This window comes from Salmo salar, chromosome 11, assembly GCF_965601325.2.
Source record: "Salmo salar chromosome 11, fSalSal1, whole genome shotgun sequence".
Classification (NCBI taxonomy): domain Eukaryota; kingdom Metazoa; phylum Chordata; class Actinopteri; order Salmoniformes; family Salmonidae; genus Salmo; species Salmo salar.
In genome coordinates, this window is record NC_138301.1 from 108116121 (window position 1) to 108258965 (window position 142845).

Below are 142845 nucleotides of genomic sequence, written 5' to 3' on the forward strand. Positions count from 1 at the left end.
CAAATATGTCCCACTCCAATGGACTGGACGCCAGATAAGTTGGCTATAAACTAGTTGATTGAGAATTGGGCATATAACAAATAAATACTCTGGGATATGATGGACATGCACTCTGGAAATAATTTGAAACGTTTTAAATGTAAATTAAACTACAGTACATCCATAATATGTACCTCAAAGTGCACACACAATTCATTTACACAACATGGTCTGCATGGTCACATGTCTCAACGAAATGCCATCAGAATACCACATGCAGGACCAGTCAAAGAGAAACCAAACTTAGAGTTTCGTGGCAGTTTAAGGTCACAAGTTCATGGATCATGCCAGCATCTGCTTCCCTGGAGATTGTAGTACATCTGAGTCACTACTGTGAAGCTTTGCAGAGCAATGCCATGGACTGAGCCATAAACATTTTTTAAATACTGTCTTATCTAGTTTAAATTACTTCGTTATAAAAGTCTAACTGACACTTCCAATAAATCCTGGGATTTCACATAACTCAGACTGGCAGTAGAATATTTCTGCCAACAGGTTTGGCTAAGACTGCAGGCCTATTTGACAAGAATAGGTGTTTTTTTCTTAAGAATATTGGAGATTTTGTTGACATAAAGAAGAGATGAAGGGCCCTTAACCTCAGTGATTCACGTTTAAATGGCCTAAACGCCTATGTATTTACAATTAAGTTAATGGCAGGTACTGTGTAATTACAGTGTAGGTATACAGGGTTATGGTACTTACAACTGACATGTAATTACTCTACATGTGCCTACCACGTAACTACATATGTTTTTATGTCCCTTGATTGACCATCCCTTCTCAGCCTTGTGATACATCATAAACACATGGACTATGTGTTTCTGATGGTACTGTGAAACAGATGTGTATGCATGTGGGACAGCTTCAAGGCATTGTGAGACCCTGTTTTTGCGATGTGGGTGTCACGCAAATACTGTACACCATGTGACGAGAAATGGGTTACATAACTTTGATGGTCATTTCATGCATTTATCACTTACCTTTTTATATAAAACATGACCCATTTACAATACTAGTAAAAGTGTGTGTGTGTGTCATTGTGCACTGATTTCAATAACTTTTTTTTAAACGGACCCATTACACAAAGTCAAGTACGTAGTCTAGGCAAACATGACTGAATTAAAGTTAACCCTAAACCTATTTTAGAGAGTCTTTAAAATGCATGGACAGATGTAGGCCTACTGTACATGCATTGTCATCAAGAGATGAGCATTAAGCAGCCTGCAGAAGTCCTGAAAGGGAATGGGCATGTTCGAGCGGATCAATTTTGTCTAGTCCGATGGTCACCGCCTTTGAAAGTGTGTTGCATTATGGGAATAAAAATGAACTTTACAAAAACCATGTGATCAAAGATCATGCAGATTTGATGACGTTGCCTTCAAGTCGCTGCGAATGCTTCTCATCAACTGCACCATACAGACAACGGTCAGCTAGTGCAGGGTTTCCCGAACTTGGTCCTGCCCCCCCTTGCACGTTTAGTTTTTTGCCCTAGCACTACACAGCTGATTCAAATAACCCGAAAGGAAGAGGCGAAGCTAGAGGATTTACCCCCAAATCTAATTACAATAGGCCTATTTGATCCAATAGAGGTTTGCAATGTTTAGGCTGTTTACAAATGTACTGATATGAGTGGATGTACGTGGCATTCCTGCAAATTTTAGAAAAACTACTTAGTTGTCCCTGTTGTTCACAGTATGTCTGCCCTCTCATTTGCTAGAATGGTCCCATCTGATCTCGCCTGCCTTCCATCTTTTGAGGACTTGTATTTTCAATGTTGGAGCGGTCACTCAACTATCTTGTCAATATACTATATACTCTTTGATGTGATTGAAACAGGAACCAACTTTGCTGTGATTCTAAAAGTTACAGGGGATACCTCTCTGAAACAATTGTACGCAGGTCATGTTTTCAGTTTGAGTTGTGTGATATGGGGGTATAGAAAAGTTTATTTCGACATTTTGTAAATAAAACTGATTGTTTATAAATGTTTGTTGGCACTGCCATGTTGATCTGAGCCTTGCTGTTGGGAAACCACTAACGTTGGTGTTCCTCTGTCGCAGATGCACGTTTCTGAGTTTCTTGAACGCGGCATTGCTGAACGCACACACCCAATGAGTCATGGACTGCAGAGACCCTATTGCGTTGTTAGGCTATTTTCCCGTTTAGGCTGATTTCCATTAGATAGCACAGCCACAAATTCTAAATGCGATTTCTCGTAAAAATGTATGAAAACAACATTTGAGCTTTTTTGTCTTCATTTAAGGTTAGGGTTAGGCACAAAGTTCGCAGTGTGGTTAAGGTTAGGTTTAAAATCACATTTTAAGAAGATTCATTTTAGAAATGACTTTGTGGTTGGGGTAACTAGTGACGACCGTTTAGTCATCCGGATGTGATTGTGACATGCGAAGTGCGTATAAAAAGGGGTAAAGCGCTCTAGAACGGTATTGCGCTGCCTGCGACCTAGGCGAATGTAATTCCGCACGAGCTGGAATCCTACACTATTGCGGGGGGTGAACTCCTGAGAAGCGGATGAAGAAACAGATTTTGCTTCTTTTTACATTCCGAGGACTTGTAAGAAAAGGAAAAAAGAGTAAAAGAAGAAAATGTGCAACTTTATATTACGGAAAGCTGAGCCCAAGGACGTGTCAGACATATTGCGACTCATAAAGGTAAAAGGAGGTTCCATTCCCTGTGTTTAAGGATTTGTGTAGAAATGTATCTAGTCTTTCTCAAATCACTGTTATAAAAGTTTGAGGCATATTTCTCTTGTGACATTTTACTAACAACAATGCTTTTATTAACTATAAGGATTTTTTTTTTTTTAAATGTATGCCCTATATTTCCAGGAACTTGCTAAATTTGAAGAAATGGAGGAGCAGGTCATCTTGACAGAGAAAGGTAGTCTACTTTTAGGCCTGTTTGTTTGGCCTATTGTGACCATATGAAATGTTAACCCCAAATGTCCAAACAAATCCGAAGTCTTCATAAATGTAATTTACTTTAGAACTACTTGAGGACGGCTTTGGGGATCATCCGTTCTACCATTGCGTCGTCGCGGAAGTCCCTGAGGATCATCAGAGCTCAGATGGTAAAATATGTTGTAGTTCTGTTTCCACGCTCTCTCACACCACACACATTTCAATGACCGTTTGTAAGAAATATTGCAACGGTTAAATTATTCAAGGGGAAATCCACTCAAACTTTTATTTTTTATTTTATTTATTTTTTTACATTAGTCCAATGTTTATAGTCCCAACAAGTTTTGCATGTCAACAGGCACGTTTTCAAGATATTGGACGTTCAAGAAGCAGTGTCACCGGCCATCATTGGGATGATGCAATATGCGTTTGAGTGGCGTTTCCCTTTAAATTCCAAACTTAAAATGTGCAGTGTTGGTGTGGATAACTCGAAGTCCAGTTTCAACTCGGACAACCTTGCAGAGCATGATGCATCTCAAGGACCAACCTTACCAAGCATGGACTCCGATATTAATCATGATGTGGTTTGGAATGTCAACTTATAAATTCTCAAACACCTCCTAGTTATATCATAACTAGGCCCCATAGATTTTCCTGGCTGACCAAGAAAATCTCCATTATCATACACAATAAGCCCAGTGGGGTTTAGCATCAAGTCCTAGTAGTTTTACTCATGCTTCCGTGCTGGTTTTGATGTGGATGTTTTCGCTGTTTTAGGATACACTGTCATTGGGTTTGCCATGTACTACTTCACCTATGACCCCTGGATTGGAAAGCTGCTCTACCTAGAGGACTTCTATGTGATGAAGGAGTTCAGGGGTAAGTATTGTCTACTCTGAGTCTTGTCCTAACATATGTGTTATTTACATTGAAGGCAAGGAAACTGAATCAGGGTCCATGGATCCAGGGCTTCAACATCAATCTAATCTTTGATCCTGTTTTCTCTCAGGTTATGGTATTGGGTCAGATATCCTGAAGCTTCTGAGTGGGGTAAGTCTACTTTTTTGCAATCACTTCACTGGAAAGACGTTTGCTTTTCCAAAACATGAAAAAGTTGAGCCTATACATCATATAGATAAGTCCAGCCTATGGAACAGTCTCAGGCTATTTGATGACCCTGTCTAACTTTATTGTCCTCGTCAACAGACGGCAGTTAAGACTCGCTGCAGTAGCATGCACTTCATCGTGGCAGAGTGGAACAAGCCGTCCATAGAGTTCTACAAGCGCCGTGGAGCCTCAGACCTGTCTGATGAGGAGGGCTGGCGACTCTATGCGATTGAGAAGGATGACCTGGTTAAGATTTCTACCAAGAAGCGCTGAAGTCAGCAAATGATTACTGACGGCAAAGCCTTCTCCATTGTCAATTTAAAAAAAAAATGTGTGTCATTAAATACAAAAACAGTATTTGTTAAAGTTCTTCATGCAGGACTGGTTATATATCTGGGTTTTTTATAACTAGAAGTCATCAAGTTTAATTTACTTGTGTCTGAATGGTTGTGAGTGACCTTCCTTCATCAAGGAAAGGGGGATACCTAGTCAACTGAAATGTGTCTTACACATTTAACCCCAGAACTATGCTGACATCAGCTAGTCATGTGATTGTGTACTGGAACAGAGGACTCGGCATGTTTTCTATAGGTTAAGTTTCGAAAGCACCGTTTTTTTTCTACCAATGATAACGTCTGGCTCAGAAGTGGGGGGCTTGTTTATGGAAGGATGGAGCTCTTAAATGTCTTTTCAAACTTTTTTTCTTTTTTTTCTCCATTTGTCCTCACACATGCCTAGGGTGCCTTTACAGTATTTTTGTGGCTTTTAGTTTTACTGTAAAAAAGCAATGTTAAAAGCTACGATACATTTTTAGGTCAACAAACACAGTACATTTACATCAAAGTTGAACTTTCAATACATCAATTTTATAACCTAAGTGACCGGTACTGCCTCATCCTGGGTAAATGCCAAAGAAACACTGGGCTATTGCAGAAGCGGGTCATAAGAGTCACAGATGGGCGCAAGCCTAACCATGATGTACAGTAGCATACAGGGAGCTGGACCTGTTATACCTGGGAAGACTAATCTTGTTTTGTTGTCAATGATCTTATCTGAAAAAAGAAGCCATTAAGCCTTTAGCTGTAATTTGTTAGCATAAGCACCTGATATGTAAAGTACTGATTTTGTTTTGTGCTATCACAAACATTTATGAATTGACAACATTAAGTGACAAGTGATTGGGCTGTTCCATACGTGTGCAGGCTAATCAAGAGGCTAATTGACCACCAGGTCAATGAAGGTGTTGGGCGCTGGAAGACTGGTATTGTGCAGAAATGTTCAGGTTTGTTGTAGCTGCTGTGATCAGGGTTTGGACTATGCAGCTGGGCTGTGAAAGGAACCATGGCAGCATGTGAAAATTCAGACTTGACAACCCATTATACATTTTTGTAACCTTTATTTAACTAGGCAAGTCCACTTAGAACAAATTCTTATAATGACGGCCTACCCCGGCCAAACCCTCCTCTAACCCGGATGACGCTGGGCCAATTGTGTGCCGCCCTATGGGACTCCCGATCACGGCCGGTTGTGATACAGCCTGGTATTGAACCAGGGTCTGTAGTGATGCCTCTAGCACTGCGATGCTGTGCCTTGGGAGCCCACAAATAATCTGTACTAGTTTTGGACCTGACAGGATGAGCTCACCTTCCCCTCTACTGGTGTGGTGGCGGAGTTGAAAACTTTCTCTACGTTAACGTAGCCCTGCAGGGCGAAATCGTACAACGAGTCTCCTGTGTTCTGTGGGAAGGAAAAATAGGCTTAAACACAACATTGAGAACTGAACATCACAAGATTACCCTACAACACTATGTCTTGGCATGGAACAATATTCATTTTCTCCCACACGTGCAAGTACAAATAAAAACATACGACATATGATATATTGACGCGCTCACTCACCTTGGTGATTGATGCGGCCACTTGGGGGTAGTACATAGAGTATCCCGCAGCCATCAGCCCTGTAGGGTAGATGAGCTTCTTCACCCTTGAGCCTAGGAGACACAAGAGAGAGGACCACAGACTATTTTTATTCAAGGAGATGGATTAGAAGCAAGAAAGGGAAAACCGGATAGGGCAACAGGAAGCAGTAGTTGGTCTGATATTTGATATGGTCTGGAGGCAACAGCTCTACCGCTAGACCAGACTCTAGCTCAGAGACTCACTGATACAGAGTGTTTGCTTAAACACAGAGACAAAGTGGATAAACCCAAACACACAATGGAGATCAAAAACAGGGTAGTCATCATCCAAACTCAAAACGAATACCTCTTGCAAGAAAGAGTCCAATGATACCAGGAAATCCAATGACCGCAACCCGGGGGTAGAATTCAGCAGGAGGGTTTTGTAGGAATGTGAAGGTCTCTGAAAGTACAGAAAATAACTCTGGTACCAAACTGAAACTGATATTCTAATTGTACAAATGGGTGTACATTGCAGTGTATGAATATAATAATAAATGCCATTTTGCAGATGCTTCTATCCAAAGTGACTATTAAACAGTCAGGTGTGCATACATTTACGTCTGAGTGGCCCCAGTGGGAATTGAACCCACGCGTTGCAAGCACCATGCTTTAACAACTGAGCCACACAGGACCACAGTAATGAGTAATGTGTGCACTTTATGTGTATCACGGGGCGTGTGTTTTCTTACCACTTCCTAATTGGATGGCACTTTCAACCTTGGGCTTCACTTTTGCAATGACACCCTGAATCCCACAGGAGAGGACAGTACAGTGAACATGTAACATACATCCGCTAATATCACCCAATGTCTGCACCTTGAGAGGCATTCAAGAATGGATAAATGCTTATTTTTAATTGTTAAAGAATAAGTTCACATTTAATAATATGATAACATGATAATACGATATTTCATAGTAAATATGCTCTTGCCGAATAGTCTTCAATTTAAGTTTGCTGAGCACCCAGTGCACCTGTGATGCTTTACGTTGTTTGTACTGTGATGGTTATACTGGTAGTATAACTAGTGGTAGGACTGCCATGCCCCCAGAAACCTCATCCAGTTCTGTGGGCCTAAAGCACTGGCCATTCTGTTATCCAGTAGAGTGCTCGAGTTAAACATCAAACAACAGCACTTTGTGTACCCTTGACCCATTGTAAAGACATTCTGCACTGTACAAGAACAACTACCAATAATGTTCCAGCCAAGGCACTGTACTGACAAACATGTGCTGTATGTTAATGAGCTGCTTATGTCTGGACTGAAAGAGCCAATGGGGAAGAGGTCAGGAGGACAACTAAGAAACAGTGATCAGTGACAAACACAGATACGCGTAACCCTGCTCAGACGTTGCATGCATCAACCAATGGTTGAGTGTGTCATCGACTCACAGATTGCTAAAAGATATGATGTGGTTAGCTGATACAAAAAAAGACCTATCCAGGCATTGTAAGGTCTGGCATGCGTCAGCAGTACCTGGGAATTTTTACATTCTTTACAGAGTACTTTACCAGTCTCTTAGAATTAACTAATCAGCTTAATCTTTATCCCCCTCAGTGAGTTTATGATGATTCTCTCTCTCTCTCTGTGTGTGTGTGTGTGTGTGTGTGTGTGTGTGTGTGTGTGTGTGTGTGTGTGTGTGTGTGTGTGTGTGTGTGTGTGTGTGTGTGTGTGTGTGTGTGTGTGTGTGTACACAAGTGTATGTGTTCGTGGCTATGGGGAGTACCTGAACCTTTTCCACTGCCGAATGGCTTGTTTGCTAAACGGGCAGCAGATCGTTGGTGTGATCACAGGGGCAGAAGCAGAGCAGCACAATCACGACTAACACTTCACAGCACAGACAAAATCATTCCAACACGTGCGATGATTATCGATTGCAGCATAAATTCACAGTAAAGGTCTACTGATCCATGTGAAATGCGCAGTACAGATTTACTGCCCCCGTGATAGGCAACTTTTCAGGGAAGTTAGGAATAAATATACACAGGCAGTTAGGAAATCTAAGGCTAGCTTTTTTAAGCAGAAATTTGCATCATGTAGCACCAACTCAAAAAAGTTCTGGGACACTGTAAAGTCCATGGAGAATAAGAGCACCTCCTCCCAGCTGCCCACTGCACTGAGGCTAGGAAACACTGTCACCACCGATAAATCCACTATAATTGAGAATTTCAATAAGCATTTTTCTACAGCTGGCCATACTTTCCACCTGGCCACCCTCCACAGCAACTCGCCCAAGCCTCTCCCACTTCTCCTTCACCCAAATCCAGATAGCTGATGTTCTGAAAGAGCAGCAAAATCTGGACCCTTACAAATCAGCCGGGCTAGACAATCTGGACTCTCTCTTTCTAAAATGACCTGCCAAAATTGTTGCAACCCCTATTCCTAGCCTGTTCAACCTCTCTTTCGTATCGTCTGAGATTCCCATAGATTGGAAAGCTGCCGCGGTCATCCCCCTCTTCAAAGGGGGAGACACTCTAGACCCAAACTGCTACAGACCTATATCTATTCTACCCTGCCTTTCTAAGGTCTTCGAAAGCCAAGTTAACAAACAGATTACCGACCATTTAAAATCACACCATACCTTCTCTGCTATGCAATCTGGTTTCAGAGCTGGTCATGGGTGCACCTCAGCCACGCTCAAGGTACTAAACGACATCATAACCGTCATCGATAAGAGACAATACTGTGCAGCCGTATTCATTGACTTGGCTAAGGCTTTCGACTCTGTCAATCACAACATTCTTATTGGCAGACTCAACAGCTTTGGTTTCTCAAATGACTGCCTCGACTGGTTTACCAACTACTTCTCAGATAGAGTTCAGTGTGTCAAATCGGAGGGCCTGTTGTCCGGACCTCTGGCAGTCTCTATGGGGGTGCCACAGGGTTCAATTCTCGGGGCGACTCTCTTCTCTGTATACATCAATGATGTCGCTCTTGCTGCTGGTGATTCTTTGATCCACCTCTACGCAAACGACACCATTCTGTATACCTCTGGCCCTTCTTTGGACACTGTGTTAACCTCCAGACGAGCTTCAATGCCATACAACTCTCCTTCCGTGGCCTCCAACTGCTCTTAAATGCAAGTAAAACTAAATGCATACTCTTCAACCGATCGCTGCCCGCACCTGCCCGCCCGTCCAGCATCACTACTCTGGACGGTTCTGACTGAGAATATGTGGACAACTACAAATACCTAGGTGTCTGGTTAGACTGTAAACTCTCCTTCCAGACTCACATTAAACATCTCCAATCCAAAATTAAATGTAGAATCAGCTTCCTATTTCGCAACAAAGCATCCTTCACTCAGGCTGCCAAATATACCCTCGTAAAACTGACCATCCTACCGATCCTTGACTTCGGCGATGTCATTTACAAAATAGCCTCCAACACTCTTCTCAACAAATTGGATGCAGTCTATCACAGTGCCATCCGTTTTGTCACTAAAGCCCCATATACTACCCACCACTGCGACCTGTATGCTCTCGTTGGCTGTCCCTCGCTTCATACTCGACGCCAAACCCACTGGCTCCAGGTCATCTACAAGTCTCTGCTAGGTAAAGCCCCGCCTTATCTCAGCTCACTGGTCACCATAGCAGCACCCACCCGTAGCACTCGCTCCAGCAGGTATATCTCACTGGTCACCCCCAAAGCCAATTCTTCCTTTGTCCGCCTTTCCTTCCAGTTCTCTGCTGCCAATGACTGGAACGAACTGCAAAAATCACTAAAGCTGGAGACTCTTACCTCCCTCACTAGCTTTAAGCACCAGCTGTCAGAGCAGCTCACAGATCACTACACCTGTACATAGCCCATCTGTAAATAGCCCATCCAATCTACCTCATCCCCATACTGTTATTTATTTATTTATTTATCTTGCCCCTTTGCACCCCATGTCACATCCTGACCAGAATAAGGGGTTATTATGTTATTGTAGATTGGTCAGGACGCACTAGCCTTGAGGTGCGTGTTTCTAGTCTGGTGTCTCCAACGCCAGCACCACGCACCAGGCCTCCAGTGCGTCAGCCCAGTCCAGTACGTCCTGTTCCCGCTCCTCGCACTAGCCTTGGGGTGCGTGTCCCCAGTCTGGTACCTCCCGTACCAGCCCCACGCACCAGGCCTCCAGTACGTCAGCCCAGTCCAGTACGTCCTGCTCCTGCTCCTTGCACTAGCCCTGTGGTGCGTGTAAATAGTCTGGCGTCTCCAAAGCTAGCCCCACGCATCAGGCTTTCAGTGCGCAGTCCCCGTCCAGAGCTTCCGATGACAGTACCCCGTCCAGAGCTTCCGACGACAGTACCCCGTCCAGGGCTTGCGGCGACAGGACCCCGTCCAGAGCTTCCGGCGACAGTTCCCCGTCCAGAGCTTCCGGCGACGTCTACAGTCCGGAACCGAGAGAGACGGCCTACAGTCCGGAACCGAGAGACGGCCTACAGTCCGGAACCGAGAGAGACAGCCTACAGTCCGGAACCGAGAAAGTCGCCCTACAGTCCGAAACCGGCGCAGCCAGAGTCGCCCTCTAGTCCGGAGCTCCCAGTGTCGCCCGCCAGTCCGAGGTCTCCAGCGACGCGCATCAGCCCGAGGTCTCCAGCGACGTGCCTCAGCCCGAGGTCTTCAGCGATGCGCCTTAGTCCAGAGACTTCGGGAGGGGTAATATATAATAACCAGTTAGCGGGGGTGGACAGGTTAGGTTGTGGAGTAAGGCCGGAGCCTGAGCCACCTCCATAGTAGGAGGTTGGGGAGGGGGGGTGTAGCACAAGAACCGTCGGTGACGGTGGCCACCCTCCCTTCCCTCCCTTTAGTTTGGGATTATTTTTGTTTGGGGGTTTATTTTTGTGTTTTTGTTTAAGGGGGGGGGGGGGGGGGGGGGTACTGTCACGTCCTGACCAGTATAAGGGGTTATTTTGTTATTGTAGTTTGGTCAGGACGTGTCAGGACGTGTTTGTTTAGAGTGTTTCGGGGTTTGTTGGGCTATGTTCTTTGTTAGTCTATTTCTATGTTAGTTCTAGTATGTCTATTTCTATGTGATGTTTATTGGGTGGACCTTCAATTGGAAGCAGCTGCTCCTCGTTGCTTCTAATTGAAGGTCCTATTTAAGAGTGGTGTTTTTCTATGGGATTTGTGGGTAGCTGTTCTTTGTATAGCTGTGTGCCTTACAGGACTGTTTATTCGTCGTTGTTTTTGTATACGTGTGTTTTGTTTTTCTTTCTACCTAATAAAAAGAAGATGAGTATACACACTCCCGCTGCGTTTTGGTCCAATCCATACGACGCCCGTGACACCCCAGTATCTCGACTTGCACATTTATCTTCTGCACATTCTACCATTCCAGTGTTTAATTGTAATTACTTCGCTATTTATTGCCTTACCTCCCTTATCCAACTCATTTGCACATGCTGTATATAGATTTTTCTACTGTATTATTGATTGTATGTTTGTTTATTCCATGTGTAACTCTGTGTTGTTGTATGTGCCGAACTGCTTTGCTTTCTTGGCCAGGTCGCAGTTGCAAATGAGAACTTGTTCTCAACTAGCCTACCTGGTTAAATAAAGGTGAAATAAAAATAAACTGACCGTGGTGAAACACAATGTACAGTATTTCTCTTTCTTAAACTTTTTCAGTTCGAGACCCAAATTAGAAATGTACTGTGCTCCCATGACCCTAAATCTTCCTCCAACAACCCAAATTAAGAACAAATAGTGTGTTATTATAGATGTATAACTCACAACCCACATTTCATATGCCCAGGCCCCAAATTGGGTCCCGACCCATAATTTAAGAAACCCTGCTGTAGACACATAGGAATACCAGTAAATATTAACTGGTCTCTGGGAAAATAACTACTATGGATACTCAATACGCAAAGATAAATTGAGATGAATGACGTTAGTGAGACCTACTGTAGTTAATATTTACCGGTCACAACTAATCACAGTAAATCTTTGGAGGTCACAGAAAAAAGGGTGCATTGTAAAATATGTAAAAGCAGCTGGGATGATAATGTAAAGCATGGCAAAAACATTTCACATTTCAGTGCCCATGTGAAGTTATTTTGGGTCCATGCAGTGAGGCTGGGCTATCAGACATTATGAATCTTCCCTAGAATGACATATCTAAACAAACACCCAACAACTGTCTTTATTTTCTGAGAGGAAAGACTGTTCCTAACAAAGGAAATAATGACAGTCACCCAGTATTTCACTGGTGAGTAGGGTTATCAATGTACCTGACACCAAGTAACATATGGCTCTGCCAGTTTCCTTAGAGTGGTAACACCTGGCTCCAAGTGCCCTATATCTTGCTCCACATAGCGGAACTTCTGCTGCGGTGTAGTGTAGCGGGAGAGCTGTAACAAACAACATTTTACATGGGTCAGTTACCGCATACCCATGTTGGCTTGCCTCAGACAGGAAGTATGCTGACAGACTCCAGAAAGTGTGATTATGTGTACAATGCAGTACCTCATTTGTATTTAAGGTGACATTGGGCTTGTCCTCGGCGGCAGCAAACACAGTACCTGACATCAGGCTGAGAGTTACAGGCACAGCAGCCACCCCTGCTACTTGAGGAGACACAGAACAACTGGGACATCAACAGTTTGGTCTACACTCTCTCAGTCACACAGAGAAATGGTAGGTCTCAAGGCTGTTATTCACGTTTTGTAGTTGAGAGCATATCCACTCTACAGCATAGCCTGACGATAAGCAAACACACATGTCACATTTTGGAACAAAGAAACATTTACACAACACTCAATTTCACAAAGTTTTGATCTCTTTCTGAAACACATAATAACAAGAATATGTATTGGATGCTCTTCAGGTTTTCTTTTCTTTTTTGACTGAGTCAATTATTTACATGAATTTAGTTTGACACACTGTTCTGAGGATTATAGACTTGGCTCGTGCTTGTGTGCAAAGGTCAAACACATGAACACACAGACACACATTTTAGATCATGTGAATATTGCTTTCATTAATATTAAGTATGAAAACTAACGGGGGGAAAACAATTGAATAGTGAATAAATACTTTCCAAATATTTGGCTAAAATATTACATTTTGCAGCTGAGACCTACTATTGGAGGGCTCAATGCAGCCATCCCAATGTTGAACGTTTCACAGGTCCAACAGTCCATTCAGACCTGCAAACACCCTAGGAGTAGAAGCTAGAAGTTGTAATAAAATTGAGAATTGAGGCCCTTAAGATTTACAAAAAAACTGTGTTGCCATCTAGTGTCAAATAAGTGTATTGTTAATCCCATTAAGTGGGGACTTGATAGCTACACATCTACCGGTTTATCGAGTGTCTGTCTAGTTCATGAACTTCTAGCAGTCACATCATAGCCTAAAGCATTTCCACACTGTAGCAACAAGATGGCAAAATGGTAAACTCACTGGTTAAATAACATGTGTGAAAAACTAACTAAGCGAGTTTACTCACTTTTTACATTAGCTGGCTATGGATTACTGTTGACATATTGGCTTCCTTACAGAGCCAGAAGGAGTTAACGTAGTTCAGTTGGTTATTCATGTGCGCGACATACTGCATTTTTAAATGTATTTTTTTATTATAGGTTTTATACTACATTATGCATTTCTTGCAATGCAATGCCCTTGACAGTCTGGTGTCTGGCTCGCTGTCCTTAAAAGCCTCTGGTGCGTCACCGGGAGTTCGAGTCCCCTAAATAATTTTTTATGAAACAGATCGCTATTCAATTCAAAGAATAAAATTAAAAAACACGACAATAAATCTATGTGGACTGAAGACGACATACATTAATGCAAGTTATTTAGTTGTTACGTAGTAAATAAAGTTTATATTCTCACCTTGTACATGATCCTTTTTGCAGTGCCAAGCTTCAAATGCTGCTTCTCTGGCTGCATTCCAATCTGTACTTGTTACCTTCCCTCAGTTCTGGTTCATCTACTATAGGCCGGTGCTCTCATAATAAAACCAATGAAACACCTGATAATTACTTGATATTAACTTGTTATTTAACAAATAGCTGAATGCAAATGTCGACAATCAGTTTACTGTAAAGTTTTTGTGGTCTTTTTCCAGTGCTCATTAGCTCAGGAAAGGTGGATTTGACATTGGCTAGTGAAGTCAGTATTCTAATCGTCCTTTAGCAACTCTTTTCAAACTAGTCAGTAGCCTAACAACATTTCAGGAGTGGATAATGAAATATGGGTAAGGGGCCATATATTCATTATACAAGACGAGGCGCACATGATCAAGTCTGCCTTTGTTATTAAATGTCTCACTTAGATACACTACATGACCAAAAGTATGTGGGAACCTGCTTGTCGAACATCTCGTTCCAAAATCATGGGAATTAATATGGAGTTGGTCCCCCCTTTGCTGCCAAATCAGCCTCCAATCTTCTGGGAACGCTTTCCACTAGATGTTGGAATATTGCTGCGGGGACTTGCATCCATTCAGCCACGAAAGCATTAGTGAGGTCGGGCACTGATGTTGGGTATTTAGGCCATGCTCGCAGTCGGCGTTCCAATTCATCCCAAAGGTGTTCGATGGGGTAGAGGTCAGGGCTCTGTGCAGGCCAGTACAGGAAAGGGCCTTCCCCGAACTGTTGCCACAAAGTTGGAAGCACAGAATCGTCTAGAATGTCATTGTATGCTGTTGCCTTAAGATTTACCTTCACTGAAACTAAGGGGCCTAGCCCGAACCATGAAAAACAGCCCGAGACCATTATTCCTCCTTCACCAAACTTTACATTTGGCACTATGCATTCGAGCAGGTAGTGCCAATAGTGTCCAAAGCTGTCACCAAGGCAAAGGGTGGCTACTTTAAAGAATCTCAAATCTCAAATATATTTAGATTTGTTTAACACTTTTTTGATTACAGCATGATTCCATATATGTTATTTCATTGCTTTGATGTATTAACTATTCTTCTACAATGTAGAAAATAGTAAAAATAAAGAAAAACCCTTGAATGAGTAGGTGTGTGTCCAAACTTGTGACTGGTACTGTAAGTATTCAGACCCTTCACTATGAGACTCGAAATTGAGCTCAGGAACATCCTGTTTCCATTGATCATCCTTGAAATGTTTCTACAACTTGATTGGAGTCCACCTGTGGTAAATTCAATTGATTGGACATGATTTGTAAAGGCACACACCTGTCTATATAAGGTCCCACAGTAGACAGTGCATGTCAGAGAAAAAAAAACCAAGCCATGAGGTCGAAGGAATTATCCATAGAGCTCCGAGACAGGATTGTGTCGAGGCACAGATCTGGGGAAGGGTACCAACAAATGTCTGCAGCATTGAAAGTCCCCAAGAACACAGTGGCCTCCATCATTCTTAAATGGGAGAAGTTTGGAACCACCAAGAGTCTGCCTAGAGCTGGCTGCCCGGCCAAACTGAGCAATCGGGGGAGAAGGGCCTTGGTCAGGGAGGTGACTAAGAAACCAATGGTCACTCTTACAGAGCTCTAGAGTTCCTCTGTGGAGATGGGAGAACCTTCCAGAAGGACAACCATCTCTGCAGCACTCCACCAATAAGGCCTTTATGATAGAGTGGCCAGATGGAAGCCACTCCTCAGTAAAAGGCATATGACAACCCGCTTGGAGTTTGCCAAAAGGCACCTCTCAGACCATGAGAAACAAGATTCTCTGGTCTGATGAAACCAAGATTGAACTCTTTGGCCTGAATGTCAAGCATCACGTCGGGAGGAAGCCTTGCACCATCCCTACAGTAAAGCCTGGTGGTGGCAGCATCATGCTGTGGGGATGTTTTTCAGCGGCAGGGACTTGGAGACTAGTCAGGATCGAGGCTAAGATGAACGGAGCAAAGTACAAAGAGATCCTTGATAAAAACCTGCTCCAGAGCGCTCAGGACCTCAGACCTCAGAAGGTTTACCTTCCAACAGGACAATGACCCTAAGCACACAACCAAGACAACGCAGGAGTGGCTTCAGGACATGTCTCTGAATGTCCATGAGTGGCCCAGCCAGAGCCCGGACTTGAACCTAATCAAATATCTCTGGAGAGACCTGAAAATAGCTGTGCAGCAACGCTCCCCATCCAACCTGACAGAGCTTGAGAGGATCTGCAGAAAGAATGGAAGAAACTCCCCAAATACAGGTGTGCCAAGCTTGTAGTGTCATACCCAAGAACACTCGATGCTGTAAAACGCTGCCAAAGGTGCTTCAACAAAGTACTGAGTAAAGGGTCTGAACTTATGTAAATGTAATGTTTTATTTTTATTTTATTTATAAATTAGCAAACATTTCTATGAACAAGTTTTTGCTTTGTCATCATGGGGTATTGTGTGTAGAGTGACGAGGGTAAAAATAATTTGATCAATTTTAGAATAAGGCTGTAACGTAACAAAATGAGGAAAAAGTCAAGGGGTTTGAATACTTTCCGAAGGCACAGTAGGTTCAAGTTGTGTGTCATGCACGGGTACATTGAAATGTTTAACTTGAAAGCCCTTATGATTGCCAACAATACAGTATTCAAAATCAAAATAGTATATAAGTAAAAAACACGAGAGCTAAGAAATAAGAGGAAGGAAAAGAAAAACTGGAGAATGTCAGCTACAGTCTCTTCAGAAAGTATTCACAGCCCTTGATATTTTCAATTTTCTTTTGTTTTAGAGTGGAATTCAAATAGATTTAATTGTCATTTTTGGTCAACGATCTACACAAAATATTCTGTAATGTCATTCTAACATTTATTATAAAAACAAATCTTGATTAGATAAGTATTCACCCCCTGAGTCAATGTTTGAAACACCTTCGGCAGCGATTACAGCTGTGAGTCTGAGTCTCTAATAGCTTTGCACACATGAATTGTACAATATTTGCCCGATTATTCTTTTTAAAATTCTTCAAGCTCTGTCAAGTTAGTTATTGATCTTTGCTAGACAGCCATTTTCAAGTCTTGCCATACATTTCTAAGCTGATTTAAGTCAAAACTGTAACTAGGCCAGTCAGGAACATTCAATGTCGTCTTGGTAAGCAACTCCATCATAGATTTGGCCTTGTGTTTTAGGTTATTGTCCTGCTGAAAGATGAATTCATCTCCCATTGTCTGTTGGAAAGCAGACTGAACCAGGTTTACCTCTAGGATTTTGCTTGTGCTTAGCTCTATTCCGTTTCCTTTTATCCACCAAAAAACCCTAGTCCTTGCTGATGACAAGCATACCCATAACATGATGTAGCTACCACAATGCTTGAAAATATGAAGAGTGGTACTCAGTGAAGTGTTGAATTTTCCCCAAAAACAACACTTTGTATTCAGGACAAAAAGTACATTTCTTTGCCACATTTTTTGCAGTATTACTGCAATTAAGTGCCTTGTCACAAACAGGATGCATGTTTTGGAATATTTCTATTCTGTACAGGCTAACTTTTTTCACTCTGTCATTTAGGTTAGTATTGTGGAGTAAATACAATGTTGTTGATCCATCATCAGTTCTCTCATATCACAACCATTAAACTCGGTAACTGTTTTAAAATCACCATCGACCTCATGGTGAAATCCCTGAGCAGTTTGCTTCCTCTCCGGCAACTGAGTTAGGAAGCACTGTTTTTTTTGTTTTTTTACACATCTACCGATCGGTGCCCTTCTTTGTGAAGCATATAATTAAAAACCTCCCTGGTTTTTGTGGTTGAATCTGTGCTTGAAATTCACTACTCGATTGAGGGACCTTACAGATAATTGTATGTGTTGGGTATAGAGATGGGGTAGTCATTCAAAAATCACATTAACCACTTTTATTGAACACAGAATGAGTCTTGAACACAGAATGAGCAACTTATTGTGATTTTGTTAAGCACATATTTACTCTTGAACTTATTTAAGCTAACCATAACAAAAGGGTTGAATACTTATTGACTCAAGACGTTTCAGCTTTTCTATTTTTACTAATTTGTACAAAATTCTAAAAACAAAATTCCACTTTGATATGTGGTATTGTGTGTAGATCAGTGACACAAAATCTCAATTTAATACATTTTAAATTCAGGCTGTAAAACAACATTTGGAAAAAGTAAAGGGATGTGAATACCTTCTGAAGGCACTGTATATACTGTATAGTGAACAAAAATATAAACTCAACATGTAAAGTGTTGGTCCCATGTTTCATGAGCTGAAATATAAGATCCCAGAAATGTTCCATAAGCACAATTTCTCTCAAATTTGGACCACAAATTTGTTTACAACCCTGTTAGTGAGAATTTATCCTTTGCCAAGATAATCTGTTCACCTGACAGGTGTGGCATATAAAGAAGCTGATTGAACAGCATGGTCATTACACAGGTTCACCTTGTGCTGGGGACTATAAAAAGCCACTCTAAAATGTGCAGTTTTTCACACAACTCAATACCACAGATGTCTCAAGTTTTGACGGAGCATGCAATGGGCTTCCTGACTGCAGGAATGTCCACCAGAGCTGTTGCCAGATAATTTAATGTTCATTTCTCTACCATATGCCGCCTCCATTTTAGAGAATTTGGCAGTACGTCCAACCGGCCTCACAACCGCAGACCATGTGTAACCACGCCAGCCCAGGACCTCCAAATCCAGCTTCTTCAACTGCGGGATCATCTGAGGGGGTGCTGAGGAGTATTTATGTCTGTAATAAAGCCCTTTTGTGGGGAAAAACATTCAGATTGGCTGGGCCTGGCTCCCCAGTCATGTGAAATCCATAGATTAGCGTTTAATGAATATATTTCAATTGACTGATTTACTTATATGACCTGTAACTCAGTAAAATCTTGGAAATTGTTTCATGTTGTATTTATATTTTTGTTCAGTATAGTATATACAGGGTCAGTGCCAGTACCAAATGTACAATGTCCGGGGATACTGGAGTAGTTGAGGTACATGTGGACAGGGATTAGGTGACTGGTAGCAGGATAAATAATAATAATAATAATAATAAGCAATATGGCAGCATAAGTGGAGTGTGGGTGTTATTGTGAGTGTGTGAGAGACTGGTAGCATGAATATATAAATATTTATGGTAATATACTAATGGCAAAATAATGTATATCATGTAAACAGGAGTAATAGTGACCAGTAGCAGGATAAATAGATAGATACTAATGGTAATGCCAATCAATAATCAATGAACAGCAGCAGAATGGTAGTAATAAATCTAATCAATAATCATTTAGCAGCAGCGTAGGTGTGAGGGGTGTGTGCATGTGGGTGTAAGTGTGTGGCGTCAGTAATGTGTGTGTGTAACATTATTTGAGTAACTGTGGTTTATGACTCGTGACAGACTGCAATATAGTCTTCACTTGATCATAGGTCTCCTGCTGCACCACTCTCTTTCGTGGTTTCTACAACACCCCATCCCTCACAACCTGCCACTAACTCCATACCCCTCCCCTCAACTCGCCCCTCTGCCTGTGCATGCACCACAGCTGCCCGCAAGACACATCTGTATATCCTTGGGGGTACACTGAAGTTGAGTCTACATGCAACATGTTCATGCACACCATAAATTCTACTTGCTTGGTTATTTTTACATGAATCAATACACTGTGCATTAGAAAACAGGACATAGAAGAAGACACTTTCAAGTACAGGTAGCCATTCTTGATTCCTGATCAGTTTCTTTCTACAGGATGAAAATAATGAAGTAACCGCGGGGAAAAAAACAACCATTAGAGAATGGAACCTGCCCAAAATTAGACAAGAGAAAAAGACATGGAAGGAAGTATTGTGAAGCACCCCAGATAGTTGTGCCATTGGGACTGAAGGAAGACTCCAGTGAGGATTCCCTCAGATTTTGAGTGGGAAGAGGAAGCAGTGAAACTCTGCTCGTGGACAATGTGATGCCCACCTGAACTACTGTAGAACTTCAACTGGAAAAGACTAAAGGATACAGAATTAAAATGACTATGGGTAGCATTACTCTGCTCCACTCATATGGGTGGGTTAGTTTTTTGTTCTTTCTTTGCACACAAATCGTATAAAGTATTTTTGTGTAATACAGTGTGTGACTGTGAGTGGTCTACTGCCTTTAGCTGAGGCCTGTGCTTTCGTATTACAGGTGGTAGAGCAGTAGCCTCTGCACTGTAAAATCGATGCTGTTCTCTCTCCCGCTCCACTAGTGGGATTATTATGGTGTCACGGGTGCTGTAGAAGTACGTGTCCCTTGCTAACAGGTGGGGCATTGTGCACGGAGACAATTCTTTGGGAATAGGCTACTGTTTGTGTAAGTGTTTTACTGCTTCTACCCGAGACCTGGGCTTTTACCGTACATGTGGTAGAGCGTGTCCCTCAGCACAGGAAGAAATCGAGCCCCCTGTCAGCTGGTCTCTCTCTTGCTACATTCTAAATATGTTCTTATCTCAAAAGGCATCAAATTGAAGGCAAGAGAGAAGATGAAGGGATATCAACTGTAATAATAAATAGTGTCAAATGACCAAGAAGCAGAAGTGGTCAAACACTGGCAAATATGTAGCCGTGAAGTTAACCTGTAGTGTAAGCTGGTAGTAACAAACCAAGGGTTTTATACAGGGCTAAATATAGATGTAAAATAACAGTATCTTGCTAATTAATGGCGGCAGCAGATAAAGTTCTCGCAGTTTGATCTTGATTTTTAGAGATATTCAATGAACCAATACATGAACAAACTAAACCAGTCTTTCAAATGGTATGCAAAGCAAACAGACGCGGTGTTGAGTCCCTGATCGTGGCCTGCCTGCAATTACCAGTTAGGTTTCCAGACTTCTTCCGCATTTTCCTACGACTTTCGGGCTGTGACGTGAATGCTGACGGCGGCCTTGGTGCTGGCGGAGCTGGGGGCTGTAGCGATTCTGAGTATCAGTGGAGCTTCGAAAGTCTCGGCCCCTCCCTCCCTGCGCCTCAGCGGCCCGCCCAGCTAGCGCAAACTCCCGATTGAATCCTGCCCGAGTCTGGGGAAACCGGACGGCCTGGAAATCGAGCGACGGAGAGAGGCCAACCCGTACTACAAAATCTGGTAAGCAGGTTATCTTGCGCTTTTTTATGTGCACGGAGCATATGAAATGCCTTGCATATGTGATTGCGTTTACATTATTCTATTTTTCTATCTGACAAGCGGAGAAGCGCACGAGGAGTTGGGCCTTTCTTGCTTATTTGGGCCCAGGCCTTAAGCAGGCCACAATTACGGCCTAGAAAATCCGGGAGGGGATTTTTCTAAACATCGGTAACATTAGTCTGCTAATCGGATACCCCCACAAATTACAATAGTAGCCACCATGTTCAAATATGATATTGTGCATGCATTATTTTTGCAATAGTGGGCCAAATGTTTGTCCAGTGATCTCCAACACAAAATGGCGTACTTCTGTTTTTGAAAACACTGAAGGAAATGGGCGTTAGCTAGCCAGGGTAGCCGCCATAGTTACCTAGCAATAAACCTTTCAGGTGGCTCGCGAAATGGCTAGCAAAATGCATTGATATTGACTATCGGATGGATGTGTGGGCTCTTGTCATGAAGCTCATATTTCCATGTATGTTAGCTATCTCAAAGCTGCCTCCTCACATTTGTTTTAAACAACATTAACCACATTTAGCTAGGCGAGCTACTGTTTGATATTAGGTATGACGTAACCATTTTACTGCGACCGCCAGATCATTTGGTGACATATCCTTATTTTGTTTGTTTGCAGACCTTTTGTCTTAAATGTGGTTTTCTTGCGTAAATATAGATTATACCAGTCGTTTTTGTACTGAGTTCGTTCCTATTTTCACGTTAGGCCAGTTAAAGGTTTTGAGTCTGATCAGCTCATTATGCAGCTGCACCGCTTGTCTCGCGCTCCCACCACTGCTGTCAGATTTGACCATGGGGGTGGGTGAATTGGACGAGAAATTAAACGGCCCGTTGCCCGAACCCTTTTTGTCTCGATGCATTTCGGCGAGTAACCACATGGATTCTTTCACATTGCAAGACTTTGAGTTTTAAGATAGTATTGTTTTTGCATGGCTGAAAACGTCGCTCGTTATGTCAAAGCACATTACAACAAAAGTATGATATTTTAATTTCTATCATAGATGTAATAAACCTAATAGCTGCCTATACCCTTCCTCATTTTGATTTAGGCAGTAGGCCAAGTAACATAGCTAGCTAGTTTAGATTGCCCCCAAATGAAGTGCAGACCAATATAATTGATGTCTAGACAGATTTGGACATGGCAACATTTCACAGGATGTGAAATACATATGCTTAATGATATATGTTACATTGTAACATGATTGCTTCTTAGAGAGAAAAATATGTTTGAGATTTAGGATTTGAATATGGTAGACTATGGGACATAAACTGGCAGGGGGGACCTCCCTCAGGATTTTTGGGGCCATCTAAAGCTCATTTCCTGTATTTCTACCAGGGCTGTCCCTGACAAAAAAGAATATTGGTCAACCAAGAGTAGCCTTTTCTTTCGACCAATCAATTTAGTCAAAATGTTTAAACGTGTATTTTGCCGTTATATAGACACACCCTCCCTATATGTAGGCTACTAACCTTGTCTGATGCTTTAAGCACTCTGTTTTATTAAATAATTAAGACACATATGACTCAATGGAGCCAGAGATCAAGATAGCCTAACCGGAAGAAGAAAAACTGTTCCTGACCCCCTTCCTCCCACTGCTGCTGGCCTTCGCAGATTCTGCCGTTACGCTCCTGAAGTTGCCAGTAATAGGCTACACCAGTGGTCGGCAACTTTTTCCATTTGGAGTGCCAATTTATTAAACATTTCTACCAATCTGCGTGCCAATTATGATTTTCATATGCTCATTTTTATGGAACAGTTTCATTTAATTTATAAGTCTTTGTATCTAAAAATCATTGTTTGTGGTTAATCGACATTCTATCTAAATTAAAATTCTATAAATATAAAAGTAACTTTTATTGCCATTGTCAACTATGTAAAAATAGCCTACATAAAGCCAACACATAAAAACATTGCAGCCTGCAGGTAGAAAATATACTGATAAAAATAAATATCCAATAAATCACATTGGCTAGGAATGGCCTGTCTGCAAAGAACTTGAAACATTGTATAAATTGGGTCACCCAGAATCTCCTGCTAGCAAACTTGAAACATTGTATGAAATATTCTGGGCCCTCTAGTTGCTCCAGACAGACACAGCTGTAGGCTATTTGTGCAAGGGATAAGAAGTAATCAAATATTTGATTATGTTTCCACTGGATCAGAACGTTCCATTTTTCCCTTTCATGCCGAGTGGTTATCGAAAGGGAGAGAGCTGGAAATATTGTTCAAATACTTTGAGGAACTATTGTCATTATCAATTGATTCTAAAAACAGACTTTGTTTACTTGCTGTTTGAGGGGAGAAATGGCTTTGAGAAGCTCCACAGCTCATTAGTGGTGGTGAGTTAAGACAATCAGAAATACTCAGACATCCCCAAATGGCAACATTTATAGGCCTACATTTGTGAGGAGGCCAGGTAGACTAGTCCTACTTCTATATGTGTAAACGGGTGCGCATCCTTACTCAACTTTGACTGACAGGAACGTTTCAAACAAAAGATGATAAATAAATTGACAGAACTCGTAAATGGAATTAAATAAACAAAAACGTGTTTCTCAAGTGTAGCATAAGTTGTGAGTTCTGCAAAACAGATGTCTACTCCGATAATGAGAACGGTAAATGACTAATAATAATATATTGAATGCATTAACAGAAATTAGCATAACCAAACAAACATTGCAGATTAGAAATGATGGGAATTAACGGTAAATGTAGGCTACTACTGGTGATTATATGTAATGGGGAATTGATACACAGAAAACAATGCACACAATGAAATTATGAAACATTGAATACCCACAAATTGGCGGGAGAGAGCAGCGCATTCTGAAGAGAGATGTGTCTTTTGCATCTGAGCCACAATCCTCATATTCTTGGACTGGCATCCCTGTGGCCTCCAATTGATTAGTCCACTGAGACTGGCTCAAATCAGACAGGTGTTTTGTGTGCTATGAAAAAAAGTATCTATTTGCAACTGCTCAACTAAAAAAAATCTAATGTTTTCAATACAGACCCCTTTTGTCATACAGTATTCCACATAAGGCGCCCATACCTTATGAAAGTTGCACAGTATACTCTTAATCTTATAATGAATCAAATCTAGTGATGCATATCTTGACATTTCTGCCATCCATTGTGACATTGTGGGAAGATAACCAACCTTCCAATTAATAGCAATGCATTTCTTAGCCGCTATAAATGAACATTACTGGACATTCAAACATATCAGTATCCATTCATCATCATCAATAGTGTCTCCCAGGTCTTCCTCACATTTTTGCTTGAAGTGTTTGTGTCATCGGGAAAAGCCACTCAACCCTTGATGCTGTTTGGAAATCAACTTTAGAGATTTGTCAGACTGCCTTAACCTTTCTGGGAAGGGGGTTCCGCTAGCAGAACACCTGGCCTACAGCCAGTGAAATTGCAGGGCGCCAAATTCAAACAGAAATCTCATAATTAAAATTCCTCAAACATACAAGTATTATACACAATTTTAAAGATAAACCTCTCATTAATCCAACCACAGTGTCCGATTTCAAGAAGGCTTTACGGTGAAAGCACACCATGTGATTATGTTAGGTCAGCGCCTAGCCACAAAAAACCATACAGCCATTTTCCAAAGAAGGAGAGGTCACAAAAGTCAGAAATAGCGTTAAAATTAATCACTAACCTTTGATGATCGTCATCTGGTGGCACTCCCAGGACTCTGTGTTAGACAATAAATGTTTGTTTTGTTCGATAAAGTGAATCTTTATGTCCAAAAACCTCATTTGAAATTGGCGTGTTATGTTCAGAAATGCATTGTCTCAAACAAACATCCGGTGAAAATGCAGAGCCACATCAAATTACAGAAATACTCATCATAAACATTGATATAAGATACAAGTGTTATACATACGATTAAAGATACACTTCTTGTTAATCCAGCCGCCGTGTCCGATTTCAAAAAGGCTTTATGGTGAAAGCACACCACGCGATTATGTTAGGTCAGCGCCTAGCCACAAAAACCATACAGCCATTTTCCAACCAAGGAGAGGTGTCACAAAAGTCAGAAATAGCATTAAAATTAATCACTTACCTTTGATCTTCATCTGATGGCACTCCCAGGTCTCCATGTTAGACAATAAATGTTCGTTTTGTTCGATAAAGTTCATCTTTATGTCGAAATACCTCCTTTTTGTTTGCGCGTTTAGTCCAGTAATCCAAATGCACAAAGCGCAGGCACAAAGTCTAGACGAAAAGTCAAAAAAGTTCCATTTGAGTTCGTAGAAACATGTCAAACGATGTTTCTAATCAATCCTTAGGGTGTTTTTATCATAAATATTCAGCAATGTTTCAACCAGACAATACTGTTTTCATTAGAAAGGAAAGGGAACCGAGCTCACGGCCACACGCGTGACAAAACTAAAGGCTTTCACCTGGACCATCTGCTTAGAGTGCTCTTATTCGCTTCCCTTTCACAATAGAAGCCTGAAACAACTTCTAAAGACTGTTGACATCTAGTGGAAGCCTTAGGAAGTGCAATCTGACCCCACAGACACTGTATACTGGAGAGGCAATCACTTGAAAAACTACAAACCTCAGAATTCCCACTTCCTGGTTGGATTTTTCTCAGGTTTTCGCCTGCCATATGAGTTCTGTTATACTCACAGACATTATTTTAACAGTTTTGGAAATGTTAGAGTGTTTTCTATCCAAATCGACTAATTATATGCATATTCTAGCTTCTGGGCCTGAGTAACAGGCAGTTTATTCTGGGTACGCTTTTCATCCAAACTTCCCAATGCTGCCCCCTATTCCTAAAGAGTTAAAATAGTTTCAATCTATAAAGCTTTTGGCTTGTCCAGTGTTTTCTACACAGAGATAATAAAGTGTTGTATCTGCAAAAGTTCACCTCAGTGCTGTCAGACTGGTCTTCCCTGGTTGCCTGACCCTGCTGAGTCCCCTTGAAAAATAATGACCTTGGTGTACATTTATACATTATATAATCGGAGAACAGCATCCGTGGTTCAATAATTGAAATGACCGTTATTCCCAGATCCCAGACTGTAGCCTACCCATCAACGCAAAATGGAACTTTGTATCCATTCACTGATTTTTATACACTGCAATATCACCTGAGCTCTGTAAACTGGTCTTCCCTGGCTGTCTGATCCTGCTGGGACACCTGTCACCATCTGATCTGCTAAGACATGATGAGCATAGTGTTGTGCACCATGACAGTGTAGCCTGTAGAGCTGTTTATACCGTGTCAGAGTGAAAAGTAGGGAATTAGCTAGAGAAACTGACAGATCGTTTGATTCAGGTCTAGTGTGATTGAGGCAAAAATAATAGCTAAAGTTAGTGAGCTGGCTAGCTAACGTTAGCCAACTTTTGACTAGCTCTAATTCTACATCAACTAGCATAAACTAGGCAAGTTAATTTGCTTCTGTTGAAATGGGACAAAAAGGCTACAAAACATTTCCATACACAGAACAGCTGTTAGATGCTGCTATCTGACAGATTGCTAGAGGCTAGAACTGTGGCAGCTACTAGCTAGCTAGTTAATTCTCTTCAGACAGAACTTCTTGAGAGGGATAAAACATGTCATCTTACATGTCAGTTACACTACTAGCTCAGCACTGGGAATAAATACTTTTTTTCTGTTAAGTCAAACGACAGTTACCTTGCCAGCTGCATCAATCAAATAAAAAGTAGCCAGTTTCTGCTCTGCTTGCTTTTACAACCTGGGGAAAATGCACAGCAGATGCAGACAGCAGCATAGTCCTATAATAATAGCTTTGCCTTCATACAGCCTGTCCGCACACTCTGTGGTTTCCGTGCGGTCCTAAATCCTGCCTGCTGAAACCGGCAAACAACCTACCCAACCGCTCTGAGGCTTCCGCATGGTTCTTAAGCACACCTATGACGCTTTTAGTATCACACAGCAATGATAAAATGGGAACAAAAATGTAATTTCAGAATATGTTGGGGTCATGTCTCCCCCTGTCCCCAGTGAAAGTTGCACCCCTGTGGTAGACTCATTTTGGTTGGCCATTAGGCCTATGTGACTGATTTGACTGGTCAATTCTTGCCTCCAGTGCTTCAGTGACCAATGAGGTGTAAGGACAATGGATGAGGACGAGACCAGGCTGGCACTACATTCCCAAGAGCCTAAAATCATTCTCCATGGATCAGGTAATAGCAACATTTTGTTTGCGCATTCAAGTAATTCCCTGTACTGTTCGTTGTTCTGCACAAAAATCTAACATTTCTTCCAAGTTTTTGTTGTTGTTGTTATTGTCTGTGTAAGAGTGCATGAATGTGTCTTCTGCAGCATGTTTATGTAGGCCTATGCTGAATATATCCAACTGTTCCTGTGTTGATGTGTTCCAGATGAGGGTGGGGCTGCAGGGGAGGAGTTTGTGGTGGAGCTGCAGGAGACTGTGCTGGTGTCGGAGGGGGAGGGGGAGGGAATGGCGGTGCATGGATTTGCTTCAGACGAGCTGGTGATCCAAGATGCTGTTGAGGACGTGGTGTCTGAGTATGTGCACTGCGATGAGGACGAGGATGTTGCTGTCGAGACGTGTGTGATGTCACTGGAGGGGGAGGACGAAGGTGTTGCCATGGGGGACATCCCTGAGGATGTGATGGTCGCAGACGGGCATACCCAGGATGAACTGGACCCAGAGCAAGACACAGACGGCTGTGGGGACTACCTGATGATCTCCTGTGAGTACCAGGCTGCTTCTCTCCTCTCCAGTTCTACATCAATACCACTGTCACCTGGCCTCTTTATAAAGAAAACATTACAGTTAAACTAATGACCAGTTGTGAATGGATCTCTCACTCTGTCTGTCTCTTTTTGTCTTCCTTCAGTGGATGAGGCAGGCAAGATGGTGTCAGACGATGGCACAGAGGTGACTGTGGAGGGAGCCGAGGAGGACCAGGAGGTGGAGAAGGATGAGGACGGCCAGGAGGTGATCAAGGTGTACATCTTCAAGGCAGACTCTGGGGAGGATGACCTGGGTAAGGAGACATTTGAATAATGTTTAGTACCTCAGGAAAGAGGGATTCTATAACCTATAATAGTTGATCACCAAGGAGTATTATATCAGTGTGTGGTTGTCTGTGTAGGAGAAACAGTGGACATCAGTGATGGAGACACAGAGGATGTGGCACTGACGGACTCTACAGGCCGAACGCTCCGAGAGAAGATGGTGTACATGTCTCAGGGGGACCATGGTAAGTGATCGTGTGTGTGTGTGTGTGTGTGTGTGTGTGTGTGTGTGTGTGTGTGTGTGTGTGTTTACGGTTGTGTTGTAACTAGTATGTTACCCTGCAGGTTCATCAAAGATATCAGATGAGGTTTATATGGAGGTGGTGGTGGGGGGTGAGGAACCAGTGACCCACGAGCGGTCGTACGATGGCACGGCTCTCAGCAAGGACTTCATGCCTGTGGCCTGGGCAGCCACGTATGGTCAGTAACACACTTTATATACAAACATACAGTTTAACAAGGCGGATAATGTCTTCTTGCTCACCTGCCCTCTAGTGATAAGTATCTCTGCTCTAGCAGGGGTGAGAGAAGGTGTGCATTTCCATCGAACGTTTGCTGTGTTATTCCAGGTTCTGAGGACAGTGAGAGCTGTGAGAACAGAAACGGTGCTGCCAGTGCTCTGCTGCACATTGACGAATCAGACGGAGTGGACAAGCTCAACAGGCAACGAAACAAGAACAAGAGAACAAGGGCTGAGCCTCGCCAGGTCCAGACAGGTACACAGCTGTCAGATGGGACAAAATAACTATCTGGTACTGATTCTATGGCTTGGGTTTTCACGTTTAATTTCTGAATACAGACCGTCTGTTGTTTTTACACCGTCAAGTGATATCTGTGAGTCATGTATCTGTCCTAATTTTCTTCTCTCTCGCTGTTTCCCATCCTAGCCATCATCATTGGTCCGTATGGCCAGCCTCTGACAGTATATCCCTGCATGCTCTGTGGCAAGAAGTTCAAGTCGCGAGGCTTCCTGAAGCGCCACACCAAAAACCACCACCAGGATGTCCTGACCAGGAAAAAGTATCAGTGCACGGACTGTGACTTCACCACCAACAAGAAGGCCAGCCTTCATAACCACATGGAGGTGCACACGCTGAGCAACAAGGCTCTGTTTGAGTGTGAGGTGTGTGGCAAGGAGTTCCACCAGCAGGCGGCACTGTTCTCCCATCGACTGCAGCACCACCACCGTGAGCCCAAGAGCCCTGTGCCTTCACAGGCCAACAAGATGCACAAGTGCAAATTCTGTGACTATGAGACGGCTGAACAAGGACTGCTCAATCGCCACTTGCTGGCCGTCCATAGTAAGAGCTTTCCCCACATTTGTGTGGAATGTGGCAAGGGTTTCCGGCACCCCTCCGAACTGAAGAAACACATGCGCACACACACCGGCGAGAAGCCTTACTCTTGCCTCTACTGCGACTACAAGTCGGCTGATTCCTCCAACCTGAAGACGCATGTCAAGACCAAGCACAGCAAAGAGATGCCCTTCAAGTGTGAACGCTGCTTCCAGACCTTTGCTGAGGAGGAGGAGTTGCTGCAGCACGGGCTGACGCACGAGGAGGCCAAAACCCATCAGTGTGCCCACTGTGAACACAAGAGCTCCAACTCCAGTGACCTGAAGCGCCACATCATATCGGTGCACACCAAGGACTACCCCCACAAATGTGCAGTCTGCGATAAAGGTTTCCACCGGCCGTCTGAACTGAAGAAGCACTCGGCATCGCACCGTGCCAAGAAACTGCACCAGTGCCGGCACTGCAACTTTAAGATCGCGGACCCCTTTGTGCTCAGTCGCCATATCTTGTCGGTTCACACCAAGGAGCAACAGGCCTCTCCTGAAAAGAATGGAGCCAAAAGGACCTTATTGGGGCCTTCCCCTGCCTCTGCCTCTGCCAGTGCACCGGTGGCAAAGAAGCAGGTTTTGGTGCCTGGTGCTAGTTCTAGTGCTGCGGGCTTGGCAACAGGGCCCAGGGAGAGGAGGGTGTACCAGTGTCAGTACTGTGATTACAGCAGTGGGGATGCCTCAGGCTTCAAGCGCCATGTGATCTCCATCCATACAAAAGACTACCCCCACCGCTGTGAGATCTGCTCTAAAGGCTTCCGCAGGCCCTCAGAGAAGAACCAGCATATCGCACGCCACCACAAGGACTTGGTGCAGGCAGAGTGACCCTGGCACTGCCCATCCTTCATACCACCAGAACAACACTAATGCAACCACCACCACACCGTAATCAATTGAATGTGTGTGTGTGAGTGTGTGCGTGTGTGTCTGCTGCATTAACAGGGAACATCTATTATTTTTACCGCAATGACTCTCAAGCCAACTTTCCTGCAACTGAAAATGAATTTACATGTACATATACCGGTGTAAGGCCTATGGAATAAGGTGACAAAGCCCTGTACAGACTTGCACTTTATCTGCATGTCCCCCTGCTGGTGACAGTATTGCATGGCAGAATGTGCAAGAGTCGCAGGTCTCTCTGAGGTCTTTGTAGATTCATTGTTTTTACTCCACAGCCACAATCAGTTCTTTATTAAAGTGCTGATTTTTAAGCCTACTTTAACTTGGCACACGACTAAGAGAAAATATGATCTACAAGCTGTTTGTATTCACACAATAAAATGGACACTCACCTGCTGGGAGAAAAAGCAGATCCACTGAGCAGAGTGGTCGAGATTAACTCAATTCTAATAGCACTTGCCACCAATTTATTTTCAGAATTATGAATGCAGTAATCATGAACTCATTAATTATACCTGATGCTTTGAACGCTGAGACACGAAGAGTATGTGTGTTGTATGTAGTTGAGTGCTTGCTTGTGTGTATGCCTGTTGTGAGGGATGTCAGTTAATGTATCTATTGTGCTTCCTGGTAGTCTGACCCCACATCTCCCTGTTGTCTTATCTTTGGTATTCTGAGAACTGTCGTTGTTGTTCTGAGGAGAACTGTCTGTCTGGCCATGTACGTTTGTCTGGTGAAGGAGTTGACTGTATCATAGAAAATAGCCAAGGCATTTGTAAAAGCTGCGGCTTCAGAGAAGGTTTATTAGTTGATTCACTTCTTAACACAGTGAGATACTAGATGTGGCCAACCATGCAGTCGGGGTAGAGGGATCTAATATACAGGTAAGCATTATCAACTCCAACCCATAAACGCCTCTTTATACACATTATTTTACCCTTTAATAAGCTTGGATTATCAGACACCTGACTAAAGTGTGATGCAGCGCCAGCAAGGCCTTCGTAGTGAGGATGCACACTATCTGGTACCACTAATTCATGACCACAACATTACATGCTCCACGCCTCCTCAAAACTCATGAGAGAGCCATAGGTCCATCCCCTCTGACCTTCTCCAATGGGTTTTGAGAAGTAGAGGATGCGATTGAGATTCTCCCATCTACTTATGTCAGTGAGTGGTATTAGTTCCCTGAAGAGAGATGTAACTCGTAAAGACTGGTGGTATGTTTGTACTCTGGCTTCGACAGTTCCTTCCCCTGTGATAATTTTTAGTTTTTATATTTATTTCATCATCATGAAATTTGTTGTATAGTTCAGTGTAACTAACTAGAATTCTATGGGACGTAAATTATTGTTTTGTACACAAATCTGTAAAAAGTGTGTAGATGTAAACACTTAAATAAAAGGAGGAATCAGAACTGTGTTGTTATCGATGTACTTGACGTATTTGTTAAAAAAGCTATGAAAAAAATAATAAATGCAAAGTATTTTACCTGCATGTTTGTCTTTTTAATAATTGACCAAAACATACAGTGCCTTCAGAAAGTACTCATACCCCTTGACTTATTCCACATTTTGTTGTTACAGCCTGAATAAAACATTGAAAATTTTTTTATTTAATAAAAGTGAAAACATGTTTTTAGACATTTTTGAAAATGTCTTGGAAATTAAATACAGAAATATCTAATTGATGTAAGTATTCACACCCCTGAGTTAATACATGTTAGAATCACCTTTAGAAGCGATTACATCTGAGTCTTCAGGTAAGTTTCCAAGAGCTTTGCAAACCTGGATTGTACAATGTTTGCACATTATTATTTAAAAAGTTATTTGAGCTCTGTCAAGTTGGTTGTTGATCATTGCTAGACAGCCATTTTCAAGTATTGCCATAGATTTTCAAGCCAATTTTTTAAAGTCAAAACTGTAACTAGGCCCCTCAGGAACATTCAATGTCATCGTGATAAGCATCTCTAGTGTATATCTGGCCTTGTGTTTTAGGTTATTGACCTGCTGAAAGGGGAATTTGTATCCCAGTGTCTGTTGGAAAGCAGACTGAACCAGGTTTTCCACTAGGATTTTGTCTGTGCTTAGCTCTATTCCATGTTTTTTTAAATCCTTAACAACTCCCTAGTCCTTGCCAATGACAAGCATACCCATAACATGATGCAGCCACTACCATGCTTGGAAAATATGAAGAGTGTTGGATTTGCCCCAAACATAACATTTTGTATTCAGGACATAAAGTTAATTTCTTTGCCACATTTGCAGTTTTACTTTAGCGACTTATTGCAAACAGGATGCATGTTTTGGAATATTTTTATTCTTTAGAGGCTTCCTTCTTTTCACTCTGTCATAACTACAATGTTGTTGATCCATTCTTCATTTTCTATCACAGCCATTTTACTGTTTTAAAGTCACCATGGGCCTCATGGTGAAATCCCTGAGCAGTTTCCTTCCTCTCCGGCAACTGAATTAGGAAGGACGCCTGCATGTTTGTAGTGACTGGGTATAATGATACACCACCCAAAGTGCTATTAATCACTTCACTATGCTCAAAAGAATATTCAATGTCTGCTTTTTTAATTGTTTTGCCATTTACTAATGAGGTGCTCTTCTTTGCAAAGCATTGGAAACTTCCGTCTTTTTGGTTGAATCAGTGTTTTAAATTCACTGCTCGACTGAGGGACCTTACAGATAGTTGTATGTGTGGGGTACAGAGATGAGGTAGTCATTCAAAAAGCATGTTAAACACTATTACTGCACACAGAGTGAGTCCATGCAACTTATGTGACTTGTTAAGCACATTTTTACTCAACTTATTTAGGCTTGCCATAACAAAGGGCTTGAATACTTATTGACTCAAGACATTTCTAAAAACATATTTCCACTTTGACATTATGGGGTATTGTGTGTAGGACAGTCAGTGGTGTAAATTACTTAACTAAAAATACTTTAAAGTACTACTTAAGTAGTTTTTCTGGTTATCTATACTTTACTATTTATATTTTTGACTACTTTTACTTCACTACATTCCAAAAGAAAATAATGTACTTTTTACTCCATACGTTTTCCCTGACAGCCAAAAGTACTTGTTACATTTTGAATGCTTAGCAGGACAGGAAAATGGTCCAATTCACACACTTATCAAGAGAACATCCCGGGTCATCCCTATTGCCTCTGATCTGTATGACAATTGGGTACCTTTATCCACCACAGGCCATTGACACAAAATCTCAATTTAATCAATTTTAAATTCAGGCTGTAACACAACAAAATGTGGAAAAAGTAAACGGTTGTGAATACTTTCTGAAGGCACTGTATGTAATTGTCAACTAATAACTGCAAGGAGTAGGATAACATTTTCCATAGAATGATGGTACACCAAGGTTTCTTTTACAGCTGGGTTTACATTAGGGCATACATGTGATCGATTCAGACTTCTAAAGCAGCTTATATTACTTTAGTTTAGTTTAGTTTATTAATTCGACCATTTAAAAAAAACAAGCACACATAAAACTTAAAAGCCATACATGCACATGAGTAAAATCATTGAGGATAACACAATAAAGTCTGGGACTTATTTCCATTGTGGTCCTCTTACTTAGGATCAGAGGTATTAAATACCGTCATATGTAAGAGTAGGATGCCTGACAAACTGATAAAGCACCAGACAGCATTTTATTGGAACAAATCAGGGAAGTGGAAAACTAGGCTTCAGTGGGTAATGTAGCGTAGCTGCAGGTTAAGGCGGAACCAGATGGGTCACTGCAGCTAAAGGTGGTTCCTGGTTGCCACAGTTGCCATGTGTCTGCCTACCCATCAAGTAGCAAAGCCATGCAGAAGGATCAAGGGAGGACGCTTTGGAAGGGATGAGCATTGATGATATTACGCAGCGGGACACTCATCTGTAGAAAGAGAGAAAGAAGGCCTGAGACATTCCACACTTCTATCCATAAATATTGTTCAACTTAGGGCTCTATTCAACCGGTATCGCTGAAGCATTACAGATTGCAGGCTGGAAATGTTAAGGTAAATCTGATTGAGCAGACATATGCAGCGGTTACATATGTACCATGAAATGCAGTCTCCTCTAATGCAGGAACTTTGCCTTTAAATTTCAACCACGCTGTAATGCTGAACTTCCGCGATATGGATTTAATAGAACCCACGTCACAAACAGAAATGGGACGAACCGTTTTTGGGGAGGATAGCAATGTTCTCAGGCAGAATGCCAGTGTCCAGGGAGAACTGCTTAAACTTCTGCAGCAGGTCAGGGCTCAGGTCTGTCCCGCGGGCTGTAGACACCACACATGCAGAACATGGCAGACTAAATATAATATGAAGGATACAATACAATTTATAATGCAAGATTGCTAACAAATTATTGGGGAAAATAGTGACAAAATGAGACTGAGTTATAGGAATTAACAGAGGAGTGGAAAAGAACTTACCATACAGTTTGTTGAGCACAGTTGAAACACCTCCCTTGGTCTTGATGGTGTGAATGAGGGCGTACTCATCATACTTAACATCAACGACACGCATGTCATTTTCATTATTCCAGCCTAGAGAGGGGTGAAAAGAAGATGAATAGACACGTGTGTGTGTGTGTGTGTGTGTGTGTGTGTGTGTGTGTGTGTGTGTGTGTGTGTGTGTGTGTGTGTGTGTGTGTGTGTGTGTGTGTGTGTGTGTGTGTGTGTGTGTGTGTGTGTGTGTGTGTGTGTGTGTGTGTGTGTGTGTGTGTGTGTGTGTGTGTGTGTGTGTGTGTGTGTGTGTGTGTGTGTGTGTGTGTGTGTGTGTGTGTGTGTGTGTATATATATACGTATGTATGAGCAGGGTTCCAGGCATAAGCAACATATGTTGTTTTTTTTAGGAACTCAGTCGGGTCTCAACAAACAATTTATACATACACTGATGACAGACAGGGGGCGAAGTCTTGAAGCCACCGCGACTCCATCTTGGCACTCCCCCACCGTTGTAAAATATATTTTGGAAGCTATAGAAAGGCTTTTATAAAAATATACATTTGCTTTTGAAACACTTATTCTATTAGACACCTTAGTGCATACTTTTAAACTATATGGTGTGAGCTAAACATAAAAAATGAAAAGATATAAAACAAGTTTATATAATATTTTATATAATACTTAGAAAGTACTAATGTTACTGTCCCCACTACAACAACAAAAACACTTTAATACATGTAATGTTGTTACATTTATTCCTATGGAGGACTGCTTTTCTGAGGAGTGCCAATATGGCCATCCAGTGGCTTCAAAGTCTCTCATTGCCTAATACAGTGAGGGAAAAAAGTATTTGATCCCCTGCTGATTTTGTATGTTTGCCCACTGACAAAGAAATGATCAGTCTATCATTTTAATGGTAGGTTTATTTGAACAGTGAGAGACAGAATAACAACAACAAAAAATCCAGAAAAATGCATGTCAAAAATGTTATAAATTGATTTGCATTTTAATGAGGGAAATAAGTATTTGACCCCCTCTCAATCAGAAAGATTTCTGGCTCCCAGGTGTCTTTTACACAGGTAACGAGCTGAGATTAGAGCACACTCTTAAAGGGAGTGCTCCTAATCTCAGTTTGTTACCTGTATAAAAGACACCTGTCCACAGAAGCAATCAATCAATCAAATTCCAAACTCTCCACCATGGCCAAGACCAAAGAGCTCTCCAAGGATGTCAGGGACAAGATTCTAGACCTACACAAGGCTGGAATGGGCTACAAGACCATCGCCAAGCAGCTTGGTGAGAAGGTGACAACAGTTGGTGCGATTATTAGCAAATGGAAGAAACAAAAAAGAACTGTCAATCTCCCTCGGCCTGGGGCTCCATGCAAGATCTCACCTCGTGGAAATGCAATGATCATGAGAATGGCGAGGAATCAGCCCAGAACTACACGGGAGGATCTTGTCAATGATCTCAAGGCAGCTGGGACCATAGTCACCAAGAAAACAATTGGTAACACACTACGCCGTGAAGGACTGAAATCCTGCAGCGCCCGCAAGGTCCCCCTGCTCAAGAAAGCACATACACATGCCCGTCTGAAGTTTGCCAATGAACATCTGAATGATTCAGAGGACAACTGGGTAACAGTGTTGTGGTCAGATGAGACCAAAAGGGAGCTCTTTGGCATCAACTCAACTCGCCGTGTTTGGAGGAGGAGGAATGCTGCCTATGACCCCAAGAACACCATCCCCACCGTCAAACATGCAGGTGGAAACATTATGCTTTGGGGGTGTTTTTCTACTAAAGGGACAGGACAACTTTACCGCATCAAAGGGACAATGGACGGGGCCATGTACCGTCAAATCTTGGGTGAGAACCTCCTTCACTCAGCCAGGGCATTGAAAATGGGTCGTGGATGGGTATTCCAGCATGACAATGACCCAAAACACACAGCCAAGGCAACAAAGGAGTGGCTCAAGAAGAAGCACATTAAGGTCCTGGAGTGGCCTGGCCATCTTCAGACCTTAATCGCATAGAAAATCTGTGGAGGGAGCTGAAGGTTTGAGTTGCCAAACGTCAGCCTCGAAACCTTAATGACTTGGAGAAGATCTGCAAAGAGGAGTGGGACAAAATCCCTCCTGAGATGTGTGCAAACCTGGTGGCCAACTACAAGAAACGTCTGACCTCTGTGATTGCCAACAAGGGTTTGTGCCACCAAGTACTAAGTCATGTTTTGCAGAGGGTCAAATACTTATTTCCCTCAATCTAATGCAAATAATTTTATAACATTTTTGACATGCGTTTTTCTGGATTTTTTTGTTGTTATTCTGTCTCTCACTGTTCAAATAAACCTACCATTAAAATTATAGACTTATCATTTCTTTGTCAGTGGGCAAACGTACAAAATCAGCAGGGGATCAAATACTTTTTTCCCTCACTGTACATAGCATCAGCAATCCAGGGTTTACATACATCATTGGTAAGAATAGTAGAATACACCAGGTGCAATTTGGTTGTGCATCATCAATTGGGGAGCCCCCATTGATTTTGTTAGTCATTCTCACTCAGACCATATTAATGTGGCATAAGTCATAACAAAGTTTGTTATAAAACTGCAAAGTTTTCTTTTGCCAAATGTGTAGAATTGCGGAAAATGTACTTTAAAACTGCAACAATTTCTCTACGCCCCATGGCAAAATGTGTAGAATTGCAAGGAATGTTTCTCTACGCTGTCTAGAGGGGGCCACTAAAATGTTTTGTTGTGAGGTGGGGGCCCTGTAACCAAATCTCGCTTACGGCCCACAAAAGGTTAAAACCGGCCCTGTGTGTGTGTGTATGTGTGTAGGTTCTAAACTTACGCTGGCTCTTGAAGATGAATTTCCCAGGAAGGTTTGTCTTCTCAGCCAGGTGGTTCATTCTCCAGCAGGAGCCATCAGTGCTACAGAGACAATACAGTTCATACAGTATCAGCAGAAAGTCTCTCTCTCTCTCTCTCTCTCTCTCTCTCTTTCTCCCTCCCTCCCTCCCTCCCTCCCTCCCTCCCTCCCTCCCTCCCTCCCTCCCTCCCTCACTCACTCACTCACTCACTCACTCACTCACTTCAGACTAGCATATGCCATGTCCAGGTCGCCTTCAACAGTTGGTGTCAGCATGGCGGTGCCCATCTTCATGCCGGCCCTGTGGCTGACAAACCACTGGGCATTAGTAGCAAATCCAATCAGGTACCACTTTCCTGCAACCTGAAAAAAAACAGCCCTGATTAGATTACAACAACTTCTCATTCCTGTCTGTGGGGTCACAGAATTTTTCGATCCTAAATCTGTGAGAACTGATACTGGAATATCCCTGAATCATTTATAAATGAAATTCTCAATCTGAAAATGTGTCACTAGAATTCCCACATTTCTCTTAATCATTTCCATTTGTATCACAGTTTCTTTTTTGTATTTTTTCAGTACATTTTTTCTCAATAATAATCTCTAGTTTGGTCCTCATCATTTGATTTTCAATGAATCCCTGATTTGTTAATCCCTCTCTTCATTCTCTCTCTTACCCCCTGTAGATTGAAGTCTCCTTGGGGCAGAACCTCAGCGGTGACAACCAAGGAGCAGAGCAGTGCTCCTAGCGCTCTCAGCAGCATGGTCGTCATGGCTACCGCTGAGCAGTGTCAGTATCAAGAATTGTAAAGTAAGTGGTTGTACGAAGAAGAGGACAGAACAGGAGATCTGTTTTTCTTCGCTGCCTCTCAGTCCTATATATACTGTAGAGTATGAGCTTACATAACCACCCCCCTTTCCCATACACAACCTGCTACCTGTCACCATCTCTATACCACACCCCCTTGCACACACACACACACACACACACACACACACACACACACACACACACACACACACACACACACACACACACACACACACACACACACACACACACACACACACACACACACACACACACACACACACACACATAACCAACGGGTGGAGATGGGGCTTGTGGGGGGTGTGGCCGGGACCTCCCAGTCATTCCTCCCTCTATAGAACCCTGGAGGTGGGATGGGTTCAAACAGGAGCAGCATCCCCCATCCCCCACAAAGAGTGATGAACAATGCAGTGTCTGCCTCTCCAGTGCTTTCTGTGGGCAGGAACCAGAGAATCAAAACTAACTGTCAGCACTTTGGATGGTAAACAGAGCTCCCCCTAACACACAAGCCCTGAATCTCTTTTTGTGTGTGTGTGTGTGCGCGCGCGTGTGTGTGGTTTAATATTAAATCTAACTATCAGTGTAAAACCTTGCTGTAGAGCAAGCCTTCATGTAATCTCAGTTTGATTTATCTCAGGTCAACATTTTTAAATGTATAGTCCCCTCAAAACACAACCTAATATGATTCTCCAGTTATCTTTTTAGGGGATATATCCCTTTAAATCGGATACTGCTTCAGGCAAGTAATTGTTATATAAGTTCTAAAACACTAGATGTTTTAAGAAACTATTTTCCAGTGGTAAATTTTTCACTCTTTTGACTGTTGGACTTAAGGTAAGGCGATAGACATACTGGGATGGAACTCCTGAAACAGGTGTGGGCAAGTCTAGAAGTCACAGACACACCTGCAACCCACATACCTTGCCAGTTGAAGCAGTGGTCTGGAAACCATGAATCAGTCCAATATTGTGAAATCAAATCAAGAAATGTTCTCAGTATCTAATGACAATATTTGTGTGCTTAATTCAAGTGTGCAAATAAAATCAAACCACTTGATTGAGTGGACAAATAGTTTACTGGAACATTCTCTTATTACCAAAAAATGTAATTGTAAATGTAAATGTTAAGTTTGACATAAGGTTGCCACTTATGTATGGATTGTAGTCTACTGACTGAACCTGCACATTTGGGTATTACTATGTTATGTTCTAGATGAACTAGTATGTACTATGAGCAAGAAAATGGACAGTCATCAATTGTACTTAATCACTATAAGATAGTGTGCCACTATGTTCATACTGACAGATGGCAGACTCAGTTTGTGGTTTGACTGTGGAAGCTTCAAAATGTTACTGCAAGTCTTTTCACTCCAACTTTGCACCCAGCTGCACCGTAGCATATTCCATGAGGAAGATGACCTCTGCTGTCTATCTACAGTATTGACATGGTGTTCTTCAAGTTGAGGACAGATGAGAGTACAAGTCTGAATCATTAGATGATAGAAAGCAGAACATCTGTTACAGGGGTATTCAACTCTGACCCTACGAGGTCCAGAGCCTGGTGGTTTGTCTGTTCTACTTAATAATTAAATTAAATATGCGTATTAATACACACTTGTACATGTGTGAAATAGGACAAATATAAGCACTGACCTAATTATATATGTTTTATTAAAATCCCTGATAAATAGCTGACTGTCGGGATAAAGGACAGGAGGAAACAAAATGAGGGAAACTAATCAGACAACGGTCCACTCTAAAACGTTCACAGTATGTGTATGTTGTCTTCATTAGGTTTCTCTCAATTTTACTATGCTCACCTGTCTTACAGACACCATTAGCAATAACTTTTTCTAAATTGAAAGATCAGAAATGATTGTTTTAAATCACTGATGAATGCCAGACAGGCAGACAGAAAAACAGACAGAAAGGACAGACAGAAAAACAGACAGGACAGACAGACAGACAGAAAGGTGTCACAGAGACAGATTGCTCGTCAAAGTCAACCACTTTATGAAGCCAGTTCATCACTGAGGGCAAAAAAGTACAACACAGTAACTACTGTACATAGTCAGCCCTGTAAATATGGATATGACATCATCACTTCCATGATTGTAACTCACCTTACTAGAACTAAGACAAAATAAATACCATTAGTTTTGTCCATAATATCAGAATAAATACTTACATCTCAAATGTTCATTTACAGTGATGTCCTCTGTTACTTTAGCTAAATAAAAAATAGTAAACAATGTTTGTTTAATGATATAATTCAAGTGCACTAGAAGCTGTATACTGGAGACTAGATACAGTATGAATGAGTATGTAAGATGAGTGTTTAATTATTGTTTAGGGACATAAGAAGTCCCTAAAATCACTGTTTAAGGTACAGAAATAAATATTGCGTGTAGGATAATCTGTTGCCCTCATCCAGATCTTTGAATCCAGTTTTCTGTTTTAAAAGTATTTACAATGCCACTAGTGTCTGCAAGAGACACAACCAACCACCTCATGAACAAATGAATGGCCACAAACAACCCTTCAAAATATGGATATGAAACGTAACAGTTTTAACATCAAGGCTCTCAATTCTTAATAAAGTTTTAATCGCCACATACTGTCACATGCAAAGAATCACCCAGAAAACACAGTGGTGGTGGTGTGGGGGAGAGAAACAGAGAGGAAGACACAGGCAAACAAGTAAAGTTATAACGTATGACTCCCCCAGGGCTTCTTGAATCTTCTTCACTCCTCTGGGTAATGACATCCTCTTTTTCTTGGTTTTGCGTTTCTCCATATAAAACAAATATAAAACAGGGAAGTCCCGTCAACTGTGAGTCAGTCACTCAAGGTTGTTTCTGTAGCCTAACCTGTAACACTTATCATAATCACATGATTATGTCCTGAGTGTCATGCTGCATACTATGTTATGTCATACTTGCCAGCTACAGTAAGCAAGACAACGCCACCATGAGCATCACGATCAGCATTGACCTTATTCAAGGGTGCATGCTTTTTCCCTTACTGTACTCCCTGTTCACCTATGACTGCCTGGCCAAGCACGACTCCAACACTATCATTAAGTTTGCTGACGACATAACGGTGGTAGGCCTGATCACCGACAACGATGAGCCAGGCTATAGGGAGGAGGTCAGAGACCTGGCAGGGTGGTGCCAGGATAACATCTCCCTCAACGTGAGCAAGACAAAGGAGCTGATCGTGGACTACAGTAAAAGGAGGGCCAAACAAGCCCCCATTCACATTGACAGGCTGTAGTGGAGCAGGTTGAGAGCTTCAAGTTCTTTGGTGGCCCATCATCAACAAACAATCATGGTCCAAACACACCAAGACAGTCGTGAAGAGGGCACGACAACACCTATTCCCCCTCAGGAGACTGAAAAGATTTGGCATGGGCCCCTAGATCTTCAAAAAGTCTAGGTCCAAAAGGCTCCTTAACAGCTTCTACCCCAAAGCCATAAGGCTGCAGAACAATTGGCTACCTGGACTGCTGCTACTCGCTGTTTATTATCTATGCATAGTCACTTTACCCCTACCTACATGTTCAGTATCAGCCAAAAGTTTGGACAAACCTACTCATTCAAGGGTTTTTATTTATTTTGACTATTTTCTACATTGTAGAATAATAGTGAAAACATCAAAACTATGAAATAACACATATGGACTCATGTAACCAAAAAAGTGTTAAATCAAAATATATTTAAATTTTAGATTCTTCAAAGTAACCACCCTTTGCCTTGATGACAGCTTTATAAACTCTTGGCATTCTCTCAACCATCTTCAACTGGAATGCTTTTTCAATAGTCTTGCAGGAGTTATGCTGAGCACTTGTTGGCTGCTTTTCCTTCACTAAGCGCAAACCAGATGGGATGGCGTATTGTTGCAGAATGCTGTGGTAGCCATGCCGGTTAACTGTGCCTTGAATTCTAAATAAATCACTGACAGTGTCAACAGCAAAGCACTCTCACACCTCCTCCTCCATGCTTCACGGTGGGAACCACAGATGGGGAGATCATCCGCTCACCTACTCTGCGTCTCACAAAGACACGGCGGTTGGAACCAGAAATCTCCAATTTGGACTCATCAGACCAAATGACAGATTTCCACTGGTCTAATGTCCATTGCTCGTGTTTCTTGGCCAAAGCAAGTCTCTTCTTCTTATTGGTGTCCTTTAGTAGTGTATTTTCTTTGCAGAAATTTGATCATGAAGGCCTGATTCAGTCTCCTATGAACAGTTGATGTTGAGATGTGTCTGTTACTTGAACTCTGTGGAGCATTTATTTGGGCTGCAATTTCTGAGGCTGGTAACTAATGAAGTGATCCTCTGCAGCAGAAGTAACGCTGGGTCTTCCTTTCCTGTGGCGGTTTTCATGAGAGCCAGTTTAATCATAGCGCTTGATGGTTTTTGCGACTGCACTTTTTCCAGATTGACTGACCTTCATGTCTTAAAGTAATGGACTGCCGTTTCTCTTTGCTTATTTGAGCTGTTCCTGCCATAATATGGACTCGCTCTTTTACCAAATAGGACTATATTCTGTATACCACCCCTACCTTGTCACAACAGAACTGATTGGCACAAACACATTAAAATTGAAAGAAATTCCACAAGTTAACTTAAGGCACACCTGTTAATTGAAATGCATTCCAGGTGACTACCTCATGAAGCTGGTTGAGAGAATGCCAAGAGTGTGCAAAGCTGTCAAGGCAAAGGGTGGCTACTTTGAAGAATCTAAAATATATTTTGTTTAACACATGATTCCATGTGTTATTTCATCACTATTACTCTAAAGAAAAACCCAGGAATGAGTAGGTGTGTCCAAACGTTCGGCTGGTACTGTACATATTCTCTCAATTACCTCGACTAACCTGTACCCCCGCACAATGTCTTGGTACCAGTACCCCCTGTACAGTGTAGTCGAAAAGTACTCAGACCCTTTCACACACACACTTGTCTATAGGAAGGTCAGAGACTTTAGCAAATGTATTAAAAATTAAAACTCAAATATGACATAAGTATTCAGACCGTTTACTCAGTATTTTGTTGAAGCACCTTTGCAGCAATTACAACCTTGAGTCTTCTTGGGTACGACGCTACAAGATTGGCACACCTGTATTTGGGTATTTTCTCCCATTCCTCTCTGCAGATCCTCTCAATCTCTGTCAGGTTGGATGGGGGGTGTTGCTGCACAGCTATTTTCAGTTCTCTCCAGAGATGTTCGATTGGGTTCAAGTCCGGGCTTTGGCTGGGCCACTCAAGGACATTCAGAGAATTGTCCCGAAGCCACTCCTGCGGTGTCTTGGTTGTGTGCTTAGGGTCGTTGTCCTGTTGGAGTATGTGTTATTTCATCCTTCGCCCCCAGTTTGAGGTCCTGAACACTCTGGAGCAGGTTTTCAGCAAGGATCTCTCTGTACTTTGCGCCGTTCATCTTTTCCCCAATCCCGACTAGTCTCCCAGTCCATGCCACTGAAAAACATCCCCACCACCATGCTTCGCCGTAGGGATGGTGCCAGGTTTCCTCCAGACGTGACGCTTGGCATTCAGGTTTCATCAGACCAGATCATCTAGTTTCTCATGGTCCGAGAGTCCTTTAGATGCCTTTTGGCAAACTCCAAGCGGGCTGTCATTTGCCTTTTATTGACGAGTGGCTTCTTCTGTCTGGTACTCTACCATAAAGGCCTGATTGGTGGAGTGCTGCAGAGATGGTTGTCCTTCTGGAAGGTTCTGTATTCTCGCGGGGCAGAAATCTCAGAGACCAATTGGTACACTCTGATTTACCACCCCAAGATATTCCTGAACAACGCCTATTTGCGCCCATACTGGATGGAAATTACAAGTGTAATGGCTGTGCTCAATGCAATGGCACTTATAAATGTAGATCCTTCAAACACCCCCAAACAGGGAAATCTATCCCAATTAAAGGTGTTATTACGTGTTCCACTAAGGCAGTTATTTATCTTATAACTTGTCCCTGTGGTAAAAATTATGTGGGTAAAACAAAGCGTGAATTAAAAGTACGTATCTCAGAGCACCGTAGCACCATTAGGTGCAAAAACTTGACTTACCCAGTTGCGGCCCACTTTTTGGAAGCAAACCATTCGATTTCGTCTCTGCGTTATATTGGCATCGAACATGTCACCCTCCCGAGGAGAGGGGGTGACCTTGATAATTTATTGTTAAAACGAGAGGCTGCCTGGATCTTTAATTTAAAGACCCTTGCTCCCTTCGGTCTCAACATAGACTTTGATCTGAAGCCATTCTTGTGATTATTGTGATTTTGCCATTGTAATTGTTTGTTAGATAGATTTTAGACTACAAATGCTATGATTGTATGCTATCCATTTGTTTGTCTTTTTGTATGTTCTTTGTATGTCATTTTTTTAAATATTTGAGTTAACCAATGATATTAGGCCATACTTGGCCATGATTACAAACACCTATGTGTCTCTTGACACTATATAAATGACTCATCTCGCAGTGTTTGTGATGATACCCTGATGAAGACAGCTTCGCTGTCGAAACGTTGGTTATTAAATTTTTGCATCTGAGCTCTTAGAGTGTGCGGCTTTCCTTTATTTTCTAGTGTTCTACTCCGCTAGCCAGCACCTCGCCTTTATAGGTGTGCGTTTCTTTTTTCTAGATTCTTCTGGAAGGTTCTCCCATCTCCCCCGATTGCTCAGTTTTGCCGGGCGGCCAGTTCTAGGAAGAGTCTTGGTGGTTCCAAACTTCCATTTAAGAACGATGGAGGCCACTGCGTTCTTGGAGACCTTTAATGTTGCAGACATGCTTTTTTTTTTTTAACCTTCCTCGACACAATCCTGCCGCAGACCTCTACGGCTCATTCCTTCGACCTCATGGCTTGATTTTTGCTCTGACATGCACTGCTAACTGAGGGACCTTATATAGACAGGTGTTTGCCTTTACAACTCATGTCCAATCAATTGCATTTACCACAGCTGGACTCCAATCCAAGTTGTAGAAACACCTCAAAGATGATCAATGGAAACAGGATGCGCCTGAGCTCAATTTCAAGACTCATAGCAAAGGGTCTGAATACTTATGTAAATAAGGCATTTCTTTTTAATACGTTTTTGCCTTGTCATTATGGGGTAGTGTGTAGATTGATGAGGAATTAAAAAATATATACTTTTTAGAAATAACGTAACAAAATGTGGAAAAAGTTAAGGGGTCTGAGTACTTTCCAAAGGCACTGTATATAGCCTTATAATTTTATGGTGTTGCAGTTTTACAAAAATAAGTATTGTTGTTTAAGGGCCAGTTGTAGTCGGCGCATAGGACAAATACAATTTTATTTGATCATTCTAATGGTGTTCGCCTACTCTCTTAATCTGGTGGCTTATACAGTAGGAGACTTACTGAATGTACAAACTTTAAGAACACCTGCTCTTTCCATGACAGACTGACCAGGTGAAAGCTATGATCCCTTGATGTCACTCGTTATAGCCACTTCAGTGTAGATGAAGGGGAGGAGACATGTTAAAGTGTTTAAGCCTTTTGTCTTGGATTGTGCATGTGTGCCATTCAGAGGGTGAGTGGGCAAGATAAAATATTGAAGTTCCTTTTAACGGTGTATGGTAGGTGCCAGCCAAGCGCCCCAGTTTGTGTCAAGAACTGCAATGCAGCCATTTTTCCCCACACTCAGTCACCTGTGTGTATCAAGAATGGTCCACCACCCAAAGGACATTCAGCCAACTTGACACAACTGAGAGTAATTGGAGTGGGGGGGGGGTTGCCCAAAGCAATATTTGGAAGGTGTTCCTAATGTTTAGTACACTGTATTCCTCTCCTCCCATAACCCTCTACTTTTTATTCCCCTCAAACCCAAATACTAGCAGTTTTCAGCTTTGTGTGTATTTGATGGAATGTGGCATTTAACAGGTAAAAGCTGCCATCAGCCAATCATGCTGTCATTACAAGTTGTGATCACCTCTTACAACGGTTGCGGTCCTCTTGAGTTGCATTCAGTGGACACCCAAATGTTTTCAGCAAAAAGAAAAGCAAGACTATGCAAACCACAATTGATGCTCCCTTTCCTGTTGCCAACATTTAATTTTGATGTCCAGAACCAAAAGTAATTGCATGTGTCTATCTTCCACGCAAAAATCGGTTTTCAAACAGTATAGAGCTACAAACAGAGGCTCCTTTACAGGAAGGAAAAGTGCACCACATGAGGGTGTCAAATCACTTCCTCCAGCTCTACCGATTTTAAGGAGACCTTTATTTGAGATCCTCAATTGGAAGACTGCACTGTATTTAAACTTTTTTAATTTAAAAAAAATAAAACTGAATCTCTCCTCCCCGAAATGTACCATGCAATCACGAGAAATATGTTAGTCACTACTACCCGCCAAATAGACTGACAAAAACAAGTCTGCTGTCAAATTTGTATTTATGTTCTAACAAGCCATTTAGTCAAAGGTGTAGACCGCTTTTAGTCCAAAATACAGACATTACCAACAAAAGTATTCAATACAGGTGACCATAATAAACAAGGGTACACATGATCCTGGCATGGAGTGTGGCATCCCCTGCAGGGAGTTACAGGTAATCAGAAGAAACCAATGGGATCATGGTGAGCTTTGGGAGTCTGTATGCCATGAAGCTCCAGTTTCCCACCAGCGTGAGGTAGAGTTCTATGGACCCGCAGGTGCACAAATTCATCTCCACCAACATGGACCTATGAGAGGATGGAATAGGGGCCGTGAGTGAAGAATAGGTGATGGGAGACAGGACTCTGAGTAATGATCTGTTTGTTTAGAGTTCACATAGCTCTTCCAGTATGTACATGTTCACGCCACAGGAGGATGCTGAGCGGATGAAGGCTTATAATAATGCTTGGAATGGGGTAAATGGAATGACGTCAACCACATGTGTTAGATACCATTCCACTAATGCCATTTCAGCCATGACTATTAGCCTGTCCTCCCCAATTAAGGTGCCACCACCTGCCTCACTCCCTATAACCTTTTGATGCAGCCTGATGATTTGAACCCCACACAGGGGTTGTGGGGGATATGGCAGGCTGTCACCTGAGCTTGAAAACAAAGTCATGTATTTGTTGTAGTGGGGACAGTAACATTGGTACTCTGAAAAAATGGTTAAGGAATTTAAGGAATTAAAAATACTTTAATGTTCAGTTCACTTAATATAATTTAAATGTAGGCCCATGCATTAAAGGTGTCTAACAAGTCAAAAACAAATGTAGACATCAGTACATTTCTTTTATAGTTTCCTATATCTTTTTTACAATGGTGTATGAAAACTGCTGTGCAGTGGCTTCCAAACACTCCCTGTCAGTCATCTAGGATTAATAAATATCATTGAGTGAAACTGGTGACATTTCGTTTTGCAAAAAAATAATAAAATTAAAAAAAAGGTAGAAATTATATTTATAAAATTAAACATTCTCACTTTAATGAAGAAGTTGGTCCCAGCCACAACTTGTGTTGTGAATGTTTTGGCAGCAAAAACGTCAAACTTCTTTCCAGCTTTCTCCTCTGCATATGGCTTCATCTAGAAACATTTAAAAATACTCAGGCAATGACTCAGTTGTTCCCACAGCATCCCAAATTTCCTCCATATAGCATATGCACACCTACAGATTGAACGTTGACACACACACATAGTGTAGAGCTTATTATTCAATAAAAGGTTAAAAATTACACCTTCATCAAGTCTGATTCTCAACTCTGTTAAAAAGATGAGGATGTTCAGTGGGACAGATGAACAATTGATAACTGGTCACGCGATTTTCTAGCAACAAGGTTGAGTCACCATCAGTCGATACTAGTAATAATGACGATTCTGAAAAAGCTTTCCTGCATCTGTTTGTCCTGTACAACTGCGATCCTTCCGCAGGGTGCTGAAATTCATACTTTTAATGAATACTTCGAAAACCACCGACTTTTCCTAATTTGTATTAATCAACTGGAAACATAGCGGCATTGACGTAGTGAACTGCGATTCAATTGGGACTCTCGCGCTGAGTTGAGCAACAGATAAATCGGTGGTTGTGTTCATTAAAAAGTATGAATTGCAGCACCCCGCTGAAGGACCGCAGTTGTGCAAGACAGACATAGGTACAGCTAAGTGTTTACATACTTGTAAAAATATAAATTATCAACGAATGGGAACTCAATGTTGTTAGCAAGTCGCGCCACCAGTTATCAATACTCTGCCTCGATAACGGAGTTGAGCGTTCCTCAGCTAGACTATGCAGGATAAATGAAGGAAATATGCTCACCTCATCGCAGATTTGCTGCACTTCGGGTGTGGCATCCTTCGCCTCGGCGGTACCGCCACACTTCATTACGATTAATTGCAGATTGAAAGTTACTTACGACTGAAATATTTCACAAATGGATTTAAACTTCCTTATTTATATTGTCACATCACATGACTCGAGTCATGTTTTTTTTTAGAAGGTACCATTATGTTTATGAAGTGGAAAAACAGCCGCTGTATCCTATAATAAAAAACATAGGGCACTTAAACCAAGCTTTAACATTTGTAGTTAATGCATGTTTAAATTCATATATTGTGTCAGTATATATATTGTGTCATTTAGGGTATATGTGACCAGAAAGGTGCTCTTTTAATCATGTAAAAAAATGTGCTAAACCCCCTAAACCTTAGAATAGTTTAGGCGGAAGTGCGGCTACAGTAGTGGGCGGTTCAATCACGAGGCAAATTGCTGACTCTCAATCCACGGTATGTCGCCCTTCCGCATCTGCGGTGGAATGTGGCAGAGCTACAACCGTGTTTTTAAGACCAGGAGACATCCCTAAAATCGGTCTTCTCACGAAAACGTCTGTAGCATCTGAACGTTTGGCCTAGAAAAAAATGACCACTCTATAGAAAGGGAAGACTCAAGTGTCATGGGACTCGTCTAAAGGTAACCCATACAAATGAATGGAAGTATGGAGGTAGTTTTGTCCCAACAAATAAAGGGTTAAATATGTAAAACCTTATTCCTTATGATTTATTTTTGACTGTCTTTTTTGCCATTTATGGATGTTTTATTCAATGTGTTTCTATGGGCTATAGTAGTAAAGGCCAACTTCAATACATCAAATAGCTAAATTAACCATGATTTGACCTTAAAACAATTCCATATGTTTAGACATTTAAGAATTAGCAGAAAATTACAAAACTGAAGAATTCCAGTAGGCCTGATTCTGATCTTTCTGGTTAATCCCCATTGTTTAAATGGAAAACAGACAATTTATGGCAGTCGGGAAAGTTGAGCCAGCTCTGTGGTTACCCCATTAGGCAGGTAAAAAAAAAAACGGAAAACAACTAAACTGCAACGAATTCCAGTAGCCTGGAGATACACTGGGACATTGCTAAAGCAGTATATTTATTTTACCTGCTACACTGGAAAGAAGTAGGAGGTGCAACCTAAAAATGTGTAGACATCATTGGACAGGAAACAGTGCAAAGCTCCCTCACCATTAAAAATACGTAATTTTATTAGACAAGTTTAAAGATTGACTTTCGGCCTTCTTTTGAATAATCACAAAGGGAATGGACAAAACAATTAGGGAGAACTCTCTTCAGCTGGTGATGCTAATGAGAGACAGTGTGGTAGACCATTCAAGAGAGAAAACTTAGATTCGACTTGACTGCAGCAGACAAGGCAGCAAAGGCAAAATTATGGCCTCTTGTACAACAGGCCCGAAATCAAGGAAAGGGTGGATACTACAGGGGAATCAGAGCCTTTTTTGCCAACGGAAAAGAAATACGACCGGTGTGATATGTTCTGTCGGTAGGTTTACAAGGTAGTTCCTTCCTCACTGCAAACTGAACGTTCTACTTTTGAAATATGGTGTTACTGTTTTACAGGTTAAGACTTCTGTTAATACATATATGAAGCAACTTTTTATAGAGAGGGTAAAGTTGAGATTGCATAGGATTTTTCTTTCTATTCTATAGATATGGACTTGAAGTTTATGTCAATCAATGCCAGGGGGATACGAAACCTGTTGAAGAGAAAAGCTTTTTTTTTGTTTTGTAAGGACTGCAACGCAGATCTTGTATTCGTTCAAGAAACACATTCATGCAAAGAGGACTATTATTATTGGAAAAATCAGTGGGGCAGCGACATTTTTTTGGCCCACGGGACTATTCATTCAGCTGGGGTTGCAATTTTAGCACACAATTTCAAAGGGAAATGTTTGTTTACTCAAATGGACTCAAATGGACATTGGCTAGTAGCAGTCATCAACCACATGGACAGATTATTTGTGTTGTGTAATGTATATGGATACTGTTCTAGTCCTCCAAATAACTTAGTTCTAGAGGAAATTGAAGAAATTCTTAAAAGTCTTCTGAGAAAATATCCATCCAGTCAGATTATAGTTGGTGGAGATTTTAATATGGTTTATTCTAATGAGACAGATAGATTGCCTCATAGGCCTAACATTGGTGCGAACAAGTTGGTGAATTTCTGCCAAAGCCTGGACTTAATTGACATATGGAGAGTAAATAACCCTGGAGAGATACAATACACATGGAGTAATAGAGATCGTTCCTTACAATCAATAATTGATTAGTGGGTGATAACCTCTAGTCTTGAGCCCAACACTGTAGAGGTAAAAATACTGCCTGCAGTCCTGACGGATCATAAAGTCATATGGTTGACTGTAAGAATGTGCAGTAATGATGGTAAGAAATACTCTGGTGGTTACTGGAAATTAAATAACTCATTGTTATTGCATGATGATTTAAAAAACGTGATTAAGAATCTAATTTCTGTTTACTGGAGTTTAGCTACATTTAATGCAGAATATGGGAAATATTGGGAACTGCTGAAATGTAAAATCCGCTCAGCCTGTATTACTTATGGAAAACGGCTTGCTTTAAGAAGGAGATGTGAGGTAGCTGAACTCTCTAAAACAATTGCCGATATCACAGAGATTGAGCATCTTGATCTTAATGAGAAAGCGAAATTGAATGATTTACAGAATCAACTAGATACATTGTATGAGAAAAAGGCTAGAGGAGCTTTCATAAGATCTAGAAAACAATGGCTTGAAAAAGGTGAAAAGAACAGTAGATACTTTTTTAGTTTGGAGAAGAGGAGAGGGGAACTCAACACACTTCGGAAACTTAAGATTAATGGGGTTACCACTGAGGATAGAGAGTTATCAGACTTTACCACTAAGTTTTATGAGAATCTTTACTCCTTAGATAACAATTTGAGTGACTCTAAGGATCTCCTTGATTCTATAGAGAATGTTAATTTGGTTAGTGAAGAACTCAATCAGTCTTGTTGCCAAGATTTATCCATTATGGACATCCAGTACAGGGTTGCTCAGTTAAAAAAGAACAAATCTCCAGGTTGTGATGGATTAACCTCTGAATTTTACAAAACCTTATTTGAAGAAATAGCACCTTTTTTACTTGAAACCTTTAAGGAGGCTAATAAAGAAGGGAGAACTACCTGCCTCTCTGAAGCAAGGGGTTATTACTCTTATACCTAAACCACACAAGGATCTCCTAAGTATTGATCATTGGTGTCCAATCACACTCCTAAATAACGACTACAAAATTATAGCCTTAATCTTTGCAAAAAGGTTAAAGTCTTGCTTAAATGATCTGATAGATGAATGTCAATCAGGGTTTATGAAAGGGTGCCATATGTCTAATAATCTGAGGCTGGTGTTAGACTTGGTTGAGTATTGTGATCTATTAGATGACTTCCCTGTTATCCTATTTTGGGATTTTCAGAAAGCATTTGATACAGTAAGTCACAATTTTATCTTTGATTGTCTTAAGCATTTGAAATTTGGTCGTTTCTTTGTTGATGCTATTAGAACTCTGTATAATGGTGGCAATAGCTGTATCAAACTCTGTCATGGAACATCCTCGAGGTTTAACATTTACAAAGGAATACGACAAGGTTGTCCAATTTCACCTTTTTTATTTTTGTTAGTATCTCAAATGTTATGCTCATTAGTTCATAAAAGTCAATTTGAAGGCATTACATTCCAGGCCAGAGAGATCAAGATATTCCAACTGGCAGATGACACCTCACTTTTTTTGAAAAATGTGTCTCAAGCTAGATTAGCATTGGATATCGTGAAGCAGTTCTCCAAAATCTCAGGTTTGGTATTAAATCTTTCCAAATGTGAGATGTTTGTTTTGAAAGGAGCTGTCAATCCAGCAGATTGTAACATCTCTGAAAAAGATACTGTAACCTACCTTGGTGTAAAGATCACCAAAAATCTTAAGGCTATGAATGATCTTAATTTGAACCCTGTAACTGAATCTGTCAACAACAATAAATATCCTCATGGTTAGGGAGGGATTTAAGTCTTCAAGGAAGGGTGTTTTTATCCAAAGCTGAGGGGCTATCTCGTGCATCCTGTCTTTTTTCATCTATTGATATTCCCAAATCCACTTGCTGTACCTTAGATAGGCTTTTGTACAATTTCATATGGAAAAACAAGCCACATAAGATAAAAAGAGATGTTATCACCAACAGGGTTTGTGATGGTGGTCTAAATGTCTTAGATTTCACTTTCTTCAATCAGATATCAAAAGCCAACTGGATTAAAAGATACATAAAAAATCCTCATAGTTTTATATTATACCTCATTTTGTTTTTCAGAAGCTCGGAAGGCTTAATTTTTTACCACAATGTCCATATATTGTGGGTAAACTTCCTGTGAAACTGGCAGATTTTCACAAGCAGGCTTTCATGTGCTGGGCTTTGTTGTATAAACACAACTTTTCACCTCATAAATGTTTTATATGGAACAATGGGTCGATATTATATAGAAACAAGATGTTGTTTAACCATAAATGGTTCTCAAAAAACATTGTCCTTGTCAGCCAATTAGTTAATATTAGTGGGAATCTATTTACACAGAGAATTTATGGAAAGATAAAACTTTGAGGTTTCAAGCAAGGAATATGACACTGTTATTAAAGCTATGCCTAGTGGGATAAAAACTTTACTTCAGAATAATGCATATTTTGGAATATCTCCGATTGTAAGCGATATTCAGGTGAATGGCATTGGTCTACTAGATACGAAATTCAACAATCGTTTATTAAGGGATATTTTCTACAGGAAGTCTATTCCCTCTGCGATATTTTGTTGGGCTTCATCGTTTGATGTAAACTGGCGCCGTGCTTGGCTCACTCCACACAAATGTATGGTGACCAATAAAGTAAAGGAGATCTCCTTTAAGATAATCCATAGATTCTATCCGTGTAATAGCTTGATTTCTAAATATATACTTGATGTTACTGTAACAGTATAGCTTCCGTCCCTCTCCTCGCCTCGAACCAGGGACCCTCTGCGCACATCAACAACTGACACCCCACGAAGCATCGTTATCCATCGCACCACAAAAGCCGCGGCCCTTGCAGCGCAAGGGGAACAACTACTAAATGTCGCAGAGCGAGTGACGTCACCAATTGAAACGCTATTAGCGCGCACCACCGCTAACTAACTAGCCATTTCACATCGGTTACATTACCAGTGAATGCAGTTTTTGTGAACTAGAAACTGAATCTATTGAACACTTATTCTGTAATTGTTTATATAGTGAAGTGTTCTGGACTGATGTAAAAATACATCTTGGCCTCAAATTGCATACAAGCATTGAAATTTCTAAGTTTGACATTTTATTTCACTACACTGATTCCACAATTGAACGTGAGTATGTCATAAATCTCTTTATTTTATTTGGAAAATATTTCATACACAAATCAAAAAATCATAAAAATTTATGAAGAAAAAGCCCCTTTTCTTATTTTTTTTAATCTGATTTGGAAAACTATTTAGTCTTTAAAACGTATACAAAACAAAATGTCAAAAAAATGTATTCACTATGTCTGTATTTGATATAATGTGGAATAGTTTTTTTTCTTTTTCTCTCACTTCTTTGGAATCCCTCTGGATGTTATGTTTATGTTTTGCATGTTACTGTTAAAATAAAAAATAAAAAACATTCAGTTGTATCCCCCTTTTCCCTTCTTATCTCAAACTCTGGTGGCCGCGAAGGGTCAAATTTAATCAACAAGGATGCATTTTCGGCATGTCAGAAAAATTATGAAGATAGTTTGCTAAAAATATATATAAACGACATTGATTTTAGCAGTGGCAAATTGGCTTAGTCTCGTAGTGAGGAGATAATAAAGCGTAGCTAGATTAATAAACATATTTTGGGGAATTCTGAAATGTATTGGAATAAATGACCAAACTATAAAACTAGCTAGCCAGCTATAGCTAACTGTAGCTAGCTACCTGACAGGAGTGCTAGCTAGCTATGTTAGCTTACTAGGTACATTAATAGCTTTAGGTTGGTTGTTTTTAAGCACAACTTCAAGATTTCCACCAAGGACGTTGCCTCTCCGATCATCCCTCTTCCTCGCTTGGGCAAGGGACATTTAAGATACACGATGTAAAACCTCATTCAAGGTCTGAGGGTTTAGAGCCGAGGGCTGTCTACTTTGAGTTTGAAATGCAGCGAAGGTGTTGTGTGCTGTGGTCAATGTCTCCACCTAGTGTTGAAATACAGGAGTGAAACCAATAATGAATTTTTTTTTGGAAAACTGGATACACAACCACAACTACTGTATATAATACATGTTGGGCATTGAAAATTATAAACTGGGTGGTTCGAGCCCTGAATGCTGATTGGCTGAAAGCTGTGGTATATGAGACCGTATACCACGGGTATGACAAAACATTTATTTTTACTGTTCTAATTACATTTGTAACCAGTTTATAATAGCAATAAGGCCCCTCGGGTGTTTGTGGTATATGGCCGATATACCACGGCTAAGGGCTGTATCCAGGCACTCTGCGTTGCGTCGTGCATAAGAACAGCCCTTAGCCGTGGTATATCGGCCATATACCACAAACACCCGAGGGTGTTGGTATACAAGCCAAATGAAACTAGTTCAGACAGGACAAACCGTTCAGTAAGGGAGAGGAATGGTTAAAAAAAAAAAAAAATCTCACTTAAAGGGAATGTTTTCGATTATGGGGGAGGGGAGAGCTTAAGGGAGGGATAGAAGGAAGGAGAGGTTGATGCTTAGAGCTGTGTGGAGGGAGGGACCAAGGGATGAAAAGCTCAAAGCTGGGTGAAAGGAGGCAGGGTGGGAAGGAGGGATGAAAGCGGTATACCACGGCTAAGGGCTGTATCCAGGCACTCTGCGTTGCGTCGTGCATAAGAACAGCCCTTAGCCGTGATATATTGGCCATATACCACACCCCCTCAGGCCTTATTGCTTAAATAAACAACAGGGCTAAGCAGAACTAGGGCTATAAACATTAAAAGCTTAGGCAAATAAATCTAACAAGTGGTTTGGACAACAGTTAGTGAGCTAGTAAGCTCCATGTGTAAACAAGACGTGGAAATGGGAGGTTGTCACTGGACCAACAAAGGGATGGGGTCCTTCACAAAAGCATACTATAGTCCTTCTCTAGACTAAGACCTCAGGGGACTAAAGTATCTAAGGAATGGATCCAGAATGTCTCTCTGGACCTTCGGTGTTTGTCGACATCACCACAGCGTTTGTTTTTACTGACTTGTTCAATTCCAAAATAAAAAAACTCACAAAGTGAGTGTCTTCTCTCTTTGAAATGGAGGGCCACTGGGCTGTTGGGAACTGCACGTAGAATGGCTCTTTGGTGCTCACACATTCTAGTGTGTAACTAGATGTAAAATATAGATCAGGCGTCCGCAGGAGGCTGCTGAAATGTATTACCTAGAGCTGAGTCTGAGCATAGAATATGCCAATGTTTTTTAATGATGCCTAGTAGTTCTGGACTTTGGGGTATAGGTAGTGACCATTTGGATAGGAGGTCTTGCTCTCTAGGGCTTGTGGGCTTGCTCAGTAGTTGTGCTCTAGGAACATCCAGGACCTCAGCGACTTTAGGTCACCCTTGTAGTCAAAAAAATGCAATCAATGTAACGTTTCCAAATGACCACGATCTCGAAAAAAGTGTTGGACATCTCATTTAGAATGTGAGCTTTTTCATCACTAGGTGGAGACATTAACCACAGCACACCACACCCTGACTACCAACCTGTTTGGTCTACGACACAGTCTCTCATTAGCACCACCAGTTGAAGAGAGTTTTCTCCCTAATAGTGTTCCCCATGCCCTATATGAACTTGTCCATTCCATTTGTGATTATTCTGAAGGCCAATCTTTTAAATTTGTCTAATAAAACGACGTATTTTTAATGGTGAGCGAGCGTTGCACATTTTCCTGTCCAATGAGACCTGCTACACTGGAAGCATAACTTTGGGTCAGAGCTAGCAGAGTGCGAATAATTGTATTCTATTGCTGCGGCTCGAAATGTTATTCTGTTAACCCTCCGAAAACTGGACACAGGAATGTTCTTGCAACGTTCTAATAGAACGTGTCTAGAACATTAATATCTTATATTTGGAGAACATGGCAACCGTGTTCTGTGTAGGTTGAGTGTGACGTTGATGGAATATTCTCATAACCCTCAGAAAACTGGACACAGGAATGTGCTTGCAACGTTCCAATGAAACGTGTCTAGAACATTAATATTGAATATTCTGAGAACATGGTAACCACGTAGAAATTATATTCGTTAAATGTGAAACTGTGTGAGTCACCAATGCCCCCCAACCTTTCCCACATGCAGGGCGGGGGAGGCAGCCTACAATGAGGGAAAACATGAACTTCGACACTCAGGCCTAAACAACTCTAGGATACCTTGAAAAATGTTAGAAAAAAAATGTCAGGCGACATTCAACAATGCAGAAGATTATTATCGTAGTGTGCACTCCGTCGCTACTAGTGCTCCCACTGGTTGCCGTGACGACGCACTGTGGTGGCGCGCTCGACAGTTTGTGTGACGTGAAACCTGGGGCACTACGAGGAGCCTTCGACCACAAGTCTATCTGTTTACTCGTGACAGGTGCAGCATCTACAGTAGGCCTACCGGTATGCTAATCTATAGTGTATTTATTGTCTGTTGTCAAATAGGCCATGCACGTTTCTAGCCAGGGTATCTGAGACACTATGGAGACAAAGTAGCCTACAATTCACTAATTAGGTGAACTGAAAAATTTGCATGATTATAGAAAAGTTGGTTTGTATGAGTTCCAACGAGTCCAGTAGCTTGTGTAATGGAAGTCAATGACTGCTCAGTCATTTTGACAAAGTGAAGGCCTACAGTCAGTACAGTGGCATCAACTCAAGGTTTCACCTCTGCCTAATCATCTTTGAAATATGGGCATTCATGTGAATGTCCCTAGGCTAAGCCCCAGAAAATGTGTTGCAAAATTTAGTACGAACCACTGTCCCTTTTGTATGTTGATATGGTTGATAGATTTAATGTCAACCAAACCCACCTGCATCCTGGCCAAGACTGTGTACTTGTATACTAGGCTACAATTACACCAGAGAGAGTGGGAGAGAGAATAGCCTTGCTATTGAGAGAGGCCGCTGTAGGCAGACCTGGCTCTCAAGAGAAGACATGCTTTGTGCACACTGCACACAAAATGAGGTGGAAACTGAGCTGCACTTCCTAACCTCCTGCCAAATGTATGACCAAATTAGAGACACATTTCCCTCAGATTACACAGATCCACAAAGAATTGAAAAATAAATCACATTTTTGATAAACTCCCATATCTATTGGGTGAAATACCAGTGTGCCATCACAGCAGCAGTTTACTGTTCATTTTATATTGTTTATTATATTGTTGTTTATTATCTAGTTCACTTGCTTTGGCATTATGTTTCCCATGTCAATAAAGCCCTTTGAATGGAATTGTTAGAGAGAGAGAGAGAGAGCGAGAGAAAGACACAGAGACAGACACAGAGACAGAGACAGAGAGAGAGCTGTAAGCATGCAGGCTGGTGCCACCTACAGTGGGGCAAAAAAGTATTTAGTCAGCCACCAATTGTGCAAGTTCTCCCACTTAAAAAGATGAGAGTGGCCTGTAATTTTCATCATAGGTACACTTCAACTATGACAGACAAAATGAGAATTTGTTTCTCCAGAAAATCACATTGTAGGATTTTTAATGAATTTATTTGCAAATTATGGTGGAAAATAAGTATTTGGTCAATAACAAAAGTTTCTCAATACTTTGTTATATACCCTTTGTTGGCAATGACACAGGTCAAACGTTTTCTGTAAGTCTTCACAAGGTTTTCACACACTGTTGCTGGTATTTTGGCCCATTCCTCCATGCAGATCTCCTCTAGAGCAGTGATGTTTTGGGGCTGTCGCTGGGCAACACGGACTTTCAACTCCCTCCAAAGATTTTATATGGGGTTGAGATCTGGAGACTGGCTAGGCCACTCCAGGACCTTGAAATGCTTCTTACGAAGCCACTCCTTCGTTGCCCGGGCGGTGTGTTTTGGATCATTGTCATACTGAAAGATCCAGCCACGTTTCATCTTCAATGCCCTTGCTGATGGAAGGAGGTTTTCACTCAAAATCTCACGATACATGGCCCTATTCATTCTTTCCTTTACACGGATCAGTCGTCCTGGTCCCTTTGCAGAAAAACAGCCCCAAAGCATGATGTTTCCACCCCCATGCTTCACAGTAGGTATGGTGTTCTTTGGATGCAACTCAGCATTCTTTGTCCTCCAAACACGACGAGTTGAGTTTACCAAAAAGTTATATTTTGGTTTCATCTGACCATATGACATTCTCCCAATCCTCTTCTGGATCATCCAAATGCTCTCTAGCAAACTTCAGACGGGCCTGGACATGTACTGGCTTAAGCAGGGGGACACGTCTGGCACTGCAGGATTTGAGTCCCTGGCGGCGTAGTGTGTTACTGATGGTAGGCTTTGTTACTTTGGTCCCAGCTCTCTGCAGGTCATTCACTAGGTCCCCCCGTGTGGTTCTGGGATTTTTGCTCACCGTTCTTGTGATCATTTTGACCCCACGGGGTGAGATCTTGCGTGGAGCCCCAGATAGAGGGAGATTATCAGTGGCCTTGTATGTCTTCCATTTCCTAATAATTGCTCCCACAGTTGATTTCTTCAAACCAAGCTGCTTACCTATTGCAGATTCAGTCTTCCCAGCCTGGTGCAGGTCTACAATTTTGTTTCTGGTGTCCTTTGACAGCTCTTTGGTCTTGGCCATAGTGGAGTTTGGAGTGTGACTGTTTGAGGTTGTGGACAGGTGTCTTTTATACTGATAACAAGTTCAAACAGGTGCCATTAATACAGGTAACGAGTGGAGGACAGAGGAGCCTCTTAAAGAAGTTGTCACAGGTCTGTGAGAGCCAGAAATCTTGCTTGTTTGTAGGTGACCAAATACTTATTTTCCACCATAATTTGCAAATAAATTCATTAAAAATCCTACAATGTGATTTTCTGGATTTCTTTCCCTCATTTTGTCTGTCATAGTTGACGTGTACCTATGATGAAAATTACAGGCCTCTCTCATCTTTTTAAGTGGGAGAACTTGCACAATTGGTGGCTGACTAAATACTTTTTTGCCCCACTGTATGTCCCAGCCAATGTTTCCAATACAACTAAAATCTTTGTTTCAACATCCATTGAAAACCAATAACCAACCACCTGAATAGGGTAGATGCATTCAACACCAATAACCAACCACCTGAATAGGGTAGATGCATTCAACACCAATAACCAACCACCTGAATAGGGTTGATGCATTCAACACCAATAACCAACCACCTGAATAGGGTTGATGCATTCAACACCAATAACCGACCACCTGAATAGGGTTGATGCATTCAACACCAATAACTGACCACCTGAATAGGGTTGATGCATTCAACACCAATAACTCACCACCTGAATAGGGTTGATGCATTCAACACCAATAACTGACCACCTGAATAGGGTTGATGCATTCAACACCAATAACTCACCACCTGAATAGGGTTGATGCATTCAACACCAATAACTCACCACCTGAATAGGGTTGATGCATTCAACACCAATAACTGACCACCTGAATAGGGTTGATGCATTCAACACCAATAACTCACCACCTGAATAGGGTTGATGCATTCAACACCAATAACTGACCACCTGAATAGGGTTGATGCATTCAACACCAATAACTCACCACCTGAATAGGGTTGATGCACGTGTCAGCATAATAGACATGGGTCTCTACTGGTGACTCCCTCTGATAATCCAATGAGGCTTATATATGGCTGTTGAATACTGCTCTAAAATGTTAATCTTACTTTATTGTCCTCACTGTCTGATTTAATATGTTTTGTGTAGATTCTGAGGTGGTGTACAAGCAGTTGAAAACCATGTTGTCCAGCAGCAGTATCCAACTGTTTGATGTCCGCAATCCAGATGAGTTTGAGGCTGGACGTAATCCTGGCTCCACCACAATGTTCCACCCCACTGGGCACACACTGGTTGAACTAACATTGTTTCCACGTAATTTCAATGAAATTACGTTGAACCAACGTGGAATACAGCAGACATTGAATTGACGTCTGTGCCCAGTGGAGTGTGAGACACACACACACACACACACCACATATATGTTTTGTGTTTGTTTGTTTACAGCGCTTTAACAGGTGTTACCATAGGGGTATGCTACAAAGCAGATTCAATGAGTTAGCCAGCTAATTTCAATAAACAACCAGAAATAACTATAGAGTTTCTGGTTCATTACGAAAACTAAACTTAGATTTGTGTTTTTGGTTGTTCAGTCATTTAGACCATGCCAATTTCAAGCTGATATTTCTAAAATATAAAAAGTTATTGAAGAATATTTAGGCATGTTAGCTGGCTAACTCATTGATCCTGCTTTGTAGTATACCCCTCAGGGTTGAAATGTACTTGCTGTTGTTATGATTCATGTTGTCATGTCTTTTTTAAACTGCTAGTTAGTTCAACCAGTGTGTGCCCAGTGGGGTGGGACATTGTGGTGGAGCCAGGATTACGTCCAACCAATTTCCCATTTCGGGACAATAAAGTGAACTACTACTAACAGTTCGGGAACTGCAGGAGGCTCTGAGGCTGAGCCCAGACCAGTTCAGAGTACGAGGAGTACGAGGCCCTCTTAATGAGGATCCCAGCATTGTGGTCTTCTGCCACAGGGGTCGCCGGAGTGCCACTGCACTTGACGTAATGTGGGCTCTGGGCTTTAGCAAGTAAAGATCATTTACAATCACCTTTCTGTCTGCTAGCATCCTAACCTGAGTGATGTACCCATACATATCATTGTTGATACTACACTACGTTCATCTCCTGGTCATTCATCAATCCTGTATTAGACATCTGTAGCGCGGGCCAAACATTTTTTTCAGCATCTCCGCTTTAGCAAAAAAGGTATAGTTGTATAATTAACAACAGTATCTTGCAGGATTCATTAGTTGGAATTGTAAGAGTTGTTGCCCTGTCCCTTTCTCTGCGATCGTCGTTCTAATGGAATCCAGAAAGAACAAAACCCTGTCCTCAAACATTTACAGTGCCTTCGGAAAGTAGTCAGACCCCATGACTTTTTCCACATTTTGTTACATAACAGCCTTATTCTAAAATGTATATATATTTTTAATTATTCAGCAATCTACACACAATACCCTATAATGACAAAGCAAAAACTGGTTTTTATCAATTTTACCAAATGTATAAAAAACAAAACCAGAAATACCTTATTTACATAAGTATTCAGACACTTTGTGTGAGACTCGAAACAGGTGCATCCTGTTTCCATTGATCATCCTTGAGATGTTTATACAACTTGATTGGAGTCCACCTGTGGTAAATTCAATTGATTGGACATGATGGGAAAAGACCCATAACATCCACATGTAATTAAATATTTTTCTTGATCAAATAACATAGAAAGCAATCCTTTTTTGTGCAGTATTAATATACCATCCTTACAAACCACTTAATGTACATTACTGTACTGAACATAGGATGGTCATCTAGGTTTGTACCTGTAGACTTTCCATCACCATGAAGGAAAACAATGCTCAAGACAGTATTTGAGTACATTGAGACATCAAAGGGTTTGATGATATGATGTGATGAGATGATGTGGTTCAGTTGGTAGAGCGTGGTGCTTGCAATGCTAGGCTTTTGGGTTCAATTCTCACGGGGGACCAGTACAAAATGTATTACAATGTATGCACTCACTACTGTAAATTGCTCTGGAATAGAATGTCTACTAAAATGTAAAACTTATGAATAGACCATTTTCAGTTTTCACATAGAAACAACATGACGAATGATTTACTCTTACAACTGCCCTAGATACATTGGCACCTATTAGAAATAAAAAATGTACCCTAGAAAAGCTTGCCCCCTGGTACACTGACCATACCCGAGCCCTGAAGCGTGTCGCCAGAAAGCTAGAGCATAAGTGGCATTCCTCCAAGCTTGAGGTATACCGGCTGGCATGGCAAGACAGCATCACCGAATACAAGCAAGCCCTAGCATCTGTGCATGCGTCCTACTTCTCTAAATTAATAGATATCAAAAAGAACCCTAGATTGTTCTTCAGCACGGTATCCAGCTTCACAGAGAAGCAGGCCCCAGCCTGCCCGAGCCTGCCTCACAGGGAAGCAGGCCCAAGTCTGCCCTGAGCCAGCCACACAGAGAAGCAGGCCCCAGCCTGCCCTGAGCATTTTTCTAGCCTCACCTGTAATGATTTTATAATTTTTTTTATTGAGAAAATTTCTACAATTAGAGCTAAAATCTCCAAGAATCCATCTGCTATGCCACAAACCCTACGGGATTATGAGGAGACCACAGCTATTCTGGATTGTTTAGCAACCCTGATTTATGATGACATGGTTGAACTTATGATGCACTTCAATCAATCAATCAATCAAATTTATTTATAAAGCCTTACATCAGCTGTTGTCACAAAGTGCTGTACAGAAACCCAGCCTAAAACCCCAAACAGCAAGCTATGCAGGTGTAGAAGCACAGTGGCTAGGAAAAACTCCCTAGAAAAGCCAGAACCTAGGAAGAAACCTAGAGAGGAACCAGGCTATGAGGGGTGGCCAGTCCTCTTCTGGCTGTGCCAGGTAGAGATTATAACAGAACTTGGTCAAGATGTTCAAATGTTCATAGATGACCAGCAGGGTCAAATAATAATAATCACAGTGGTTGTCGAGGGTGCAACAGGTCAGCACCTCAGGAGTAAATGTCAGATGGCTTTTCATAGCTGATCATTCAGAGTATCTCTACCACTCCTGCTGTCTCTAGAGAGTTGAAAATAGCAGGTCTGGGACAGGTAGCACGTCCGGTGAACAGGTCAGGGTTTCATAGCTGCAGGCAGAACAGTTGAAACTGGAGCAGCAGCACGGCCAGGTGGACTGGGGACAGCAAAGAGTCATCAGGCCAGGTTGTCCTGAGGCATGGTCCTATGGCTCAGGTCCTCCGAGAGAGAGAAAGAAAGAGAGAGAGAATTAGAGAGAGCATACTTAAATTCACACAGGACACCTGATAAGACAGGAGAAATACTCCAGATATAACAGACTGACCCTAGCCTCCCGAAACATAAACTACTGCAGCATAAATACTGGAGGCTGAGACAGGAGGGGTCGGGAGACACTGTGGCCCCGTCCGACGATACCCCCAGACAGGGCCAAACAGGCAGGATATAACCCAACCCACTTTGCCAAAGCACAGCCCCCCCACCACTAGAGGGATACCTTCAACCACCAACTTACCATCCTGAGACAAGGCCGAGTATAGCCCACAAAGATCTCCGCCACTGCACAACCCAAGGGGGGGCGCCAACCCGGACAGGAAGATCACGTCAGTCACTCAACCCACTCAAGTGACGCACCCCTCCTAGGGATGGCATGGAAGAGCACCAGTAAGCCAGTGACAGCCCCTGTAATAGGGTTAGAGGCAGAGAATCCCAGTGGAGAGGGCAACCGGCCAGGCAGAGACAGCAAGGGCGGTTCGTTGCACCAGTGCCTTTTGGAGCTCTATTGGAGAAAGCCCTGCTCCAGCTGTTTGCTTAGAAATTCTAGGGACAGTAAGGAGGCCTGCGTCTTGGTACCGTAGCGTGCGTCCAAGCCTACCACCTGCCAACTTGACCCTATATCCAAAAAGCAGGTCAATGCTTAACATTTTAAACACATCTCCAAACTGGGATACTTCCTGAATCTCTTAAATTGGCAGTAATTAGACATCTAAAAAAAAACTACAAAACTTGATCCAGATGAACAAAAACTATAGGCCGATCTCAAACCTCCCCTTCCTTTCTAAGATACTAGAGAAGGCCGTAGCCCAGCAGCAGACATCGATTTTAAATTCACACAGTATATTTGAAACCTACCAATAAGGTTTTAGTCCATTTCACCGCACTGAGACTGCACTTGTCAAGGCAGTAAATGACCTACTGCTGTCTTCTGACTGTGATGATGTCTCTATTCTTGTTCTTTTAGATTTAAGTGCTGCCTTCGATACGATTGATCATGCTATTCTCACTAAGGGTCTAGAAGACTTGCTTGGTCTACAAGGACAGGTTCTCAATTGTTTTAAATCATACCTCTGAGCGGTATCAATTTGTTCAGATGGGAAATAATTCATCTGAACTTTCCAAGGTTGAATGTGGCGTTCCCAAAGTTCTTTGCTCGGATTCCTTTTATTTTTCTTGTACATGCTTCCCCCTGGTAATGTCATCTGTTATTACAACATGCACGCTCATTGCTATGCTGATGATACCCAATTGTATTTATATTTTAAACCAGACAATGCTTTACAGTCAGCCCACCTTGGGTCTTGCTTCACAGATATTAACCAATGGATGGCAACCAACTTATTGCTTTTAAACTCTGATAAGACAGGAATGATACTACTTGGTCACAATAAATGTACAAACAAAGTGGCAGAAACTTGTTCTCTTTTAAAGCACCTCAGTTGTGGAACAGCTTGTCCTGTCAGGAAAGGGGTTGACACCATTGAAGTTTTTAAATCGCTTTTAAAAACCCACCTTTTTAGCCGGGCTTTTAATAAGTGATAGTTTTGCTTTCTATTTCCTATTGTTGTTTTAATGTAAAGAGATTCTAAATGCACTTGAAATAAAGATTGGTTTAGATTTGATTTATGGGGACATCTGGGGCCTGCTTCTCTGTGAGGCTGGCTCAGGGCAGGGTGGGGCCTGCTTCTCTGAGGCTGGCTCAGGGCAGGCTGGGGCCTGCTTCTCTGTGAGGCTGGCTCGGGGCAGGCTGGGGCCTGCTTCTCTGTGAGGCTGGCTCAGGGCAGGGTGGGGCCTGCTTCTCTGTGAGGCTGGCTCAGGGCAGGGTGGGGCCTGCTTCTCTGTGAGGCTGGCTCAGGGCAGGCTGGGGCCTGCTTCTCTGTGAGGCTGGCTCAGGGCAGGGTGGGGCCTGCCTCTCTGTGAGGCTGGCTACAGTGCTGAAGAAAAATTAAGTCTTTATTGAAGACTCATCTCTTTAGTAGGTCCTATGATTAAGTGTAGTTTGGCCCAGGAGTGTGAAGGTGAACGGAAAAGCACTGGAGCAACGAACCGCCCTTGCTGTCTCTGTCTGGCCGGTTCTTCTTTCCACTGGGATTCTCTGCCTCAAACCCTATTACAGGGGCTGAGTCACTGGCTCATTGGTGCTCTTCCATGCTGTCCCTAGGAGGGGTGCGTCACTTGAGTGGGTAGAGTCACTGACGTGATCTTCCTGTCCGGGTTGGTGCCCCTCCTTGGGTTTGTGCCGTGGCGGAGATCTTTCTGGGCTATACTCAGCCTTGTCTCAGGATGGTAAGTTGGTGGTTGAAGATATCCCTCTAGTGGTGTGGGGGCTGTGCTTTGGCAAAGTGGGTTGGGTTATATCCTGCCTGTTTGGCCCTGTCCGGGGGTATCGTCGGACAGGCCACAGTGTCTCCCGACCCCTCCTGTCTCAGCCTACAGTATTTATGCTGCAGTAGTTTATGTGTCGGGAGGCTAGGGTCAGTCTGTTATATCTGGAGTATTTCTCCTGTCTTATCCGGTGTCCTGTGTGAATTTAAGTATGCTCTCTCTAATTCTCTCTTTTCCTCTTTCTTTCTCTCTCTCAGAGGACCTGAGCCCTAGGACCAGGCCTCAGGACAACCTGGCCTGATGACTTCTTGCTGACCCCAGTCCACCTGGTCGTGCTGCTGCTCCAGTTTCAACTGTTCTGCCTGCGGCTATGGAACGCTGACCTGTTCATCGGACGTGCTACCTGTCCCAGACCTGCTATTTTCAACTCTCTAGAGACAGCAGGAGTGGTAGAGATACTCTGAATGATCGGCTATGAAAAGCCAACTGACATTTACTCCCGAGGTGCTGACCTGTTGCACCCTCAACAACCACTGTGATTATTGTTATTTGACCCTGCTGGTCATCTATGAACATTTGGACATCTTGGCCATGTTCTGTTATAATCTCTACCTGGCACAGCCAGAAGAGGACTGGCCAACCCTCATAGCCTGGTTCCTCTCTAGGTTTCTTCCTAGGTTCTGGCTTTTCTAGGGAGTTTTTCCTAGCCACCGTGCTTCTACACCTGAATAGCTTGCTGTTTGGGGTTTCTGTACAGCACTTTGTGACATCAGCTGATGTAAGAAGGGCTTTATAAATAAATGTGATTGATTGACAGCCAAAGAACCATTTCTTCTAATAGTGTAGTGTGACTGTTTAAATCATGCTGCAGGGCCATTCTGTGCATTTGAGAGACATTGAATTCCTTTTTATTACAAAACACAAGATATTTAGGATGGAGAGCCGGCACAATAAGACTGGTTTTACAATGATCAAATCTAACATGAAATCTTTACTTTAGAATAGGGGAGATAATAAACTGGGAATTGTCCCAAACCAAATATAGGTAATGTGTGTGAATGTAACTGTTTTTGTGTCAGTGAGTGTGTATAGAGTATATTGTGTCTTTATGAATACATGTCTTTGTTTGTTTGTATTTTATTTTGTTTGTATGAGAGTGCAGTATTCTCTAGCTCTTCCTCAAGGCAGAGAAGGCAGTAGGTGGAATTCTGGGGAGGCGAAGCACTGTAATGTTCAAGTAATCCATTTCCCCGTTCTCCTCCTCCTCCTCCTCCTCCTCACTGTTACTCCTCTGTGGTGGGGGAGCATGGGCCTGGTTTTTCTGGAGGATGGAGGGGGGGTTTTGTGGAAGCCCCCCTGGATGAACTGCCACATGCACAGGGTCCTGCACTGGTCTTCTACACCTCTGTGAATATGGGAACGTTCCATTAAACACTTTGGAGAGAAATGTGGTTGTATAGCAGCTTGGCGTCACAACATGTATCAATCGCAGCCACCAAGCTACACTGCAGTTTTGATTATAGCCACCTAAGGGCATTCGAAAATTATCTCTAGCCCTCTCTCAGAACCATTGAAATAACTATGAAGTGAGAGAGGTGTTATGGGTAGATGTGTGAGTCTCACCTGACAGAGCAACAGTGCTGTTATGGTCCCTCCCAGCACCAGCACTCCCAGAATCCCACTCGCAATGGACACAATCATTATGAGAGGAGATTCACTGAAGGCTGACAAAACAGGAGGGAACTAGTTAGAAATGTCTTGTCTTTTCTACATCCTTGTTCAGATTATTACAATAGCTGACGTATAAGTTAGTGTGACAGTTCAGAATGCACGCGCGTGGTGGCTGTCATGTTGGTGACTAGGTACCTGTGGGTGTCATCTTGGTGACTAGGTGCTTCTATGGCAGAACAACTTGGCGTAGAAGAGAAATATGTGAGGTACATGTTAGCCTGGTTTGGAGTTGGTGAAGGTGGACAGTACCTGTTTGTGGGTCCTCACTCAGATACAGGAAAAGGTGAAATTTCAGAGACCCAAGTGGGAAGGTTGTGAGAGAACAGCAGTACGGCCCAGCGTCATTCCTCTGTGTCCCTAGTAACGTGAATCCACGCATCGTCACAGCAGAGACACGGTCGATATAGTCCTGCTCCACGACAACTGGGTTGTTTGTGTTAGAAACCAGAATCCTACGGCCATCACACCCTCCAATCCTCCACTCAACCTGGGACACATTCCCCTCTCCAGACGGCTCACAGGACAGAGTCACAGGATGACCAATCTTTGCTGTGATGTTACCAGAATTTCTCACCCTGCTGTCTGCAAAACAACCTGGAGGGGATGGGGAGGGGGGGGGGGTTATTTTGGGATGATCTTACCTCATCATGAAAACATCGGCACACGTTTCTAACTTTGTTCTCTATAATTATGTAAAATGAGAGATACAGTGCATTTGGAAAGTATTGCAACCCCTTCCCTTTTTCACATTTTGTTACGTTACAGACTTATTCTTAAATGGATCAAAAAAAAAAAAAGAATCTACACACAATACCCCATAATGACAACGTGAAAACAGGTATTTAGACATTTGGAAAAATGTATTAAATATAAAAACAGATACCTTATGTTTCCATTGATCATCTTTTATGTTTCTACAACTTGACTGGAGTCCACCTATGGTAAATTCAATTGATGGACATGATTTGGAAAGGCACACACCTTCTATATAAGTTGAAAGTGCATGTCAGAGCAAAGACCAAGCCATGAGGTCGAAGGAATTGTCCATAGAGCTCCAAGACAGATTTGTGTCAAGGCACAGACTTGGGGAAGGGTAGCAACATTTCTGCAGCATTGAAGTTCCCCTACAACACAGTGGCCTCCATCATTCTTAAATGGAAACCTACTCCAGAGAACTCAGGACCTCAGACTGGGGTGAAGGTTCACCTTCCAACACGACAATGGCCCTAAGCACACAGCTTAGTCATACTTTGGAGGTGCGCACACCACCCACCGCTTCCGAGTATATTACTCACTAATGTTCAGTCCCTAGATAACAAAGTTGACGAAATCAGGGCAAGGGTTGCTTTCCAGAGAGACATGAGGGATTGTAATATACTCTGTTTCACGCAAACTTGTCTCTCTCAGGATATGCTGTCAGAGTCGGTACAGCCACCGAGATTCTCAGTGCATCGCGCTGACAGGAATAAACATCTCTCTGGGGAGAAGAAGGGTGGGTGTGTATGTTTCATGATTAACGACTCATGGTGTAATTGTAACAACATACAGAATCTCAAGCCATTTTGTTCACCTGACCTATAATTCCTCACACTCAAATGCCGACTGTATTCTCTCCCAAGAGAATTCTCTTCGGTTATTGTCACAGCCGTGTATATCCACCCTCAAGCCGATACCACAACGGCCCTCATGTAACTTCACTGTGTCACGTCCTGACCAGTAAAAGGGGTTATTTGTCATTATAGTTGGTCAGGGCGTGTCCGGGGGGTGTTTGTTTTGTGTGTTTTGGGATTTTGGTTCTAGTTTTCCATTTCTATGTTTCGTTTTCTATGTGTGGCCAGGTATGGCTTCCAATCAGAGGCAGGTGTCTTTCGTTATCTCTGATTGGAAGAAATAATTAGGCAGCCTGTTTTTTCCAGTGTTTTTGTGGGTGTGTCACGGTTGTCATCGGATAAAGCGGACCAAGACGCAGCGGGGAAATGTGCACTCATCTTCTTTATTAAAGAAAAGAAGGGAAACCAAAATAAACACGTACACAAAAGACACAACGACGAATAACAGTCTGGTAAGGCACAAGGCTATACACAGAACAATCTCCCACAAAACACAAACAAAACACATACCTATATATAGGACTCTCAATCAAAGGCAACTACAAACACCTGCCTCCAATTGAGAGTCCAACACCCAATTACCTAACATAGAAATACTAAACTAGAGAGAACATAGAAATACAAAAAACATAACTTAAAACCCGGAAATAATAAATCAAACACCCTTCTAAGCAAACCACCACCCTGAACCACATAAAACAAATACCCTCTGCCACGTCCTGACCAAACTATAATACAAATAACCCCTATTACTGGTCAGGACGTGACAGGGTGGTTGTTTTTCGTATAGTGCTTGTGTCCTTATGGAACTGTTGTTTGGCGTTAGTTTATATTTTGTTTAAGTGTTCTCTTATAATAAATAAAGAAGATGAGCATGATACCCGCTGCGCCTTGGTCTAGTTTTTACAACGCACCTGACACACTGGACTTTATGCAAACTGGAAACCATATATCCTGAGGCTGCATTTATTTTAGCTGGGAATTTAAAAAAAGCACATTTGAGAAAAAGGCTACCTAAATTCTATCAGCATATCGACTGTAGCACTCGCGCTGGAAAAACACTGGACCATTGATACTATAACTTCCACGATGCATACAAGGCCCTTCCCACCCTCATTTCGGCAAATCTGACCACAACTCCATTTTGCTCCTCCCTTCCTATAGGCAAAAACTCAAACAGGAAGTACCTGTGCTAAGGACTATTCAAAGCTGGTCTGACCAATCGGAATCCACGTTTCAAGATCGTTTTGATCACGAGGACTGGGATATGTTCCAGGTAGCCTCAGAGAATAATATTGACGGATACGCTGATTCGGTGAATGAGTTTATAAGGAAGTGTATAGGAGATTTTGTACCCACTGTTACTATTAAAACCTACCCTAACCAGAAACAGTGGATAAATGGCAAAAAAATGTATGAAATTGTATGAAATGTATGCATTCACTACTGTAAGTCGCTCTGGATAAGAGCGTCTGCTAAATGACTAAAATGTAAATGTAAATTCGCACAAAACTGAAAGCACGTACCACTGTTTTTAACCATGTCGACTGGGAATATGGCAGAATACAAACAGAGTAGTCATTCCCTCTGCAAGGCAATCAAACAAGCAACATGTCAGTATAGAGACAAAGTGGAGTCGCAATTCAACGGCTCAGACACGAGATGTATGTGGCAGGGTCTACAGACAATCACGGACTACAAAAGGAAAACCAGCCACGTCGCGGACACTGACGTCTTGCTTCCAAACAAACTAAACACCTTTTCCCACTTTGAGGATAATACAGTGACATCGACACGGCCGCTACCAAGGACTGTGGGCTCTCCTTCTCCATGTCCAACGTGAGTAAGACATTTAAACGTGTTAAACCTCGCAAGGCTGCCGGCCCAGATGGCATCCCAAGCCGCGTCCTCAGAGCATGCTCAGACCAGCTGGCTGGTGTGTTTACAGACATATTCAATCTATCCCTATCCCAGTCTGCTGTCCTCACATGCTTCAAGATGGCCACCATTGTTCCTGTACCCAAGAATGCAAAGGTAACTGAACTAAATGACTATTGCCCGTAGCACTCACTTCTGTCATCATGAAGTGCTTTGAGAGACTAGTCAAGGATCATATCACCTCCACCTTACCTGTCACCCAAGACTCACTTCAATTTGCTTACCACCCCACTAGGTCCACAGACGTTGCAATCGCCATCATACTGCAAACTGCCCTATCCCATCTGGACAAGAGGGATACCTATGTAAGAATGCTGTTCATTGACTATAGCTCAGCATTCAACACCATAGTACACTCCAAGCTCATCATTAAGCTTGAGGCCCTGGGCCTCAATCCCACCCTGTGCAATTGGGTTCTGGACTTCCTGACGGGCTGCCCCCAGGTGGTGAAGGTAGGAAACAACATCTCCACTTCGCTGATACTCAACATTGGGGCCCCACAAGGATGCGTGCTCATCCCCCTCCTGTACTCCCTGTTCACCCATGACTGCGTGGCCATGCACGCCTCCAATTCAATCATCAAGTTTGCAGATGACACAACAGTAGTGAGCTTGATTATCAACAACAACGAGACAGCCTACAGGGAGGAGGTGAGGGCACTCAGAATGTGGTGTCAGGAAAATAACCTCCCACTCAACTTCAACAAAACAAAGGAGATGATCGTGGACTTCAGGAAACAGCAGAGGGAGCACCCCCATATCCACATTGATGGGCAAAGAGTGGAGAAAGTGGAAAGTTTTTAGTTCGTACATATCACTGACAAACTGAAATGGTCCACTCACACAGACAGGGTGGTGAAGAAAGCGCAACAGCGACTCTTCAACCTCAGAAAGCTGAAAAAATGTGGCTTGTCACCTAACACACTCACAAACTTATACAGATGCACAATTGAGAGCATTCTGTCGGAAATCCTGTCGGTCTGCACTGCCCACAACCGCAGGGCTCTCCAGAGGGTGGTGCGGTCTGCACAACGCATCCCCTTGGGCAAACTACCTGCCCTCCAGGACACCTACAGCACCCGATGTCACTGGAAGGCCAAAAAGATCAAGGACAACAACCAACCGAGCCACTGCCTGTTCATCCAGCTACCATCCAGAAGGTGAGGTCAGTACAGCTGCATCAAAGCTGGGACCTAGAGACTGAAAAACAGCTTCTACAGTTGATGTCGGAAGTTTACATACACCTTTGCCAAATACATGTCTTAGGTCAGTTAGGATCACCACTTTATTTTAAGAATGTGAAATGTCAGAATAACAGTAGAGAGAATGATTTATTTAAACTTTATTTCTTTCATCACATTCCCAGTGGGAAGGCAGTTTACATACACTCAATTAGTATTTGTTAGCATTGCCTTTAAATTGTTTAACTTGGGTCAAACGTTTTGGGTAGCCTTCCACAAGCTCCCCACAATAAGTTGGGTGAATTTTGGCCCATTCCTCCTGACAGAGCTGGTGTAACGGAGTGAGGTTTGTAGGTCTCCTTGCTCACACACACTTTTTCAGTTATGCCCACAAATTTTCTATGGGATTGAGGTCAGGGCTTTGTGATGGCCACTCCAATACCTTGACTTTGTTGTCCTTAAGCCAATTTGCCACAACTTTGGAAGTATGCTTGGGGTCATTGTCCATTTGGAAGACCCATTTGCAACCAAGCTTTAACTTCCTGACTGATGTCTTGAGATGTTGCTTCAATATATCCACATAATTTTCCAACCTCATGATTCCATCTATTTTGTGAAGTGCACCAGTCCCTCCTGCAGCAAAGCACCCCCACAACATGATGCTTCCACCCCCATGCTTCACAGTTGGGATGGTGTTCTTCAGCTTGCAAGCCTCACCATTTGTCCTCCAAACATAACGATGGCCATTATGGCCAAACAGTTCTATTTTTGTTTCATCAGACCAGAGGACATTTCTCCAAAAAGTACGATCTTTGTCCCCATGTGCATTTGCAAACCGTAGTCTGGCTTTTTTAATGACAGTTTTGGAGCAGTGTCTTCTTCCTTGCTGAGCGGCCTTTCAGGTTATGTCAATATAGGACTCGTTTTACTGTGGATATAGATACTTTTGTAGCTGTTTCCTCCAGCAACTTCACAAGGTCCTTTGCTGTTGTTCTGGGATTGATTTGCACTTCAGGAGACAGAACGCGTCTCCTTCCTGAGCGGTATGACAGCTGCGTGGTCCATTGTGTTTATACTTGCGTACTATTGTTTGTACAGATGAACGTGGTACCTTCAGGCGTTTGGAAATTCATCCCAAGGATGAACCAGACTTGTGGAGGTCTACAATTATTTTCTGTGGTCTTGGCTGATTTCATTTCATTTTCCCATGATGTCAAGCAAAGAGGCACTTAATTTGAAGGTAGGCCTTGAAATAGACCCCCAGGTACACCTCCAATTGACTCAAATGACGTCAATTAGCCTATCAGAAGCTTCTAAAGCCATGACATCATTTTCTGGAATTTTCCAAGCTGTTTAAAGGCACAGTCAACTTAGTGTATGTAAACTTCTGACCCACTGGAAATGTGATACTGTGAATTATAAGTTAAATAATCTGTCTGTAAACAATTGTTGGAAAAATTACTTGTGTCATGCACAAAGTAGATGTCCTAACCGACTTGCCAAAACTAAAGTTTGTTAACAAGAAATTTGTGGAGTGGTTGTATGTCAACTTCCGACTTCAACTGTATATACTTCTATACTATCTATTGCATCTTAGTCTATGCCGCTCTGACATTGCTCATCTATATGTTTATATTCATATATTCTTATTCCATTCCTTTACTTAGATTTGTGTGTATTAGGTATTTGTTATGGAATTGTTATATATTACTTGTTAGATATTGCTGCACTGTCGGAACTAGAAGCACAAGCATTTCGCTACACTCGCAATAACATCTGCTAACCATGTGTATGTGACCAATAAAATTTGATTTAAAGATAACGCAGGGGTGGCTTTGAGAGAAGTCTCAATGTCCCAGCCAGAGCCCGGACTTGAACACGATCTAACATCTCTGGGGAGACATGAAAATAGCTGTGTCATTATGAGGTATTGTGTGTAGATTGATGAGGGGGAAAAAACTATTTAATCCATTTTAGAATAAGACTGTAATGTAACAAAATGTGGAAAAAATTAAGGGATCTGAATACTTTCCGAATGCACTGTATACTGTACATTTTTTGTTAAAGTGGAGTATTGAATTTGTCCTGTCATTTCAGCTCTGTTCGGCAATAGTTTGTTCCTAATTGCTGTACATAATGTTGTTTGTACTACGCAGTGACCCTGTTGATGATCAGTTGTGATCTTCCATAGTCTTAGTTGCGTGGTATTCATGATTAATTTACAACAAGTCCTCTTCTATTCTTTATAGAATTATCACCAATACTAATTAACTCAGAAATGTAGACATATTCGTACACAGAGAGAACCAGTCAGAATAGATTTGCCAGGACTTATACTCTATACCTTATCAGAACATAACGTCTAATAACACATTAATCAACACAGAGTCTCTTCAGTGGGAACATGGGTCTCTTACCAGAACAGAGGAGCAGAAGGACCAGTGGTGCTGAGGACCAGTAGTGGACAACCAGACACTCTTTAGTACTGACACTCATGATGGGAAATACAGCAATGTTGGGGGGGATGGAGAACATCTCTGAGCTTTATGAAATGACAGGAAATGACAGATTCAATGCCAGAGAGTGAGAAGGGTCCAACAAGAAACACAGAAGGCACACCAGGAAATACAATCTGTGTGTGTGTGTGTGTGTGTGTGTGTGTGTGTGTGTGTGTGTGTTTGTGTGTGTGTGTGTGTGTGTGTGTGTGTGTGTGTGTGTATCAGTCTGTTTGTGTGTGTGTGTGAGCGAGTGAGTAAGAGAGAGAGCATGTGCATATCTTCAACAGTAGCCACCTTTGCAATCCAAATTGAGGTGGATTTTAAACAGTTAAAATATTGAAAAAACTGTGTACACTTACTAACGAACTAGTGACAGTTCTACACAGACTCTCATTATGTAGGTTTGTTGCCATGATGACACAGATGAGGCCTACTGAGCTCCTAGCCACTTCCTTTGAACACAGCAGCCCTGGTCGACTGTTTTTTTATGCCCCGCTAATCCACATTGTCTCCCACTCTTAGCCGTTAGATAAGATATGCTTTATTGGCATGACAAACAAACAAGATACAAAGGAAGATGAGTCTTAGTCTTATACAAGTAAAAGGATAGTTGAAATATAAGTACATTAAAACTTAACAATAATAGCACTTCAACTACAAAGAGTGTGCGTGGGTGAGAGGATGTGTCTCTGTCATGTCTGGCAGAACATGTACATCTTTCCTCCCCTTGAAGTCATCTTATGGTCAGGTGCATTCTGTCAATAAGTAGTCTACAGTTTCTTAAACATGTTCTCTAACTCATGTATTTCTATTAATCTATTGCTATTTAGTCTACCATGGTTGCGAATCTTTACATCATTTGGGAAAAGATAGAGACAGTAAAATCAAACAGATATTTGTAAGAGGTTAAAACTTATCCTATTAGTCAGAGAAACCCTTTATATATTTACTACTAATATTAAGAGTGTCAGATCCATGACAACTTGGAGGATCATGGTTATTTTCTCGACCTGGAGTGTTTGGAATGTAGAGGTATATAACAATTAGAAATTAACACCTCTGAGTTGCTATACCTAGAGATCCAGAGCAGCTCACAGTCCCTAAAGCCACACAGTTGAAACCCAGCAATGTTGACCTGCTTAGACAGTGGCATGGTGTTAAGCCAAGGCTAAACCAAGTCAGTGAGGATGGAGGATGGTCTATTGACAGACTCTCCCATTGCCAGGAATTCAGCCCAGTTCTGGCAGAAGCCACGTGAGTAGACCCCTGTGTCGACAACGAGGCCACACGGATGACTCTGGACATTTTTTCTCCGCAGTGCAAGTTGTGCCTCCCGTTCTGTCACATTGTAGCTGATATTGATAAGTTGCAGCACCAGCAGGTTGAGCAGGCCTGCTGTGACAATACTGCTGTACCAGGCACAGGTGAAGCACAGGGCTGAGCTGGAAAAACATCAGCATGAGCATAGTTACACTTAGAAATCAGCATAACGCTTTATCTTTCAGTTCTATTTCAGTTGGTTTTAGTTACCAGATTCTTTAAGTAAATCTTCTTGTACTTATTTAAATAACTCAAAACATTTTGTAACTACCTGGTGCCAAATAACAGGCAATATAGTGGTGCTTGTTTCAATGAATCCTAAATACACCAAAAGTAATTATTAGGTAATTACTATGTAATTACAATTGTCATTTTGTAATACATTTTCATGTGTGTACATTTTAAGCAAATACCAGGTACCGTAGTGTACCTGTACTGACTGTAGACCCCAGGGCAGTAGAGTAGGGCGGTAAGCAGGCTCTGTTGGGGACACACACTGCGCAGCACCAGACTGACCCCATACAGAGAGGTCAACAGAAAGAGGAGCAGGGTCAGCAGGAAGCTGCGATGATTAGCCTGGCCCACACAGCTGTTAATCCTGCCTCAGTAGTGATGCACAAGACAACAGAGACACAGACACACACAGACACCCTCAGTTCAAATGACCGACTTCTGCTGTGTTTGCATGTGAGAGTACAATTAGCATGAATGTGAGAGAATGTGACTACGTGCTCTAAATGTGTCTGGTTGTGTTGGTGCATCTATCTAAATGCCATAGATAACAGATTGTCCTGGTTTGAGGTTGCCTCACCCTGCTGAAGGGTGAACCCCTGTGGGCCCTACACGTCTGTACAGCCTGGTCTGCTTTGGTGACGTCTTCTTGGCCTGACAGTACGACTCTTAGTGAGATCATGATTTTGTGTTGAAGAGAAGTGTTGAGCGAATATAATTGTGGGGGTTCTGAGAGATTAAAATATTGCATGTGTATATAGTAGGGAAGTAAAGTCAGACGTGATAACGCTGTGGTTATCTGAGTGTTGCAGAAAGGTATTTCTGTCAGCCTGTTGTTGAACAAATAATGGTGTACTAAATTACTGATCCTCCACAACAGACAAAGGTGTTTAATGAAACTCACCAGATACAGTGGTGGTCCAAGCGCTGGACACAGCCTCCACAGATCCGGCAATGTCCCGCCCGAGGGGGACGCACCACTTTGCACAGAGGACACCTGCCCCCTTTCGCTGTCAGGGACTGTGTCTGCTGTTCCACTGGTCTGGCTGGGAGGGCTGGCAACACCGACTGGTCCACTCCATTCTGAGAGGCAGAGTCTTTGTCAGGCAGTTGGTAATGATTGGTGCTGGTGCTGGTGCTGTGTGTGTCAGCCAGGGAAGGCTGCACGAAGCCTGGCCCCCTCTTGGTGCGCACAAGAGAAATAAGAGTAAGAACCAAACCCGTTGTCACGGTCACCAGCTGCAGGTGACTTACGTCCCCACGAGGTAGGATCTCTGTGATGAAGAGGAAGTACATGTAGGCTAGGGAGAAGAGCGCCAGGCTGAGGAAGAAGAGGGTGCGGCCCTTCTTCCGGTGTGTGGCGTAGTAGTACCACAGCACCAGCCCAGGCAGGGCTGTCAGAATGACCAGGCCCAGCAGGAAGTGCAGGGCTGCCAGCCGCAGTAGCATGGGAAGCAGCACTAAAGCTGGGACCGTGGACATCTCCACCCGCCTGTCCCCTGATAACAGTCTCAACCTCAGCCAGTCCATCACTGCACCAAACACAGGCAACACACAGTCAGGTTTCTGAGGCTCACCCTTCAGACACCTGGAAAATACATGAGGGCAGGGATGACAGAGAGGAAACACAGAGAGGACAGGGGGCTAGACCAAGTGCTTGACTGGGGTAGGAGCTCACCGGAGCTGAATACTGGCACCTCAAATGTTCTACTGCAAGAGCTCCTGTTCCTTTTATAGAATATTAGCTCAAAAGTATTGTGGAGATCATGCACCTAAATATAAACAGTACCAGCACCCAAAATGAGTCCTGGCACATATTTCAGTCCAAGTCTAGCACTGGTAAGACGTGCACTTGGACTGCTGAGTCCTGCCATGATCCTCCTTCCCTTTCCACCCACCTCACCTGCTGCAAGCTTCATCCAGATCGTCACAGTCACAGCAGCATCCATGTGGGTCCAAATCACATTCAAAACAGCACATGGCATCATCTGGCTCTGGAGGCTTAAACTTCTCCCATTTCATTCTGGCTGTTCACAGATCCACTTGAAGGTCCTGTACAAAAGAACAGCAACAGTAGAGAGACACAGTCAAACCACATGATAACTATACTTAACAAAAATATAAACGCAACATGTAAAGTGTTGTCCCATGTTTTATGAGCTGAAATAAAATATCACAGAATTTTTCCATATGCACAAAAAAAATGATTTCTCTCAATGTGTTTACATCCCTGTCAGTGAACATTTCTCCTTCCCAAGATAATCCATTCACCTGACAGTTGTGGCATATCAAGAACCTGATTAAATAGCATGATCATTACACAGCTGCACCTTGTGCTGGGGACAATAAAAGCCCACTCTAAAATGTGCAGTTTTGTCACACAACAAAATGCCACAGAGGTCTCAAGGTTTGAGGGACCATGCAATTGGCATGCTGACTGCAGAAATGTCCACCAGAGATGTTGCTAGAGAATTTAATGTTTATTCCTCTACCATAAACTGCCTCCAACATAATTTTAGAGAATTTTGCAGTACGTACAACTGGCCTCACAACCACAGACCACGTATAACCACACCAGCCAAGGACCTCCACATCCCGCTTCATCACCTGCGGAATCATCTGAGACCAGCCATCCAACAGCTGATGAAACTGATTAGTATTTCTGTCTGTAATAAAGCCTTTTGTGGGGGAAAAAAACTCATTCTGATTGGCTGGGCCTGGCTCCCCAGTGGGTGGGCCTATGCCCAGTCATGTGAAATCCATAGATTAGGGTCTATTGAATTTTTTCAATTGACTGATTTCCTTATATGAACTGTAACTCAGTAAAATCATTGAAATTGGTGCATGTTGCATTTATATTTTTGTTCAGTATATACATTATTTGTTATTTCGGTGTGGTAAGGATATAGAGAGTAGTCTTCAGTCTTCATTCAGTGAAGTGCTTCAGTAATATGGACTGGGTTGGAAATCTTATTCCACCACTGAGGTAATGGTTACCAGTGACTCGTTCTATAAAAAAGTGGTCAGATGAAGCAGATGCTAAACTACAGGACTGTTTTGCTATCTGGAACATGTTCCGGGATTCTTCCAATGGCATTGAGGAGTACACCGCATCAGTCACTGGCTTTATCAATAAGTGCATCGAGGACGTCGTCCCCACAGTGACTGTACGTACATACCCCAACCAGAAGCCATGGATTACAGGCAACATTCGCACTGAGCTAAAGGGTAGAGCTGCCACTTTCAAGGTGTGGGACTCTAACTCGGAAGCTTACAAGAAATCCTGCTTATGCCCTGCGACGAACCATCAAACAGGCAAAGCGTCAATACAGGGTTAAGATTGAATCATACTACATCGGCTCCGACGCTCGTCTTATGTGGCAGGGCTTGCAAACTATTATAGACTAAAAAGGGAAGCACAGCCGTGAGCTGCCCAGTGACATGAGCCTACCAGATGAGCTAAATCACTTCTATGCTCGCTTCGAGGCAAGCAACACTAAGGCATGCATGAGAGTATCAGCTGTTCCAGACGACCGTGTGATCACCCTCTCCGTAGCCGACGTGAGAAAGACCTTTAAACAGGTCAACATACACAAGGCTGTGGGGTCAGACCAACTGGCAGGTGTCTTCACTGACATTTTCAACATGTCCCTAATTCAGTCTGTAATACCAACATGTTTCAAGCAGACCACCATAGTCCCTGTGCTCAAGAACACAAAGGCAACCTGCCTAAATGACTACAGACCCGTAGCACTCATGTCCGTAGCCATGAAGTGCTTTGAAAGGTTGGTAATGGCTCACATCAACATCATTATCCCAGAAACCCTAGACCCACTCCAATTTGCATACCGCCCAAACAGATCCACAAATGATGCAATCTATATTGCACTCAACACTGCCCTTTCCCACCTGGACAAAAGGAAGACTTATGTGAGAATGCTATTCATTGACTACAGCTCAGCATTCAACACCATACTACCCTCAAAGCTCATCACTAAGCTAAGGATTCTGGGACTAAACACCTCCCTCTGCAACTGGATCCTGGACTTCCTGACGGGCCGCCCCCAGGTGGTGAGGGTAGGTAGCAACACATCCGCCACGCTGATCCTCAACACTGGAGCTCCCCAGTGGTGCGTTCTCAGTCCCCTCCTGTACTCCCTGTTCACCCACGACTGCATGGCCAGGCATGACTCCAACACCATCATTAAGTTTGCAGACGACACAACAGTGGTAGGCCTGATCACCGACAACGACGAGACAGCCTATAGGGAGGAGGTCAGAGACCTGGCCGTGTGGTGCCAGAATAACAACCTATCCCTCAACGTAACCAAGACTAAGGATATGATTGTGGACTATAGGAAAAGGAGGACCAAGCACGCCCTCATTCTCATCGACGGGGCTGTAGTGGAGCAGGTTGAGAGCTTCAAGTTCCTTGGTGTCCACATCAACAACAAACTAGAATGGTCCAAACACATCAAGACAGTCGTGAAGAGGGCACGACAAAGCCTATTCCCCATTAGGAAGCAAAAAAGATTTGGCATGGGTCCTGAGATCCTCAAAAGGTTCTACAGCTGCAACATCGAGAGCATCCTGACTGGTTGCATCACTGCCTGGCACGGCAATTACTCGGCCTCTGACCGCAAGGCACTACAGAGGGTAGTGTGTACGGCCCAGTACATCACTGGGGCTAAGCTGCCTGCCATCCAGGACCTCTACACCAGGCGGTGTCATAGGAAGGCCCTAAAAATAGTCAAAGACCCCAGCCACCCCAGTCATAGACTGTTCCCTCTACTACCGCATGGCAAGCGGTACCGGAGTGCCAAGTCTAGGACAAAAAGGCTTCTCAACAGTTTTTACCCCCAAGCCATAAGACTCCTGAACAGGTAATCAAATGGCTACCCGAGTTATTTGCATTGTGTGCCCCCCCAACCCCTCTTTTTAAGCTGCTGCTACTCTCTGTTTATCATATATGCATAGTCACTTTAACTATACATTCATGTACATACTACCTCAATTGGGCCGACCAACCAGTGCTCCCAGACATTGGCTAACCGGGCTATCTGCGTTGTGTCCCGCCACCCGCCACCCACCACCCGCCAACCCCTCTTTTACGCTACTGCTACGCTCTGTTCATTATATGTGCATAGTCACTTTAACCATATCTACATGTACATACTACCTCAATCAGCCTGACTAACCGGTGTCTGTATGTAGCCTCGCTACTTTTATAGCCTCGCTGCTGTAGATAGCCTGTCTTTTTACTGTTGTTTTATTTCTTTACTTACCTATTATTCAACTAATACCTTTTTTTGCACTATTGGTCAGAGCATTTAAGTAAGCTTTTCACTGTAAGGTCTACACCTGTTGTATTCAGCACACATGACAAATAAACTTTGATTTGATTTGAACATCTTAAACTTGAATGGTGATATCACCTCTGTCAAGGCCTGAAGTCAACTGTCGCCTCCTATAGTGCATTCAGAAAGTATTCAGACCCTTTGACCCCTTGAATTTTGTTACGTTACAGCCTTATTCTAAAATCGATTAAATTGTTTTTTCTCCTCATCACTCTAGACACAATACCCCATAATGACAAAGCTAAAACAGTTTTTTTTGAAATGTTAGAAAATGTATTCTAAAAAAAAATTCAATATAACATTTCCATAAGTATTCAGACCCTTTACTCAGTACTTTGTTGAAGCACTTTGGCAGCAATTACAGCCTCAAGCCTTCTTGGGTATGATACTACAAGCTTGGCACACCTGTATTTGGGGAGTTTCTCCCATTCTTCTCTGCAGATCCTCTCAAGCTCTGTCAGGTTGGATGGGGAGTGTCGCTGCACAGCTATTTTCAGGTCTCTCCAAAGATGTTAGATCGGGTTCATGTCCGGGCTCTGGCTGGGCCACTCAAGGACATTCAGAGACTTGTCCCAAAGCCACTCCTGCATTGTCATGGCTGCGTGCTTAGGGTCGTTGTCCTGTTGGAAGGTGAACCTTCGCCACAGTCTGAGGTCATGATTGGCGGAGTGCTGCAGAGAAGGTTCTGCCATCTTCACAGAGGAACTCTGGAGCTCTGTCAGAGTGACCATCGGGTTCTTGGTCACCTCCCTGACCTTCTCCACCGATTACTCAGTCTTGGTGCTTCCAAACTTCTTCCATTTAAGCGTGATGGAGACCACTGTGTTGTTAGGGACCTTCAATGCTGCAGAAATGTTTTGGTACCCTTCCGAAGATCTGTGCCTCAACACAATCCTGTCTCTGAGCTCTTACGGACAATTCCTTTGACCTCATGGCTTGGTTTTTGCTCTGACATCCACTGTCAACTGTGGGACCTTATATAGACAGGCCTTTCCAAATCATGTTCAATCAATTGAATTGACCACAGATGGACTCCAATCAGGTTGTAGAAACATCTCAAGGATGATCAATGGAAACAGGATGCACCTGAGTTCAATTTTGAGTCGCATAGCAAAGGGTCTGAATACTTACGTAAATAAGGTATTTCTGTTTTTTATTTGTAATACATGTGCAAAAATTTCTCAACCTGTTTTCACATTGTCATTATGGGGTATTGTGTGTAGATTGATTAGGGATACTTTTAAAAAATACGTCTGTAACTTAACAAAATGTGGAAAAAGTGAAGGGGTCTGAATACTTCCCGAATGAACTGCATACTGCTAGCTTGCTGCTCGTGCACGGTTGGGGCGTCACCTTTCTCAAATCCGGCCCTCAAGGTGTGCAGGACTGATTCAAGGACTGACTGGCGCACCAGATGAGGGGTATATCTGGGTGCCAATAATCAATCAATTAATTAGCAGGGCGAGAAAGACCTTGAAAATATTATTGGACTCTGAGTACTCTCTTAGATGGTCTATTTGATGGATATAATTTAAGAATCTCTTTGTCTTGACCCCACATAGACAGTTCTTCATCATAATGAAGACATCAAGGTTAAGTTGTCTGAAAGGTCTCCACTACTTGCGCTCAAATCGATTGCAAGTGCACGCGCACACACACATTTTACTAGTATTACCAACTAGGAATACTATACCATCATCTGCCTCATGAAGTGACATGGGGAGTCAATTAATGGAATCAATTAAAATAGCTTTTGATTTTAACAAGTTTTACAATAAAATTACTTTTCCTCTAATATGTCGCTTTTAGAAACAAGGCCGTTATTTCCTTAGGGAAGACCTATCTGGGCCAACTAAACCCCGGTCCCCAAGCACGCCAGTCGTACAGTGAGATAGAATGTACGTTGTTGGAGTGACTGCCAGTGTTGGCTTTGTCTTCTGGCATTCTACTTCAAATATAGCCCAGCTCTTCGATAGTGAGTGAATTTAAGTTAAAACTGCAGAAGCAGTCTAAATATTGACTTCAATATTTTCTTCTCATTAAATTAACTTGAAATAACTGTAAGCCATAGTCACAGTTTAAAGGGAAAGGCTGAACAAACAATGCAAATGTATTAAACAATTATTAAGTAAATATGTTTCATGTTTCAATCCAATATTCTAAATGAATGGGATATCGCATACCAATAAACAAGGTAGTCAATATTTTGACCACTTCTGCAGTTTAAACTTGTTCCCAGAGAATTACATCTCATAACGCCTATGACTGCTTCAGTAGCCTACATTGTGTAAAATTGTGTGCATCTAGCTTACCTTTGAGAGAAAAAAGTGCATAGCCTACATTTACCTGGACTGAAGATTTCATCGGTAAAAGCACATTTTCCTCGAAGACTAGGCTAAAGACCCATATTTTTTTTATTTATCTTATGTTTTTCCTGAAAGATATGTCAGATTTTCCACGTCAAACAAAATATCTGTTTCAATCTGTTTTAGTTTATGGTCCGTTGACACGTCTACACTAGAAAAACTTCAGTCCGAATTTACGTGGCCGCGAATTCCAGGTGGTACCGGGGTATCTGGCAAGCTTTGATAGATGTGATATCCGTTTCAGTCAAAAACTTTGTATAGTGTAATATCCTGTAATCCAGACGTTTTTTTGGCGGGGAGAGCTTGATTAGGTTTTATTCCTCCTCATGGGAAAGCAACATGTCGGTCATTGTAGAGGAGCAGACTTGATGAGAGGAGTTAGCCAGATTGACTTGGGTGACAGTGTTGAAAAAGGAAATTGGCATGCTTTCCAGTGGCAGCGATAGCGTGTGGCAGCGTATGGAGGTGGTGGGCATGCCGCGTATTCTCAGACAGAAAGTGTCACCACTGCGCCTGACATAATTTCCCCATGATGCGATACATAATGGGAGGATGGTATACTTTTAAATGTGCTGATGTAAACAGTAGGCTAAAGCTTTGTTGGTCATTAACAAAATGTACTTGTCTGACATGATATCCCTACCTCCACTCAGTGCTGTGAATGGCTGAGGCTGATGGTCCTTGCAAAGTCAATGCTCTGCACCTGAGACATAGTTTATCATTTATCAACATCTCTATAAAAATACATGATATTACACTATACTGAAATTGCCTTAAATGCCACACTAAGCACAGATGCATAGACCTCACCCCTGATATTACCATCACCCTGCTCTAATGTATTATAGGTCAATCACCCTTCTCCAGCCAGTTGTTCCCTTCAATAGCCTTTAAAATTAGTCTGATACCATTTTGTTATTACGGCTGCCGAATTGTTGGCTTGGAAAACTTTAGGTAACTTTAGCCTGGTGTTGCTGCTGCTACATGGACAGTATGTCATGGGTGTCCCTTTCATGGATGATAACACTGAGGTGTTAAAAAGTCCAACAACAGCCCTGATAATCTACACTGAGTTGACTTGGTGTGGGAGACAAGACAGGCGACATAGTCATGCAAGAGGAGAGTGGGAAGATCCGTGGGACAGACACACCCTTCGGCATCATATTTCCTCCAGCCAGCAATATGACCCATCCCCCCCTCACAGAGAAGACTCTGGAGGAGTCAAGTGTATGTGTGATGGGAAGCAGGAATCCAACTCTAATTGTGTCTATGCCCTGGTCATGTATAACTCCAGTTAAACACATTATGTTAATAGGTAGAGTAATACAAAAGCAGTGCTTTCTGATGTAAGGTTATACTGAAAATAAACAAAATGATAATTTACTTTTGACAAATAAAAATGTGCATATTCAGAGGTGACATATTATAACTCTAACCTAAATGAGGCATCTTAGTAAACCAAGCCCCAATGAGCAGCAAACAACCAAAACAGACAATTGTATACCGACAGATAATTGTGAGTGCGACTGCCAATGCACACAAACAGTTGAAAAAACCAAACAGTTACGTAATTTGTACCAGTTTACATGGATTCTGATTATAGGGTTATGCAAAAACGTTATTGTGCACAAGTGAATGACATGAAATACATTTTAAAAAGTGTGCATATTTAGATTTCTCTATAGATTTCACATCGTAAAAAAAACTAAACAATTATCACACAATAGGCATGCACACGCACATTCACATGCACGCGCGCACACACACACACACACACACACACACACACACACACACACACACACACACACACACACACAGGTTCATTGGGTATTTGGTTGTGTGCGTGTGTGTGTGTCTAAACTGTTTCTCTCGTTGACCGGGGGGATTCTCTGGTGCTTCTAACCCCACGCAAGATGCTGCCCATACCGAAGGTCCTGTAACAGACACCACGACAGTGACGGCACTATCAGAGCCTGGCTCTGAGACAGAAAACACTTCACTGTCTTCTGATGTCTGTACTGATGTCCCAGTGGAGGAAGAGGGCCTTGTGGAGGACGACGGCCTTGTGGAGGAGGAGGGCCTCGTAGAGGAGGAGGGCTTTGTGGAGGAGAAGGGCTTCGTGGATGAGGAGGGCTTCGTGGAGGAGGAGGGAGTTGTGGAGAAGGGAGGACTTGTGGAGGAGGAGGGAGTTGTGGAGGAGGGGGCCTTGTGGAGGAGGAGGGCCTTGTGGAGGAGGAGGGAGTTGGGGAGAAGGGAGGACTTGTGGAGGAGGAGGGAGTTGTCGAGGAGGGGGCCTTGTGGAGGAGGAGGGCCTTGTGGAGGAGGAGGGAGTTGTGGAGGAGGGGGCCTTGTGAAGGAGGAGGGCCTTGTGGAGGAGGAGGGAGTTGTGGAGGAGGGGGCCTTGTGAAGGAGGAGGGCCTTGTGGAGGAGGAGGGAGTTGTGGAGGAGGGGGCCTTGTGGAGGAGGAGGGCCTTGTGGAGGAGGAGGGAGTTGTCGAGGAGGGGGCCTTGTGGAGGAGGAGGGCCTTGTGGAGGAGGAGGGAGTTGTGGAGGAGGGGGCCTTGTGAAGGAGGAGGGCCTTGTGGAGGAGGAGGGAGTTGTGGAGGAGGGGGCCTTGTGAAGGAGGAAGGCCTTGTGGAGGAGGAGGGAGTTGTGGAGGAGGGGGCCTTGTGAAGGAGGAGGGCCTTGTGGAGGAGGAGGGAGTTGTGGAGGAGGGGGCCTTGTGGAGGAGGAGGGCCTTGTGGAGGAGGAGGGAGTTGTCGAGGAGGGGGCCTTGTGGAGGAGGAGGGCCTTGTGGAGGAGGAGGGAGTTGTGGAGGAGGGGGCCTTGTGAAGGAGGAGGGCCTTGTGGAGGAGGAGGGAGTTGTGGAGGAGGGGGCCTTGTGGAGGAGGAGGGCCTTGTGGAGGAGGAGGGAGTTGGGGAGAAGGGAGGACTTGTGGAGGAGGATGGAGTTGTGGAGGAGGGGGCCTTGTGGAGGAGGAGGGCCTTGTGGAGGAGGAGGGAGTTGTGGAGAAGGGAGGACTTGTGTAGGAGGAGGGAGTTGTGGAGGAGGGGGGCCTTCTGGATGAGGAGGGAGTTGTGGAAGAGGAGGGTTTTGTGGAGGAGGCTGTTGTGGAGGAGGGGGGCCTTGTGAAGGAGAAGGGAGTTATGGAGGAGGGGGGCCTTGTGGGGCATTGAGGACTATACCACCTCAGTCACCGGCTTCATCAAAAAGTGCATCGATGACGTCGTCCCCACAGTAACCATACGTACATATCCCTGGATTACAGGCAACATCCGCACCACGCTAAAGGCTAGAGCTGCCGCTTTCAAGGAGCGGGACAGTAATCCGGATGTTTATATGAAATCCCGCTATACCCTCAGACGAACCATCAAACAGGCAAAGCGTCAATACAGGACTATTGAATCCTACTACACCGGCTCTGACGCTCGTCGGATGTGGCAGGGCTCTCCGTAGCCGATGTGTGTAAGACCTTTAAACAGGTCAACATTCACAAGGCATTCCCAGATGGATGACCAGGACGTGCACTCAGAGCATGCACTGGCAAGTGTCTTCACTGACCGAGTCTGCAATACCTACATGTGTCAAGCAGACCACCATAGTCCCTGTGCCCAAGAAAGCGAAGGTAACCTTCCTAAATGACTACCGCCCTGTAGCATTCACATCGGTAGCCATGAAGTGCTTTGAAAGGCTGGTCATGGCTCACATCAACACCGTCATCCCGGAAACCCTAGACCCACTCCAATTCATATACTGCCCCAACAGATCCACAGATGACGCAATCTCAATCGCACTCCACACTGCCCTTTCCCACCTGGACAAAAGGAACACGTGAGAATGCTATTCATTCACTACAGCTCAACGTTCAACACCATAGTGCCCACAAAGCTCATCACTAAGCTTAGTCCCCTCCCTGTTCACCCACGACTGTGTGGCCAAGTATGACTCCAACACCATCATTAAGTTTGCTAACAACACAATGGTGGTCTTGCTACGGTTTCTCCCTGCCTACTTCTGAACCTATTCCTTCCTATCAAAGTCTACTTGACCAATTCCATATCAGGAAATTATTTACAATGCTGTCTGTGTGTTCCTTTTAAAAACAGCATTTAGAACCGTTGTCATAGGCGTCGTAAGGATAGGACCAAGGCGCAGCGAGTAAAGTGCTCATACTTAATTTATTTAAAGATAACACTTAAACAAAATAAATGTACAATGAAACAGTTCCATAAGGCACACAGGCTATACAGAAAATAACCACCCACCAAACACAAGTGAAACAAACCTCAACTAAATATGGACTCCAATTAGAGGCAACGACAACCAGCTGCCTCTAATTGGAGGTCCTACCAAAAACCCAACATAGAAAACTAGATTTAAACATAGAAATAGAAAACATAGAACCTAAACCAAAAACACACAAAACAAACACCCCCTGCCACGCCCTGACCAAACTACAATGACAAATAACCCCTTTTACTGGACAGGACATGACAGTACCCCCTCCCCCCCCCCAAAGGTGCAGACCCCGAATGCACCTCAAAAACAAAAACCCCACAAAAACAACCCCAAACTTAAAGGGAGGGAAGGGAGGGTGGCCACCGTCAACGACGGTCCCTGTGCTACACCCCCCCCTTCCCAATCCTCCCACTACGGAGGTGGCTCTGGCTCTGGGCATAGCTCCCGTTCAGAAGACTCTATGCTGGGGAGCGTCGCTGGAGGCTCCTGGCTGAGGAGCGTCGCTGGAGGCTCCTGGCTGAGGAGCGTCGCTGGAGGCTCCTGGCTGAGGAGCGTCGCTGGAGGCTCAGGGCTGAGGAGCGTCGCTGGAGGCTCAGGGCTGAGGAGCGTCGCTGGAGGCCTCCTGCGGGGAGCTGGGACCGGTCTCTCCGGACTGGGGAGACTTACTTGAGTTTGGGTGCGCAGAGCGGGCACGGGGCACGCTGGGCCGTGGAGGCGCACCGGCGGTCTGGAACTCAGGGCTGGCACACCCCGTCCTGGCTGAGTGGTCACTGTAGCCCGGCACGGGCGAAGTGCTGGCACAGGGCGAACTGGGCTGTGCTGGAGAGTGAGGGCTGCCGTGCGTAGAGCAGGCGCAGGGTAAGCTGGACCGAGGAGACGCACTGGTGGCCAGATGTGCTGCACCGGCGCACTTCTCCCTGGCTGCCGGCCAACTCTCGCCCGGCAACGCTGTGGAGCCCGTACTGGCCGCACCGGACTGTGCGTGCGTTTGGGCGACACCGTGCGCATTTCTGCGTAGCTCGGTGCTCTCCTCGTCACCCGCTCCCCACGGTAAGCACGGGGAGTTGGCTCAGGACTCCACCCTGACTCTGCCCAACTCCCTGTGTGCCCCCCAATTTTTTTTGGGGGGGGGATGCCTCTCGGCTTCATGTAGCTCCCTTAATTTCCTCTCCCAGAAACGTCGTTCTGCCTCCCACGTCCATCCTTTTTCTCGGTGCTCCAATCCCCGCTGCTTGGTCCTTGTTTGGTGGGTGGTTCTGTCAAAGGCGTCGTAAAGATAGGACCAAGGCGCAGCGGGTAAAGTGCTCATAATTTATTTAAAGATAACACTTAAACAAAATAAACGTACGACGAAAAACAGTTTCATAAGGCACAGAGGCTATACAGAAAATAACCACCCACCAAACACAAGTGAAACAAACCTCAACTAAATATTTTCCTCCAGTTAGAGGCAACGACAACCAGCTGCCTCTAATTGGAGGTCCTACCAAAAACCCAACATAGAAATAGAAAACTAGATTTAAACATAGAAATAGAAAACATAGAACCTAAACCAAAAACACACAAAACAAACACCCCCTGCCACGCCCTGACCAAACTACAATGACAAATAACCCCTTTTACTGGTCAGGACGTGACAACTGTGGGAAACAGTGATGCTCAATAAGATTACATTACAAGTTTTTTCGGATGTATATAGTTTAAGCTGATTTTGATGCAATTGAGAAAAATACTTTTTTCCCCCCCACCTATTTTCAATTATTTACATATTTTGGGTTCGATGTAAAGAAACAATGATTCAATACAGGATTTTCTTTTAAACTAGACATTTTTGTGAATTCTTTCTTTTGAAGGAGACAACTTTTATGACAGTAGCTAGGTTTCCATCCAATTGGTGACAGATTTTCATGCGAATATTCTAAAATCCACATTAACACAATATGCGCATTTTCCCACCAGAGATGTGTTTCCATCAAATTGACTTGTTGCGGGTAAAAAGCTGTGCGTGATCGCATAGTGCACATAAAAATTACATTTGCGGTTAAATTCCCCTGTATGGGATAAAAAAAAAAAAAAAGTTAAATGGGTTTCTATCGCATTTTCAACTCTACTGATGGTTATGTCACAAAAAATGTTGCGTTGTAGACGGGTTAGTGGTTTAGCAACAAAACCGACATGTGCGCAACTATGGGGCAAAACAGACAGGGTTGTCTTCGGTTGTTGACAACATGTAAACTAGATTTCTTCTCCAATGTTTATTGAAAATATAAATACATTTGCACAATGAGCACTTGTCTCTCAAATACATTGTTACAGCTACAGTGAGGGAGAAAAGTATTTGATCCCCTGCTGATTTTGTACGTTTGCTCACTGACAAAGAAATGATCAGTCTATAATTTTAATGGTAGGTTTATTTGAACAGTGAGAGACAGAATAACATCAAAGAAATCCAGAAAAACCCATGTCAAAAATGTTATAATTTGATTTGCATTTTAATGAGGGAAATAAGTATTTGACCCCTCTGCAAAACATGACTTAGTACTTGGTGGCAAAACCCTTGTTGGCAATCACAGAGGTCAGACGTTTCTTGTAGTTGGCCACCAGGTTTGCACACATCTCAGGAGGGATTTTGTCCCACTCCTCTTTGCAGATCTTCTCCAAGTCATTAAGGTTTCGAGGCTGACGTTTGGCAACTCGAACCTTCAGCTCCCTCCACAGATTTTCTATTGGATTAAGGTCTGGAGACTGGCTAGGCCACTCCAGGACCTTAATGTGCTTCTTCTTGAGCCACTCTTTTGTTGCCTTGGCCGTGTGTTTTGGGTCATTGTCATGCTGGAATACCCATTCACGACCCATTTTCTATGCCCTGGCTGAGGGAAGGAGGTTCTCACCCAAGATTTGATGGTACATGGCCCCGTCCATTGTCCCTTTGATGCGGTGAAGTTGTCCTGTCCCCTTAGCAGAAAAACACCCCCAAAACATAATGTTTCCACCTCCATGTTTGACGGTGGGGAGGGTGTTCTTGGGGTCATAGGCAGCATTCTTCCTCCTCCAAACACGATGAGTTGAGTTGATGCCAAAGAGCTCCATTTTGGTCTCATCTGACCACAACACTTTCACCCAGTTGTCCTCTGAATCATTCAGATGTTCATTGGCAAACTTCAGACGGGCATGTATATGTGCTTTCTTGAGCAGGGGGACCTTGCGGGCGCTGCAAGATTTCAGTCCTTCACGGCGTAGTGTGTTACCAATTGTTTTCTTGGTGACTATGGTCGCAGCTGCCTTGAGATCATTGACAAGATCCTCCCGTGTAATTCTGGGCTGATTCCTCACCGTTCTCATGATCATTGCAAGTCCACGAGGTGAGATCTTGCATGGAACCCCAGGGCGAGGGAGATTGACAGTTATTTTGTGTTTCTTCCATTTGCAAATAATTGCACCAACTGTTGTCACCTTCTCACCAAGCTGCTTGGCGATGGTCTTGTAGCCCATTCCAGCCTTGTGTACGTCTACAATCTTGTCCCTGACATCCTTGGAGAGCTCTTTGGTCTTGGCCATGGTGGAGAGTTTGGAATCTGATTGATTGATTGCTTCTGTGGACAGGTGTCTTTTATACAGGTAACAAACTGAGATTAGGAGAACTCCCTTTAAGAGTGTGCTCCTAATCTCAGCTCGTTACCTGTATAAAAGACACCTGGGAGCCAGAAATCTTTCTGATTGAGAGGGGGTCAAATACTTATTTCCCTCATTAAAATGCAAATCAATTTATAACATTTTTGACATGCGTTTTTCTGGATTTTTTTGTTGTTTTTCTGTCTCTCACTCTTCAAATAAACCTACCATTAAAATAATAGACTGATCATTTCTTTGTCAGTGGGCAAACGTACAAAATCAGCAGGGGATCAAATACTTTTTTGCCTCACTGTAGCTAGCGAATGGTTCAAACACACGCATACATTCGTGAAGAAGGTGCGACAGCGCCTCTTCCCCCTCAAGAGGCTCAAAATGTTTCCCTCAAATTCTCAAAAAGTTCTACAGCTGCACCATTGAGAGCATCTTGACTGGCTGCATCACTGCTTCGTATAGCAACAGCATTGCCTTCTATCAAATGGCGCTACAGGGGGTGGTGCGGATAGGCCAGTACATCGCTGGGGCCAAGCTCCCTGCCATCCAGGACCTCTAAATAAGGCGGTGTGAATGGAAGGACCGGAAAATCGCTAAAGAATCCAGACTGTTCTCTCGGCTTCCGCACAGCAAGCGGTACCGGTGCATCAAGTCTGATACCAACAATCTCCTGAACAGCTTCTATCCCCAAGCCACAAGATTGCTAAATAGCCAACTAAATAGCTAACAAAATAGCTACACGGACTATCTTTTTTTTCACTCTCACGCACACTGACACTCCAACACCCACTCCATCATTTGATCACACACACAAAATATGCACATGCATTTATACTGATTCTACACACACCCACTCACATACAATCATCATAGACGCTGCTGCTACTCTGTTTATCATATATCCTGATGCCTAGTCACCATACCTCTATACATACACCACATGACCAAAAGTCGAACGTCGCTTGTCGAACATCTCATTCCAAAATCATGGGCATTAATATGGAGTTGGTCCCCCCCTTTGCTGCTATAACAGCTTCCACTCTTCTGGGAAGGCTTTCCAATAGATGTTGGAACATTTCTGCGGGTACTTTCTTCCATTCAGCCAAAAGAGCATTAGTGAGGTCGGGCGATTAGGCCTGGCTCGCAGTCGGCGTTCCAATTCATCCCAAAGGTGTTCGATGGGGTTGAGGCCAGGGCCTTGTGCAGGCCAGTCAAGTTCTCCAATCTCGACAAACCCTTTCTGTATGGACCTCACTTTGTGTACAGGGGCATTGTCCTGCTGAAACAGGAAAGGGCCTTCCCCAAACTGTTGCCACAAAGTTGGAAGCACATAATCGTCTAGAATGTCATCGTATGCTGTCGCGTTAAGATTTCCCTTCACTGGAACTAAGGGGCCTACTAGCATGAACCAGGAAAAAAGCCCCAGACCATTATTCCTCCTTCACCAAACTTTACAGTTAGCACTATGCATTTGTGCAGGTAGCGTTCTCCTGGCATCCTCCAAACCCAGATTCGTCCGTCGGACTGCCAGATGGTGAAGCGTGATTCATCACTCCAGAGAACACTTTTCCACTGCTCCAGAGTCCAATGGTGGCAAGCTTTACACCACTCCAGCTGACGTTTGGCATTGCGCATGGTGATGTTAGGCTTGTGTACGGCTGCTTGGCCATGGAAACCCATTTCATTAAGCTCTCGACGAACAGTTCTTGTGCTGACATTGCTTTCAGAGACAGTTTGGAACTCGGCAGTGAGTGTTGCAACCGAGGACAGACGATTTTTACGCGCTACATGCTTCACCACTCCGCGGTCCCGTTCTGGGAGCTTGTGTGGCCTACCACTTCGCGTCTGAGCCATTGTTGATTCTAGACATTTTCACTTCACAATAACAGCCCTTACAGTGTACATTTACATTTACGTCATTTAGCAGACGCTCTTATCCAGAGCGACTTACAAATTGGTGGATTCACCTTATGATATCCGGGGCAGCTCTAGGAGGGCAGAAATTTGATGAACTGACTTGTTGTAAAGGTGGCATCCTATGACGGTGCCACATCGAAAGTCACTGAGCTCTTCAGTAAGTCCATTCTACTGTCAACGTTTGTCTATGGAGATTGATTACACAGCCATGCAATGTTATACACCCGTCAGTAATGGGTGTGGCTGAAATAGCCAAATCCACTAATTTGAAGGGGCGTCCACATACACCATCTTCCTCAATCACTCCAGTATCCCTGCACATTGTAAATATGGTACTGGAACTGACCCTGTATATAGTATGCTTAACATCTTTCTCATGTTCTTATTTTTATTTCTTGTGTGTTTTTGTTCTATGGCGGCAGGTAGCCTAGTGGTTAGAGTGTTGGGCCAGTAACTGAAAGGTTGCTAGATGGAATCCTTGAGCTGACAAGGTAAAAATCTGTCGTTCTGCCCCTGAACAAGTTAACCTACTGTTCCTAGGCCGTCATTGTAAATAATAATTTGTTCTTAACTGACTTGCCTAGGTAAATAAAGGTTAAATAAAAATACCGTAAGTTATTTTTAGTATTACATTGTTATTGAAAGGCATTTTACTGTACTTGTGCATGTGACAAAAATGTTAAACTTGAATAAGACCCTTGATATTTATTGTAAAGTAGCATCAAGCTCACCACCCTGTGAAGTTCATCATAATTCATTTAATCTGTAGCCTAATAAACTGCATGCTTTCCGGAGTCGTAGAACTACACAGACTTGTTATCCCGTGACTCCAAATATCCTACTTTGTCTAGCATATTTTGTTTTGTCTATATTTGGAAAGTTCACTGACAAATTTGTAATTTCCATCAGGCCCGTCATGACAATTTATGAAACAGGTACTTTACTCGCATAAAAAGGTTGGATGGAAACCTGGTTACTGTCTTCTTCTAGTGGTTCAAATAGTTGGAGTATGAGGAGCTTAATTTAGCTGTGCCACGTTCAGGTGCAAAGTCTGATGCCCTTACCTTTTTCCATTTTGGATTCATCCAAGTAAAAATGTTTTTGAAAGAGGAAATGCATTAATAAAGTATATGAAAAAGACGAACTATTGTTTGGGAAATTATGTCCTTCGTGGCGTCAAGGTTACTTGCTGTAATTGTGTCTTAAGAAGCACATTATAAATAAATGTACAGTGCATTCGGAAAGTATTCAGACCCCTTGACTTTTCCCCACTTTGTTACGTTACAGCCTTATTCTAAAATGGATTTAAAAAATGCTTTCCCTCATCTACACACAATACCCCATAATGAAAAAGCGAAAACAGGTTTAGAAATCTTTGCAATTGTATTAAAAAGGGCTCCCGAGTGACGCTCTGGTCTACAGTCCCTGGTTTGAATCCAGGCTGTATCTCATCCGGCCGTGATTGGGAGTCCCATAGGGCAGCGCACAATTGGCCCAGCGTCATCCGGGTTTGGCCGGGGTAGGCCGTCATTGTAAATAAGAATTTGTTGTTAACTGACTTGCCTAGTTAAAAGGCTACATAAAAATAAAAACAGAAATACATTATTTACATAAGTATTCAGACCCTTTGCTATGAGACTTGAAATTGAGTTCAGGTGCATCCTGTTTCCATTGATCATCCTTGAGATATTTCTACAACTTGATTGGACTCCACTTGTGGTAAATTCAATTGTTTGGACATGATTTGGAAAGGCACACACCTGTCTATATAAGGTCCTACAGTTGACAGTGCAAAAAGAAAGCCATGAGGTTAAAGGAATTGTCCGTAAAGCTCCGAGACAGGATTGTGTTGAGGCACAGATCTGAGGAAGGGAACCAAAAAATGTCTGCAGCATTGAAGGTCCCCAAGAACACAGTGCACTCCATCATTCTTACATGGAAGAAGTTTGAAACCACCAAGACTCTTACTAGAGCTGGTTGCCCGGCCAAACTGAGCAAATGGGGGAGAAGGGCCTCCTTGGTCAGGGAGGTGAACAAGAACCTGATTGCCACTCTGATAGTGCTCCAGAGTTCCTCTGTGGAGATGGGAGAACCTTTCAGAAGGACAACAATCTCTGTAGCACTCCTCCAATCAGGCCTTTATGGCAGAGTGGCCAGATGGAAGCCATTCCTCATTAAAAGGCGCAACAGCACGCTTGGAGTTTGACAAAAGAAACCTAAACGACTCTCATACCATGAGAAACAAGATTCACTGGTCGGATGAAACCAAGATTGAACTCTTTGGCCTGAATGCCAAGCATCACATCTGGAGGAAACATGCCACCATCCCTACAGTGAAGCATGGTGGTGGCAGCATCATGCTATGGGGATGTTTTTCAGCGGCAGGGACTGGGAGACTAGTCCGGATCGAGGGAAAGATGAAAGGAGCAAAGTACAAAGAGATCCTTGATGAAAACCTGCTCCAGAGTGCTCAGGACCTCAGACTGGGGAAAAGGTTCACCTTCCAACAAGATAACGCAGGAGTGGCTTCGGGACAAGTCTCTGTATATTCTTGAGTGGCCCAGCCTGAGCCCGGACTTAAACCCAATCGAATATTGTTGAGACCTGAAAATAGCTGTGCAGCGACACTCCCCATCCAACCTGAGCGCTTGAGAGGATCTGCAGAGAGGAATGGGAGAAACTCCTCAAATACAGGTGTGCCAAGCTTGTAGGATGTAATCGCTGCCAAAGGTTCTTCAACTAAGTACTGATTAAAGGGTCTGAATACTTATGTTAATGTGATAGTTTTTAGAAAAATGTGGACATTTGCAAAAATGACTAAAAACCTGTTTTTGCTTTTTTTCCCCCCATTATGGGATACTGTGTGTAGATTGATTAAAGAAAAAATAAATCATCAATTTAAGAAAAAGGCTGTAATGTAACAAAATGTGGAAAAAGTCAACGGGTCTGAATATTCCATCCAGCATAAAACACCAGGCAAATTATTATTTCACATTCATTTATTTTCTTTAGACTTACACAATACATGTGACATAAATATGCCTTCAAGGTGGAGACAACTGATTCTAACACACACAACCACACACACACAGTTTGTCTCACACAACAGAAAAACAACATCAACAACAAAATATCCACAGAGAGAAGAACATAAAATACCATCTAAGAGGCATTGAGAGGAAGAGGGCCTCAACCTCCTGAAATAAACAAGGTGCCTCCGTCCCTTTACCCCTGTCTACGTTCCCATTTGTCAACCATCTATTGATGGTGGTCAGTCACACCTGGGAAATGAAGGTAACAATCCACGTGTTTCAGCTAGTAGTTAAGTACAAGTGTAGTACCTGATCGGGGTCCACTGATTATTGTCTGTAACCAGGGCTGTAGTCATGTGCTCTTCATGGATGACAAGAGGGCTGAAGGGAGAGGAGAACATCCATACGATGGAGTCACGGATGATGGTATTGCTAATGGTAATAGATTTGGTAAACATGAATTCAAGTTTAAACTGAGAAAAAAATATAAATTCCAGTACTGCCTTGTACATGACAGTATGGTGAAATTAGAAGAGCATGGTTGAAATAAAGGGGTCGAACATCGTGTTGGAATGTGGAGGAATGAACACTTAGGAATGACTGAGGTGTGACAGTCACTGGCCTAAGTAGACATTCACAAACAGGGGCCAGAGAGCACTGGGGGCTAGGAGGGGAGGGAGGTGAGAGCTCAGTCCTCCAGGGTACGGAAGGCATTCTGCATGTCCTCCAGCAGCTGAGAGTAGTCTGCTTTGATTTTGGCCTCGCCCTCCTTCACTGGATCCTGAAACAACAGTTACACAGAAACAACAGTTACACAGAAACAACAGTTACACAGAAACAACAGTTACACAGAAACAACAGTTACACAGAAACAACAGTTACACAGAAACAACAGTTACACAGAGACACTGATGCTAGGAGACACAATGACACCAAGACAAAGTCCCACATTGGATGTACAAAGACCAGAGTTGGTAGAGGAAGTTGATTTTGAATGCAGATGAACATGGATAAAGGGGCTGAACAAGCATGTACCTTGAACTTCATAGAGCTGAGTCTGTAGAGGATCTCTCCCATGTGCTCCCGGATCATGGACCAGGTGATCTTGTTGTCACTCTGAGCCGTGGTCTCCACCGCATGTCGTGCCAAGTCGTAGAACGCAATCGTGTTGGAAAGGATGCCCACCGTTTTGTAGAAAGGGCAGAACCTTCGGGAAAAGGGCAAAAAAGTCAATCAATTAACCAATATGGGCTTAATAACCAACGATTAAGTCATTTTAGTATGTTTATGACACAGATGAATGTGTGCCAGAGTGTGTATTTACCTGTCATACGGAGTATAGCCATTCTGCTGCAGGAAGTCATCCTTGAGTAGTTTAGCAACCTCCAATGTGATCTTGTCGGTCTCAGCGAGAGATGCCTATTGTTAAGTTGACATGGGGGACAACAATAAGTGCCTAGTGTGTGCATACACATGCCAACCATCAACCTAGGCAGTATATCAACCCATAACCCTTCCTCACATGGGCTCAGCCTCACCTTGCCAACAAGCTGTACAATCTCAGCCAAATCCTCCTCCTCCTGCAAGATCTCCTTGGCCTTGGTGCGAAGCGGCACAAACTCAGGGAAGTGCTTGTCGTAGTACTCGTCCAGCGCCCGTGTGTACTTGCTGTAGCTGATCAGCCAGTTGACCGAGGGGAAATGCTTTCTCTGAGCCAGCTTCTTATCCAGACCCCAGAACACCTGAGAGATGGAGAAAGACAGAGGGAAGATAAAAACAGGAATGAGGAGTAGGAAGAGTAAAGGTTTGAATTGTCGAAACTTAGAAAAATTGTCACTAAAATTGTAATATATACACAATTGAGGCATTACCTGTACAATACCCAGTGTAGCTGAAGTAACAGGATCAGAGAAGTCTCCACCAGGGGGAGACACACTAGGGGAAATAACACCAGGCCAAGTTATTCAGACACCAGTCTGCCATCACTGTATCATACGTTCCAAGGTGGATAAGACTACATGGTTCAGGTATCTGGTGTTGCAGGACTGGTACAGAACCTGTCTGACCCTTAGTGCCAGGAGGTAAGGGGGGGGGGTCATAGAGGTTCCCCCTGCTGGTAGAATGATATAGTACTCACGCTCCAACAATGCTGACGCTGCCCTCTCTCTCTGGGTTGCCCAGGCACTTAACCCTGCCAGCACGCTCATAGAAGGAGGCCAGTCTGGCTCCCAGGTAGGCAGGGTACCCGCTGTCTGTGCACAAACAGCACACAGAGCTCTGACTGGCTCAAAATGGCAGACGTTGCTGCGATAGTATAGAAAAAAAACATGCTCTATTGCTATTGGCTTATTGTACTCACCAGCAGGCATCTCAGCCAATCGTCCTGAGATCTCCCTGAGAGCCTCGGCCCACCGGGAGGTGGAGTCGGCCATCATGCTGACATTGTAGCCCATGTCTCTGAAGTACTCAGACAGAGTGATTCCTGCAGTGGCACAAAGTAGATTCAGTCAGAATCAGAGGCACAGAATTCCAGTCACCACAAGGTTATGACAATGAGTGGTGACTGGTGGCTAATCCCCCCACATTCCAGACCAAAAGATTTACAACTACCAACAACGATGATGATTCAAAACAGCCGACACCAGCTTTATAGGTTGCCATCTGTAATGTGATCGCCTGGTACCTGTGTAAATAGAGGCCTCTCTAGCAGCGACAGGCATGTTGGAAGTGTTGGCCACTAGAGCTGTTCTCTTCATGATACTTTCAACCTTTCCATCCACTTCCATTGTAAGCTATGGAGCAGGGAGGAATACCATTAGTCAGACTGAAAACACATGACAAACTGGTGATTGGCTATGCCAGACCCCCATGTAGAGTAATTCACTGATCTCATTAACATGTCAATGATTAGAACTTGACACACGGACTATCACTAACCTCAGGGAAATCTCTCAACACTTCAGACATCTCATTTCCACGCTCTCCACAGCCCACATAGATGATGACATCACTGTTGGAATACTTGGACAGGGACTGTGAGATCACAGTCTTGCCACAACCGAAGGCTCCTGGGATAGCAGTAGTACCACCCTGGACACACCTGTGAGCACAGACAAACACAGAGCCAGAAGCAGGTGACTTGTCAGAGGCTTAAGTAAAGGTCAGGATGAAAGGATATGAAGTGGGAATGAGTCAGTAGAAAAAAGGAAAAGAAAGTAGAGATGTGTTTACTCACGGGAAGAGGGCATCCAACACTCTCTGGCCAGTGAGGAGGGGGTGATTGGCAGGTAGCTTCTCTGTGACTGGGCGAATCTGTCGCACTGGCCAGACCTGGATCATGGTAAACTTCTCCTTCAAACCCTCAAACTCCAGTTCCAGCACCACATCCTGCCGAAACACACACAATTGACCAAACAAAAGAGACAAGCCAATGGCATTATGCCATTCAGCTGTAAAGATGTTAGTAGGTGGAGGGTGACTCACATTTAGGGCTGTGACAATACCAGTATGGCAATATTTTTTTCCATGCCAAACATTTACACGAAGCAGACCAAATTCTTTGGTCCTTTAAAAACCTGCTGTATGTAAAATATTGTGTACTATAGTTTGGAAAATACATAAATGTGACTCCGGATGACAACATAATGATGTTTGTTTCCAACGTTAGGGCTGTTTTCATAAAGAAGTTAAACCCGCTTTGTGTTTCGTTTCCTTGCCACGATACTAACGAGTATCACGATACTGGTATCGTCCCGGCTCTACTCACATTGACATCATAGTTTCCAGGTGGGGCCACGTAGGTGACAGTGCCTCTGCTCCTGGGAGGCAGCATCAACTTGTGTTTGATCAGCGAGTTCTCAAAGACCGTGCCATAGATGTCCCCACCTGTTATGTGACTGCCGGTCTGAGGCAGAGACAGACAGGGAGGAGAGAACATAATATGTCGATTCAGGAGATGGATCATATTTCAGTGGAGACACATTCAAACACACCTTGCTTACACACTCACAAGGAAATACGTTGTTTTCTTACTCTAAGACTCTGGCCAGGTGTAAACTCCCACTTGAGGTCACGGTTGAGGGCTCCAATGTTGACTCCTCTAGGGATGTAAATGCTTTGAGTGAGGTCATTGATGTCTTTGAGGGGCCGCTGGATGCCATCAAAAATGGACCCCATGATTCCCGGACCCAACTCTACAGACAGGGGCTTTCCTGTCCGCAGGACAGGGTCTCCGACAGACACACCAGCTGTGACGTACTTTCAGGAAAACAAACCATATAGCCTAGTAATATGCCAGACAAGAGGATAGGCTAGAATACATCAGAATGGAAGTACACAAAAGTAAGTGAACCGTCAACAGTTACTGAAGGTGGGAGTAACTGTATGTCTAGTTGAGAAGGTATGACTGGAAAGGATACAGGTCTCCTCGTAGACCTGAATGGTTGCCATGTCTCCCTCCAGCCTGATGATCTCTCCCACCAGTTCACTGTGGCCCACACGCACCAGCTCGTACATGGCCGCTCCTGCCATGGCGGTGGCCGTCACCACTGTTGATTAAACAGGTTAGACAAAGAACAGATGACAGAAAACATGTTATTTGAAAGTAGCAGGCAGTCTGGCTACATGATCAAGTTGTAATATATATTTTTGCCATACTGGAAAAGAGCAGGCTGAATTGACCAGGTACTATAGCATGTGCTGAAAGCATTGTTAGCAGAGTTATCACTCCCATGCCAGAGCCTGGGATCCTTGATTTGAACTGCAGACACTGACCTGGACCAGAAACTCCATGCACATATCCAAACTCGCTTTCCCGCTCTTCATCGCGGATCTTAGGAAGCTTGGAAGTGTCCATCCTGTGTGTGTGTGTGTCTGTAAAGAGTAAGGAGAGGAAAAACAGAGATCAATCATTTCACACTCCACTATGATGACACATGAAAGACATGACACTAGTTATATATTGATAAACTGTTTCAATAAATTAAATGACTTAATGGAATGAAAATAATTCACCATAACCACACAGAGTCAAAAGACACATTTCATTCATTGGTACAGTGACATGTAAGCTTGCTCAGTGCTAATACCTGGAGAGCTTCGATACCATCTGCTTGGCAAAAGCAGGAGAAAAACAACAAGCTATGAAGCTAGCTAACTAGTCTCTACAGACCATAATACAACTACAAAAGTTCTGAAATACAGTCTTAGTTTCAGTTGTTTATCACACATACAAGCAAATCATACTAGCTAGATAGAGCTAAACTAATCGTAGTCAGGCAGGTGACACTGACAGAACGGAAATGTAACAACAGCCAACGTTAGCTAATCTGCGTGTTTATCATAATTTACTAGCCAGTTGCAATGAATTGACAATAATGTTACCAAACTAAATTGGATTCATATGATTCGGGTTGATTACCTTCTCTTAGTATTCAATGTTCCAGGGCCCTTCAGAAATTTCTGTCGGATTAGGAGACTGATCAGCTGACAGGCAAGAGACTTTTGAGAAACAATCACCATTGTGGCTCGGAGGCCCTAGATTACATTAGAAACAAACTACGAGCTCTGGGAGTCAAAATGGCGTAACAGCGCAACAGTTTCCTTCCTCTTTCAGCTCGTTTAGCTCGAATGCGGCGGCGGCTACGTTCCAATATCATTAACGTGATTTCCTCGTCTCCTTTCCTCAATGACAACGTTTACTTAGACACTCAGTCAAATGAAGCTATTGCTTTGCAGTAGCAACACAGCCGAATGATATCCAATCACTTAGCCCATTTTGGCTGTGATAGGCCTATTGAAGCAGAACATTGTAAAAATAAACTTGGGAGATCTATTAGCCGAATAAACTGCCCAGTTAAGATTTTAAAATGAAATTGGCCTAACTATGCTAGGCTATTTAATCAGCGAAATAGGCTACATATCTACATATATATTCATGTGCCCATACAGTAGGCTAGCGTTTGTAACGGATAGTCTAAAATTAGTGTGTCCCATGACACAAATTATGGAGAGAACAGATCCACAGAGCAGAAGCAACTCATGTTATGATGCATCACATGGCGTGAATCCAATGGTAAGCCTATGCGTTCATTTTACATAGCGTACCTATAGCTCCCTGCATGATTTTATTAGCATATTCTAGATATGTCTAGTTGCCCTTTTGAAATAGGAACAAGCGCTGCGGTCATAACTTTTGATCAGTTTAAATAGCCTAGTTGTAATGGGATATAGGCCTAGCCTATGTGACATTGATCCTAGCCTATTTCAGAAAGGGTGGTTGATTGAGTCACATATGATATGTTATTTATTATCTTTTAGGATTTTTTCCCAGGTTATTATTTTGTAGTAACAAAAAATACCCACACGGGATTCGTCTCTCCAGTTGGAACGGGATGAAGACCGTGCGTTTTGCTGTTGGGGCTTGTATCAGTCTGATTTTCCAAGTGGGCATGACGCAACAGAGGATGAATGGTGAATATTGCCATGGTTGGAAGGATGCGCAGTCTAACTGGCGAGGGGGTTTCCATTGTCCGGAGCGCCACGATCAAAGAGAAGCGGCGATTTGTTGTGGGAAGTGTGAGCTGCGCTACTGTTGCGCACTCATAGGAGCAAGACTGGATCAGGGAAACTGCAACAACCACGAGCAAGTTCTACAGCCTGGCACGGCTGATGACGAGAATGATGCCAAAAGCCCAGGTAAATTGTAGCTTTGGCTACTGAAATAGGAACAAATACTTGGTAAATTCTTATTTTTCATTAAAGCCTAAAGTGCTAGCAATAGAAGGCCTTTTTAGGCATAGCTACCAATTCCTTGATAACACACACAGTGAGATTCCTTATAAATGGTATTGAGGAATGAGAAAGCCTAATGCACTGTGCGCTTGAATCCAACCCACCAAATGTGCCTTAAAGTGTGGCCTCATGTCCAAGCATTTATTCTATTCTTCAACATGCAGTTAGTCCACTCCTCACATCACGAGCATCATGTTAAGACTTGATCTGCTGCCAAGGATCTTTCAATTAACTGTTTTTTTGTGTGTTCCATGTGTTGCACAGTTTAATAATTTTCTTGGAATATGAACACATCTCCAGCCTTTTAAGGTCATCCTTAAAATGTCTTTCTTTCCTTTCCACTCAATCAATCCTTCCACCTCTCCCCTGCCCTCTTTATTTTTGTGTTTTCTTTTCACTCTGTAGTACCTGTCTATGTCCCCTTTGTGATCGTGGGCTCTGTTTTTCTGGCCTTTATCTTTCTGGGCTCCATGGTGGCAATGGGTGTCTGTCTGAGTCGTAAACAGGAGATCTCCCAAAGCCCAGACGATGCTGCTGGGCCCCAGGGTGGGAGTGGAGAGCAGCAGCAGGAGGCTGTACCCATGACTGTGAGTACAGGGACGTCCTGTGGTTCCACCTCATCTCTCTACCCTCCCAATGCCAGCCAAGCCTGTCCAACTGGACCCACACGTGTCCACCAAACCTTAAAGAGGCAGGAAACTCCCACCAGCTCACAACCCTCCATGGTCCAACCTTTTACCATGCATCCCACCATGGTGTTTTCTAGCCTGGTTCACCCCTCCATGCTTCATCATTCCATAATGCATCCTTATATGGCTCAAATGCATACTCTGTATACCTCACAAGGGGAAAGCCGTCGTCTCCCATCTCCCTGCCCTCCATCCAGCTATACCAGCACTAAACCCAGGCACACTGAAGTGATCATATAATTTGTGGCTTTGACTTTGAAAGACTCCAGTACGGAGTATTTGGGTATTCAAATAGGAAAATATTAATAAGCCCAGGAAATGGAATGTAAATGTGTGGCAGCCAGTTTAGACTAATAAAAATGTTTAGGAGAATAATTGCAATTGGTCAGTTAACAATAATTCAATAATTCATATTTTATTATTCCTTAAAATGTATAGTGTTTCTTTGTAAATATTCTGTACTCATTTCTACAATTTACACATTCAATTGTTGGACTTTTTTTGATGTTTTTTGTTGTTGTCCATAGATAGTTATATTAGGCCTACTGTTTAGTATTTCTGATGCAAAAGCTACACTATGCACGTAACCCTGTCACATCATAATAATAATAATAATAATAATTTGGTGGTTACTTATATTTTGTCCTATTTCACACATGTACAAGTTGAAGAGTTGGACATGACACCATGATTTAGGTGACATGATACTGTATCATGATATGACACCCTCATTTACCACTATTTTATCTAAAACATTCCTCAATGTGATCTCTATACATGAATAGAATTTACTCTGGTGGCTGCAGAATTTATCATCAGGCCTTTCTCAGGGGCGCAACTTTGGATTTAGAAGTGGGGGGGACATTAAAAAAAAATGTATTCAGTCGGATAAACACTCCAAAAAGCCTACCTGATCGCTCGGAGCTGTCCGCATGGTCCGAAAGCACACTGTTGCCTCGTTTTGCATCACATTCCAATGATAAAACTGTGTCCCCAGTGGAAGTTGCACCCCTGCCTGGCTGGGACCAACACTACTATGGCCCCATGGTTCTTCTGAGAGACAGAATCCAGCTGGACTAAAGAGAAGGAGAAACCGAACGGAGACAGAGAAAGGCATCCTTAGGTAATCACTTACCTGTGTGCAATATGGAATTGCACTGGTTATATCAATTTGGTAGCAGGATAAGAGTTTAATAGACTATAACGCTGATCATGCAATCTAAAAGATAAAAAATGTATCTTGTAATCACAAATTGTTATCCGACTGTGGAATTCCATCATCAAGAATCAAAAATCACAAAACTCACTAATCGTGACTATTGTTTTCTCATGTAGGCCTAGTTGAAATGAGCTACTTGTAGAGCTACCAGACAAAAATGCTTGAATGTGCCAAAAAACAAACTCATAGGCCTAAAAGTAAGAAAATAGGTCGTTTGACAACGGGGCATGACCGTTGTGGTGGTAGGATGCCCGCTGTTAGGTGGGGTCAAACGGGCACCCCTTGGTTGAATCCATTCTCTTTTAAAACAATTCATTGACAATCCGAAAGTGGTCATATCTTCGAAGACACATTTTTGAGTGTTTATTTATACATTTCAGAATAACTGGGCTAAACCAGTCACAAAGGCCTAATAATGCAATTTATGTAATGTAAGCTTGTGTTCTAAAATAGGGATTCTCGTCATCATCCCGAAAACTCACGCATGTCGCGCTGTCAAACTGCCCATGGTTGTCACGATGGATGTTTTTGGTGATCCTGATTGGACGACACAACTAAATCTTCTAAATAAATCTCTGAGCCTGGATGCTGATTTGTGTGGGAGATTGCTCCTCACAGAAAGAATCCTGGTGAGATGAGGGGACAGGATGGCAACTCTACCGGTGGATTGCAGCTGAATACTCCTAAAAGGACACATTTGGTGAGCGTCCCGTCTTTATCATATATATATCTTCCCTCCTTTGTTATGTCTGTTTGTCTATTATATGTAGGCTACTACAATTAGGGTGCTGCTATTTAAAACCCTCGGTCATTCACGGGTCACAGACCAGTGACCACAGACCACCGTTCTTCGGTAATAAACCGGTCCATCTGGAGTTGCAGGCACTTAATTGTTACAATCAAGATAAGGCATCACTCTAAAGTGGTTTGAAACAAATGGTGCGCTGTTCGCCCAGTTGAAACTGTTGTACTTATTGGCTCTTCTAATCACCTCAGAGCATCTGGTTGGGACAACCTTGCTATTCTTGCTTGCGTAATTGGTAAATCTGTAGGATGCTTTGGATTCATGGTTTGTTGATAAATGTGTGATCAAGGTTGCCATGATGATCAAGCCCACAGGGCACAGACGTCAATTCATCGTCTATTCCACGTTCGTTCAACGTGGAAACGACGCTGATTCAACCAGTGTGTTTTTTTTATTGTATGGTGAGTATAACATTGCTGAGGTTCCTCCCAGTCTTGCATGGCATGTGTCACCATTCATAATATGTTGCACTGCAAGGCCCTTAACTTTAAATGTAACATAATCCTTACTTCAAATAAGACTCAATTATTTTATAAACTGTGTTGCTCAAGTCCTGAATGCTGATTGGCTGACAGCCTTGATATATCAGACCTTATACCATGGGTATGACAAAACATTTAGTTTTACTGCTCTAATGACGTTGGTAACCAGTCTATAGTAGCAATAAGGCACCTCTGGGGTTTGTGATATATGGCCGATATACCACGTCTAAAGGCTGTATCCAGGCACGCCACGTTGCGTTGTGCTAAGAACAGCTCTTAGCCGTGGAATATTGGCCATATACCACACCCCCTCATGCCGTATTGCTTAAATATACTTCCCTTATATATGCCAAATCATAATTTATAATAGCAAATAATGAAATTATTCAACAGTTGCATTAGTAAGCTTGCCTTGAATGAAAGATAAAACCTGTGTCTCCCAGTGGTAACACATAGGCTTTAGCTCAGTTGACTATATAGCACAATATTGAAATAGCCAAAAAAAACGGTGTTTTGGTACCAGGTTGTTTACAAAAAGCATAGTTTGAGCCTATAGTCACTCAGGGGGACCCCCTTGTGATGGAGTGTTATGTGTAAATGCATGTATGTATTTTACTGCAGTTATAGGTCTGGAAACAAGTCTTGATTGGCTGTTTCAGGGTCCAATACAATGAATTGCCTCTCTAAGGAATTTTCCATGAATGAAATGAAAGGCTCTGGGATGAAGTAAAGACTAGTTTGTTCCATGATAACTTGTATGTGCTCTGATGGCATTACATAAAGACGAATGGGATTTGGTTAGTAATGTAATCCGGAGAGGTTTGACTCGACTGCCTCTGTCTCACACACCATCTGGTCTGAATTGTCTGGCTGTGTCTAATGGAATGTGGAGGTTATTGTCAGTGGCTGTGTCCCAGCAGGTGGTGTGTGGTGTGGTGTGAGAGGAGAGGATGCCCCTGGTCAAGAGGAGCATAGAACCCCGGCACCTCTGCCGCGGGGCGCTGCCCAAGGGGATTGGCAGTGAGCTGGAGTGCGTCACCAACAACAGTCTGTCTGCCATCATACGTCAGCTCAGCAGTCTAAGTAAGACACACCTTCCACACAGTCACCCCCCCCCCCCCTTATGTACATTAAGTAATCACCTATCTTTTAACCAGATGTATGCATCTATGCTCCAGAATGGTGACCTATACACCCACATCCCTGTGTTACACTGGAAAACTGAACAACTTATGCAAATAAATTAACTTAGTGCATTTAATGATTGGAATCGATTTGGTAAAATACATGTTGATATTGACAGATGTGTGTGTTGTAGTGTGGGGAGGGATAGAGAGAATTAGAGGATGAGACATCTGGCCCATACATATCCATATTACTGTGTGTCTGTGTGGGGTGGGATTGTATGAAGTCACTGGAGATTAGAGCTTACTGTAGAGCTTAGTTTCACAGAAGCAAATAAAGGAGAGAGGGAGGGACAGAGAGGGAGAGAGAATCGAGACAGATTTCACAATCACTTGCTCTTGTCTCAGCGTTGTTTGACAAATCTCAACCATTTGGTTGGTTGTCTGGAAATCTCCATCACTAAATTGCTCCTGTCTATTCAACGTTACCTCAACTTACAGTTGAAGTCGGAAGTTTACATACACCTTAGCCAAATACATTTAAACTCAGTTTTTCACAATTCTTGACATTTAATCCTCGTACAAAATTCCCTGTCTTAGGTCAGTTCAGATCACCACTTTATTTTAAGTATGTGAAATGTCAGAATAATAGTAGAGAGAATAATTTCAGCTTTTATTTCTTTCATCACATTCCCCGTGGGTCAGAAGTTTACATACACTCAATTAGTATTTGGTAGCATGGCCTTTAAATTGTTTAACTTGGGTCAAACGTATCGGGTAGCCTTCCACAAGCTTCCCACAATAAGTTGGGTGAATTTTGGCACATTCCTCCTGACAGAGCTGGTGTAACTGAGTCAGGTTTGTAGGCCTCCTTGCTCGCACACACTTTTTCATTTCTGCACAACTGGGATTGAGGTCAGGGCTTTGTGATAGCCACTCCAATGCCTTGACTTTGTTGTCCTTAAGCCATTTTGCCACAACTTTGGAAGTATGCTTGGGGTCATTGTTCACTTGGAAGACCCATTTGCGACCAAGCTTTAACCTCCTGACTGATGTCTTGAGATGTTGCTTCAATATATCCACATAATTTTCCAACCTCATGATGCCATCTATTTTGTGAAGTGCACCAGTACCTCTTACAGCAAAGCACCCCCACAACATGATGCTGCCACCCCCATGCTTCACGGTTGGGATGGTGTGCTTCGGCTTGCAAGCCTCCCCCTTTCTCCTCCAAATGACGATGGTCATTATGGCCAAACAGTTCTATTTTTGTTTCATCAGACCAGAGGACATTTCTCCAAAAAGTACAATCTTTGTCCCCATGTGCAGTTGCAAACCGTAGTCTGGCTTTTTAATGCGGTTTTGGAGCAGTGGCTTCTTCCTTGCTGAGCGGCCTTTCAGGTTATGTCGATATAGGACTCGTTCTACTGTGGATATGGATACTTTTGTACTTGTTTCCTTAGCATCTTCACAAGGTCTTTTGCTGTTCTGGGATTGATTTTCACTTTTCGCACCAAAGTACGTTCATCTCTAGGAAACAAAACGCATCTCCTTCCTGAGCGGTATAACAGCTGCGTGGTCCCATGGTGTTTATAATAGCGTACTATTGTTTGTACAGATGAACGTGGTACCTTCAGGCGTTTGGAAATTGCTCCCAAGAATGAACCAGACTTGTAGAGGTCTACAATTCTTTTTCTGAGGTCTTGGCTGATTTCCCCATGATGTCAAGCAAAGAGGCACTGAGTTTGAAGGTAGGCCTTGAAATACATCCACAGGTACACCTCCAATTAACTCAAATTATGTCAATTAGCCTATCAGAAGCTTCTAAAGCAATGACATAATTTTATGGAATTTTCCAAGCTGTTTAAAGGCAAAGTCAACTTAGTGTATGTAAACTTCTGACCCATTGGAATTGTGATTAAGTGAAATAATCTGTCTGTAAACAATTGTTGGAAAAATTACTTGTGTCAGGCGCAAAGTAGATGTCCTAACCAACTCGCCAAAACTATAGTTTGTTAACAAGAAATTTGTGGAGTGGTTGAAAACGAGTTTTAATGACCAACCTAAGTGTATGTAAACTTCCGACTTCAACTGTGTCTCTTTGCTCTTTTCTGTGTAGTATGAAGTGTACTTCTCCAATCATCTTGTCTGACCAGTTGGACACGGTGACAGTCTGTAGTAATGACTCATCTCTGTCCTCAGGTAAACATGCAGAGGATGTCTTTGGAGAGTTGTTTAGTGAGGCTAACACCTTTTACCTGCGTGCAAACGGTCTCCAAGACCGCATCGACCGCTTGGCCGTCAAGGTCACCCAGCTGGATTCCACTGTGGAAGAGGGTCAGTTGGGGTTAGGGGATAAGGGTAAAAAAAAAAAATACTCTAATGTTGAATGAGAATAACCGACTCATTAGTTATCCTCCTTGTCTCTGGTTCTGCATGGCCCATATTCTGTTTTTTTATTTTCTATCTCAGTATCTTCTAATTGCTTACCTTTCTATCAATCTCACATTCTCTGTTTTGATCTCCAGTCTCTCTGCAGGACATCAACATGAGGAAGGCATTTAAGAGTTCCACAGTCCAGGACCAGCAGGTGGTGTCCAATAGCAGCACGTCCAACCCTGTAGCAGAGATGTACAAAACCAGCGACAAGCCTCCTCCTCTCAGCATCCTCTCTGCCTACAGGTTCACTGTGTGGATGCATCACAATCACCAGATGAGCTTTAACCTCAAGGTCGTGACAAATAGCTAACTAGTCTCTCTTTTGACACAGAGATGACCACGCTGATGGGATGAAGTTCTACACAGACCCGTCCTACTTCTTTGACCTGTGGAGAGAGAAGATGCTGCAGGACACGGAGGACAAGAGGAAGGAGAGAAGAAGACAACGGGTGAGAGTCTCTTAATATCACACTTTTAAAAAAGCCTCTTGTATTTTGCTTCTGAACAACGTGTGTATACAATATCCTGTAACTCCACACCTATTTGCAAAATGACCTCTCTCTCTCAGGAGCAGAAGCGATGTGTTGACGGCACACTTCAGCGTGAGGTGAAGAAGGTTCGTAAAGCCCGAAACCGCCGTCACGAGTGGAACATGATGGCGTTCGACAAAGAGCTCCGCCCAGACCATCACCACCCTCACTCTCTCCACCGGGGGGCGTCGTCTGAGGGCTCCCTCTCCCCAGAGAGCAGGTCAGTGGTTCCATCCCCCAGTTAGGACTATATTCATCTCTCCTGAGCAAAGGATTCCTTCACCGTTTGTTTTCCAAATGGCATATTAAAATGTTATCAGTGTAAAGAGTTAATTATGACTTTTTGTTGTCTAGATATGATCTGCCAGACTACCCAACTGCTCCAGGCCTTCCCCATGCTACATCCAACCACACCCTGGCTCACCCCTACCAGCCTGCAGACATCCATGAATCTGTAGAGCATGAGTACCACAGCATCGGAGTCGGCTACAGAGAAGGGACTCTCAACCGCACACACCACCCCAACCCTCTGCATCACTCCACTGAGAGAATGAATGGCACTATAACGCTTCCACCTGCAGACTACAGGTATTGTTACTGTAACAATAAGAAATCTGTAATATAGATTAGTGAATCTGATTTGTTTATACTAATTGTTACCTCAAATGTAGAGTTCTAAAACTGTAAATCTTCTTTCTCTCAGTATAATGGAGTACTATGCCAGTTCTGGACCACCGCCTCCTCCTCCCCCAGCCCCTCTTATCCCATCTGCACAGACAGCCTTTGGCTCTCCCATGGTGTCCCCCACCCCCCTTACTAGATCCTCAGGCTATTGTCCCCCAATGCTATCTCCCCCAGGACCCCGTATGATTCCCCCTCCCCCAGGTCCTCCCCCACCACCAGTCCTTCCCACTCCCCCCCAAGTGGCAGGACTCGGTGATTGGAAGAGACAGGACACCCAGCCTGTCACTGGTACACGAAGTGACCTTCTGTCAGCTATTCGCATGGGTAAGTTTAGCTGTACTTAGACGTTTACCATTCTTCTGGAGACAGCAGAGGTAAAAACATATATACAAAGAGGTATTTGCACAGAAGTTCATGTTTAGACTGTGTGTGAATGTATCTGTGTGGGTTTGTGTTGCTCAGGTATCCAGCTGAAGAAAGGGCAGGAGCAGCAGGAGCAGCAGGCCAAGCGGGAGCCTGTGGGGAACGACGTGGCCACCATCCTGTCCCGTCGCATCGCAGTGGACTACAGCGACTCAGAGGATGACTCCGAACTGGAGGACAACGACTGGTCAGACTGACCCTGACACCGCCCCCACACGGTGACCAAACACCATGGACACATCTCTCCTCCAGCCCAACTATGCCACAACAGATATGATGTGGTACAGCTGTACAGATGAATTATGAGAGTCTCATATGCGATCAGGGACACTGTTTTTACAGACCAATGACCATATTATGGTTCATAGTGATTAGTGGGCATGGGCTGAGGACCCAGTTTCATTTTAGTTTTAGCCATTGTGTCCAGTAGGTGAATTAACTTAAAATGAAGGCAAATTAGTTTCCTGATGAACTGAGATTCAGCTGAAATCACTCAAAGGTATGTGGACCAAATAACCAAGTGGTGAATTTCCCCCTTTTCCTTCTGTACATACAGAGCTGTCTGAGCTCTTTTACTCAGACACCAACATGATCATTTCATCTAAATAAATCACCAACACTGTACTCTCAATGTCACTAATCATCATTTATATGATTTTTATCGGAATTTGTCATCTTCTTTTGCTTACTCCCATGTCTGTGCCACAACCTGTGTAAAGGTAAATGTGTACACTCCTGATGCATAAGGCAATTACCGTGTAGGCTACTAATTGTCTTATGCCCTTGAAAATGTTAACGTCAATAAAATTCCAACATACTTAGGTGATCATCATGTGACTTCTCATCACCTCTGAACTGTCTCTTAGTCGACCATTAGAAAGATGAGGTTCTCTCTGTAGCATATGAGACTGTCTCTGAACAGACATTCCAGCTCGACTGTGTTTAAAATGGGATGGAGTATAACCAATGACACAAATTAGGAATTGCTTGTCAATGGAAACATCTTCCTCGTCAAATGTATTCTAGAGATATATTTGAGATGATATGCAAGTCAGCAAGCTGACCCGAGTGGCACTGTACTCACGTTTAATGCACCTTATACTGAACAAAAATATAAACAAACGTTACAGTTCATATATGGCAATTTAAATAAATGCATTAGGCCCCAATCCAAGGGTTTCAGGTGCCTGGGAATACAGATATGCATCTGTTGGTCACAGATACCTTAAACAAGGTATAGGTGTGGATCTGAAAACCAGTCAGTATCTGGTGTGACCACCCTTTGCCTCATGCAGCGCGACATCTCCTTTGCATAGAGTTGATCAGGTGCATACCCTGGTGAAGATGACAAGCACGCAGATGAGCTTTCCTGAGACTGTTTCTGACAGTTCTTCAGTAGTGCAAACCCACAGTTTCATTAGCAGCCTGGGTTGCTGGTCTCAGATGATCCCGCAGGTGAAGAAGTCGGATGTGGAGGTCCTGGGCTGGCGTGGTTACGTGCAGTCTGTGGTTGTGAGGCCGGTTGGATGTACTGCCAAATTCTCTAAAATGATGTTGAAGGCGACATATGGTAGAGAAATTAACAAAATGATTTGGCAACATTCCTGCAGTCAGCATGCCAATTGCACTCTCCCTCAACTTGAGACATCTGTGCCATTGTGTGATAAAACTGCACATTTTAGAGTTGCCTTTTATTGTCCCCAGCACAAGGTGCACCTGTATAATGATCATGCTGTTTTAATCAGCTTCTTGATATGCCACACCTGGATTATCTTGAAAAAGGAGAAATGCTCACTAACAGGGATGTAAACAAATTTGGGCACAACATTTGAGAGAAATAAGCTTTTTGTGCATATGGAACATTTCTGGGATATTTTATTTCAGCTCATGAAACATGGGACCAACACTTTACATGTTGTGTTTGTATTTTTGTTCAGTGTAGATTGATTAATTCTTAAAGTTTTGGCAATAAGATATGAATTCTAGATTTCTCGTTATCAACAAACTGCAAATGTTCGTATCATGCTGAAATGTTCTGACAAACGTAACTATCAGGGAAGGATCCACTCTATATGATGACTCCTAAATAGTTATGTACAGAATGTACATGAAGTGATTTGAAGAGAGGAAACCATTTCCTGGATCATTCGGAATGGGATTACCCACTGCTGAAGGTACTCTGTATCTTTACTGCTGCCAGACTGAACAGGTAAACAAAGAGACACAAATTAGGTCAGGAATAGACATGAATGAAGAGTGACAGTGTGAGTAGAAGACCTCAAGTAGACCACAGACAAGTCAAGGACTTCATACTGCATGAGCTGTCTAATGTACTGACTGTATGGACAGGCTCCTATGACTGAATGACACCTGTGCATGAATTCCATACGAGGCGTCAGTAGGGTTGCACATTTTGGGGAATATTCAGAGGTGGAAACTTTCCGTGGGAATTTACAAGAATATATGGGAATTAACAGAAATATGCTAATTAATATTAATATCATTTAAATGTAGATGTTTTTTGCATTGGATATATTTACCATATCATATGGAGACAGAAACAAACTTTTTACCTTATCATAAGTAGACATAATTGCAAATGATTAAATCCTTCCAACAGAAATAAACAATTTAGTTACGAATTTAACTTTTATTCAATTAGTTGACTCTTCACATGGGATGATTTCACTAAACGACAAAAGGGAATATTGAATGATCCCCAATGATCCATCGCATCTCCCAAAAACCTTTTCAACATACATCTGTAAAATGATAGTTTCTAGACTAAAGGTTTGGTTGTCTTCCTCTCAGGCTTCCGATGTCCACCTCTTAAACATCAGACTCTGAGGCCTCATCTTCACTGGCACTTTCCAACCTTGTTGAGGATGGCTCGTTGTCAGGCTCAAAAAGCCTAACATTTGCCCTGATGGCCACACATTTTTCAACCCTTGTATTGGTCAGCATGTTGCATGCTTTGGTGTGTGTTCCCAAGCAAGGACCAGTTGCGCTCTGAGGCGGCTGGTGTTGGTGGGATTTGGAGGATGATAGAGGCAACAGGGGAAAGAGCCTCAGGTCCACAAAGTCCCTTCCACCAGGTGAGATATGTTGGCACGACTGCCATATTGCATCTCCATCCCAAAGCCCTTGCTTGGAAGTGCACTTCGCCAGACTGCCAAGAACCTTGCCCTCATCCAGGCCAAGGTAGCGAGACACAGTAGTGATGACACACAAGCCTTGTTGATCTCAACACCAGACAGGATGCACTTGCCAGCATACTTGGGGTTCTGCTTCAGGCAGAAGTCTTCACGCTTTTTATGTATTTCAGAACTGCAGTTTCCTCTGCTTGAAGCAACAGTGAAGTGGGCAGGGCAGTACAGATTTCTTCTCTTACATCTGCAAGTAGTCTGAACATCAGACAGGATGGCATTGTCGCCCTCAATCCATGCAATGGCTACTGCTATAGGTCTCAGGAGTTTCAGGCTGCTTACCACGCTCTCCCAAAATACATCATCCAGACGGATATCTTGATGGGGCTGTCCATATCGGCAGACTGATATGGCCATTTCTTGGAGAGACTCCTTCCCCTCCAGGAGACTGTCAAACATGATGACAACACCACCCCAACGGGTGTTGCTGGGAAGCTTCAATGTGGTGCTCTTATTCTTCTCACTTTGCTTGGTGAGGTAGATTGCTGCTATAACTTGATGACCCTTCACATACCTAACCATTTCCTTGGCTCTCTTGTAGAGTGTATCTATTGTTTTCAGTGCCATGATGTTCTTGAGGAGCAGATTCAATGCATGAGCAGCACAGCCAATGGGTGTGATGTGAGGGTAGGACTCCTCCACTTTAGACCAAGAAGCTTTCATGTTTGCAGCATTGTCTGTCACCAGTGCAAATACCTTCTGTGGTCCAAGGTCATTGATGACTGCCTTCAGCTCATCTACAATATAGAGACCGGTGTGTTTGTTGTCCCTTGTGTCTGTGCTATTGTAGAATACTGGTTGAGGGGTGGAGATGTAGTTAATTATTCCTTGCCCACGAAGATTCGACCACCCATCAGAGATGATTGCAATAGAGTTTGCTTTCTCTATGATTTGCTTGACCTTCACTTGAACTCTGCATCCAGCAAATGAGTAGATAAACATGTCTGGTTGGAGGGGTGTTTGCTGGGCGAAGAACATTCAGAAATCTCTTCCAATACACATTCCTGTGAACGTCAGAGGTGAATCAGTTGCAGACACAGCTTGAGCAAGACATTCATCAGCATTTCTCTGACTACGTTCGTTCCTCCATTGAGTCAAAAACACTTCTGGTTCCAGGAGGACCATGAGCTGGTTCCAGGAGGACCATGAGCTGGTTCCAGGAGGACCATGAGCTGTTTCCAGGAGGACCATGAGCTGGTTCCAGGAGGACCATGAGCTGATTCCAGGAGGACCATGAGCTGGTTCCAGGAGGACCATGAGCTGCTGCTATCGATAAGTTGTCTGATTTATCATTTTCACCACAAATAGAAGTAGAGGGACTTTTGTCAGAGGTTGCTTGTTGTGAGCGCTGAGGGAACTTTATGCACTTGGACAGATGATTCTGTATCTTTGTTGCATTCTTCACATATGATTTGACACAGTATTTGCAAACGTACACAGCTTTTCCTTCTACATTAGCTGCAGTGAAATGTCTCCACACATCAGATAGTGCCCGTTGCATTTTCATGTAAAGATTAGAAAAAAATCTAATTCAATTCCATGTACAGCTAAATAGTTAAGCAGTTAGATTAAACAACTCCTTTGTAAGATAAATGTTTTAAAATGAAACACTCCTCAGTTAGCAGGCTGAAGCAAGCTAAAACCCACATGGTAGCAAAAACTAAGTAGCAGAAATCGTTTTAGTTATAAATTATTTAAATACACTTTGCTGTAGGCTACTATTTACTAGATAACAAAATGTATGTCATATAAAATATATTCACCCCACCCAGTATTGTAATCAAAACTTACCAGAAAGCAACAAGTCCTTGGCTCAGACAGTAGTGTGGGCTCAATAACATGTCATAATACCCTGACTACACCGCTTGTGTTGTGTGCGCATGCGTTGCAAAATACATTTAGAAATCTATGTTATTCAATTATTGCACCCACACTGCTCGCATGCGTCAACGAGCGTCTGCATTGCCAAGGGCTAAAATAGAAGTCCTTTCTATTTCTGACGCAGATTGCGCTGAAAGTCCTGCCTCTCCCATCTCCTCATTGGTTTATAGAAGCAGGTACCCACGTGCCATTTCCTCATTGGTTATACCCACTTGGGTGATTGAAAGACGAACTGTGTTGCCAGTCGTCGTGGTAATACTATGAAAGTTTAGATGCCAATCACCATATAAGTTAAAAGATGAAAAAGCTGGAAAGGAGGAGAGATAACTTGAAACGATTCGGTTGACCGTTTTATGTGTGGATTAATTGTCGGAGTAGAGGACCTTGTGCATTTCAGGTAAAATAACAACTCAATGTTTATATCCCAGGACAAAATAGCTAGCAACAGCAAGCTAGCTAAATAGGAGAAATTAGCTAGCAAGTGCAAGCTAACTAGCTAAATTGCCATAAATGTTTAATGCTTTTTGACCTGTCCCCAAATTAATGTCATTTGTTCAGAGTTTGTTTGGATATTTTAACCTGCGTGTCGTGATCGCGTTTGGTGTAGGGGGATAAAATAAATGTATGCATGATGGGGCACGCGCGCAGCTGGTTTGGGTTCCGTGTTAGTGTGCAAGTGTGCAAGATCTTGAGAATCAGCTGTACATGTGATGGAAGAATCCACTGTGCATGCAGTGGGTTGCAATTCCATTGAATTGGGGATAGTTCAACCAAAATATGCCAAAAGACCTAGATTTGCCTTGTGTATCCCACAAAAAAAGGTTCACTGTTAGCTTATAACTTTTTTTTAAATGAATTTAAGCAAAATTTCCCAAATTCCTGGGCTTAACTTCACATGGCAAATTTCCGGAAATTTCCCGACCCTTTGCAACCCTAGGCATCAGTCATACAAATGGAATATTGGTAGGGTGAGCCAGTACAAGTAGGCAGGTAGATAAGTGTAGGGCCAGGGCACCAGACACACTAAGCCCTCAGAAGCAGGCTTAGCAAAGTATGAGAGGGTGCCTACCCAGGGTCATAGACACTGTGGTTGTATTAACAAGTCTCCCTACAGGTACACAATGTAAACTCCTGCCATCTCTCCACTCCTAATGCCTCTTCCGCTGCGGGAGGGGTAATCCCTCTAAGCACAGACAGACCTATACAAGTATTAGGTAACTCTGTTGGGTGCATATTGCACACTCAGGATAGCGTGAGACTCTTGGATAAAACGCAGATACAGACCTCTGTTCACTTTGTGATGGCATGCGCCTTCCACTGTACTCCTTTGTTACAAAGATGAGGATGAGACATTAACTATGTTCAGCTCTTGTTGCTGGTTCTGCTGTGGAGGTGGTGCACTGGTTGTACCGTTGGTAAGCTGGTAGGTGCATCAGCTCTGTGGAGGTTGCCAACCTATTGGTGAAAGTGCTCATAGCCATACCGCTTCAGTGTTTGGCGCTGTTGGACTGGGCATCCTACCTGTATGTCTTACAGAGAGCTGGCTAAATGAGAATGTCTTCTATACAGTATTTTTGGTAGCCACCAAATCCGCTTGAAGGACCATGTAAGAAATGGTCTAGTTTTGAAAGGACTGTACGGCTGGTTTTACTGAACGGTGATGGCCCCACAAGGGCTCGTGTCATAGAGATTCAAAGCTTCTCTTTGATCCATTTTATTTGCACAGGTCAATCAGAGGACATTTAAGTTATAAAAATGTATTATGTATGGTTCTAGGTTCAAAGGAAACAAGTGACAGTTATTAACATAAATCCACAATAAGTTACAATTACCAAAGGCACAATTCATCAAGACATTTTCCATATAATGCTAAACAAAGGGTGGTTTAAGTAGCAATACTGAAATGGCTTAAACTTAAATGAACAATATGCAAAATACTAACGCTAAATAGCCACAGGCAAACAATAGGGCGATTACAGCATCAAAAGTAAAGTTCAAGAACATCATCTGATAAGTCAGAAACTATAGGACAAATCAAAGTACATAGTAAGACAAAACATCAGATAACTCACTTTTGGTTAATGATGCATACTGCTGGTCTTCAGATGATGGCTGCTGTTCTTCTTCTTCGAGGTTTATTGGCAGACTACACTCATAAGGTGTATTGCCGCCACCTACTGTACGAAGTAGTAAAAAGATTCCCCAAAAACGAAATCTGTTTTGGATGATCAAATTCATACTGATTACCCAAAACACGAACTAAATTTCACTCTACTACCATGAATTTCAGTCAGATTTACATGTCTATTCAGATCCCTGCACAGGATCAGGAACCTGGGAGGGGGGAACCTCTATAGTCAGTACTCCCTGTAACATTCCGGCTGTAAAGTCCTGGAGATCCAGAAATCTATTTTCCGCCTTCACAATGATGTCTAGTTTCTTTGATTTATTAGTTTGACTAGGTCAATTTATCACTTGCGCTATAAAACGCAACAAAGTCCACCTTCTTCTCCTACATGGCATTCACTGCAGACTGTGGGACGTCCACTACCATCTCATCTCTACTCACTCCTTCAGCTATTTTCACAGCTACCACATAGGAGACCTGCTGGATAGCCCTGACCCTTGCTACTGCAACCTCCTTCATCCTTACAGGGCACTCCGGGACTCCTCCTTCATCTGACTCTTCAACTATGACATCTTAATTCCTAAAACAAACACTTGCCACATGTACAAACTTTTTACAATTGTAACACTGCAGCGGCTTCTGTACATATGGTCTCACCTCATATCTCACATACCCAAGTTTTACATAAGTCGGGAGAACCACTTCATCAAAAAACAGCAAAACTGATAGGCATTGCTCCTTCTTTCCGTCTATCATTCAATTCAAGCGACGGGATTCTACCACTCCTGGCATGTTATCCCTAAACCACACAGCCACTATGTCCAACGACACACCAGAGATGACACCTTTAACTGGTGCCCTACTCTGAAAATCATTGCTTTCCACATCATACTTTGATATCTTGTAGAGCCACAGAGCTTTCTCCTTTTGCGCTTTTGACACATACAAAATGCACATCAAACCACTCCTGGTCACTCTGACCGATTCCACTTTTCCCAATTCGTCCTTCACCATCTTTGAGAGACCAAACGTGTCACCCCCAAAAAAATCATCCTTGCTCGTGAATCGCTCTCCAACCATAAACTGCTGTTCTTTCCAACTTTAGCCCTTTTTACTCCAATCTTCTTCACCATCGTCCCCTCATTCTCACCAACTGTACTCGCGCCAACAGAATCGCACAATGCTTCCGCTATTGCTACCCCCATCTCATCCAGCTGTGTTCCTCTCTTCGCCTCAAGGATAATGTGCTTTTCATCAATGGCTGCTGTTCAATTCATTATTGTGGTGTGTGGTGGCCATCTTAATATGGTCAGCTGGTGACCACCTGATCTGTCAGGTGAGCTGTCAGGTGACTGGGCGGACCTTTTGGAGAAGCACTTTGCCACTGTGATAGTGAACTGGGCATTTACTTAAGAATATCAGCAACAGTATACATTCCAACAGTCTATACTGGTTATTAAATACACTGGGGTCCAAAATTATTGATACCCTTGATAAAGATGAACAATAATGACTGTATAAAATAAATAATTAAAATACTGAGCTATATTGTATGCTCAGAACAAATTTACAATTATATTATTTTGTACTAACACAATTGCTGAGAGAAACAGATTTAGTTTTTTATTCTTACAAATAAAGTAGTCAAATGTTTAGTATTTAGTCCCATATTCTTATAATTCTTGTGACTCTACAAACATGTTGGATGCATTTGCTGTTAGTTTTGGTTGTGTGACACACTATCCTGAATGAATAGTGAATGATGATAAGTGAAAAAGTTACAGAGGGTGAAATATCATACCCCAAGACATGCTAACCTCTCACCGTTACTAATAACAGGGGAGGTTAGCATGTCTTGGGCATATGATCTTTGACCCTCTAACTTTATCACTCATCATTATTCACAATTCATTCAGGATTATCTGTAATCATGGTGGTATTCACATGAATGTAGAAGTGTTTAGAAACATATTCTTATTTACAATAAAATTCCGGACTATAAGCCGCAACTTTTTTCCGGCGCCCGGGGAGCAGTTGTTGTAACGGCCTTGCTCAAGACCATAACAGCAGATTTTTCCACCTTGCCGGCTTGGGGATTCAGACTAGCAACCTAACCGCTACGCTATCTGTCGGCCCTGCCTTCTAGTCGATGTAGCTGCTATTAACATGGAGCTAGTCTGATCTCGGATCTCTGATTCAGAAATCACTGTGCAACAAAGTGCATGTGTGTGTGTGCGTGTGTGTATGCGGATGAATCCAGCCCCAAAAGAAACAAAGTGGCCTGTCCTGTTCTGCAGCAGCTCAGTTTGACCACTAGGGGGTGAAATTGTGCTGTGGGGGAGAAGAGGCTTCTGTGATACATGTATAGGTTGGTTAGCTAGCTAGTGAATTTGAGCCATATTAGCATTAACATGAAATCCGTCAACACACCTCAAAACCTGTATCAAGAACAAGATAAAACTAGCTGAAACAAGCCACTTACGATTCCCCACATGGCAGTTTCTTGTCATTGTTACTAGCCATCTGGCTATCCACAACAACTCACAGACTTCTGCCCAATTGAAGAGTGCAAATTGTTTTTGTGACGTTGTCAGCTAACCCATCTATACATATACCTACCTGTGTGTGTGTGTGTGTGTGTAAAAAAGAACAGTCACCTGTAGAGTTGATAATATATTGTAAATGCAGTCCACTGATTAAGTACAATACATCAAGATGTTTTCATTAAGTTTAAAAGAAGCCAAGCACATCTGTGACCCTGAAACCTTGTCTGTAGACTATAAGAGAACTTAACAGGTGGATCTGATACATCTCCAAAGCAGTGGACCTCTGGGCTCTGAGTGGTGGTGTGTCACCAGAGTTTGAACTCCAACTTGCTACCAAACAGAGAAACAGATGTTGTCCTCCCGACAGAGAAGCCTGTACCCAAAACTTGTGCCCCGACCCCTTCCTTGCCTATATCAAAGCCGGTGGTAGCTGCTAGACCCAATGTGGCCTTCGTCGGCCCGGCGGTTGCAGAGACACTTCCAACCTCATATGTCTGCATTACTTTTTTATGGTCATCCGACCACTCAACATCGGTGCTGATCTTGGGCCCTTTCACCTCTATGCCGTCAACTGTGAACACAGAACAGAGAGACAGTCTCAAAAAGCTGAGAGAGTTATTGTCACTCCACATTCCCCATTCACCAACCTCTATATTCCATTATTCTAAATACGATTATCTTTTGCTTGCTCCTGTCCTGTCCTGTGTGATTCATAAAACATACCTTCAGACTGGTTTCTTGACATCGTTCTGGTAACAGGGCTGTCAGTAGGGAGTGAGGAGAGTCACTGGTAAACAGCCAGTGTAAAAAAGAAACTGAAAGTTAAAAGTTTGCTGATTTGACACAGTTTACAATATTCAATCATGGCAAAAAATACATTTATGTATAGAGTTTTTCTAGTTTAAAATCAGTCCAGTTTCTGTGATGCCATGCCATGACTATAACAATAACATCTGTTTCACTACATCAACACTTTATTACATATCCTCTCTGGGCTAGGCGGGACGAAATCGTCCCACCTACGCAACAGCCAGTGTAATCCCGTGGCGCGATTTTCAAATACCTTAGAAATGCTATTACTTCAATTTCTCAAACATATGACTATTTTACACCATTTTAAAGACAAGACTCTCGTTAATCTAACCACACTGTCCGATTTCAAAAAGGCTTTACAACGAAAGCAAAACATTAGATTATGTCAGCAGAGTACCCAGCCAGAAATAATCAGACACCCATTTTTCAAGCTAGCATATAATGTCACAAAAACACAGAAGACAGCTAAATGCAGCACTAACCTTTGATGATCTTCATCAGATGACACACCTAGGAAACCTCCGGTGAATTTACTAAATTACTCACGATAAACGTTCACAAAAAACATAACAATTCTTTTAAGAATTATAGATACAGAACTCCTTTGTGCAATCGAGGTGTCCGAATTTAAAATAGCTTTTCGGTGAAAGCACATTTTGCAATATTCTGAGTAGATAGCCCAGCCATCACGGCTAGCCATTTAGAAACCCACCAAGTTTAGCCCTGACCAAACTCCGATTTACTATTACAAAAGTTTGATTACCTTTGATGTTCTTCATCAGAATGCACTCCCAGGACTGCTACTTCAATAACAAATGTTGGTTTGGTCCAAAATAATCCATCGTTATATCCAAATAGCGCCGTTTTGTTTGTGCGTTCAAGACACTATCCGAAGTGTAAATAAGGGTCACGAGCATGGCGCAATTCGTGACAAAAAAATTCTAAATATTCCATTACCGTACTTCGAAGCATGTGAACCGCTGTTTAAAATCCATTTTTATGCCATTTTTCTCGTAAAAAAGCGATAATATTCCGACCGGGAATCTGCGTTTAGGTAAACAGAGGAAAGAAAACTAAGCATTCGGTCGACGCGGGCACGTGCCTGAGTCTCACAGTACTGTAACCAGCCACTACCCAAACGCGCTACTTTTTTTCAGCCAGAGCCTGCAAAGCCACGATTCAGCTTTTTGCCGCCTTCTGAGAGCCCATGGGAGCCGTAGGAAGTGTCACGTAACAGCAGAGATCCTTTGTAATGGATAGAGATAATCAAGAAGGGGAAGAAATTGTCAGACAGGCCACTTCCTGCATGGAATCTTCTCAGGTTTTGGCCTGCCATATGAGTTCTGTTATACTCACAGACACCATTCAAACAGTTTTAGAAACTTTAGGGTGTTTTCTATCCAAAGCCAATACTTATATGTATATTGTAGTTACTGGGCAGGAGTAGTAACCAGATTAAATCGGGTACGTTTTTTATCCAGCCGTGTCAATACTGCCCCCTAGTCCTAACAGGATATACACTACCGTCCAAAAGTTTGGGGTCACTTCTAAATTTCTTTGTTTTTGATAGAAAAGCAATTTTTTTGTCCATTAAAATAACATCAAATTGATCAGAAATACAGTGTAGACATTGTTAATGTTGTAAATGACTGTTGTAGCTGGAAACGGGTGATTTTTAATGGAATATCTACATAGGCGTACAGAGGCCCATTATCAGCAACCATCACTCCTGTGTTCCAATGGCATGTTGTGTTAGCTAATCCAAGTACATTAGAGTGTCTAGTTTGAGAAACAGACGCCTGACAAGTCATCAACTGCCAGCTTCATTAAATAGTACCTACAAAACACCAGTCTCAATGTCAACAATGCATGCTTTTTTCTTCCGACAAAACAAGAGCTGATTCAAATGGGGTGTGGAGGACCTCAAAACTTTTCCACGGAGGACTCAAGAAGGGTACTCCTCCATTCGCCTACTAACGAATTGACCCTCTCCTCGACCACTCAACCACTTATCGGTTTTCCGGTCACGAAGGAGAGGAGGACAGAGGAGTCGAGGAGAGGACGGACTTTTACCCATCTGTGAATCTCCCATTGTTATTTTTGTTTGTGATCAGAAGGGTGGGTGCATATATTTCGCTCATATCCTAGCAGTGATCCATTTAGTTAAAGGCAGATGTCAGAGGTTACGTGGTCGTAGAACAGAGCATACACATGGATGTACAGCCCATGTGTAAAAAAAAATCTATACAGGTAGTCAGACATAATATATACACAGTCATCCTTTTTTTTTTGTTCACAACCCCAAGCTCACAAATACTTCTCCACATAGTGTAAGTGTGGTGACACTAAAAGTTGGTTCAGAGTAGTTTAGTTTAATAATTACCTTTCTGCTCAGTCGACAGATGTTCTCAGGATTGGAATCTTGAAGTGGATGTGTCTGTCCTGCTGTTGCTGCTCAAACATTTATAGTTAAACTTCTCTCATTATTAGCCCATGATGTCTAACCAACCAATTAGAGTACACGGTTTTATCAGAGGAGGGGTGGGGAAACGGATAGGCTGGGTACTAATATGTTTAGCTAACGTGCCACTATTTGTACAGTATAAACAGGAACAAAAAAACAAAAAAGAAGTGGGCCTCCACCCCCAACTTCCCATCCTACTCCTCCAACCCCAACCTCCCATCCCACTCCTCCAACGCCACCCAGCCAACATATCTCCATCCTCCAGCCCCATTGGATACACATGCTTGTAGTCTGTGTCTTAGGCAAATATGTTAACTTTGACTCTTACAACAACTCAGTAAAACCAGGCAGTTATTTCTAAGAAGTAGAAAGTGAAAGTGTGGGAGCATCAGACTCTCTTGGGGTCTTTGACCAAGTATTTATTTGTTTTGTCATTGTTTTGAATGGGGGTGTGTACATTATCCATTTATACGTTTTTATAAAACCTGTACCTGCAGGCTGCCAATCAAAATAAGAAAAAAACTGTTAGCAATACATAGAGTTTAAACAATAATATACTGCTCAAAAAAATAAAGGGGACACTTAAACAACACAATGTAACTCCAAGTCAATCACACTTCTGTGAAATCAAACTGTCCACTTAGGAAGCAACACTGATTGACAATAAATTTCACATGCTGTTGTGCAAATGGAATAGACAACAGGTGGAAATTATAGGCAATTAGCAAGACACCCCCAATAAAGGAGTGGTTCTGCAGGTGGAGACCACAGACCACTTCTCAGTTCCTATGCTTCCTGGCTGATGTTTTGGTCACTTTTGAATGCTGGCGATGCTTTCACTCTAGTGGTAGCATGAGACGGAGTCTACAACCCACACAAGTGGCTCAGGTAGTGCAGCTCATCCAGGATGGCACATCAATGCGAGCTGTGGCAAGAAGGTTTGCTGTGTCTGTCAGCGTAGTGTCCAGAGCATGGAGGCGCTACCAGGAGACAGGCCAGTACATCAGGAGACGTGGAGGAGGCCGTAGGAGGGCAACAACCCAGCAGCAGGACCGCTACCTCCGCCTTTGTGCAAGGAGGAGCAGGAGGAACACTGCCAGAGCCCTGCAAAATGACCTCCAGCAGGCCACAAATGTGCATGTGTCTGCTCAAACGGTCAGAAACAGACTCCATGAGGGTGGTATGAGGGTCCGACGTCCACAGGTGGGGGTTGTGGTTATAGCCCAACACGTGCAGGACGTTTGGCATTTGCCAGAGAACACCAAGATTGGCAAATTCGCCACTGGCGCCCTGTGCTCTTCACAGATGAAAGCAGGTTCACACTGAGCACGTGACAGACGTGACAGAGTCTGGAGACGCCGTGGAGAACGTTCTGCTGCCTGCAACATCCTCCAGCATGACCGGTTTGGCGGTGGGTCAGTCATGGTGTGGGGTGGCATTTCTTTGGGGGGCCGCACAGCCCTCCATGTGCTCGCCAGAGGTAGCCTGACTGCCATTAGGTACCGAGATGAGATCCTCAGACCCCTTGTGAGACCATATGCTGGTGCGGTTGGCCCTGGGTTCCTCCTAATGCAAGACAATGCTAGACCTCATGTGGCTGGAGTGTGTCAGCAGTTCCTGCAAGAGGAAGGCATTGATGCTATGGACTGGCCTGCCCGTTCCCCAGACCTGAATCCAATTGAGCACATCTGGGACATCATGTCTCACTCCATCCACCAACGCCACGTTGCACCACAGACTGTCCAGGAGTTGGCGGATGCTTTAGTCCAGGTCTGGGAGGAGATCCCTCAGGAGACCATCCGCCACCTCATCAGGAGCATGCCCAGGCGTTGTAGGGAGGTCATACAGGCACGTGGAGGCCACACACACTACTGAGCCTCATTTTGACTTGTTTTAAGGACATGACATCAAAGTTGGATCAGCCTGTAGTGTGGTTTTCCACTTTAATTTTGAGTGTGACTCCAAATCCAGACCTCCATGGGTTGATAAATTGGATTTCCATTGATTCTTTTTGTGTGATTTTGTTGTCAGCACATTGAACTATGTAAAGAAAAAAGTATTTAATAAGATTATTTATTTCATTCAGATCTAGGATGTGTTGTTTAAGTGTTCCCTTTATTTTTTGAGCAGTGTACATTCAGTATTGAAATATTGTAAATTACTGTTTTATAGTAGTGTTAGGTTTAAGCACTTTGTGTATGTACAGTCATGGCCAAAAGTTTTGAGAATGACACAAATATTGATTTTCACAAAGTCTGCTGCCTCAGTTTGTATGATGGCAATTTGCATATAATCCAGAATGTTATGAAGAGTGATCAGATGAATTGCAATTAATTGCAAAGTCCCTCTTTGCCATGCAAATGAACTGAATCCCCCAAAACTTTTGGCCACGACTGTACATGTTTACAACCTATGACTCAGTATAGAACTTTGAACTCACTGTTAGAATAACTCAGTCAAATCCAGCAGTGATTTCTAAGAAGTGGAAAGTGAAAGTGTGAGAGCAGCACCTGTCTCTCTTGTGTGTGTACATGTTTAACTATACTTGTGGGGACCAAACATACTTTGACACAATACGAAGGGTTTCTCATGTGAAAAATTGCTTAAAGTCTGGGAAAAATCCTCTCCCCTGTAACTATTCCCCAGGTTGTTGTTGAGAATGTGTTCTCAGTCAACTTACCTGATACCAGAAGGGTTAAATAAAAATAAATAAATGTCTGCAAGAACATAAGGGGAGGGTAGTGTCGTGTCTTTGGCTATGCCGGATTAAGTGATATGACATGCTAACCTATAAAATTCTTTCTCTGTAATTAATATTACCTGATTAAGCTAATCATGTAAATGTAATTAACTAGAAAGTCGGGGCACCACGGAAGAACGTTTATAGAGCTGTTATCTTCCGAATAAACTCTTAAAATACTTAGTAATATTTTACATCGATAGCAGTCAATATTAACCCTTTTCTTATTTTCAGTCTCATAATGAAAGTTGTAAATTCTTGGCTATCTTCACGAACCCTGGCTAACAAGTTGAATCAGCAATACAAAATTGGGTTTAATTATTTATTTACTAAATACCTAAACTAATCACACAGAATTACATATACACAGAATACAAATGATGTCATACAGAAAACGTCCTGGTGGACGGAACCTGTATGATGGCTGGTTACACAAAGGAAAGGGGGTTGGGCTTGAATGAAAGAGCGGGAAGACTTAGGAACGAAGAAACAGCAGCTATGCTATCGTAAATACATTATCTTATGCATTACTAAATTACCGCCCATTTGGAAAAGGAAAACGCAATAAATATTTACTCTGAGCTGCGCTTCGGTAGGTTGGTCGTAGATGCTGGCCGGGTTGGCCAACAGATCTTCCTGTCCTCGGAAGAATGTCAATGGTGGTAAAGTGGATACGTGGTGGTATCTTCGTCTGGTTGTTAGACTGGATCCGTCGTCCGTCCTTTCCTAGCCCACGTCTACAGCGGCCGCTGCTAACTCAACGGCTAGGAAGTATCACTTCTGTAGTGAATAAGCTCAAAGTTCATACCATTCGCCACCAAAGCTCACGCTGAGGTTGGCTTAGTTCTGTACTTGACGTGTGTCCTTCTAACGTAGAGGCTGCAGACCTCACGTACTGGAACATGTGGTTATCTTTTCGTCAAAGGCTTATATAGTGGAGAGGGGGAAGGATGTGTTTCATCGTTTATAACCCCTGTCTCTTCACAGGGGTGGGCCACTGATCAAGCAGGGCACTTTCCTTATGAAAACCCAATTCTCTCATTTCGAAGCTAAAATTACATTTAATCTCCTAACAAACAATTTCAATATCAAACATTTCAATTGCATAACAATTCCATGTTACTCTGATAACTAGAGGGTGTATACTTTCTCAGGTACAGTTTATGTCGTCCTGTCATCAGTCATAATGTCTCAGATGACAACCGAACTGACATCCATACTCATTACGTTCCCAAGCATATTTCCAACTGGTTTTATTACCAAAATATGGTTCCTTTTCCCCATTTGTTTGATGTTCCCAGACTCTCTATATTTAACACAGGCTATTCAAGTCCTTCAGTAGGGTCAGAAAGAGAGGGGAAGGGAGAAAGGTATTCATGGGGGGGTCATAAACCTTACCCACAGGCCAACGTCATGACAGTAGCCTTTTGACATTTTATTGAAACAGTTTTGTTGGTCTTTTGTATGCTTCAAATGATGAGAAATGTCTGGCTGTCTGGGTTAGAGGGGGCCGGGATGGCCTTCTGGGGGGCCTGGATGGCCGGTGGGCTCTGGGGGGCCAAGATGGCCGTCTGGAATTGGGGGCCCGGGTGTATGAGCTTTAGGGGCTGGGGGCGAAGGCCACTGTACAGGGAGTGTTCAGGGGGCATGACACACTGGTCATTGTAGAGGGAGCGCTCTGGGAGTTTGGTCCAATGACCACTGGAGGTAGAGCACTTGACACTGGCCACTGGAGGGGGAACACTCTGGAGGGGTGGCACGTTGGGTTCATGACTAGGTGTCTGGTATCCATCCCATCTTGGCTGGGGATGGTTGTAGCTGGCTGGCTGCTCAGGGTGGGCATAGGGAGCCTGGTAATGCTGAGCTGGTTGTTGGACTTGGGCCTGGTAATGCTGAGCTGGTTGCTAAGCTGGAGCCACTGGGCTTGGCGCTAAATAAGGTTGGGCTGGTAGCTGAGCTGGGGCCTGGGCTAGGCCATAACATGGCTGGGCCCGGAGGCTAATGGGGCTGAGCTGGGGCCTGACTGGAGCCTTGTATAGCTGGGCCAGGGTTTGGTAGGGCTGAGCATGGTGCTGGAGCCTGGTATGGCTGGAGGCTGATAGGGTTCAGCCTGGCTAGTGCTGAGCCAGAGACTGGTAGTGCTGAGCCGGGATAGGACTGACCGGGAGACTGGTAGGGTTGGGGTAGTAGTGCCCAACGGAGGTCAGGGGCCGACTGGGTTCTAGAATACCATTGAGGTCGTGGGTCTGTCCAGCATACTGTATGTAGGCTTGACGTTGTGACCTTTACTGCAGCCCCTGGGTCGGATCAGGTGGTAAGGTGACGAGGTAGTGGATGACGGGTGGAGCCTGTAGGCCGCTGGGCTGGGATCCATGGGACTGGGGGATAGTGCTATCTAATCCGTAGGACTGGTTTGCTCTACCTCCACTCACGGTACGAACTGGTCTCTGGAAGGTTATGTGATCATCTGGGGAGGCCGGGATGGCCTGGATTGTGTTGAGGCCTGGATGGCCTGTGTTGAGGCCTGGTACCCTGTGTTGAGGCCTGGTACCCTGTGTTGGGGGGGTTATCCGAGGGGCTCTGAGGTACCGGAACACACTGAGAAAAAAAGTGTCAAACACAACGTAGCTGCCAAGTAGTCTACTGTCTATGGTGATGAAACGGACAGCACTCTCCAAGGTGCTAATAAATTCAAAGCATTATAGGCGTCACTGCAGTATGCCCACATACTTGAGTATAGCTGCTGGGCTTACACAAGTCCGATATTTCTTATAGTCTAATTTTCTAGACATCAATGTAGAGCAAAATGTTTAGACGACACTGCAGAACACCTGCCATACGCACACATACTCAGCTGTGGGGCTTACAAAGCCCCAATTTCATATAATTTTCAAGACATCAATGTAGCAGTAGAACAAATATCACAATATCGGAATATAACTTCAAATAAAATAAATCAATGTAGGCTACAGCAGAACACACATATGAGAATATATAGGGGTCCTGCCTATGTGATAATATGAAGCACATATTCAGATTACAAACTAGTTCTGTGCTGTGAAGGTATAGGAAAGAAATGTCCTACCTTAGTTTTCAAAACCTCCCACAATGACTCTCCCTTCTTTTTTTGAGTGTTAACCTGGGTGTCCTCTTGAGCCTTGTCTACAAGGCTTGCTGCCACCAAATGCGCATCGGTTCAGGCATGTTAAAAAAACTTTTTTCTGAGGGCTCTTTGTTTTGTTTAATCCCTCCAGTCGAACCAAACTCCAAAACTTTTTGGATGTTATACAGGCCAACTTTGAATTCTGCATGACAAGCCAGGGGTTATATGTTTGCTTGCTCTTGAAATGCAAATTGCACTTCATCGGTGGATGCACTGCCCCCCTCCCCCCAGCTCCCCTTCTGCCTCTCCTGCTGAGTCTGACCCACTAGTAGGCCTACTTGCGGTGCCGGTGGTGATGCTAAACTGGCGGGATTAGCATCGCCATCAGGAACAGTTTCCCCCTCACTTCTCTCCTCTGGCACTGACAGTTCTCTGGTTCGTTCTGGGTTCGATTCACCATCTTTCCCTGGATTTTTGAACTTGAAAAATGTCAAACTTTCCTTTTCTTATACATTTTTTATTTGGCTTTCCTACTTGGTACCGCTGTTTTGTTCTGTTCGCATTCATTCGCATTTGCAGTTGTGTCTGTATTCTAAGCCAACTAATATTCAGTATTTTTCTTTGCATGCATGAAAACTAGGCTACTATTTTCAGCATTTAGTTTGCATTATTTTGGTAAGACAGCTGTGTGTATGGCTGCATTCACATTGGGTGTTGGTAATAGGCAGGGACAACCTATCATTCTGTTTTGAGCCCCACATTTTTAGCTAAAAAAAACAAAAAATATGTGGGGGGCTTGCATGTTATTTTGGTATTAATACGTGTCACATATCAGTTTGCAAACAATGTTAAAAAATATATATAGTTAATAAAGCCACATACAAACATGGTCTGTTTCTTGTGTAAGGCAGCTCCAAAATGCAGGTGTTTCAGTCTAGCTTAGTGCTTTCTGTGGTGGTGAGGCAGCCAGTGAAAAATACGGAGCGTAAGGGTTGGTAATGTTCTCTTCTTGCGCCGTGATTGGCTCAGTGTTCTGTGACTTATGGGGACACTATGTCACTGCCAAGTCTAAGGGTAGTTGATAAGAGAATTATCTAATAAAGGTAAATGAATCAATAAACCATGATGAATTATTAGTCATACAGCATGGTTAATGAATAATCAATGTAATGATCAATGTCGGGATCGATTGGTCTGATTAGTTCCGGAAAGTCCAGGAACCACTGGAGAGAGAAAGAAATGTGTGTATGCAATTAGTATAGGGAGCTACAGAAGCAGATGGTCAAGGGAGTAAAACTTCAAAGAGTTCCTAACCTTGAAGGAAAGGAACAGGCTGAGCCAGAATGTGATAAACAGCGTGAGAAGTCAATGGGGGTTGCAGGTCACCAACAGATTGTGTGTAAATGCATGTGCGTAAGTAAGCAAGAACTATATAATGACTGTTTTGTTATCCTGACGCCAGAACGTTCTCTGAATAAAGCTACAGAAACCTTTTGCAGAAAGCTGAGTCCTTGCCTAATTATTTTAACCCATTGTCTTACAAACCTTGGGCATTATTCAAGGCAAATTGATTATTGATTGTTATCATCAAGATATAAAATTCCTTTAACAGTAGTGCTCGAAAATTCAAGCCCCTTGGGTGCTGCCATAGAGTGCCCATCCAAGAAGGCTCAAGGTCATTGGTCACAGCTAAAATGACGTCATATCACATTATGTCTACAGTTGCTTAGATTGGACTGATCATGTCAACATCATACTTTCAAAATCTTAGCTTGCAGTCATCATCATGAATCAAGTCAACAATCTATTGGCAAATCCTTTTTAATCCTTCTCATATGAAGAGAAATAATGAAGATAAATTATAGACAAAACGTATCAGTGCTCATTGGCCATTGGACATAAACATTACACAACAAGTTGTAAATCGCAAATTCAACAATGAGTGGTTTGGAAGGAATCCGTGTCTAACTGCAATCACTAGCCTGCTATTCAGTGGAGTGGCTGTGTGGTCCCAAGTCGAGGATTAAGGGTCTCTTTTCCAAATGTAAAATGGTAAACACTCAACATTGGCCATGCTGTCAATGAAGCCTGATTTGTGCGGCGCACAAAACAACTGATAAGTCGGAACTGGGAAATCTGACTTCAGTGGGTTCAAGACAATTGGGAACTCTGAAAAAAACTAGCTCTGACTGGTAAAATACCTTTTGAAAGGTCATCCATCTTGGAATTGTAAATCGGGAACTCGAGCCTCTTTCTAGAACTCCGACCTGAAGATCACTGACGTCATGATTCAACCTTGTTTTTTTCCGAGTTCTTAGTTGTCTTGAAAGCAACATAAATCCAGAGAATGACAGACATTGATGACAAGGTTTGATGACAAAATTTGCCCAAAAAGGACCGCCGCCCACGTTCCTGTTCAAATGAGCACAGCACAGCAAGGTGAGTCCAAAAATGTATTGTATGCTGCTGCATAAATGATGTAATATTCCAGGGAGATATGTATACTGCAGCTAAGAAAGTAATACTAAGTCTATGTTGTGTAGTACGCTGTTAGTAGCCCATGTGCCTCACCTTAATAATATGGTCTATTTTACCGTCTTAATTTTGCCTACTGTTCTGACTTGATGGTGCACATGTAACCTATAACCTGTTTTAGAGAAATGCAATCATTCAATATTGTAAGAGCTTTCACTGTCTGCTTATATGCCCCCTTTATTTATCCTACAGTTCTGACTTGGTGTACAGCGAGAACACTGTAAGAACGGCCCATGGTCTGAAATCTGTCGGTACATTTCAAAAGTGTTTGTCATGACTACTCCTGCTCCTCCCCTCCGGCGTTCGACGTCGCCGGAAACTAACCACCGGTCCTGGGATTCATCATTATGCACACCTGGCATCCATCATTACGCGCACCTGCAGATCATTAGGATACTCACCTGGACTCCATTAGCTCCCTGATTACCTTCCCTTTATCTGTCACTCCCTTGGGTTCATTTCTCAGTCGGTATTGTTCCTGTGTTCATGCTATATCGCCACTGTTAAGCTGTGTCGTTTGTTGTTCTATTAAAAGTTTCACCTGCACCTGCTTCTTGACTCACAGCGTCATTGTTATAGTGCTGAACAAATAGTTATATTGGCTACGGCCGCCCAAGCTCACTCATTAATGTCTTAACCAAAATTACAGATTGCCTTTTATCCGCTTGTCGTCCCCTTATGCCATAGTTTAGACATCTCAATTGTCAGTAGAAACGACATTTCTTTAAGCAAGTCAGCCATATTAGCTATGTTTTTTTTTAAAGGCAGTAAATGAGGCTGAATTACCTGTTTCGCTGCCAGACAAGGCTCCGCTGATAGCCAGGTGTAGAAGTGGTAAGGTGTTGGGACTGCTGTTGGGACTCTGCTGTTGGGACAGCTTTATGTAGGTCCTAACAGTTTGTGGGCACGGTTTGTCACTGTTATAGTGCAATTAATGTATTGTTTAGTGTTGTGTTGTGCCTTTGCTGGCATGCATCCCACTCTTTTTGTTTGCCCCACCAAGATATACATGCTAAAATCACCACTGGTAATAGGGTAATTACCCATCTAAACGCCATTGCTGTAGGGCCCTGTACATTGTGCTGATACAGCGCAGTAGAGATGATATGCTACATATTTCAAAAGCACTCAATGATCTCGGAGTCTCTGCATTTGAAGTTTATGTTTATTATGGTATAATATGGTTATGAAAGCAGAATTCAATATAATTAGAATGCAAGAACTAAAAAAATTTACCCACTCTGCGATTTCAACTGCCCCCTTAGTCACTTTATCCTGGTGCCGAGTCTGACACACACACACACACACACACACACACACACACACACACACACACACACACACACACACACACACACACACACACACACACACAAAAGACCCAGAGAGAGTCTGATGATTTCACACTTTCACTTTCCACTTCTTAGAAATCACTACTAGGTTTTTCTGAGTTATTGTAAGAGTCAAAGTTAACATATTTGTCTAAGACACAGACAACAAGCATGTTTATACAATAGGGCTGGAGCAAGGGGATATGTTGGCTGGGTTTGGGTGATTTGATAGGTTGGGGGTGGAGGCCCACTTCTTTCTCTGTTTATACTGTACAAGTATAGTGGCAGGTTAGCTAAACAGATGACTTCCCAGCCTATCAGTTTCCCCCTCCCCTTCGCCAAGGAACTTTAATCAAGATTCTGTTATATATCGCAGCACACATTAATCACACAGTGGCGATTTTAGCATGTAAATCTTGGTGGGTCAAACCCAACATTTTTTTTGGATGCATGCCAGCAAAGCCACTACACAACACATCACTAAACAATACATTCATTCCACTCTAAAAGGTAACAGACGGTGCCCACAAATTGTTAGGGCTTAAATAAAGCTGTCCTGACAGCGGAGCTTTCCTTTCAGCATCATGGAGTGAATCCTTAACCACCATTACACCTGGCTATCAGCGGCGCCTCGTCTGACAGCAAAACAGTTCATTCAGCCTCATTTACTGACTTTTTAAAGCCATAGCTGTTATGGTTGACTTGCTTAAACAAATGTGGTTTCTACTGATTCCTTGTGGATTTGTGATTTGTGTAAGTCGATAAGAACCTCAATGTCCTTCAATAATAACAAACGCCAACATGAGTTTTGAACCATACACAAACATTATTACTTTTATGTTCAGTAAATTCCTAATGTTTGTTCTTATATCATTAACACTTAGCTCTAAGTATAAGAAGTACAAGCAAACAAGCTGCGAAGATGTAGGCCTATTTGTTCAGCATTTTCAAAATGGACCCTGACAGAAATATATATAGAGAGAGACGCGCTTAGCCTACCGTTTGAAGTATTTTATTAGGCCTATGTGATTTAAAAAGGAAGGAAAATACAATACGAGGATCCACTTTTATAAACAATATACCGACGCACAGACACCGCATTGCGCAAACAACAAAACAACTCTCGCAATATCAACTGGAATTACATGGTCTATCACTGAACTTTTTGTTGAAAACAAATATCTGAATGGTGTTAGGTTCTTATTTTTCAGAGTAAATAACTCACGAACACTAGAGAAGCTTAACCAAGTAAATGCTTTCCCCAAAGGGTCGATACAGCTGTATTCAGACAAAAAAAAACATTTCACACAAGCACTGATATTTCACCCTTTCTCCCGGGCTGAGTCTCCTCCTCCACAACAAAACAGCCAATGCATCTTTGTTGCTAGACAGAACCTTAGTGATATCTGTTCTTCTTCACTTCATCTGACCTGACCTCTGCCCCAAAGTGCTCACTCCTACCAAACTCAAGGCTGTCATGGTTATTGATACCAGACTGTCTCTTCTCCCAGAGGATCCCAGATGGCTAACAATAACATATCCTGACATAATGTAAACGTTATACAGTCGTGGCCAAAAGTTTTGAGAATGACACGAATATTAATTTCCACAAGTTTGCTGCTTCAGTGTCTTTAGATATTTTTGTCAGATGTTACTATGGAATACTGAAGTATAATTACAAGCATTTCATAAGTGTCATAGGCTTTTATTGACAATTACATGAAGTTGATGCAAAGAGTCAATATTTACAGTGTTGAGCCTTCTTTTTCAAGACCTCTGCAATCCGCCCTGGCATGCTGTCAATTAACTTCTGGGCCACATCCTGACTGATGGCAGCCATTCTTGCATAATCAATGCTTGGAGTTTGTCAGAATTTTTGGGGTTTTGTTTGTCCACCTGCCTCTTGAGGATTGACCACAAATTCTCAATGGGATTAATGTCTGGGGAGTTTCCTGGCCATGGACCCAAAATATCAATGTTTTGTTCTCCGAGCCACTTAGTTATCACTTTTGCCTTATGGCAAGGTGCTCCATCATGCTGGAAAAGGCAGAGAAAATGACTTTACCCCAACTCTCAGCAGTCCAATCCCTGTACCTTTTTGCAGAATATCAGTCTGTCCTGATGTTTTTCCTGGAGAGAAGTGGCTTCTTTGCTGCCCTTCTTGACACCAGGCCATCCTCCAAAAGTCTTCGCCTCACTGTGTGTGCAGATGCACTCACACCTGCCTGTTGCCATTCCTGAGCAAGCTCTGTACCGGTGGTGCCCCGTTCCCGCAGCTGAATCAACTTTAGGAGACGGTCCTGGCGCTTTCTGGACTTTCTGGGCGCCCTGAAGCCTTCTTCATAACAATTGAACCACTCTCCTTGAAGTTCTTGATGATCCAATAAATGGTTGATTTAGGCGCAATCTTACTGGCAGCAATATCCTTGTCTGTGAAGCCCTTTTTGTGCAAAGCAATGATGACGGCACGTGTTTCCTTGCAGGTAACCATGTTTGACAGCAGAAGAACAATGATTCCAAGCGCTACCCTCCTTTTGAAGCTTCCAGTCGGTTATTCGAACTCAATCAGCATGACAGAGTGATCTCTAGCCTTGTCCTCGTCAACACTCACACCTGTTTTAACAAGAGAATCACTGACACAATGTCAGTTGGTCCTTTTGTGGCAGGGCTGAAATGCAGTGGAAATGTTTTTGGGGGATTCAGTTCATTTGCATGGCAAAGAGGGACTTTGCAATTAATTGCAATTCATCTGATAACTCTTCACAACATTCTGGAGTATATGCAAATTGCCATCATACAAACTGAGGCAGAAGACTTTGTGAAAATCAATATTTGTGTCATTCTCAAAACTTTTTGCCACGACAGTACATTACCCTCTCTCCCTCAGTGACATTTGTGAGTTTCCTCGAAAAGCACAAGCTAATTTATGCAGCAGAACACAATACAGTTTTGGACTCACCTTTGTTGTGCTCACTTGAACAGCAAGGTGACACAGCGGTCCTTCTTGTGGGCAAATTTTGTCATCAAAGGTGCTGTCAAGACAATTGGGAACTCTGTTCCCGGCTTGGAATTCCGAGTTGGATGACCTTCAAAACGTATTTTCCCAGTCTGAGCTAGTTTCTTTCAGAGTTCCTAGTTGTCTTCAACTCACTGAGATTTCCCAGTTCCGAGTTTCCAGTTGTTTTGAACCCGGCAAAAGTCATGCTGGATTGACAGCATGGCCAATGTATTCAACCTTTTCTGGCCCATGGTGTTGAATGTTTATCCTTTTAAGCTTGGAAAAGAGACCATTTCAGACAGATGTTTTAAATCCTTAAACCCAGACTTTTTTATGCCCTCTCCAACAAATATCAGGCAGGGCAAGCAAAATAGTGATTGTTTTGCAACGTCTGCAATTAGCCACTGATTCCTTCCAAGCCAGTCATTGTTGAATTTGCGATTTCCGACTTGTTGTGTAATATTTATGTCCAAATGGCCGATGAGCACAGATACCTTTAATTTATAATTCATCTTCATATGACAAGGTTGGAAGAGGATTTGCCACTAGATTGTCGACGTGATTCATGTTGATGACTGCTTTTCTAGCTTGCTGCTAAGATTTTGAAAGTAACATGATCAGTCCAATCAAAGCTACGGTAGATATAATGTGATTTGACGTAATTTTATCTGTTGCCGATGACCTTAAGCCTTCTTGGATGGACACTTCTACTGTAAATCTATGGCAGTACCCAAGGGTTCTTGAACTGCCTAGCTTTCCCTGTAGATTCTGCTGTGGCGTAGTTTCCCCATGAGTGACAGAGCACTGAGCCAATCACAGCGCAACTAGAGAAGATTACCAACGCCTACACTCTGTATATTCCGCTGGTTAACCCTCCACCACAGAAAGGACTGAGCTAGGCTAAGACACATTCATTTTGGAGCTACCGAACTCAAGAAAGTGAACGTGTTTGTATGCGGCTTTATTAACTCAATAAACATAAAAAAAATGATAATTGTAAACTGATATGTGACATGAATTAATGCCAAAATAACATGCTTTTTCTTTTTAGCTAAACAGGAGGGGCTCAGCACTTGTTGGAACATATCAAGCACCCTAAACCAATCTCGCCACCTGAAACAAAACACAGTTCATAGAAATTGACCTGTGTGCAAGCGTCTGAAAACACAAATGAGTTAACAGACTTTGGCATTTGCACGTTCTGAACAACCTAAATCGTAACTCTTGACCATAGGCTAAAGATGAGACTCGTAGGGCCTTCAGATCCTCTAGGCCGCTGACTTCGTCTTCGACAGCATAACCAGGCAGGGAAGATCCACTCAGTGCATGATCCATCTGACATAGAGCCAAGTGTATGCTAAGACATTCTCTCATACGAAATGGAGGTAAAAACTCCAGATTTTGGGCTGAAAAGCTTTTCACAATATTCAGTCGAATCCTCTGGTTGGAAAATGTATCCATATGACTACTAAGACTATCAGGTGCCTCATGAAGAATGTCTTCTATTGGTTTGTTGTTATGATTCAGACACGAAGGACACAGCACACCAAGAAATGGTCTCAGAGTCATATTTGCAATATTGCATAAGTATCTGTTGAGGTTTTTTTCTCACGCGTAGAGTTCACAGAACTTACAGAGCATTTGACACTTCTTTACAGTCAGGCAATTTCAGGCCTACGCGAAAATTACTTTTTACAACTCAATCTACACTGAACAAAAATATAAACGCAACATGTAAAGTGCTGGTCCATTGTTTCAAGAGCTCAAATAAAATATCCCAGAAATTTTCCATAAGCAAAAAAGCTTATTTCTCTCAATTTTTGTGCACAAATGTGTTTACATCCCTGTTAGTGGCCAATATAATCTGTCCACCTGACAGGTGTTGCATATCAAGAAGCTGATTAAACAGCATGATCATTACACAGGTGCACCTTGTGCTGGGAACAATAAAAGGCCACTCTGAAATGTGCAGTACAACGCTATGTCACAGATGTCTCAAGTGTTGAGGGAGTGTGCAATTGGTATGCTAACTAGGAATGTCCACCAGAGCTGTTGCCAGATAATGTAATGTTAATTTCTCTAACATAAGCTTCCTCCAACTTCGTTTTAGAGAATTTGGAAGTACGTCCAACCGGCCTCACAACCGCAACTGCATGTAACCATGCCAGACCAGGACCTCCACATTTGGCTTCTCCCCTGCGAGATTGTCTGAGACCATCCACCCGGACAGCTGATGAAACTGTGGGTTCGCACAACTGAAGAATTTCTGCACAAACTGTCAGAAACCGTCTCAGGGAAGGTAATCTGCGTGCTGGTCGTCCTCACCAGGATCTTGACCTGACTGCAGTTTGGCGTTGTAACCGACTTCAGTGGGCAAATGCTCACCTTGGATGGCCACTGGTAAGATGGAGATGAATTCCGGTTTCAACTGTACGGTGTCGTGTGGGCGAGCGGTTTTCTGATGTCAACGTTGTGAACAGAGTGCCCCATGGTGGCGGTGGGGTTATGGTATGGTATGGGCAGGCATAAGCTGCGGACAACAACCCAATTGCATTTTATCAAAATCAATTTAAATGTGCAGCGATACGATGCCATTCACTTTGCACAGCCATTGAAGAGTGGGACAACATTCCACAGGTCACAATCAAAAGCCTGATCAACTCTATACGAATGGAGATGTGTTGCGCGCCTGAGGCAAATTGTGGTCACACCAGATACTGACTGATTTTCTGATCCACGCCCCTACCTTTCTTTTGAAGGTATCTGTGACAATGTGAAATCCATAGATTAGGGCCTAATACATCTATTTCAACTGACTGATTTCCTTATATGAACTGTAACTCAGTAAAATCTTTGAAATTGTTGTATGTTGCGTTTATATTTTTGTTCAGTGTAGATTGTCTCATGCCTTTATCGATTTCATATTTTGTTTACTAGGCATACTACTCTGTTTTGTACCTTACTTGGTACCTCTGTTTTGTTCTGTTCACATTCATTCGTATTCACAGTTGTGTCTGTATTCTAAGACAAACTACTATTCAGTAGTTTTGTTGGCTTGCATGTATAACTAGGCTACTATTTTCAGCATTTAGTTTGCATTATCTTGGTAAGTCAGCTGTGTGTATGGCTGCATTCACATAGGCGTAATTGCCCATCTAAATGGATTTTCTGTAGCGTGCTGTCCACTGTGCTGACACAGTGCAGCAGAGCTATGCTACAGATTTCTAAAGCACTCAATAATCTTGGAGTCTCGGCATTTGAACATTATGTTTATTATGGTATATAAGCAGAATTCAATATAATTAGAATGCAAGACTTTAAAAATGTTTACCCCTTTGTGATTTCAACTGCCCCCTTAGTTACTTTATCCTGGTGCCAGGTCTGCACACACACACACACACACACACACACACACACACACACACACACACACACACACACACACACACACACACACACACACACACACACACACATACACACACACCCCGCGAGAGTCTGATACTTAAACACTTTCTCTTTCCACTTCTTAGAAATCACTACTGGGTTTTAATGAGTTATTTTAAGAGCCAAAGTTAACATATTTGTCTAAGAGTATCACGACTCAGGATATGACTCAGATGCAGACACAGGAGGCGGATGGTTCAGTTCTCAGATCTATTATAACACAGATGGAAGGCAAAGGGCAGGTCGAGGACAGGCAGAGGTTCGTAACCAGGTCAGAGTCCGACAGGCACAGGATGGCAGACAGGGTCAGGGCAGGCAGAAGTTCCTGAATCAGGTCAGAATCAGGCAGGTACAGAACGGCAGGCAGGCTCAGAGTCAGGGCAGGCAGAATGGTCAGAACCGGAAAGGCTAAAAACAAAAACTAGAGCGCAGGGAAAAACAGGAAACACACTGGGACGACCTAACAAAATAAGATGAACTGGCAACAGACCAACAGAAAATGCAGGTATAAGTACACAGGGGATAATGGGGGAAAATGGGAGACACCAGGTGGGGGGTGGAGACAAGCACAAGATAGGTGAAACAGATTAGGGTGTGACAAAGACACAGACTACAAGCATGTTGATCCAATGGGGCAGGAGGATGGAGATATGTGGTTATAGTAAATGTAGTAAATCTTATAGTAAATCTGACTTTGGTGAGGGCTAAACTTGGTGGGTGTCTAAATAGCTAGCCCTGTGATGCCGGGCTATCTACTTAGAATATTGCAAAATGTGCTTTCACCGAAAACCTATTTTAAAATCGGACATAGCGAGTGCATAGAGGAGTTCTGTATCTATAATTCTTAAAATTATTGTTATTTTTTTTTGTGAACGTTTATCATGAGTAATTTAGTAAATTCACCGGAAGTTTGCTAATGTAAAAAGCTGTTTTTTGATATAAATATGAACTTGATTGAACAAAACATGCATGTATTGTATAACATAATGTCCTAGGCGTGTCATCTGATGAAGATCATCAAAGGTTAGTGCTGCATTTAGCTGTGGTTTGGGTTTATGTGACATTATATGCTAGCTTGAAAAATGGGTGTTTTGCTTTCGTTGTAAAGCCTTTTTGAAATCGGACAGTGTGGTTAGATTAACGAGAGTC

The 142845-nt window shown here is 42.9% G+C and overlaps 10 protein-coding genes and 1 long non-coding RNA gene across 14 annotated transcripts; 5 read left to right on the plus strand and 6 right to left on the minus strand.

Moving 5' to 3' along the window:
- Positions 1-2413: 2413 nt before the first annotated feature.
- Positions 2414-4421, plus strand: LOC106563588 (diamine acetyltransferase 1). Its single transcript, XM_014129305.3, has 6 exons — positions 2414-2708; positions 2886-2937; positions 3044-3127; positions 3735-3836; positions 3967-4007; positions 4164-4421. The coding sequence occupies exons 1-6, from the start codon at positions 2643-2645 to the stop codon at positions 4335-4337; spliced, it is 519 nt and encodes a 172-aa protein (XP_013984780.1). The 5' UTR covers positions 2414-2642; the 3' UTR covers positions 4338-4421.
- Positions 4422-4908: 487 nt separating this feature from the next.
- LOC106563590 (MICOS complex subunit MIC26) lies at positions 4909-12569 on the minus strand. The gene is made up of 6 exons (XM_014129306.3): positions 12478-12569; positions 12243-12362; positions 6715-6769; positions 6330-6425; positions 5964-6055; positions 4909-5801 (listed from the first exon to the last, which is right to left on the minus strand). Exons 1-6 carry the CDS (start codon positions 12538-12540, stop codon positions 5679-5681), a joined length of 549 nt encoding a protein of 182 aa, XP_013984781.3. The 5' UTR covers positions 12541-12569; the 3' UTR covers positions 4909-5678.
- On the plus strand, positions 12463-31811 carry LOC106563591 (zinc finger Y-chromosomal protein 1). Of its 2 annotated transcripts, none has more exons than XM_045690085.2 (8): positions 12463-12648; positions 27120-27216; positions 27415-27750; positions 27898-28047; positions 28156-28263; positions 28364-28498; positions 28648-28794; positions 28966-31811. In XM_045690085.2, the coding sequence occupies exons 2-8, from the start codon at positions 27150-27152 to the stop codon at positions 30243-30245; spliced, it is 2223 nt and encodes a 740-aa protein (XP_045546041.1). In that variant the 5' UTR covers positions 12463-12648; positions 27120-27149; the 3' UTR covers positions 30246-31811. The 2 variants fall into 2 exon arrangements, with proteins under 2 accessions (XP_045546041.1, XP_013984782.1); XM_014129307.3 differs by lacking the exon at positions 12463-12648 and adding an exon at positions 20425-20984.
- Positions 31812-33539: 1728 nt separating this feature from the next.
- Positions 33540-38520, minus strand: LOC106563592 (lipocalin). Its single transcript, XM_014129310.3, has 6 exons — positions 38336-38520; positions 37882-38021; positions 37641-37720; positions 34771-34884; positions 34513-34614; positions 33540-34224 (listed from the first exon to the last, which is right to left on the minus strand). The coding sequence occupies exons 1-6, from the start codon at positions 38429-38431 to the stop codon at positions 34205-34207; spliced, it is 552 nt and encodes a 183-aa protein (XP_013984785.1). The 5' UTR covers positions 38432-38520; the 3' UTR covers positions 33540-34204.
- An 8378-nt stretch (positions 38521-46898) lies between these two features.
- On the minus strand, positions 46899-48950 carry LOC123725197 (cystatin-B). Its single transcript, XM_045690087.2, has 3 exons — positions 48770-48950; positions 47938-48039; positions 46899-47203 (listed from the first exon to the last, which is right to left on the minus strand). Exons 1-3 carry the CDS (start codon positions 48833-48835, stop codon positions 47075-47077), a joined length of 297 nt encoding a protein of 98 aa, XP_045546043.1. The 5' UTR covers positions 48836-48950; the 3' UTR covers positions 46899-47074.
- A 2136-nt stretch (positions 48951-51086) lies between these two features.
- Positions 51087-67087, plus strand: LOC145859257 (uncharacterized). Its single transcript, XR_014379457.1, has 2 exons — positions 51087-51192; positions 66529-67087. It is a non-coding gene; the product is annotated as an uncharacterized LOC145859257 (long non-coding RNA).
- Positions 67088-67163: 76 nt separating this feature from the next.
- Positions 67164-75367, minus strand: LOC106563635 (uncharacterized). The gene is made up of 4 exons (XM_014129391.3): positions 75148-75367; positions 68252-68596; positions 67895-67995; positions 67164-67676 (listed from the first exon to the last, which is right to left on the minus strand). The coding sequence occupies exons 1-4, from the start codon at positions 75263-75265 to the stop codon at positions 67440-67442; spliced, it is 801 nt and encodes a 266-aa protein (XP_013984866.1). The 5' UTR covers positions 75266-75367; the 3' UTR covers positions 67164-67439.
- Positions 75368-75761: 394 nt separating this feature from the next.
- LOC106563637 (palmitoyltransferase ZDHHC23-A) lies at positions 75762-78364 on the minus strand. Its single transcript, XM_014129392.3, has 3 exons — positions 77684-78364; positions 76979-77146; positions 75762-76670 (listed from the first exon to the last, which is right to left on the minus strand). The coding sequence occupies exons 1-3, from the start codon at positions 78307-78309 to the stop codon at positions 76397-76399; spliced, it is 1068 nt and encodes a 355-aa protein (XP_013984867.2). The 5' UTR covers positions 78310-78364; the 3' UTR covers positions 75762-76396.
- Positions 78365-97266: 18902 nt separating this feature from the next.
- Positions 97267-102931, minus strand: LOC106563593 (V-type proton ATPase catalytic subunit A). Of its 2 annotated transcripts, none has more exons than XM_014129313.3 (15): positions 102737-102931; positions 102091-102189; positions 101736-101864; positions 101350-101564; positions 101084-101221; positions 100553-100704; positions 100255-100417; positions 100001-100109; positions 99677-99799; positions 99455-99569; positions 99189-99252; positions 98856-99059; positions 98642-98736; positions 98353-98524; positions 97267-98098 (listed from the first exon to the last, which is right to left on the minus strand). In XM_014129313.3, the coding sequence occupies exons 2-15, from the start codon at positions 102170-102172 to the stop codon at positions 98006-98008; spliced, it is 1854 nt and encodes a 617-aa protein (XP_013984788.1). In that variant the 5' UTR covers positions 102173-102189; positions 102737-102931; the 3' UTR covers positions 97267-98005. The 2 variants fall into 2 exon arrangements, with proteins under 2 accessions (XP_013984788.1, XP_013984787.1); XM_014129312.3 differs by lacking the exon at positions 102737-102931 and adding an exon at positions 102405-102506.
- A 450-nt stretch (positions 102932-103381) lies between these two features.
- Positions 103382-105986, plus strand: LOC106563595 (protein shisa-2). The gene is made up of 2 exons (XM_082957578.1): positions 103382-104013; positions 104434-105986. The coding sequence occupies exons 1-2, from the start codon at positions 103710-103712 to the stop codon at positions 105036-105038; spliced, it is 909 nt and encodes a 302-aa protein (XP_082813704.1). The 5' UTR covers positions 103382-103709; the 3' UTR covers positions 105039-105986.
- Positions 105987-106455: 469 nt separating this feature from the next.
- On the plus strand, positions 106456-113330 carry LOC106563594 (actin-binding protein WASF3). 2 transcript variants are annotated; one of them, XM_014129315.3, is made up of 9 exons: positions 106456-106717; positions 108222-108387; positions 110631-110765; positions 110957-111110; positions 111199-111316; positions 111436-111617; positions 111752-111985; positions 112101-112405; positions 112544-113330. In XM_014129315.3, the coding sequence occupies exons 2-9, from the start codon at positions 108255-108257 to the stop codon at positions 112699-112701; spliced, it is 1419 nt and encodes a 472-aa protein (XP_013984790.1). In that variant the 5' UTR covers positions 106456-106717; positions 108222-108254; the 3' UTR covers positions 112702-113330. The 2 variants fall into 2 exon arrangements, with proteins under 2 accessions (XP_013984790.1, XP_013984789.1); XM_014129314.3 differs by having other exon boundaries at positions 108225-108387.
- Positions 113331-142845: the final 29515 nt, after the last annotated feature.

Bases quoted from the DNA above. Each gene is read 5' to 3' on its own strand.
- LOC106563588 (XM_014129305.3), top strand. From the start codon at position 2,643: ATGTGCAACTTTATATTACGGAAAGCTGAGCCCAAGGACGTGTCAGAC. The intron at 2,709-2,885 runs GTAAAAGGAGGT...CTATATTTCCAG, and splicing joins ACATATTGCGACTCATAAAG to GAACTTGCTAAATTTGAAGA. The intron at 3,128-3,734 runs GTAAAATATGTT...TCGCTGTTTTAG, and splicing joins GGATCATCAGAGCTCAGATG to GATACACTGTCATTGGGTTT.
- LOC106563590 (XM_014129306.3), bottom strand. From the start codon at position 12,540: ATGTCAGGTACTGTGTTTGCTGCCGCCGAGGACAAGCCCAATGTCACC. The intron at 6,056-6,329 runs GTATTCGTTTTG...TGTGTCTCCTAG, and splicing joins TGGACTCTTTCTTGCAAGAG to GCTCAAGGGTGAAGAAGCTC. The intron at 5,802-5,963 runs GTGAGTGAGCGC...TCCTTCCCACAG, and splicing joins TGGCCGCATCAATCACCAAG to AACACAGGAGACTCGTTGTA.
- LOC106563591 (XM_045690085.2), top strand. From the start codon at position 27,150: ATGGATGAGGACGAGACCAGGCTGGCACTACATTCCCAAGAGCCTAAA. The intron at 28,499-28,647 runs GTCAGTAACACA...GTGTTATTCCAG, and splicing joins GGCCTGGGCAGCCACGTATG to GTTCTGAGGACAGTGAGAGC. The intron at 28,795-28,965 runs GTACACAGCTGT...TTCCCATCCTAG, and splicing joins GCCTCGCCAGGTCCAGACAG to CCATCATCATTGGTCCGTAT.
- LOC106563592 (XM_014129310.3), bottom strand. From the start codon at position 38,431: ATGACGACCATGCTGCTGAGAGCGCTAGGAGCACTGCTCTGCTCCTTG. The intron at 38,022-38,335 runs GTAAGAGAGAGA...GTTTTTTTTCAG, and splicing joins GAGACTTCAATCTACAGGGG to GTTGCAGGAAAGTGGTACCT. The intron at 34,225-34,512 runs GTTCGTCCCATT...CTCTTTCTACAG, and splicing joins TGCTATCCTCCCCAAAAACG to ATGAGTGTCCCGCTGCGTAA.
- LOC123725197 (XM_045690087.2), bottom strand. From the start codon at position 48,835: ATGAAGTGTGGCGGTACCGCCGAGGCGAAGGATGCCACACCCGAAGTG. The intron at 48,040-48,769 runs GTGAGCATATTT...AAATGTTTCTAG, and splicing joins TGCAGCAAATCTGCGATGAG to ATGAAGCCATATGCAGAGGA. The intron at 47,204-47,937 runs GTGAGAATGTTT...ATCCTCTCATAG, and splicing joins GGACCAACTTCTTCATTAAA to GTCCATGTTGGTGGAGATGA.
- LOC106563635 (XM_014129391.3), bottom strand. From the start codon at position 75,265: ATGTTCTCCATCCCCCCCAACATTGCTGTATTTCCCATCATGAGTGTC. The intron at 67,996-68,251 runs GTACTGTCCACC...CTGTTTTGTCAG, and splicing joins GAGTGAGGACCCACAAACAG to CCTTCAGTGAATCTCCTCTC. The intron at 67,677-67,894 runs GTGAGACTCACA...CCATATTCACAG, and splicing joins CAGCACTGTTGCTCTGTCAG to AGGTGTAGAAGACCAGTGCA.
- LOC106563637 (XM_014129392.3), bottom strand. From the start codon at position 78,309: ATGGACTGGCTGAGGTTGAGACTGTTATCAGGGGACAGGCGGGTGGAG. The intron at 77,147-77,683 runs GTGAGTTTCATT...CTACTGAGGCAG, and splicing joins TTGGACCACCACTGTATCTG to GATTAACAGCTGTGTGGGCC. The intron at 76,671-76,978 runs GTACACTACGGT...ATGTTTTTCCAG, and splicing joins GGGGTCTACAGTCAGTACAG to CTCAGCCCTGTGCTTCACCT.
- LOC106563593 (XM_014129313.3), bottom strand. From the start codon at position 102,172: ATGGACACTTCCAAGCTTCCTAAGATCCGCGATGAAGAGCGGGAAAGC. The intron at 101,222-101,349 runs GTAAGAAAACAA...TCTCTGCCTCAG, and splicing joins CACCTGGCCAGAGTCTTAGA to ACCGGCAGTCACATAACAGG. The intron at 98,099-98,352 runs GTACATGCTTGT...CTGTTGTTTCAG, and splicing joins TCAGCTCTATGAAGTTCAAG to GATCCAGTGAAGGAGGGCGA.
- LOC106563595 (XM_082957578.1), top strand. From the start codon at position 103,710: ATGAAGACCGTGCGTTTTGCTGTTGGGGCTTGTATCAGTCTGATTTTC. The intron at 104,014-104,433 runs GTAAATTGTAGC...ATCCTTAAAATG, and splicing joins GAATGATGCCAAAAGCCCAG to TCTTTCTTTCCTTTCCACTC.
- LOC106563594 (XM_014129315.3), top strand. From the start codon at position 108,255: ATGCCCCTGGTCAAGAGGAGCATAGAACCCCGGCACCTCTGCCGCGGG. The intron at 108,388-110,630 runs GTAAGACACACC...CTCTGTCCTCAG, and splicing joins ACGTCAGCTCAGCAGTCTAA to GTAAACATGCAGAGGATGTC. The intron at 111,618-111,751 runs GTCAGTGGTTCC...TTTGTTGTCTAG, and splicing joins TCCCTCTCCCCAGAGAGCAG to ATATGATCTGCCAGACTACC.